Genomic DNA, 127,836 nt, shown 5'->3' on the forward strand with positions numbered 1-127,836 from the left:
TCGCTGGTGCCTAGTCTCCAGACACTGTAATTTGCAAAACTTAAGCCTTTCTTCATAAGAGCACCCCTTTGTTCCATTCACTAATCTTGTTGCCCTTCTCTGTACTCGTTCCAGCAGCTCTACATCCTTCTTGAAATGAGGCCTCCAGACCTGTATACAGTACTCTAGGTGTGGCCTGACCATTGCCTTATACAATGGAATAATCACCTCCTTATCCCTGCTGGAAAAATTCCTGTATATCATTGACAATACTCCATGAGCTACTCTTGCAGCCCGTCTGCAGTGCACAGAGAACTTCATATCTGCCTGCACAACCACCCCCAAGTCCCTTTCATTCTCTACCACTGTCAGTGTAGTACCACAGAGTTGATACGTTGCTCTGGGGTTGCTGTTCCCCATGTGTAGTACTTTACATTTGTCAATGTTAAACTTCATTTGCCACCTCTCAGCCCATCTGCTCAACCTTTCTAGATCCTGTTGCAGCAGCATAGTGTCAGTAGTGTCCTTGACAACCCTGCCAACCTTTGTATCGTCTGCAAACTTGGACATTAAGCTTGATATACCATCATCAATATCATTTATAAATACAGAAAACAATAATGGACCCAACACTGAGCCCTGAGGGACTCCACTAATAACATTAGTCCACGATGAGCAGTGTCCATTGATTACCACTCTGTATTCTCCCCCTCAACCACCCCTTTATCCATAGCAGCAATTTTCCTCCAATGTCACACTGCTCCAATTTGTGTAGCAGTCTTCCATGTGCAACAGTATCAAAAGCCTTTCTAAGATCCAAGTATATAATATCAAAGTTATTCCCTGCATCCAGTTCTTTTGTGACTGCATCATAGTATCCAATCAAGTTGGTCAGGCAAGACTTCCCCTTAACAAAACCATGCTGTGTCTGAGCTATAACTGAAGTCTTGTCTAAATGATCCTGCAGTGCTTCTTTAACCAGTGCCTCCATTAATTTTCCTGGAACAGAAGTTAAGCTCACAGGTCTATAATTACTTGTGTCAGCCTTTGATCCTCCTTTGTGAATTGGGGTCACATTTGCACATTTCCAGTCTATGGGTACCTCCCCTGAGTCCAAGGAAGCTCTCATAATTATGGCTAAGGGTTTGCTTACTTCCTTTGCTGCCTCCTTTAATATAACTGGATAGATCCCATCCACCCCGGGTGCCTTTCTTGTGTTTATCTTCAACAGTTTCTCCTCCACTTTACTCCCAGTTATTTCAAGATTCTGTAGCTTACTGCTAGAGTTGAATACACCTCTGGCATTCCCCTCGCTGAATAACTCCTCATGTGTGAATGTCGATGCATTTGTGTAAATAATCAATACTGGCCAATATATTCGTAAAATTCACAGGTTGCTTACACTATATTGTTTCAAAACTACTCTGTTATATATATATATGTGTGTGTGTGTGTGTGTGTGTGTGTGTGTGTGTGTGTGTGTATAGAAAGGATTATGAAAATAAAGGAACATGATTCCTATATATATATCAAAAAATACTTTTTTGCATCAAAATATTTTTTGGCATCAAAAATACTTTTGAAACTCTGTAATATTCTATTATAAGTCTGATATAATTTGCCTTAAATTTTGACCAGGTGTATATCATAAATCTTTATGCTCACTCTATAATATATATCATATAAAAATTATAAAAATCTTAAATATATCATATAAAAATTATTAAAATTAATACTAGCCTGGAACTGGTGCTCTGAGACATTCCTCTCTACAATCTATTTCTTGCTTTTAATATCATTAATATTTACAACAATTTTATTATTGCTTAATCAGCATGACATGAAATCATAAATCTTGCCCCTTATCCACACTTACATAAGTTTCTTGGAATAATAATGCATCTGTGAAATTATAAGCTTTAGCTATGTCTATGAATCGAATTAGAATGAGGTTATTGTTCTGGATAAATTAAAGTAATTCTTTCAGTAAGATTTCAGTGCTTTTGTTCTTTTGACATGGATACAGATTGGTATTAAGTAAAGAATATTTATGTAATTACTGATATGAGCAATCAACTAGCTCTCAATAATGTTATTGAATGGCTGACTGGTCAAACTGATTTTTTTTTTATTGGGATCTAATGGGGAAAACTCTGTTATAAGAACCCTTCTTGCAGATTGGTTAGAGAAAGAGAGCAATATCTTGTTGTGAACATTTTTTAGATTAATTCCACTATAAAGGAAAGCAGAAACATCTTTCTTTTAATTTCATATATAGGAAGATTATTCAGCCAGTCAGATTAACTGGCTGAATAAATTCAAGGAAGAATTAGATAGCTCCAAGAAGCTATCTAATTTTTCCTTGAATTTATGAATTTATTCAAACTACCCACTTCCACAACAACAGATGGAAGTTTGTTCCTACCTACTGAAAGCAAACTTCATCCTACAGTGATCCTTCCTCAATTTGAATTTATACTCCCTCCTGTGTGCAGACTCTGCAAGGGGAAGAATGCCATCAAAGCTTACTCAATCCACTCAAAGCCTTAAACACCTCAATTAGATCACCTTGCAAGTGTCCAGTCTCTAAACACCACAATTTACAGAACTGAAGCCTTTATTTGTATGAGCACCCACTTGTTCTTCCCCTTCACCAATATCATTGCCCTTCTCTGTATTCATTCCAGCAGCTCTATATCCTTCCTAAAATGAGGCTACCAGACCTATATGCAGTACTCTAGATGTGGCCTGACCATTGCCTTATACAATGGGATAATCACCTCCTTATCCCTACTAGCAAAATTCCTGTATATCATTGACAAAACCCCATGAACTGTCCTGGGAGCTTTTCTGCACTGCTCATAAAACTTCATATCTGACTGCACAATTATTCCCAGGTCTATTTAATTTTTCACTACCCAAGTGTAGTACCACACAGTTGGTACATACTCTGGGGTTACTGCTGCCCATATGCAATACCTTGCATTTGCCAATGTACAAGTTCAACTAGAATTTCTCAGCCCATCAACCTAATTTTTATTCATCTTGTTGCAGTAGTGTTAAAAGTGAAGAGCAGTTTATTACTATTACTATATTTTTCAATTTGAATCATGATGGATAGTTTATATTATACTCTATAACCAATTAAGCCTATGAATTCTATACTATATTATCCAATAAAATTATTAATAAATTAATATTAATTATATAATTAATACTGATTATGAATGTTTATCTTTACATAACTTCCATTGCATCCTAAGAAAATGTATAATAAATGATTTTATCTCTTTCTTATATCCCTTAATTTATAAATGTTATCAAATCGAAAAATATCATAATTATTAACTTCTTTATTATTTATATAAACTTACAAAAAAAAGCACAAAATATAATCCTTTATAAAGGGAATATATGCTAAACAGCCGAACCAATTAATCCTTAATATTCTTATAACAATATTAAAATGCATTTTATTTAGTCAAAGCTGTTAAATAAATAACTTACAAGTGAACCTCAACACGTTAGTATACACCATACCCATAAACATATATAAATCAATTTATGTTATTAATTATATATAATTATACAAAGCAAACTCCTTTCCTTCACAAACGTAACAAACTCACTCCTCTTATTTTCTATAATTATTCTTCTCTTCTTGGCGATTCCCTTTTACTCTAGACACTCTCTCTCTCTCACTCACTCACTCACTCACACACACACTCTCTCTCTCTCTCTCAGGGTAACTCGGGATTTTTTTTTTTTTTTTTTTTTTTGGCTGGTGCAGCATAAGCCTCAGGCTTCCTTGCACTATGTAGCTAATAATAATAATTACATCTGGTCTTCCTATAACATGAGGCATGCTATCCAAAGAAGAGACGTTATGTGAGCTTACCTGTTGTATGAAAGGTTGCATTCCACACGGTACCTTCAAACCTTTATCCAAAATTCCCATCCTTAACTCATTGAAACGTATACAGCCAACATTCAAAACCCATCGCACACACAGTAAATTAAAAAAAAAAAAAATAGAAAAAATATGAATACTCACTAATACTGATAATACAGTACAAACTACTCGATTACTCCTGGCCTGCATCCAAGTAAGGCACCACTGTATTGCGTTTTCAATATATCAGTCGATAAACTTTTTTTTTCTTTTTTTTTTTTAGTTTGTGTCTGAGAAAATCAGAGGTTAATCCTTGGATAACCTTATCCCACTCTATTTCTTTTTATGGTGAACGAGGAAGGAAAAACACGAAATATCTAGGGGGAAATCTTAAGCATTCAAATATTGTAATTTATAACTTTTAACGGTTATGAATAAACATTTACAGATATCACCATTACAAAAATTAATGCAGTATTTTTTTATTTCTTTTGTTTAATACACACTTACCTCAAGTGAGATTGACAAACAGCGCCACGATCAATTGCAAACCAAAATACATATTCACAAATATAATCCAACCATTGATTCCAGAATTTTTTGCGATTAAATTTCAGAAAATTTGTGAACTCTGTTGTACCCTGATAGTAACACGAATAGGCATTACTCAAATTAATGACGGGAATTCATGAAGCATTCTAGCGAAGCCAAGACTGGTCAGTTTAACGCACTACTTATGAATTTCATTACTAAAAGGCACAGCCAAGTATCATCACGAGCTTGGACCTCCTGATGCAGTGTTTCTTGATTGACCCGAAAAATTGTTGTCTATTTAATTTTTGGAACCCCATGAGCTTAGGATTTTGGTGATGCTGCACTGCCTACATCAGGGGTGGCGAACCTATGACACGTGTGCCAAAAGTGACACGCACATAATTTTTTTGGACACGCTCAGAATTCAGAGCGTCCCAAAAAATTTCAAACTTCGAAACAACATCACTCCAGGAATCTACTTTGAGTCATGACCTGCGCACACCCGTTCTCTCTGCCAGGCATGTAGTGACGTCACACCATTCAATAAATAGCTGTGTTCATGCAGTGATTTGTTTGAAGTTGGAGCGGTGAGACGTACTTACGAAATTATGACAAAATTCTGTGATTAAATGTCTTGAATATCGCCTTCCGAGGGGCACGCGAAAAATTCCAAGTGGCACGCAAGGATAGTTTTTTTACAAGATTTAGCCAATTTTGGCACGCATCCTTAAAAATATTCGCCACCCCTGGCCTACACCATTAGATGATAGGCCACTGACTACTGTATACATGATATCCCCAAAAGGGTTTCGTTATTCGTCCGTAACTGCAAAATGATATAACAGCATGTGAACAGTTTGCTTTCATGATGTTCCAATTTATCAAAGGTCGCATCATTTTTCTGAAATAAATGATCACTTGATTATTCTCTCAATTTATCAGATTATCCACACTATTCGTGGATCATTGGAAATGAATTGTCTGCAGAGTCAGTGTGGATAATTTGATAAAGTGTAATGCGGAGCTGGACAGGCACCTTTTGGCAATGGAAAAGGTATAAATGATTTTTTTTTTTTTTTTGGCAGATGCAGAAAAAAGCCTGCTTCCTTGCATCATTTAGCAGTTATAATATTAAAACTAATACTAATTCAAAAGAGTCAGTCTCTCTTATGGGTCCTTAGGCAAGAGAGTCAGTCTCTTGTAGGTCCTTAAACAAAAGTAATTTCACTGTTTTTTTTGTTTTTTTTTCCTTCCTCCAAAGAGCTCGACGCTTCTTCACTCTTCAGTGGAAATACAGTATAGTTCAAATCAAATCATGCGTATGAAAATCATAATCTGCGCCCTATGAATTTTTAGTATTCAGAATAAACAATACCGACCAGAGAACACACACACGGGTTACGGATATAATACATACGGGTGGATGAGTTTGTTCTCTCGAGTATTTTTTTTTTTTTTTTTTTTTTTTGATTTGGTAGTTGTTGGCGCATCGGCTTCTGTGGCCATATTGCACCTCCCAAGGTTTTTTGCAGTACTTTGATCCAAACCCGAGGCGGGAATCGAACCCGCGACCTTTGGGTTGCCGGGCAGGTACTTTACCCACTCGGCTAGCCCGGTCGGCACTCTCTCGGGTAATGCTAATATGAAATACGTATATGAAATTATATGAATAAAGAGATCAGCTCTCTAAATATCGTTTATTTCTGTTACCAGTTGACAAAATGCAGGATTCGTTCAGAGGTGGAGCTAGGATTTTGGGTTTATTATTATTATTATTAGCCATATGGTGCAAGGAAGCCTGAGGCTTATGCTGCACTGACCAAAAATAAAAATTGAGTTACCCTGAGAGAGAGAGAGAGAGAGAGAGAGAGAGAGAGAGAGAGAGAGAGAGAGAGAGAGAGAGAGTCATAAGTAGAAGGGAATCACGAAGAAAGAGAAAAATTATGATATCCAGCTCAGGATCCCTGGGTGTGCCAACCCATACTCACCAGATGTGACCCCCTGGGTCAGATGCAAATAAGTACAGAATAGCAATTAATTCAGTCAATTCATATAATTAAGTTATGTAATTGAGTCAATTCATGATCAATTGCGTTACAATCAATTGTGGTGCTGTTTGTCGATATAAATCGTGTAATAAATTAATCATGTAGTTAAGTCAATTCAAAAATTAATTCAATGACGTCACTAACATGTAATCGGGTGTGGCTCATCACTTACAATCACTAAGGCCATTGACGAAAGCATGTGTATTAGTTCATTTTTTAATAGTTAACGTTTCACAGTTAATAAAAATTTTTGGGGGGTTTATAATTAACGTTTTGGTGGAAGTTTTGCATCCCTGAGTTTCTTATGACTATTTGTTTTCTATTAGGAATTTAGTGCATAACTAAGTAATTAAGAGTAGCCAGTCACTTCAAACCAGAGCGTTCATCTAGAACGCAACTTCATTGCCTGAATAGTGGCCAAGATTCTCTTGGGAAGAAAACATCCTGATTACCGAATTCGTGGCTGGGTATCATTGAACTGTTTCTTGGAAAAACGGTAGGACTGAAGGACGTTTCTTCACTCCACGTGGAGAATATAACACTTAATTAACTGCAATCTTTATGAACTTTCAATCGTTCGGGAGAAATTCCTTGATTTACACAAATCTTGACGTACACTCACCTTCAAACGTAATCCGTTCAGTAACACAAGTAATGTGTGGAGAATTTTAATCTTCGTAGTCGTAGTTTGTCTTTTGCATATTTCAATATATAATACAGTAGACTTGAAGAATAATGCACCTTCGGGGATTCAAGGTGCCGTTATTTAGATTTTTCCGTTATCTAGAAAGTTTTATTTTTAATATACATGTATTTAATGCAGAAATAATGAGGCTAAATAAGAAACAGAGAGATTAAGAATGCAATTTTATTAAAGGAATATATATTCTGCCGTTAATACATTCCTGCTTACACCCCGTTCTATTTTCTTTATTAAATAAAGTTCAGTTTGCGCGGTAGCACAGTGGTATCGTCACCGTCCTCCCGACACCCGGTGGAAATGACCTGGCTTCGAATCCCGTCGATGACACGAGGAACTTTTATGGGCTTTTTTCTCTCCGTGGCTGAGTTAGTCGGTCTCAGGCGTAGTTAGCAAGGTTTCCCCCCCCCCAAGAAACGGGTTTTTCGTCCAGCAAAACAGACAAATGGATCAGAGAGCACACTAAATTTACAGACACAGTACACATGGGTGTATATAAAAAATTACCGGGTGACCCTAATGTAATAAAATAAATTTTCTGTTTATACTCCGGGACGACCAAACGGTCAGAGGAGTTAACAAGATAGACAGAATACAAGAAACAGCACCGTATTCAGCAGTCACGGGCTTGAACCCCGGTCACTCAAGGCACGTGTACTTATGCACCCGCGCGCCTGACCGCTAGGCTACGGCGGCCTATATTTTTTAAAACATTAAATGTATGTATTGATTAATAACACTGGTAGGCACATAAGGGTCTATTCATTATCCAACTAACACTGAAAGTCAACATGATGGCAAGCATTTTTCTGAGGAAAATGTTGATTCCAACATATAAACATTGATTTTACTTGCACTGAAAGTCTTCACATCATTCCATCCAATCAAAAGCAAAGGACAAAATGCAAATTTTAGTTGTTTCTCTCCTGGGTTATACGTAAAACCAATGGTTGTGGAATAAGTGACCATATGGAGAGCATTAATGTAGGCCCACATATGAACACCAAAGGTTAAAAAATACCTTGATGTCTTCGAAAAGGCCAATTTTTGGATTATATCAAGTTTGTCACTAAGCTTTAACATTGTTCTTCTTTTCTTCTCTGTATGAGGTTTATTAACTTTAGGAGCCATAGTGAGAGATTTTTAATTTAAAATAAATGTAAAACAGCAGTATAATCCGTGATATCAGTACAGAATTCACTTTCAAAATGGCGAACTAAAACAAATACAATAATCACGCGACTTGCTATTTTCTTTTTTCGGCACTGCAAGACATCTGTGCTGTATGTAAATATCCGATCTCAATGTGCCGTTAGCTCGAATATTCCACTATTTGGGGTGCCGTTATTTCGACAGTCTACTGTATATACTGTACTGAATACAGTGGCATTTCAGTTACCCATATATATATATATATTTTTTTTTTGCTTTTATTTTTTTCCTAATTTCCCTCAAAGAAACTGACTCATGTAATATTTAACTATAATATTAAACACGTCACAGAGAAAAAACTATACACAATGATAATATGAGTAAAATTTTAAAAATTACAGAATTAAGTGTGAGTATCAATCATTTCGTAAAAATAGATCATGTATTGATGCAAAATTTATGCTAGAGTAGATAACAGATTAGGGTAAACCATTAGGGTACAATAGAGCAATCTACAAGTGTTTTTTGTTTTTTCTTAATTTAACAAAAAGTTTGATAGATAAAAATAAAAGATATAGGTAATAGAAATCTTAAGGTTATGCAAAGTTCTTTAACTATTAACGGAAGCAAACATCGACATATTTGCAAACAATAAGTGCATAATCAAAACAGATCAATGAAATGTAGAATAAATAGAAATAACTATAAGAAAAAGAGAAGAATACCCGTTGACTCGCTTTAGCCTGATAATGGATGAAGTAAATAAAAGAATTAGAATAAAATATAAAAAATTAACTATCAATTGCTATGCAAACGATGCAGTATTAATGACAGAAAGTTAAAATGATTTGCAAAGAATGCTGTGTAATTTTAATCAGAAAGCAAAAGCGTGTAATATGTAATATGGAAATGTCCATAGGGAAAACAATGAGCCTAAAAATAGTGAAAGAAAAGATGTAAATATAAATTAGAAAGGAAAATGATGGAACAAATAATGAATGTTAACTATCTGGGATCTAGATACTTTAACTATCTAGTTTATGAATAATCAAAAAGTAGAAGAACGAGCATTAAAAAGGACTAGAATAGCGGGAGAGAGGGAATTGAAAATATAAATTTAAATAATAGAAACATTCATTGAAGAGGCCTCTGGAGTCAGGAACTCTATAATTCATCTGTAATGCTATTAAAAAAAAAACACTGGCTCTTTTTAAAAAATGCCTTTATTATATATAATAAAACAAAATAAAATAAAATATATGCATACTGACTGTATATTAAAATAAAATAAAATAAATAAATAGTGTATAAAGAGAATAAAATACAATAAAATATAAAGTTAAAAGCTCTAAAAATCACTAAAAGCCATTAACACAGTAGCTTTCGGCAGCAGCGGCCGCCTACATCAGCAATAATTTATATAACACATACGGCTCAGCAGGTCCGCGACACGAACTATGGCATCTGCGCACGGTCCACTTCTCGTGCATTGGAACCGGAAATTGGATGGGCCACACTAAATCGTTCGTCTCTCCTTAGGATAAGGGCTTCAAAGGGTGGATGAATGCGACAGCCCATATTCCTATTAAGACTGTAGCGTTTGGACGAATATATTCTTAAACTCTTCAGCCATTTCCGGTTCCAAAAGCCAGGTGCTCCATCCACAATCACGGCTTCTTTAGCTGCAATTTACCCCAGGAGCTCACATCTGGTGAGTATGGGCTTGGCACACCCAGGGTCCTGAGCTGGATATCATCATCATTCTTCTTCTCTTCTTGGTGATTCCTTTCTACTTTTGACTCTCTCTCTTTCATATAGTGAGTGCCCTGTGTCATTATCCGCAATAGGCTCTTTGGTTGCGGACACTACTGTGTGCAGTAGTGTCCGCAAAGATACGGGAAATGGGTTCCGAAATGCCCGGATAGTAGGGAATTATGCCGTGGCAACAGGTGTAAAAGCATCTCTGCGACTATTACTCCTACCTCTTAAACCTCAGTGGGACCCACCCTTTCCATTAAGGCATTACCACACTATTCTTGTGGCAGCCGGCTTGAGCAGTTTTAAAGTGCGTGTATTGGCCACGACACATAGGTTTTCTGTAACCCTTAGTTTTCAAGTGTCGGCCTTCTCTGTATACACACACATCTAGGAAAGGAAGGGCCTCTCGCTGCTTAACCTCCAAAGTAAAACCGAATATAGGGCGAACCACTATTCAACCAATTGAGTATTTCTATTTCGTGTCCTCTTTGTATTACCGTGAACGTGTTATCAACATGTCTCTTCCATGCTCGTAATGGGGAAGGACTCAAATCAAGTTATTATATTAGGGTCTACCGTAAATGATTACATATACCCGTTTATGTGTTATGTCTGTAAATTGCGTGTGTTCTGTGGTCAATTTGCCTGTTTTGTGGACGAAAAACTCCATTTTCTGGGGGAAAAACCTTGCTATCTACGCCTGAGGCCTACTAACTCAGCCACGGAGTGAAAAAAGCACATTAAAGTTCCTCACGTCATCGACGGTATTCGAACCCGGGCCTTTTCTACCCGGTGTGGGGAGAAGGTTACGATACCACGCAGACAATGGGGGAGGACTAGAGCTGCCCAACATCCTGTCTTCAACCTCTTCCATGGCTAAGTTGGCTATAATTGCACTAATAGGTGAGCCCATGGCCACTCCGTGGACCTGCTGGTACATAACCTTTCTAAATAACATAGTGGTACTAGATAAACATAGGCCAACACCTTCACAAATATCCTCACCACTTAGGGCTGTTCTATCTTTCAAAGTACTGTCCCTGCTCAAAGTATTCCACACACAGTCCAAGCCATGTTCGACGGGTATACATGTGAACAAAGAAACGACATCGAAAGATACCATAATCTCACCCTGTTCTACCTCCTGAACACGGACGAACTGCACAAATTCACTGCTGTTTTTAAAAGTATAATCCGAGTGTCCCACCACGGGGCATACAAGTTCAGCCAACAATCTGGATAGTGCATGTGTCGGACTGCCAACAAACGACACAATGGGTCTGAGAGGTACCCCAGCCTTGTGCACTTTAGCAGGCCATAAAATCTAGGTAAGTGGCAACTCGACGCATGCAACCTCCTCAGATATTTTCTCCGCCTTAAGCCAACTCTGGATCAATTTATTAACTCGTTCAAGTCTGGGTATCTGAATCGGTAAAGATTTGATGTATACCAGGAAGTGTAAAGAAACGAGTTCCAGACATTTACATGAATGTTTGGAATTAGTGCATTGGATACGGGTATCCAGAACAGTGATGGCTAAAGCTGCCCGGATCTCGGATCAATATAGACAAAGGCAAGTGAAGAAATATAATAGATTAAGAGAAGAATCCGTGGAGGAAAGTAATGTAGTCACTCGGGACGAGTTCATACATAATTTGAGTGATAAGGAGCTAACGAATGAACAGAAAGAATTATTAAGTCTAGACCCCAATTTCAGTTTAGTTCCTCGTAGGCTCCCCATAGCAGATATAGCAATGGGTATAGAGAGAGCTGTGACCAAGTTACTTGAGGCCACAGCTAATGAGATTCGAATTACGACGTTGTGCACGTTAGGTTCAGGACGAAAAAAGTGCACACGGCTGGGGTACCTCTCAGACCTATTGTGTCGTTTGTTGGCAGTCCGACACATGCACTATCCAGATTTTTGGCTGAACTTGTATCCCCCGTGGTAGGACACTCGGATTATACTGTTAAAACAGCAGGAAATTTGTGCAATTCCGTCCGTGTTCAGGAGGTAAAACAGGGTGAGATTATGGTATCTTTCGATGTCGTTTCTTTGTTCACGTGTGGTATATACATGGCTTGGCTTGTGTGTGGAATGCTTTGAATAGGGATAGTACTTTGAAAGATAGGACAGCCCTAAGTGGTGAGGATATTTGTGAAGGTGTTGGCCTGTGTTTATCTAGTAGTACTATGTTATTTAGAAAGGTTATATACCAGCAAGTCCGCGGAGTGGCTATGGGTTCACCTATTAGTGCAATTATTAGCCAACTTAGCCATGGAAGAGTTTGAAGATAGGATGTTGGGGAGCTCTAGTCCTCCCCCATTACGAGCATAGAAGAGATATGTTGATAACACGTTCACGGTAATACAGTTTTTCTCTATTTGTTCTCTCGTTATACACTATTTATTTATTTATTTTATTTTATTTTAATATACAGTTAGTATGCATATATTTTATTTTATTTGTTTTATTATAATAAAGGCATTTTATAAATACGAGTCAGTGTTTTTTTTTAATAGCATTACAGATGAATAATAAAAACATTAATCAGGATACTAATGTTGAAATATATAAAAACTATAATAAGACTTATAATAACGTATACAGCTGGAACAACAACAAGAAATAAAACAAATAAGCGAAATTTACTATGACACAATGTAAAATACAACCTAGTTAATGAGTAGCTATAACTTAAAATATATAAAAAAAAAAAAAAAATACAAAAACATATAGATAGGATGGAAAACTAATAGCGGGCAAAAAAATTAAACTGCTGGAGACCCATAAGCAAATGAAACAGAGGAAAATCCAAGAAGATGATGGAAGGATGATTCTCAGGACCTGTCCTAAACCCAACAAGCAGAATGTTTAATTGGGAAAATAACAATAAGAAGAATATTTAACTATAAGAAACTAAACTATCATACGAATGTTTCCTAATCTAGCGGCATACTTGAAAAGGCGCAGGTTGGGAACCACTGCCCGAGACAGATAAAATCGATTATCCAAAAAGAAAAATCAACTACCCCATTAGTGATGCGAGTAGAGAATATTTTTAGACATCAAGAATTCTCTGAAATAAGTATACACTATTCTGAAGGACATTCTTTAAAAAATATTATTCTAGAGGATTTTCTTGGTAGCGCCGTAGCATCCCTCTGATAAAGAAATTTTCAGGTACTCCATGGCCACTTCTCTGCAACAGAATCGTCGCTTTTCACTCGTTTGAAGAGGACTAAGTTCGAATTCTGTCGGAGGAATGTCTATAGTGTGTTCGTGTCTAACGGCATCTCCGCGTTGCGTTCATTGTAGGTGTAATAGTTCACTGTAAAGGCCAGAGATTTAAAAGTGTATGGATTTTGTAAGTGTAGTGTTCTGTATCGTTGTTCTTCTGGCCATTTAGCCGCTAGACCCCTGCTGGAGCCCAACGTTGTCCACACTATGCCTCGTGGAGGCCGGTCAGGTACCCAGTAATTTTAAATTTTCACTCTGGCAGATCCTGCCACCTAATTACCTGAGATTTCAGTGGCTAAAACCTTAAAAAAAAAGGGGGTGGGGGAAACGCTGAAAAATAAGACCAAAAGAGATTTATATTAATGCGGTTTAATTTTGGACGTCGTTGAATTTGGACATTGTGTGGGGTGTACGCTGACAGTTTAGGCAGAGCGGAATGGGGAGACTTAAGATTGGGGGGAAAGACAGAATGGGGACGATAGAGAAGGCGACCCTAAAAAGTCGGTGAGGCAGGCCCAGGCCCCACCAAGAGAAGAAGTGAGAGGGGAGGAGACAGAAACCCGTATCCTCCCTCCCCCCGCCTAGGGAAGGGGATTTAAAGGGAACTAGGTTAGGCATCTAATTCAAATCGCCAGATGGCGCTTGATGGGGTTTGAGTGTGTCAGTTTCCTTATCTTCTGCTGTGCGTTAATGGAACTTCTCTCTCAGTCAAGGCTCTAGTCAGTGATCGTAATCTCTCCTTTAGCGGAGTTGATCCACCTCCGTTGGAGGTGTAAGGCGTAAGGTATATTGATGTCATGCGGCACCAGGGGTTTCTCCCATCTCCGCGTTGCTTTCACTGTGGGTGTACCAGTTTGCTGGGAATGCCAGAGATTTAAAAGTGTGTGGGTATTGTACATGTGTAATGTCATGTACCGTTGTTCATCTGATCATTTAGCCGCTGGACCCCAACGTTGCCCCACCTTCGCCCCGTGGAGGCAGACCAGGAACCTAGGAGACTTAGTTACTCTGGCAGGGCCTGCCGCTTAGTTTCCTGAGATTTCGGCTGCTAGGACCTAAAAAAAAAAAAAAAAAAAAATCATAATATGTATGTGTATATACACATGTAGGAGGACATGGATGGATGGAGTACGGGAGTGCATGACAGCCCGAGGCTTAACCGACCAAGATACCTTGAACCGCACTTTACGGCGGGAAAAAATTCCTAACAAGAAATAACTTGTAGGCTGAGGAAACCCATTGTAAATGGAAGCACTCCTCTTGAAGAAGATATACACATGTATATACTCATTTCGCTTGTCTGCATACAACATACGTTGTATGCCCATACACACCACTGGGGGGGGGGGTTGATATTACGTAGATGGATAGGGCGAGACTGGGCGAAGATTATTTTGAGTGTTGTTAAATTTAGTGTGTGGAGCGTTCGCGTTGTATATAAATAGAGTAGTGAGGGGAGACAGAAGACTCGGGGGTAAAGATAGAAGTATGGGAACGATAGAGGAGATGCCCCCCAGTTGGCCAGTGAGGCATGCCCATGCCTCACAAGAGAGTAAAAAATGGGGGGGGGATTCTGGGGAGGAGACAAGGTGTCCCCTCCCCGCCGTGGTAGGGTTGGAAAGGAATCGAGTCAGGTGCTCGATTCTGATCCCCAACGAGGCTTGATGGCAGCGAAGCTGCATGGTTCAGGTCCGTGTGGCCCTTTTGCAGATTCAGGGTTCAGTCAGTCACAGAGTTGTAGACCATGTCCTTTTATTCTCGTTGGAGGTATGGAATTTGTTGTGGGAACAGTAGCTTGTCCCATTTTATATTGTCGTTATATTGCTTGTTCCATTCTTAGTTGCCTTTTGTTACTTGTTTCTCCTCTACCGTTTTGGTCTGTGGGTCTTTCTGCATTTGTCACTCTATTTAGTTTCCAGTTGTGTTGTTATTTGCTTGTTGGGCCAGTGTGGCTCTGCATCTGTTAAACAGTTTCTGTGCAAATTCAGTGAATGCCATCGGAGGAACTGGAACTTAAGAATTCTAGAGGAATTCTTCAATCGGGTAGTAGTTAGCCTAACTCAGGCGGAGGAGAGGGGGGTAGGGCCCCCGCCGAGTTTTTCAGCTCTAACAACATGCAAATCGGCCTATAAAGAGACACTTCAAGAGACATAACAGACTGGAGAAATATGGCCTAAGTTACTGATGCTCCGTACCACCCACGCTCAAAAACAGACAGTTATCCCAATTTTTGTAATTAAATCATTAGTGATAGACTGTCATGCAACTGTTCAAAGATACGTGTGTTGGGGGGGGGGAGGTTACTTTCGTTGAAGTTCTCGTTGCATGACTGACTTGAATGAAACATAAATGAAATATCAGCCAGTTCTGAATTCTTCACAGCTAGTTTTTCATACTCGAGGCCAGCGATTTAATTACTAGTTCTCAAAGATCAAGTGGTATTCCCCCAACCCATGTAATCACTTTCACAGCCTACGCCTCCTACTGAGACCTCATGGAATTAATCCACCCTTGCTGAATAGTGAATACGTCAAATAGCACTGAATTCTGCAGTGGTTGGAAAGTAGGGATGGCTAAACATTAATAAAATAAATAAATAATCATGTAATCACTTTCACAGCCTACGCCTCCTACTGAGACCTCAGGGAATTAACCACCCTTCCTGAATAGTGAATACGTCAAATAGCACTGAATTCTGCAGTGGTTGGAAAGTAGGGATGGCTAAACATAAATAAATAATAAAATAAAAATAAATAAATACACATAAATCAATAAAATAAATAATAATAATACATCGATATATCAATGATATGACGATAGAAAATCATACATCGATACTAGAGCTACATCGCAACCAATATATCGATATATTGAAATATTAAATATTGAAATAATAAATTTAATTATTTGTGTATAGTGTGTATAAGTTAATATATTTACAGAGTCAGTAGGATTATCGACCCCAAGTGTAAAACAAACGTTGTTGATATGCTTCGCTCGATTTAATAATTTAGCACCTTTAGGGAAAACTTCAGGGACTTACATCTGGTGAGTATGGGCTTGGCACACCGAGGGCTCTAAGCTGGACATCATCATTCTTCTCTTTCTTGGCGATTCCTTTCTCTCTCTCTCTCTCTCTCTCTCTCTCAGGGTAACTTGGAATTTTTTTTTTTTTTTTTTGCTGGCGCAACATAAGCCTCAGGCTTTCTTGCACTATATGGCTAATAATAATAATAACTTTGAACCCGTTGAGATTCGAAGAACTAGTCGCCGGCACAAAAATGTTCAACCGGTTCTGTCGAACAGTGCCTCGCGCTCAAATTGTCAAAACGATATTGTTGATTAATGTATTAAATATTATTCGTAGTTAAAATTTTTGTTCAGTATAATATAAAATTATTTAATTATTTCTTAGTTGCTGTAAAATTTGAAAAATTAAAAAAAAAAAAAATCACTATTACAAAAATATCCCGTAAAACTAATTCTTGAACATGGCCCTGCAAATTTTGGGGCCGGCTCTGTCGCCAAGTTAAAAATACGCAGAAGCTTGTTATGCATCGAACATTTCTATAATTTTTACTCATGCTGTATGCAAAACTTTTCTTATGATTTGGCATATATAAGACGTTACCTGATCAAATATTTATGAGTGTGGTATTGTTTATTCCAAATCGCCTCAGCAGATACTGAAGCTCTCTTAACTATATTGTCTTGCGTAGCCACACAACCGAACTTCACCTCTCTCATATAATCGTGAGTCTCACGTTGACTCACGATGCTGTCGCGAAGTGTAGTGCAGTGGTTTACACGAGATACGGACATTATTTTATGGCAACGTACGGGCTCGATCTCGTAGGACAGGGGCGGGCAACCTGTGGCTCGCGAGCCGCATGCGGCTCTTTGAACATGTAACTACGGCTCTAACTTTTAGCCCACATGAATCACAATTTGAAATGGAGCTAGAGAACTTAAAAATCAAGGACATGTGGAGTACAAGACTAAAATGCCTTAAAACTGAAATTCAGGATTTGTAGAGGCAAAATGCTGCCCTTTGCAATTCTACACAAATGGACGGCGATATATGAGTTGAAAATGCAAGACAAAATTGTTGGATGCGTGGAGTAGCTTACCGGACAAGTATATAAATTTGAGCCGACCGGGCTAGCCGGGTGGGTAAAGTGCCTGCCTGGCAATCCAAAGGTCGCGGGTTCGATTTCCGCCTCGGGCTTGGATCGAAGTACTGCAAAAACTTTGGGAGATGCATTATGGCCACAGAAGCCTATGCGCCAACAACTACCAAAAAAAAAAAAAAATATATATATATATATATAAATTTGAAAATATTTGCGTTTGGACTTCTCTCAGTTTTGGTTCGACGTATTTCTGCTGGCAAATATTTTCGAGTATGAACTATTTTAAAAATAAATCAAGAGACCATCTGAACCATGCGAGTCTCTCAGCATGTTTAAAGATGAAAATTACAGCAATACTCGCTTGATGTTGAGAGACTAGCTCAAAGAGTTCAGCAGCAAAAGTCACATTACTTCATATCTAATTGGATGTTTGTTACGTTTTTTCAGTATTAATAAATATCTCAATATATATATACAATATATATATACAAATTATAGATATTACAAATTACGTAATTTTTTTTTAATAAAACACCTTCCCACTCTATTCCATTTCTTAACCCCCCCCCACCTCGAGCTGAGGTGCGGCTCTTAGGATTCTCTCACTTTTTTTTTTTTTTTTTTTAATAAGATCAAAAATGGCTCTTCACTCAAAAAAGGTTGCCGATCCCTGTACTAGGGGGACGGATATCTACTCGTATCCATTGCCATTATTCCAGGGCCACAATGCTTTGAATGATTTCTAAGTGATTTTAAAGACTTTGTACTAAAATGTTATCGTTTGAAAACATATTTTCGACATTCAAGACTAAATTTATTTCTAGACAAATATGAGCGGTCTAGTGTCCGTATTTAGCAGCGATTGTGAAAAGTTCTGAATCAGGCTCTGTTGAATTAATGAGATGTTTGCGCAAATGACGTCAAGACATCAAATCGGAGCTTGGAATGGACGGGAATGCAAAGATAACATTCTGGCTTGTCATACTCATCGTAATATCATGTATTCGTGTTAATTGCCTTCTGTTCTATTACCTTTTTTTTTTTTGGCTGATGCTTTATAAGCTTGATTTCTTGCATCATATACCGCTACTTATAACGCTACTAATAATAATACCTTGACGAGCAGTAGCACATCCATGATTTTTCCTTGGGAATGGCGCGGGATAAAAGAGAGACCTACAGAAAATTACCCACTTTTTCGTTTTAATTGAGTCTCTTTCAGAGACGCAGCGATGGGGAGCGGGGATGGCGTGAATAAAGGGAATTTTCCACCGGGCGCCGGTCTACCGTGATTTCAAGTTCATTCTCTCCCAACTAAGGAGATTAATTCAAGTTAATTCTCTCCCAACTAAGATGGTACAAGATCGACTTAGTGATCTGGTCAACTAAGTGTCGAAAAAAAACAACTCTAGAAGATACTGATTTTAGTAACGTATTAGCCAATTTACGGCATTAAAGGCCAGGAAAATAATTCATTAATCTTTTTTTTTTTTTTATCTTTATTGCTATGATATTTCTTTAGTGAAAATGAATACATTGAATTTTTTTTTTTCATTGCGTGACATTATTTTACGTTTGAATAAACGTGCTCTGGACGGATGAATCCGAATTATTTTAAATTTTTGAAACCAAGCATACAGTTCATGTAAGACGACCAACTGAAAAAAAAACAGTGGTGCCACATTGTTTAGTGCTTACAGCCAAGCACGGTGGTGGCTCCATCATGATCTGGGGTTGCTTCTGTTTTTCTGGAGTAGGTGACATCATAAGAATTGAAGGAATTTTTAGAAAAGAAGGCTATAAAAATGTTCTTGAACATAATGCAATATCCTCTGTACTTGACTTTACAATTATTATTATTAGCCATATAGTGCAAGGAAGCTTGAGGTTTATGCTGCACCAGCCAAAAACAAATTTCCGAGAGAGAGAGAGAGAGAGAGAGAGAGAGAGAGAGAGAGAGAGAGAGAGAGAGAGAGAGAGAGAGAGAATCGCCAAGAAAGGGAAGAATGATGATATCCAGCTCAGGACCCTGGGTGCGACAAGCCCATACTCACCAGTTTTGGTAAAATCTGTTTATTTGTACTGTTCTGGAACTTGGGGACCGCCTGAAATTTATGAAAAATTTTGTTTGGGAACCTCTGTTTTAGACTGATAAAATAAAACTAAACAGTATTTTAAAGATATGATGAATACAATAAACGACACACACCTCAACAGAAACATTTAAAGTTTGATTATTTGTGAATCTCCCTCCCCTTTTTTTTTCCAGGCTCAAAAATTCAACCTCTCCAAACCAATAAAAAGAGGGTAATTGTTCACTTTCATTTAATCTTATAACAAAGTCAACTTAAAATCTTTGAAATAACTGAGGAGAGCTAATGTGAATAATGATGTTGTTTTAACATCGCCTAACAACTTTACATCATGGGCAAGAGAAAACAATTTTAGCCTTTTAAATCTGTTTCAGAAACAAGTATAGAAATAGATTGAATTCATCCATTTCTATCCTTGGTTTTGAAGAAAACCAAAAATAGGTAACTAGTTTCATAGTCTTATAAGGAATAACTTGCCACGTTCATGAACGTGGTGCAATAATAATCGGATCATGAGGTGGTTTGTATATTTTCATGAGACAAATATTCCCCCCTCCCCGATTGACTGGTACCGGGCCGCAGACTACACTTTGCGAAACGTTGATAAAACAGTTTTTACTTGGTTCGATCAATGAAATCACATCCTGCAATCATGCACATTCCGCAGGACTCTAGTGGACTATGACTTACTGTAAAGTACAAATCACACATTTCACATTTTCTGATAAAGAATTCTTTAAAAAATGAAATATGCATATCATAAATTATAAAAAGAAAGCAATCAGAAAATTTATACCTGAATACCAAATAATATTTTCATATTATTGAAGGCAGAAAATCACAAATTTTAAAATTTCTGTTAAATAATCATTTACAACAAATAACATTAGGCATAACTCAAAAGTTACTGGTAAGTAATCTTTCATCTGGAGAGAGAGAGAGTTTTAAGATGTTAGTAATATATTCGTATCAACTGCAAACTCAATAGTGTGTAACAAATCATGAGACGCTGAGACTGACATGCGAAAGTACTTAAAAATCTAATAATTGTCTCGACATAAATACAGTAAAAAGTCGATATACCGAATACCAGACGGACGAAATCACTTTTCATACTTCGCCGATTTACTGCCTATCTTTATGTTGTTGTTATAGGCGCATTCGCAACGTAGGCTATAATTGCGTCGTATATGATATGTCTGTAAATTGCGTATGTTCTGTGGTCGAAATGCTGTTTGCTGGACGAAAAACCCGCGTTTCAGGGAGGCAAAACCACGCTACCCTTGCCTGAGAGGCGGCGCCTCCGTAGCCAGGTGGGAAGGAGCAACAGTGCGTAGAACACGCTTCTTGATTAGACCGGGGTTCGAGCCCGTGACCACCAAATACGGAGGATGCGGAAAGGTCAGGGAATGACCACCGCATATTCCCGGAGCAATATGGCCTTAGTTGCTAATGCTTCTAAAAACCAAAAAAAAAAAAAAAAACAAACAAACCTTGCCTGAGACCGACTAACACAGCCACGTTGTGAAAAAGGCCTATAACAATTGCTAGCGTTATTGACGGGATTCGAACTCAGGCCTTTTGCACCCAGTATGGGGAGAACAGTGATCGTAACAACTGTGTATTCTACCCACGAGGGCGTATTTTTATGTAGAAATAATTCTTGTAAGGAATACCATTGTAATGAAAATATCAGTTTAGCCAAATAAAAATTCATACTTCTGTGAAAATATGTAATCACTATACCGAAAATCTTTTACAAAATACGATGTATGCTTTTGGATCTTAGGTCTTTACATGTATCATCTGGCAATGAATACTTTACTGAGCAGTTAATTGTCCGAGATTAGTGGGTTTTCATCTGTCTACATTCCTGAAGGCTCATTTGAGTAATTTTGCAAGTGACAGGGGTTGTTCTTGCACAGTTACATATTTAGTGAAACTGGCTGGTGGATCGGACACCAATTTTAAAATTGTTTGTACAATTTTGTTTGCAGTTTTGCCTAAAGTACGGTAGTGTAGATTGCATCATTTGGCCGTTGAGGTCATTATGATTTTATATCAATATCTCAATTTTATATCAAATATCAATTTATAAAATCAATTTGAAAATAGAAGAAACTACATTTTCGTATTTATATATATACACTCAGTCGGTGATAAGCCAGTTCGTGTGAACAGGTTGTTAAAAAGTTTTAAGCAAATAAATGTTATAACATGATGTGAAAACCGAATAATTCATAAAACGGTGTAGAAAATAATACCAACTTCAAATGCAAAGAACCCAAATTTCTAGTAGTTAAAGACAGAGGCGGATTTAACGGCGGGCGCGCGCCCTGGGTCCCGACTTCTGAAGGGCCCACGCAAAACCCCAACAAATTAGTTGAACATATTAGTTCAACTAATATGTTCAAAACTTTGTGATTATTATTATGCTATTATTAATTATATTATACATATATATATTCAAATTTTATTGGAAATAAAACATTAATAGTACATAATATTTTTTATTTATTTAAAAAAATGGTTAACATGTATTTTTATTTTTCTTGTCTCTCTCTCTTTTTTTAAGGGACCCAATATTTCTTCTGCGCCCGGGGCCTCAACCGACCTTAATCCGCTCCTGGTTAAAGAGCTGTTTCTATAGCAGTTAGATCAAGAGTTATGTTACTGCGCGCTTCTTATTTGTTGTATTAGCATAGGCACATGATGCAAGAAAGCAAGCTTATATAGCATCAGCCAAAAAAAAAAAAACCCCTTATTTCACCCATCCACTCGGTTTAAATGTTTGTCCAGTTCTGCCTTGAATCTATTTAAGCTATCAATTTCTACACGACGGCTGGAAGTTTGTTCCAGCAATCAACCACCCGCCGGCTAAAGGCAAACTTCCGCATATCTATCCTACAACCGTCTTTTCTCAATTTGAATTTATGCCCTCTCTGGCGATTATTTTGAGCAAGAGGGAGAATCTCATCAGCATTGAGAATGCTCAAACCATTCAAGGCTTAATACACCTCAATCAGATCACTTCGCATAGGTTGCAGGTTGCGATATGTTCGTTCTGACACGAGACAAATGCCTACTTTATTTTACTAACAGGGATCGTCAATATTCTTTAAAATATTGTTTATTGCATAGTACGCTTCAACATGATTATATTACAAGTTTTACACTGGTGTTCAAAGAAAGTCCATCAACTAGAAATTTCACATTTCTAACCCTTTTTCGAGATAGTATGTTATATTAATGACTAGCATCAGAAATAGAAACAAAAGATATTTATTAATAGTTAAGGCAAAGCTAAGTAATATTTGACAGGTGCTCTCAAAATGAGCATTTGCAACCTTTATACAATATTGGTAAACATGACAATTATGGCTGAAATTGTTATCAGAAACCCTCAATTTGCTTCAGTTTATCATTTTAAATGGAAAACAAATGAAATGTTCACCAGGTGCAAACTAATATTTCGTTGAACTGCCTCTGGCTCTGATGACAGCAGCACACCGTCGAGGCATTGACAAGATCAATTTCTGAAGATAATCAACTGATAGTTCTTGGTACCAAACACGAATTATAGCTTCCTGAAGTTCACGAAGAGTGTTTCTTTCTGGCAACTGCAGATTCCACACAATGCCAACAGTTCTCTATAAGATTCAGATCCGGACTTATGTTTCCTGGCCAAGTAACAGTTGTAATGGACCATTCTTTCACCTGTAACAAATGTAAACACATTACTGTCGAACCTCTAATGCAGAAATGAAGCTAAAGTAACTACAGAAGTGCCTACTTACACTTTTCTCCCGATGACAAGGAACCCGATGAATCGTCCTGAAAGGTGCATTTACTTGGCAGGTTGAAATGGTCTCTAATCTAATGGTTGGCAGCAATTTGCCTTCCAATATAGCCAGGTATCTATTGGCATTTACGGAACCTTTTATAAACTGTAGGTGACCTACTCCGCGATACGAAGTCCCCCCCCCCACATATCATTTGGTTGGTAGGGAATTTCACTGTAGACACCATACAATCTGGATGGTATTCTTCACCACGTCTACGGCGAATCGTTTGTCCCCCATCAGAGCCATGCAGGTTGACTTTCTTCTCATTCAAGAAAATAATTGACTTCCGCTGCGCTGCTCGGGGGTCCATTTGACATGCTCCTTACACCAAATTAATCGGGCCTTTTTCATTTTTTGTGTGAGGAGAGGCTTTTTCTTAGGACGATGGGTTTCATGTCCATTTTTGAAGAGGCGTCTTCTGACTGTTACTGCACTTGCTACTACTCCTGTAAGTTCTTCCTATTCTCTTTTCAGCTCAGACGAAGAAACTTTACCGTTTTTAAGGCATAAGCGCTTCAAAACGCGGTCCTGTTTTGGCGTAGACTCGTTTGCGTCCGGTTCCTTTTGTCCTATCAGCAGAACCAGTATTGTTGAATTTGGAAAGAAATCTACTCAATGTCAACTGATTACAAGATACTCTATAAGCAATATGACGGGAAGAACACCCTTCCTCATGTAAAACAACAAAAGCACTCTTTCTTCGTGGCGTTAACTGCACGTAACTCGCTATCCTGACACAGGCAAGGAATGACTGCAACTCTTGCAGAGCGTGCTTATATAGCTTAAAGTAACAGCTGATGCAATATTACGTCATCATACACGCGTGTCGATCTTATCTGATGCAATCTGTAAGAAATATTGCCATACACTTACGTTATTCTGACGACAATTACAATTTTAAGGGTTGATGCATTTTCTTTGAACACCAGTATATTTTTAATAACCTAAATAGCTCATATTTCACAATACATGAATGACGGGCAGTCTTAAACATTATTATGGTTTGCTTACTCGTACATCTCTTGTTTATAACAAATATGTACATTTGGAACGAATATGTGTTAGTGACTCTATTCAATTTTTTACACGTGTCCGGTAAGTTACTCCGCGGATTGAACACAATTTGGTTTGCTTTTCAACTCATCTATTGCCGTCCATTTGTGCAGAATTCCAAGGGCAGCCTTTTGTCTCTCCAAATCCTCAATTTCAGTTTTAATTCATTTTAGTCTTGCGCTCCACATGTCCTTGATTTTTAATTCCTCTAATTCCATTTCAAATTGTGCTTTATGTGGGCTAAAACTTAAAGAGCTGCAGGTTGCCGAGGCGAATAGAGGCTGTTATCCGTGCGAATGGTGGCCCAGCATAGTATTAGGTAGGCAGTCACAATTCAGTAGACTCGCCATAATGATGAAGATAAATGTGATTGACAGTAATTGTAAATAAAGCTGAAAGTTAGATTGAATTTATCTCGAATTTTTAACCAGCCTTTTATATGATATACATGCAAAATTTGTTGTTACCGGGGAAGCCCTAGATTTTTTAAAGGGTGAGGGGGGCTAAACAAGTGTTCAAGGAAATCATCAAGTAGCAGTAAAAAGTCCACATTATCACATCGTTTTGATAAAGGGGGGAGGGAGAGGTCTGTAGCCCTCCTTGGGACTACCCCTGATTGTTACATACAACAACATAAAACAAAGTATTTGTTGAAATTTAGTGACTCTAGAGTGTGCTTGTGGGGGGGGGGATTGTCTCCTTTAGAAACAACTATTGATTCTGTCTTATTGAATATAAGAAAGGGTATTCTTTCTCCTAACACATAAGAAAAAAGAAGGGGAGCAGTAAGAAAGAGAAAGCCTTCGTTATCTGAATTTTCGATTACATCAGAAAGTGGAATCTCTAAAGGTAATAATAGAATACCTAAAACAGACAATTAAAGAAAAAACAATGTTTTACTTGGATGATTTAATATACAGCATGGAATTTTATAAAGTCCATACATAGCTTTACTTGAAATAGAAACGAAGTGGATTTACGACGACACATGGCCAACGGTATGCACTCAGTTTTTATTTATGATTTTGATGTTCTTTTAATTTTCAGATTTTCCCTCAGACGATTTTTTTTTTTTTTTTTTATGAAAACCCCAAACACGAAAGGTATCAAAACCTATAGTACTTAGTACCGTGCATGGGTTGAAGGAGAAGTATGGGGGGAGGGGGATGCCGGAAACTTTGCTCTAGAGACTAAACATCGGTTTCACCACTTCAAGCCTCCAATAAGCAAAGTGGTGGTATTTCACGGGTTGATGAAAGTCATCTACCACCTACTAAACATTTTATTTCTCCACAACAGTACAGATCACTACGATCACATGTAAGTTATCCCTTTCTTGCTTTTTAATCCTGTTATTCTCTTATTGCATGTAAGTTATCCCTTCCTTGCTTTTTATTCTTTACTTCCAGCCTCTATTGGGTCAGCCATGAAATACAACACTGCATTATCAATATTAATATTAAGGTTAAACAAGTTATTTTAACTGACCTAAACCATTTATTTATACAAATTATTTTAACTGATTTAAACTAACGATTCTGTTCCTAATTCAAGGAATATACTGTATTTTGTTCATGCATCTGCAATGATATGTAAACAAAATATAATGTAATGATATGCACTTATGCAAACGCATAAAAGTATTTTTTGGTGTCGCGAATTGCATTTTAATTTCTTATCTCCCTGCATTGCAGATTTACGACACAATAGTTACGCACTGGCCCTAATTCAATCAATTTCGTTTAGTTATTTTGTCAGTTTAATTTTGCTTCATTATGTTAGAGTAATAATGCAGAGTATAATATAAAGCTCTAATTACATAGAGTAATTTATAGTTATTCGATTTTATTTTATTAGTAATTAGTAAGATGTTCTTTTAGTAATTCAATCAATCTCAGGAATTAAAAAGAAATAATAAATAAATAAAGGCTGATGACGAATTTCGTACACACCAATTACGTCACCGGAATAGCGGGCAATTCCCAGGAAAATGCAGCATTTCAAGACACCCCAGAAGTGTGTTACTTCTCGAGGTATGTATGGCTTTAGATGACTTACGAGATCATAAGATTCTGGCGCCACGCCACTCTTGTTGTAAGGTATTACGTCATTTTGGCGCAGTAGTCTAGTTGTAATGTTTTTTTTTTTTTTTTTTTGGTTATGCGAAGCCATATACGTTACACCGTTTTTCAGTAAATTAGCGCAAGATCCACTTTGAAATGGTTATCTACCTTTCACCTTCGTAATCTTAAAGCATGCTGGAATCAGACACGTTGCACGAGTGAATGTTCATGACTGCTGTTTCAACAGTAGCCAATCACGTTGTTGGTGACATCACTAAGGGCGGGCTAAGTTTCCATATATATATAAGTTTCTCCCGCGCTAACGAACAAAGCAGGTGATTCCTCTAGGCGTGTGTTGGCTGGTTTTGTGACTGTCTTTTTAGCTACCAACTATGTCTGCTGTTGTAGGTGTTAAATGCCGAGAAGAGGATATTTCTACAATGATGAATACTGCAGATGAAGATTCTAGTTCCTCATGCAGTCATAGTGATAGCGTCGACATTCCCAGCCCGTCACACTCCGATTCAGAAGCCAGTCCAGCAAAGGATTCCGGTGTCGAGTGTGCCGACGTTACTGAAACAGTCTCGCCGCTACCGGATGATGAACTCGTTAGTCGCATTGTGCAGCAGGTAGAATTTTACTTCTCGGATGTGAATATTTTAAAAGATCCCTTTCTTTTAAAGCATGTGAGACGTAACCGGGAAGGATATGTTAGCGTCAAACTGATCTCATCATTCCGTAAAGTCCGAAGTTTATCAAAAAATTGGAAGATTGTTTCTCATTCTCTGCAGAAATCAGAAAAACTGGTTCTCAATGAAGAAGGGACGAAAGTTCGTCGTAAAGACCCGCTTCCCGATCATTCCGAGACGGCGCAGTCACGCACAGTAATGGTGTACAACTTTCCTTTTGAGAAAGTCTCTGTCGAAAATGTGAGCGAATTATTCGCAGCATGTGGAGAGATCTGCTTAGTGCGGATCATACGACCTGGTAATGGTATTCCCCCCGATATAAATCGCTTTATGCAAAAGAACTCTAGAGTTGGAAACAAGCTTAATGCATTGATTGAATTTGAAGACCACGAAGCCGTCAACAAAGCCTTGTTAATGGACAGTGGAGATAACAATTGGCGAGGTTTGCACGTTGTACCTCTAGTAACAAAGGATAACAGTGAAACCCAAAAACAAACCTCCGACAACCCTAAGAAAAAAAAGAAGCGAAGCAAGAAGCAGAATCAACAGGTGCTGAAGAATGATTGCGAGACGCCAGTGATGAGCAGTGCTTCTGAAACAGAACACGCAATTCCCATAACACGCCGTAGTTCCAGTGGATCTGTAAGCAGTGGATACTTATCAGCTTCCCCTCGACAAGGTTACGACTGGCGAGGGGGTAGGAAAAACTGCTTCGGCTTGCCGTCTACGGACAGTTCATTGCATAATGCATACAGATCTGATGGTGGAAGAACACCCCCTTGTGGTGGCAGCCCGTGGAGACAACGTCGAGAGCTAAACGCAGCAAATCGCGATGGAGTCGGAAGTACAAGAGCGTCACCTGCGCATGCCCATCGTTTACCTGAAGGTGTGATTAGACTTCCTCGTGGACCTGATGGTACTAAAGGATTCCAGTGTAGCCGAACTTTCTCTGCAGCATTGTCTGCGAGTGTTTAGCGAACTACGCAGGTGTGACATTCCTTCCTAGCTCATTGAGCTGGCAGTCAGAACTAAATATTTACTGGAGTTACTTTTGGTTACCTTGTTGAAGGTAGTCTGGACCGTACTATTGATTTGTCATAATGTTAATTTATTTTAATTTATCTCGGGAGTTATGCTTAATTTTCATTATTAAGCTGAAACATCTACCTACAATAAGACTACTGCAGTGTAGTCCTTTTGTACCTAAAATAAGTGGTTGTGTTTATTTTTTATTTTAGTTAGTAGACTGGAATGTAATATACTGTACATAAAATGTTTTGTATTCATTTGTATATTTCGGAGACTTAACTTGCATGAAAGTAACTTGCAACTACATCTGTACAAATGTAAATATTTTATTTTCCGTTCAATAAATACCATTTGCTAATTCGGTGTCTTTATTTTTGTTAAATTTCCAGTTTAACAGCAAAGCTAGATAAGAATAGGTTTGTTTCACAGATTTAACTTAACAAGTTCAGTTGATCATAGAGCTCACAAATGATCATGTGTTAAAAAAAAAAAACTCAAAGGAGGGTTTCCCCACCTAACCAGGAAACAAATTATATGTACTAGTTAGTGTGTACAGCTTGCCAGTTTTCAGACTAGCAATTGCCTTGGGGAAATTGCAGATATTTAGGGAGATTGACATTGTATAAAAAAAATGGGAATTCTGTTATCTCAAACATGTTGAACAGTCAACTTGTGTGATTGAGACCTGTATTAAGATAATTAGGGTTATGCCAAGATGCTTAACTGGTTGAAAACAAGATTATCCAAAACAAAAAGGTACCATCAATAATGTATTTGTGTTGTTCCATGTTTAATACTATCTTGGTTCTATTATTGGAGTTGATGGGGGGGGGGTATCAAACTGTTGGATTAGATGTGAACTGCTTCCTCCTTTATTCTGTTCAGTATTGCAATGGAAAGTCAAAAATGGTGATCAACTTCATTTTAATAGCAACACCTGACATGAAAGAGGTATGTAGATGCTGGCATGTACATACAGTGAACTGCTAAGTTGCAATAAAAAAATAAATTTTGTTAGCTGATATGGTGCATGAGGTACAAGTTTTGCTGGCAGAATGTAAAAAGAAATTATCAAATGCAACTTGGAAAAAAACAAGTTTTCAAAGTTTAACTAAGTAGGCTAGAATGCTACTGAGAAGAAAAAACACTTAATTTAACTGCTACATATGCATAATTACAGTAGAAAGAAGTAAGATCATCAGGGTTGCATTTTCAGACAGCATTTCTGAAACCACAACTGAACTATTTGTGTGATAATGCTATGTGTATATGATATTTAGCCAATGCTTTGTTAGACTATTTTGTAATAGGTGCAATTTTAACATCCTCATTTCTACCAGGCAATGTGTGAGCAAGTTAAACCTTACTGCAGAATACCAAAATGTAATTTTAAATTTTTGGCCTGTATTATCAGTAAATAACACTTGTGCTGTAGGATTTTAATATCATGGCCTATTCCTTATAAAAGTTAGGAGTTGCAAGAAATAATTTACAATTAGACTGTTTTTACTAATAAAATTAAAAAAACCAAGCTGGCAAAGGACAATGACTGCACTGATTCTGAGAACATTTTTTATCTATAGGAAAAAAAAGCACTGGAGGTTGGGAAAGTGAGTTATGATCTCAAACAAGAAAGATACTTGGATCTATTATGCTCTAGATGGTTGTGTTATGGGCAAACTGGGCCATGTCAAGTGTAACTGTTTGGATGCTGACAGGAAAATGCATGCTCCCAGTGCATTTTCCTGTCATTTCTGGTTTCCATGCATGTGTGGAGGATAATGTCCCTGCTCCTGATAACATATGCTGTGATCCTGTGGTTATTTAAAGATGTACTGTGATAGTTAAGTCTTACTGTTGATAAAAGAGGCAGTTGCCTCTGAAAGCTATGGCTGTTTTTATTGCTTTTAATTCCATATAGTGTAAATCTTATTTTTATAAAATTTGATCTGGTCATATTATTTTAATAGGGTCAGTTTTTTAGATGGTTGGTGTGTTGCATTGCAATTATGTCTTTTGGAAGAAAAGGAAAATATCTCACTATATGAAAATATTAGTAAATGCCATTTTTCTGCTCCTGGAAACAGCATCTGAATGCAGTGGCTTCCACTGATCTGCTCTTTATGGTGGGGTTACAGTACCACTGTAAGTTTGTTTAATCATGCACTATAATGGAATCTTTTATACCCAATATTTTTCTACTGCTTCCTGTATCAGTTTGACATTTTAGAGTGTACATATTACTTCATCTTGATTAGATAAAAATGCACCCTGAAGAGAATGGTTTACTGTAAAATTTTCACATATTCTCCATAAAAATAATTTCTACCAACCAACCACCCTAATAATGGTAATATCAGGCCTTGCTTACTGATTATGGAACTATTGTTAGGTACAGTACTGTTTCCTATTACTGAGCAGTTGCATCCAGTTATTAGCTAAGGTCTTGTTTGTGGAGGGGGATACAAGGATCCTTTGGAACCACAGAATTTTACTACCAGATCAGACTGCTTAGTGCAGTTTTCCTGTTTTTGATGTTATTATTATGATATATACTTGTACTTAACATATGTAGTACAGTATATATGTTAGGTTTTAATGGGCATACCTGTATTGCCCACAACTTTTGATGGAATTGATGTCTACCTTAAAAATCTGTTTTATTGTCAAGTCCTACAGATCATTGGTTAGGAAATGTTGGTCTAAAGCAGTGTTTCTCAATCTTTAATAGACCATGGTGCACCATAAAGTATTCCCTAATTTAGGCAGGGCACCAGACAAATATTTATTTTATTTTTTTACATTTTACTGTATATTACATAAGTACATCAGTGTAAAAATGTTCCAGAAAATGAAAATATCCACCATACAATACTTAAAATAAATTATGTAAAAATTTATTCTTCAGAATCCCAAGTGATGAGTATTTGCAGAAATACTGGTTTAAAACATTAGGAATAATTTACTTTTCAAAATAATGGCCTTTACATGTAAAACACTTCTTGCACCATTCTAGAATATCCACTTCTCAAATGCATGTAGTGGAAGTAGGCTTTAGCATGGTTACCATGACATTTTTCACCTTCAGTATTGCTACAAAATTTATCTCTTCAACTTATGTCTTATGGTCAAGAATACCAAAAAATTGCATGGGGCAAGATCTGGCCTATGGAGTGCATGTTCTAGTGATTTCCTCTGATGACCATTGGTGCCTCTTATGCCATGTGATCCTGGCCTTTTATTCCAATTATCTTTCTCAAGTGATACTGCAGTACCTCTGAATCATAATCACTAGTCACCACTTAGCTATGGCACACCTCATACCCAAATAGTGAAAACTGATGTATTTTGCATCAAAAATCAGCATAACCTTTCCTGAAAGAGTAGTAGGATAATTTTTTTTGGAGGCAAATCATAATTCACTATTCATTGCTTATGATAACCAACGATAAAAAATCTTCATCCTGTTCCACTTTCACCATGTCACTGAAAAATAGCATTCGTCTTTGCTCCTCACTGAGATCATGTTATATCCACTTTGCACTGTGGAAAAATAAATATAATTTGCATGCCACACAGCACATTTTTTACATGTTCAGTGTAGTAATTTTTTCACTTTCATATTGCTACACACTTTCTCTCAGCTTAGTATTAAGTGTCAAATGATGCAAGAAAGCAAGCTTATACAGCATTAGCCAAGGAAAAAAAAAAAAAGACCTCAACACTTCCCATATTATATATCCATCCCTTCTAAGTCTCTAGTTCTTCCTTGAATTCATTCAAACTACAACAGGTGGGAGTTTGTTCCAATAATTCATTGCCTGCTGGTGAAAGGCAAATTTCTACACATCTACCCTGCAACCATCCTTAGTTTGAATTCATGCCCCCTTGTGCAGTCTGAGCAAGAGGAAAGATTCCATCAGTACTGAGCTTAATCAATCCATTCAAAGCCGTAAACACCTCAATCAGATTTCTTTGCATGTTTCTAGCTTCCAGGTACTGCAGTTTGCAGAAATGCAGCACCTGGAGGACTGTTCACTTAAACAGAAACTCTGTGGCCTTTTGGAGAGTTCTTTCCAAAAAAATATTCAGATACTCAGACAGTTCACACAAAGTGGACTTTCTGTCTTTCAAAAACCATCCCATTTATTCCATGTTCAAATCTGCAATAGCTGTGCTTGGTTCATTCAAGGTTCATTCACAAATTTGCAGTCCAATCTTTCTGTCCTTAAAATGTTTCATGCCTGAATATGATGGCTCTGTTTAATGTCCTGGCAAACAGAATAAGCTTATAGGATGGCATTCAGCTGCATACAAAATTCAGTCACAATTTTTCACTTAAAACATGCAGGTTTTGACTTATTTTCTTTAAAAGTGTTTTAAGGCAACTGAATTTTGAAAATGAAATGTCATTCCTAAATCTTGAAAATGAAAGATCAGTTACATTTGCTATTGCAAAATTCAATTTACTTTCTATATGATTTCAGACAAACAGCTAGGTGTTAGGTTTTATGACACTACTATTAAAAATAATAGTGTCATTTAAGATTACCTTAATATTAATTCATATTCATTGATAATTAATGTTAATTATATAGCTAGGCTTAATAGCTACCACTGGCATATGACACTAAACTCAGAATTTAAGCACCCTTCATATACTGTAGTGGAAAATATACAACAGATATTATGGGCTGAAAAATGTGGAATATGTTATTTATTTTCTTTTTCGGCCTGGAATAACTCAGGAGAGATGGTGCAGGAACACAAAGTATAATGGGCCCTTTGTTTTTAATATTTACTAGGGGGCTTTGCCCCTGCTCGCTGCACTCGCTTCTTTTGATAAAAAATAAAATACTTACAGAATCTTTCAATACTGTCTCTTCCTCAGCTATGAATACATAAATACGTTACTATATCTATATAATATTGGTGTAGATACACTATAGACAACTCTTAAAGAAAAACTACAATCGTAGTATGAAAGGCATCATTTCATCTGTATCTCATATTGTGCCCATCCTTCACAATGCACTCATTGCACTACCTCAAATAAGTAATACTTCACTAATAGAGAGAAGACTACTGTTACTTATTCTTAGTGGGCACCACCCAGACAGCACCGTTTCAAAGCTAGTTGGCTTTTCATCGGTGGGTGCCTTTCACACTACGATCGTAGTTTTTCTTTTAAGAGTTGTCTATGGTGTATCTACACCAATATTATATAGATATAGAATCTTAAAATATTATGCTTTGTTGCATTTAGTTTATTTAAATAAATATGTTACATATGGAATGGTACTGCATGGTCATGTTAGATAAACATAGTGCATGACCATGCTTAAACAAAAGCTTGTTTTACCACAGTAAAACAAGCTTGTTACATATTGCCACGTAACCTGCATCTCTCTTCTCCCATTGACTGAATAAATATCACTAGGAGGAAAATTATTTTAATGTATAGAATGATTAATGACGTTGATCAAGGCATATCAGGCTTAATGTACTTGCGGATGATATGAAGCTTGGCAGGGTGGTTAATGGCAGTAATCAGGGTATGCTACTGCAACGAGATCTAGACAAATTAGGAGAAGTGGCAATTGAAGCTTACCATCAGCAAATGCAAGGTACTTCATATGGGTAGCGGTAATCTCAGATTAACACGCCAATTGTGTGATACCACCCTCAAGGCAGTAGAGAATGAAAACCGGGAAATAATTTTGCAGTCAGATATGAAGTTCTCTGAGCAGTGTAGTGGGCCATGACAGCTCATGGAGTTTTTTCAATGATAATACAGGAATTTTTCTAGTAGGGATGAGGAGATTATTATCCCATTGCATAAGGCAGTGGTTAGGTTACACCTTGATTACTGTGTACAGGTCTGAAAGCCTCATTTGCAGAAGGATGTGGATCTGTTGGAATGGGTGCAAAGAAGGGCAACAGGATTATCGAGGGGAACAAATTGGTGCTCTTACCAGGAAAGGCTTTCGTTCTACAAATTACAGCATCTGGGGACTAGGTACCTGTGAGGAGCTCTGATTAAGGTTCTTTAAGGCTTTGAATGGATATGTGAACTAAATGCCAATGGAATCCTTCCTCTTGTTGAGACTACACACATGGGAAGTTATAAATTCAAATTGTGGAAGGAGGTTGTAGGATAGATGTGCAGAAATTTTCCTTCAGCCAATGGATAGTTGATTTATGGAAAAAACTTCCATTTGGTGTTGTAGAGGTGAGTAGCTTGAATAAATTCAAGGAAGATTTTATTCAAGAAGAATATATTAAAGAACAAACTGACAATTAGGTGATATAGGAAGCACTGGTTTTTTTTTTTTTTTTTTTTTTTTTTTGGCTGATGCTGTATAAGCTTGCTTTCTTTGCATCATTTGCCACTAATATCAATACAGTACTAATAATTTGCTCTTTCTCCCTATTCTTTTTCTGAGTGGGGGGGGGGGGAGACTATTCACTTTCTCTGCCTGAGAGTGAGTCTTAATGATTCCACTCATATCAAGTTAATCTTACATTACTTCTTAACTGTTGATTCCATTATTTTCCCAGGCAAAGGTTAAACTCACAGGTCTATACCCACTTCACCCTTTGAACTATCCTTGTGAATGGGAAATACATTTGCATGTCTCTAATCTGCAGGCACTTCTCCTGAATCTAAGGATCCTCTCATTATTATGGCTAAAAGTTCAAATATCTCTTTCCAGCTTTTTAATTGGATAGATCCATCATCTTCAGCTGCTTCATTCACTTTCAGCTGCAGCAATTTTTCTACCTTAATTTTAGTTATAATAAAATCATTTAATTCCCAATCAGTATTAGACAGACCTCTGCTAACCCCCATCTCCACTTCTATGTGTATGAATATAGATGCAAAATATTTATTGCTTATCAACAATTTGTACAGGGTCAACAGTTATGACATTCATATCCAGTAGACTACTGTGATTCCTCCTAGTGTTAACAAATTTGGTGCCTCCATGGGCAGGAGCAGCAGTGCGTAGCACACGCTTCTTGATTAGATCGGAGTTAGAGCCCGTGACCACCAAATACGGAGGATGCGGAAAGGTCAGGGAATGACCACCGCATATCCCCTGAGCAATATGGCCTTAGTTACTAATGCTCCTAAAAACCAAATAACAACAACAGTTAACAAATTCAAAGAATCCCTACACAATTCCACTTTGAGCTTTATCAAACTATCAACCTCAATCATTGCAGCAGGCAACTCCTATCCTTGATATTCTTTACTCTACCCAAAAGGAAATTTAAAGAGATACAGCATTTTATTACTCCCCAAAATTTTGTATTTCTGCCCCCAGTTCTCTCTTCTTCCAGTACGTTCTTCATTCATTTTAGTGATTCCTTCATATACCTCTAACAGGTTTCACTCAAGGTGTCTAGTTGCCAAGCTTTGCAGTTCACACTTTAAGTCATATTTCATATGGACATCGATCAGCATCCCTTACCAATCTGGTTGCCCTTCTCTAAGCCCTTTCTAGAGTTCTATGTCTTTTTTTCAAGTGAGGCCTCACCACTATATTGTAAATGAGTTCTCACCAATTTTTACCCTTTTAAACCATAAAACTCTGATAGCGTCTTCTGTACATCCTCATCAGTGTTATTAAAGAATATAAGGAACAGAAGTGGCCCCAACACTGATCCTGAGGAACTCCACTTTAACACTGGTCACCCTGAGGTATGTCCATTTTTCACCCCTTGATCCAATGAGGATCTTGCCACTGATTTGGGTTGTTTGTTTGTTTGGTTTTTTAGGAGCATTAGCAATTAAGGCCATATTGCTCCGGGATATGCAGTGGTCATTCCCTGACCTTTCCACATCCTCCGTATTTGGTGGTGATGGGCTCGAACCCCGGTCTAATCAAGAAGCGTGTGCTACGCACTGCTGCTCCTTCCCACCTGGCTACGGAGGCACTGATTTGGGTCATCGTTTTATGACTTTGTCATGATAATAATTACTCTGGTCTACATAGATTTTGATGTTTCCAAAATTTATGGTGGTTTTGGATATACTTTTAGTGATAATTCTAAAAATCCTAAAGGTTTTTACCTATCACATACAGCCATTTTTACAAATTGTGCATAATGTACAATATCTATTATGTAGATTCCATGTATACATGATGTACATATTACTTGTTTTGTGATCAAAAGGTATAGACATGCAAGATGTGTTTAAACATTGTGAGGACTGCAAGTCAGGTAGCTGCAGAAACCTGTGAATGCTTCTACAGTGGTGGACAAAAAAAAAACTGCATCACTTGTGAATTTTGCAAATAATATCTTTTGCACTGCATTGTGGGTTGCAAAAATGTTTGAAATGAATTTGTTAGATGTGATACACACTGAGTGATCACTGAATTAGGACCACTCCAATGAAAACTGAATACGACCCATTGACCATGTGAGGTACGAGAGTGTGGAGTTAGTCGACCTACGTAGCATAGATAAGGTGTCAGTGGTTCAGTAGGTAGTAAAATTCTGAGCGTGATGGGTAAAAGGAAGGATTTATCGGATAAAGGACAGATTGTGGGTGCCTCGATTTCCCAAATGGCTGAACTCGTGGAGTGTTCGAGAGCTGCTGTTGTTAAAGTGTACCTGGACTGGCGTCAAAATGGTCAAACAATGACCCAACTGCAAAGGTCAGCGAAAGGTTGATGTTAGAGGCGAGTGCTGGGTCTGATGACTCGAACAAGCGCAGCACTGTTGAATACAACATGGGCTAACCCGGAACAATATTTGGCATGACCACGTGTCGCACGTATGGGCTATACTAGCAGACGACCCCTACGGCATCCTCTCCTAACCAAGGTTCACCGGCATAAAAGACTTGCCTGGTGTAAGTTGGATGTTAGAAGACGAAGGTGTGCTGGTTGGATGAGTCACGTTATTTACTCCACACCGTGGATGGTCGTGTATGGATTTGGCATCAACAACATGAGGCTCTTGATCCATCATGCATGGTATCAAAAGTGCAGGCCAGTGGAGGTGGTTGTATGGTGTGGGGCATGTTTCACTGGCAGGAACTTGGTGCATGTGGAATAACGTATCAGTGGTCTCCGCTATCGTCAACTGCTTGCTGACCGTGTACACCCCACTATGTTACACTTTTTTCCGAATGGCAATGGTGTCTTCCAAGATGACAATGTGCCGAGCAACTGGGCACTTGTTGTGCAGGAATGGTTTGAGGAACACAGTTCTGACTTCCAGCATATCGATTGGCCTCCGAACTCCCCCGGATATCAATCCCATAGAGCACTTGTGGGACACTATGGAAAGGCATATCAGGCATCTGGATACACCAATCACCTCCATACCTGCATTACACACAGCTTTGGTTGACCATACCTCCCAAACGCTTCCGACATTTTGTTGAATCAATGCCACGTTGGATAGCTGCTGTACTGAGGACATACGAAGTATCAGGTAGGTGGTCATAATTCAGTGATCACTCAGTGTATATAGCTGTGAATGAAATCCAATAAAAAGACTCCACCTGATATATCTAACTGCCATAAATATCTTCCCAAAGGGTAAAATGCATAATTAATGGAAATATGAGAAATCATGCAAATGGCAATCACAACAACCAAACATATTTTATTGTATTTTTTTTGTTAGTTGTTGGCGCATCGGCTTCTGTGGCCATAATGCACCTCCCAAAGTTTTTGCATTTTACTCTGATCCAAGCTCGAGGCGGGATTCGAACCCGCGACCTTTGGGGTGCCGACGTCAACTGCCGATCCCCAGTCTGGCACAGCACCATGTGGACCGGCAAGGCACCAGAAACGGCCAAAGACTGGAAGAGTTCCTGGCTAACTCAATATTGATGGTTAAAAATCAATCTTTCTGCCTCCCAACCTTCTGTAATACACTTTGGGAGGCAACCATCGACACCACCCTAACCACAAGAAATATCGATTCCCACATGACCGACTGGACGGTGCAAAATGCTTGGACCACGTTAGATCACCGTACCATCACCTACCGGATACAGAGAACCACAGCAAGAACGGCAACAGAAAGGACGATGCTAAACAGATTTGCAATCTCCAAAGCCAACTGGGAACTCTACCGAGAACAGCTTATTAGTAGAGCCCAACATGATAGAATTGGGCAAACCAGACAGGATGGCCAAGAAATAAGAGAGGACCCAGACGAATTGCAACAAATAATAACAAACATTATAACCAAGGCAGCTGAAGTCGGCATAAAATGAAAAACGCTTTCAAGCAGCCCTGGTGGACCCCAGAGCTGCAACGACAAAGGAGATTAGTCCAACAAAAAGGAAGGAATATCAGAGAGCACGGAGGTTGTGGCCGCCCGCTGAGGTCACTTACCTGTGCCGCCAATATACAGTACTGAGAAATACTTATACCGAGAGTATAAAGAAAAGTAAAAAGTCCTCCTGGGAACGACTGGTCTCAACTAAAGGTAATGAGAATCCCTGTGGAGTGGTCTACAAGATCACAACAAATAAACTCACCAGGGGGGAAATAACCACAGCAACTATAACACCGCAATGCACCCTCACCACAACATGGGATGACTCGGTGGCCAACATTTTGAACACCATTATAAAAGACCCACCGAATATACTCACGGAAGACCAACAAGCTATCATACAGGCAAACGAGACCTATAACACCCAACAAATGGAGCCGCCAATTACCATGGATGAGCTACAGGAAGCCACAACACAAATGCGCAACAAGAAATGCCCTGGACCTGACCTGGACCTTTAATTTCAGCACCCGGGATAGAGCAACAGCTACACTTTTTTTCTTGGCATCAACTGAACATATGGAGCCATGCTTACACCTCCGCAAAATAGGACACTAATCAGCATGTATACCCTTCCAATGCATATTTATAGAAATGACTGATGCAATACCTTGCAATTATTGTCTGATGCAATAGAAACGTTTATCTGACGCAATACCTTTGTTTTGCGACAAAAAATGACTGTAATCAAACAATATCTTATACGTTTCACTACAAATGTTACTTTTTTTAAGGTGATGCAGTTTTTTTGTCCACCACTGTATATTCAGTTGTTTTCTGGTGCAGTCAGGTTAAGTAGTACTAGCTTCTAATGTGATTTTTATATTGTCTTTGACAATGGAAACTTGTGATTGTGTGAACATAGGTTAATTAATGACTCATCTCTAACAGAGTCTCTCCACTCGCTGTCTCACAGACATACCATTTCTGCTGCATGCCTCTTCTACAGATACTTCCATGGGCACTGTTCTTCTGAATTGGCTTCTATAATTCCTGCTCTCTCTTTCAAAACAGTCCGAACACGTGCTGTCACCAGCCAACATCCATTTACTGTCCAATTTCAAACTCACAGAACCAACTTTTCATCTTCCTCGTTTATTCATTCAACTGTTGTTTTCTGGAACAACCTTCTTTCATGCGTATTTCCTGAAAATTATGGTCTACAGAGGTTCGAGTCTAATGTAAACAAATATCTTTCGTCTTCTCAATCTCCAACCCAAGCACGGTACTAAGTACTATAGGTTCTAATACCTCTCGTGTTTGGGGTTTTTATAAAAAATTTAAATATATGAAGTGTGGCAATAAAGTTCCCAGACTGGTGCTGTTGCTTCCATGTCAATGAGTTTGAAAATAAAATTAAGTGGTACGTTGTAGTTCAACCTTCCTCCAACAGATGGTGGAGATTGTCCAGTAGGTTGACAGGTTGCAAGCAGCAACCAGTTTCATTAGTGGTGGTAACATTCTGTGTCATGATTTTGTAATGGAGCAACGAATGAACATCAAATTTTGCTTTAAACTGGGAAAATCTGCAACAGAAATATGAAATGTTAAAAACTGTTTACAGTGATGAAACTTTAAGTCACAGCAGTGTGTTTGAATGGTATCAGTGGTTCAAAGATGGCTGTGAAGATTTTTGCAATGACCCAAGAAGTTGTCATCTGCCAATCTCTCAAAATGAGAACGGAGTTACAAAAGTTCAGAAAATTGAGGCAAGAGTTCATCCTTTGACCTTCAGAATGATGGCTGATAAGTCTGATATTAATAAGGAGACAATCAAATTCTGCATGAAGATGTAGGGAAAAAGAAGGTTCAAAATTTCTGCTGCACAGCATTAGGGATGAGCAGAAGCAATGAAGAGTGTCATCATTAAAAACTTCATCTAGATTTTTCAAGAAAATCTTAATTTCCTCGACTGTATTGTCACTGGAGATGAGTGTTGATTGTTTCGGTACAACCCAGAGAAGACTCATCAGAGCATGCAGAGGAATTCAAAATCATCACATCGCCCAAAAAGTCCAGAATCTATACTATACTGATCATGTTTTTTTAACAAACAGGGTGTGATTCACAAGAAATTTGTACCTGAAGGGTCAATGCTTCATTCTATGAATAGGTACTTCAAAGGCGAATGAAGCACATTTCCCAGATGAAGGCACAATTTCAAGAAAAAGGCAGCTGGTTCTTGTGTGACAGTGCCCCCGCTTATTCCACACTTGTTGTGAAAGACATTTCTGACAAAACATGGCATTGTACAGATCAAACCACCACCACTCTCTCGATCTAGCATCAGCAGACTTCTTTCTCTTTCCCAAGGTGAAAACTGCCCTCAAAGGAAAGCAATTTCAGGATGTTAAAGATAAAGAAAAATGTAACTGCTAAACTGAACATCATCCCTTTGAGAACCTTTACTAACTCTTCAGAAACTTTTAGAGTGTGTAATAAGTGCATTCAACTTGGTGGCGATTACTTTGAATAAAAATAGAACCCTTTTTGATCTCCTTCACTTCATGTTTTTTTCATTACACCAGTCGAGGAATTTTACTGCCACACCTTGTAGTTTGGTTACATTTGTGTTAATTATTTTGTGAAATAAAGGCAGGATATAACATCATTTGTGAAAAATGTATGGTACATATTTTAGAATTAAGACAAGGATAAAATTGGGGCCCCCACCGTGTGCCCTACATGTTTAGAGGGCTTGAAATCATGGAAATGTGGTAAACAGAAAGCCAGGACATTTGCCATTCTCATGGTGTGGAAACCTTGGGATTGTATTAATGACTGATTTACTTAAACTTAGCAAGTTATAATGCAAATAACAAGCTGAACATTGCATACCCAAACATTGCTTCAGCTGTGAGGCCAGTACCCAATGGACCTAAACTACTGGTATTGGCTCCACTAGTTGTTCTAGAACAGGGGTGGTGAACCATTTTAAGGGTGCATGCCAAAATTGGCTAAATATTTTAAAAAATTACCCTCACATTTCAGAACATAAAATGCATAATGTTTTATAATCCTTAATCAAAGCAAATCTTCCAAGATTCTTGAAATTCTCTGCTACTCCTCTCTCTTCATTTGAACATTTTTGTTTCTTTGCTGGTTGAGCTGACATCCTAAACAATCTGTAATGGGCAAAATAGCAATTAAAATATTTATGAGAATTAATGAAGAATAATCTCCAATTTCCACGCCACATACACAAACCATAATTGACAATGAAGAAGGCTACACTAAATGCTGAATGTGGATAATATACCTCACATAACTTTACCAATAATTTATGTTCTGAATAAATGTGTGAAATATATGAATTTTTTTCTTAATTTCATTTCACAATCTCGTCAGTATGTCAAACAAATCACTGCATGAAGTTTGAAATCCTTTTGGGATGCTCTGAATTTCATGTGCCCAAAAAAAATTTGTACATGTGCCATGGGTTCACCACCCATTCTAGAATTTACATCATGAGATCCCGAATCTAACAGTTGTGATCTAGAGGACAGTAAATATTATGAAGAAATTCACAACTCGGGACTACAGCCATTTACACAAAGTTAACTCTATGATCTTTTGAGAGATTTAAATCCAACTAAAGTGTCTGCAGAGCTTTTAGGGTTGCAACTGAAATCAAAGAATTTGCTGGCTCCAGGAACAATATTTTTGTATAGAACTGGTTCTCCATTTTTTTTTTTTTTAAAAAGAAAGCTCAATGATTTATTGCAACAACATTCCTGCAGTTATGATTTTTTTTGAAATTTTCTACCAATCAAGAGTGGAGGCTATTTATTTGGCTGATTGAAGTAAAGTCTCAAAGGATTTCACCTTCATAATAGAAATTAGTATGCATCCATTCCTGTAGACTATTCAGCACACTTAAAAGAAAACTATGAAAATATTAAGCTTCTTTCGAAAAAAATTCAGTACAAAGATTATGGTTGGCTCAATATGTGAAGATTTTACATTTATTAATCTGCACAAATGCTTAGCTTTCTGTGTGAATGGAATAGTTTAGTAAAGATTGGGAAAGGAAAGTGTGGCAATCAATACAGTGTCTCACACCAGGTTCAAAAAACATTAAATACGAACCATTAGAGATCAAAACAAGAGCACTGTATTTCCACCACATATAAAGCCAGGTTTAATGAAACAGTTTGTTTCATTAAACCTGGCAAATGTTTCCTTTGAAACAAACCTTTGTTTCATTAAAACAAATTGTTTTAAGTATGTTTGCATATATAATAAATTCTCATCACTCACACATGAAAAAATCAAAGCAGGAATTTTTATTGGACCTCAAATCCAAAGCTGCTGCTAGACTATTTGAAGAATCCATGAACCAAACTGAAAGAAATGCTTGGCCTGGCTTTAAAAATGTAGTACAATTTTGTGACAGTAAACACCCAGATTATGAGATAATTGTGTGACATGCTGGAGAAGTTCAGAACACTAGGCTGCAATATGGGTGTTAAGGTATACTTCTTGCACTGTCACCTCAACTATTTTCCAGAAAATTTATTAGTTCGAGTGAAGGGTGGGTGGAGAAAAATTGTGAAGATATAAAAGAAAGGGAAAAAAAGGCTACCAAGGGGGATGGAATGTCAATATGATAGCCATCAACTTCTGGATTCTAAAAAGAGGAACAGCCACCAAAACTAGCTGCCTGAGGAAGTCAAAAAAAGATACAAGTTTAACCCTACTACACAAAAAAATTGCATAAAAAAATTCTACTGCACAAAAAAATTGAGTTGGTGGTCATCAGTACCATAGTTGTAAAATTAGCAGAGGTATACTTTATGAATGTTACGAAAAGCAGAGAGTATCAGGCTTATTAATCAAATTCCAGAGGGTATACAGCATATACCTATGTGTGTGTGTACACATATATATATATATATATGGCATATATATTAAAAATAATAAAACTATAAGTATTGCTAAAGAATCAAATTCTAATAAATTAATTTTTTAATTTTCAATAAATATTATAATATTTGTTTTTTCAAGTCTTTCAAAAACCGGAAGGTATAAGCTATTCACCTAAAAAAATCCAGAGGGTATATATGGTGTATACCCTCCACTACAACCCTGGTAGCCATCTGAGCTTGATAGGAGGATGCAGCATAAAACATATTTGTTTTACATATTTTGATCAGTATTTTTATATAAAAACAGCCTATTAGTAAAATCTGTAAAACTATAATATGAAATACAAGCACTTCCACCAATATAATTTTTTTTTATTTGTAAAAAATTCTGACATGATTGGGCAAACTTCAAGTAACTTTTGAAATTATTATTAAAAATGTAGTTCATTTATTATTTTTTCTTCTTAGTACTATTTTTTTTACTGCTGAGTAAAACTGAGGACTTTCCTTAAAAAGTAGACTTGTTTTCTAGATTGGTCAGGCGAGCTTTTCCCCTTGGGAATACATGCTGTGATTCATTAAGGATACCATTCTTACAGAGGTCACCCAGTATTGCATCCTTAATCAGACTTCGTGATCTTACCTACCACTGAAGTCAAACCCACTAGTCCAGAGAGATCTCTACAGAGTCTAATGACAATATCATTAACCAAATCAGCCTAAACCTTGAACGATATCTCTTAAATGGTATAAAACTAATGGTCTCTACAAGACCAGTAGTTAAGAGATATCGCTCATTTACATCTTTTTAATGTCAACCGATTCCACTAAAAAAGAGTTTAAAAATGTTTGGGCCCATTACAATTGCCATTATGAAAACAAAATCTCTAGCCTTTACCCTCGAACGTAATAATTTCTTTGAAGAAATCCCATACCAATATGCTACAATCATCACTGCCACACCTAAAAGTTACTTTATTTGATGATTCTTAATGCATGATGAATCTAGATCAAGAATACTGATTTTTCTTATTACTTTCTAAAAGTGTTGGTGCAGAAAGTGGCCATCTAGCAAATCGAGAAATAATAAATTTTCTGTTTATACTTCAAGCTGACCACATAAAGTCAGAGGAGTTCAGAAGATAGAGATACAAGAAGAGGTCACCCAAAGTGAATGTACTTCTGTACCTAAGTGCTTGACCACTCAACTATGGTGGCCTTCTGCCACTGTTCTGCTAGTCAGCTGCCAACCCACAAGTTCCAACTGATATCTGGAAGGCTAAAATACCTAATGATAACACATTTCAATTTGCTGATCCACTCTATTTGTCTGTATAGTTGTTCATTATACCCATCACAGTCATTTGACCTATACCAAATTCCAACTCTCATTTTTGTTTTTCCAGTGTTTATGAATCACCAAACTGACAAAATTTATACCAGCAATATCTGTCTACTGGTCGTACTATTTTAGGATCTACGTGCTTCTTAACCGAAAGCATCACTACGCACTTCCTCCTGTCACAGCATGTCTATTCTTTCTGAACGCCAAAGCATTGGACAGTAAGACAGTACCATTCCCTGCCACAGGGTTTAGTGGCAGTGAATGGTACATCTTCTTTAACATTTGAGTTAATTTTACTGTTTATACATTATTATTGTACTTGCATTTCTCTTAGTTTAATGTGGTATTTTTAAAATAAAATCAGACTAGAACAGCAAAGAATGCAGATTAGTGGTAATATGTTATCTTGCGGAGGGGGGGGGGAGAGAACCGCAGATCTCCTATGAATCATGTTTTCATAGAATGTAGTGTGATGTTTACAGTCTCCTGTTGGAGGACATGATATTTAATTCATCACACTCTTTGATATAAAGAGCGTGAGGAATTAAAAAAATCTGTATTCTGATGGGCAAATATCAGAACTTGAAGAAAAGGGTTGATGCTCTCAAAGGCATTAAAATGAGTTGCCCAGCTCAATGCTAAGGACTCATGCATCAGACAGCACAGAAGAATCACCAAGGACAGAAAGCTATTTCTGACCACTCTATTGTCAGGGGAACGGGAAATATATTGTACAAAAAGGATAGGCGAAACAGGATCAGGGTGCATCTGCCAGAGTCAAAAGCTAAATGTTGCAGAACAGTATCTTTTAAATGCAGAAAAGGTGATATTGTTGTAAACATTGGTACTAATTATATTAAGAATAGATGATATGAGGATTTACTTAATAGGTGTATGGCAATGTTGGGAAAAAAAGCTGTGAGTTAGGACTAAGTTGTAAAGTCTGGATTTCCCAGACATGATATCAATTTGGACATAGAGAGAGAGAGAATGTGCAAGACTCATGGAGTAGAGTTTTTCTCAGTATGCCCTGTATTGTTTATAAGAAAGACTGTTTTTACAGGGAGAAGATCCACTTAAATAGAAGGGATGTAAGAATATTTGTTGATGCTATCAAGGCAGTGTTAGATGGGTTATAAAACTGCTAGTTTGGGAGGGATACACAGCCTAATAGGTTAACAGCAGCCTTAAGCAGAAGTACAATTTAAATATGGTGAGTACAGTGTCTGCTGAAAATAAATGTATGTATCTCATGTGAATGGTACCTGGGGGATTCCCCTCACTGTTTGTTGTACAGAAAGGACAGGAGGAGGGACAGTGTAATAATTAAGAGTTAACATCAAAAAATGCAACATTTGGGCAGTGATAGTGCCAGAATAAAACAACAAATGGGTGGTACCATGCTCAATGTGGCAGAGATTGAAAAAGCCCTAGGGGAACTGTACACTCTGACATGTCTCCTGAGCAGTGCAGACAGGCTGCTAGGACAACTCATGAGTTTCTGTCAGTGATAAATGGAAGTTTCCCAGAAGGAACAAGGAGGTAATTATCCCACTGCATAGGGCAATGGTTAGGCCTTGCCATGAGTACTGAATAAAGGTCTGGAAGCCTCATTTTAAAATGGATGTGGATCTGTTGCAATGGGTGCAAAGAAGAGCAACAAAATTGTTCAAGGACACAAAAGAATATTCTTACCAAGAAAGACTTCAGTTCTGTAAATTGCATATCTGGAAACTAGGCACCTGCAAGGAGACCTGATTGAAGTGTTTAAGGTTTTAAATGTATTGAGTAAACTAAACACTGATGGCATCCTTACTTTTTCTTGGAAGATGCACACAAGGGGACATAAATTTTAATTGTAAAAAGATGGTTGCAGGTTCCCAGAGTGTAGAAATTGCTTTAAATGGAATAATTAATTGTTGGGAAAAACTTTCATCGTTTTTGTGGAAGTGAGTAGTTTGAATTGATTGAAGTGCGATAAGACAGGTTATTAGAGAAGGACGGACAAATGATAAGTAGTTTCTTCCTTGCATGTATCATCCGCTACTACTAATACTAAATATGAATACTGTGTGCTAAAATTATTTTAGCAATACAAATGATCGGCATATGAGTTAGGGTCTTTTTGGAAATATAAGATTAATTCTACCAAGGGATATATAAATTGTTCTCTTCAGATGCATTTCTAAATTAGTATATATTGTCAATACTAATTAACATGCAAAATATTTAAAATTACTATATTTTATAGAGATAATTTTTATGACTTAAACATATCCTTAAATATTATGATCAAATTCAGGGAAATATATTAATCAGCATTCTTTATTTGAAATGATTATTTACAAAATCAAGGTAGGAAAACTACAGTAACATTTTCTCTTGCTTTTTCCAATTCAGTTTCTTTCTATAGTGTCACTTTGCATCATCATTGTTGTCATCATCATCAGAAATCATTCCATTCTTAACAAACTTTTCTGCTTCTGCAGCTGTTTCATCTCTATAAAAATAAAAAAATATATGCAAAGTTGTTTAATCATAAAAATCACAGTTATAGAACAAAAGATCATTATCATTAAAAATTGGTTTACATACTTCACATACATAAGCTTTCCTCAGTGGTTAACTTAAAATCAAGCTTCATTCTCACAATTTTTTTTTGTTAATTGTGCTACTGACCTATCATCATAGCTACCAACTTTCAAAAAAAAAAAAAAAAAAAAAAATGGGGAGGAGGACAAAAGGGAGTTTTTTTTAAGTCTGCATTGCATTAAAAATTAAATTTCACTGATATTTTATATTAAAATAGTCACAGAATTGTTTATCAGTACAGTATCCTTTTAAATATTAGTTTACCTGTCATTTTTATGTTGTGAATTTTTGATATTGATATTTTGACCTATTAGTCTGTTAAAAACCAAATGATTATGATTGCTTCAAGAAAGAAGCTATAGCAGACTTTGTGCAGCTTTGGAAATGCCGAGTCAAAGTTTTGTTTATAACAATGACACTGCTGTTCAGAGGCTATCAAGAATGTTTCCAAAACTGTATCAGAAAGAGAAGAGCTGAAGTCAGTCCCCATCAACTGGGTGAATATTCTCCAACGCTCAACAATGCCAAATTAAGTCTACAATTTATCAAAATTTACTATAAAGTCATTGAGCTTTTGCTATGAGTGTATTAAATATTTTAAGTCGTAAAGCTTCATTAGATCACATAGCATACTAATCACTCTCTCTTTTTACCATGTAATAAAGTTTCACTGTGTCAACCGGTTTTGACATTCAACATGGACTGTCTCTGCATTTATCGCTCATTGTTTTTTTTGTAACTGTAAATGAGTGGCCTTTACTAATTTATTGACTCTCTTCGAGGGTAGCTCTAAAATGATGTTCGTAGGGTGGCCTCTAGATAGCCCACCGGACTAAACCTATTGATAACTCTCTATGAGGCTTCTGGATCAGCTAGTGTATAATCTTGCTGCCTCTACTCTGCCAGATTGGAGGGAGTCTTGAGTAGTGTGTATGTGGGAGCATTGTCAAGGCCGTGTTATGTCAAGGAGCTGGTTATATCCTTAGCATGTGTAGGTCATATCCAAAAATTTCATTACTTCATATAGCATGTACTTGCCACCTTTTCTTACTTCTGAATACACCATGACAGGGGAAGGTGGTGATTTCACTTGTATTTCTATTGGCAATGCAACTTTGGAGTTGAAAATGTGAAATTTGTGTAATTTTTTTTTGGAAAAAAAATCCATAGCTATATTGGTTTTTAATAATATTTCGTTTTATTAACCTTTGCTGCTTTCTGAATTAATTTCTTAATCTGAATCAAGAAAGGCTACTATCCCTGCAGAATAAAGTTTATCCCTCTTCCATTTCTTTATGGTTTACCAAACAATTTTGGAAAACTGTTCTCAGGTATTTATCATGTTTATAATTTTCTAAATTAACAAAATTAATAAAAAATTGATTTTAATAAAAATCTGATTTTAAGGCAGTTTTGTTATTTTTTTTTTTTTTGTGAAAGACAAGAAAATCTCTACAATACCAACCTTACAATGGCAATATGGAAAAGGGGTCAAATAGATGGATTCTCCATTGTAAATCAGGAGAGTTTGCAGCTATGTATGATGTACCAAGAAGCCTAATCAAAAGTATTTAGCCTTTCAATTTTTGCATTATCTATCTTATTATTATATTTTTTCATAGCTGTAATCAGTCTCATATTATTGATTATTGTATATTCATGTTAAATTCTCTGGTACTCATCACTGTAATGTATGCATTGTACCAAATAAATAAATAAACATCTCTGCAGAATTGCAGACATGTTTATAAATAAATAAACATGTCTGCAATTCTGCCCAGACACGATAGGAGTATATGATGAGAGACTTGTCAATCAATTCGGCCCTGGAGAGACTGTGCAAGGCACAAGGGGTAGAATTTTTCTCAGCCTGGTCTGTGCTTGTTAACAGGACAGACTGCTTCTACAGGGATGGGATACACTTAAATAGAAAGGGTGCACGAATATTTGCTGATGCTATCAAGGCAGAGTTAGATGGGTCGGAAACCTGCTACCTTGGGGGGGGGGATACATGGACTAACAGATTAACAGTAGCCGCTGGCAGAGGTAAAAGTGATTCTTGCACTACTTCTATTGAAATATAATTCAGCAGCAGCTGGAAAGCAAGGCAAAGGGGATTTCCAGGACTGCTGGGAGTCATAGTGGAACAAGTAAATACATGGGCTGTGTTAGGGTAACTAAGAGTAAAAACAGGTGCATGTACACCAATGTTAGGAGTATAGTTAATAAATTCGATGAGCTTGAAGTGCTAGTCAAGACATCAAAGGCAGATATTGTTGGGAAATCAGAGACATGGTGTCACACAGACATAAGCAGTGGAGAACTGGAATTTGGGGAGTACAATGTACAGAAAGGATAGACAGGACAGAAAGGGAGGAGGGGTTAGGCTGTTAATTAAGAAACACAAAATCTAAGGAAGTGCCATCCAATTGATGTTGGTGGACAATGCAATGTTCAGTCTGTTTGGTGTGACATAAGCACTGGGAAAGGAAAAATGAGAGTAGGTGTGTGTTATAGGCCAAATGAATCTGATGAGTATAATGAGCAATTGTGCAAAGAAACAGAGTGGGTCAGTAAATCAGTGTCTTATAATAGGGGATTTTAATTTCCCAGATATTAACTGGAATTTGTGGGTTGGTCACTCACACACTAGCAAGGCTTTTGTGGATTTATTGGATGATTGTTTTCTACAGCAGCATGTTCAGGAGGTAACTAGAGGGAGTAATACTCTTGATCTTATTATCAGTAATGATTCTTCATGCATCAAGAATCCGCAAATAAAGGAACCATTAGGTGGCATTGATCACAGTGTTCTGAAGTGGGATTTACTCAAAGAGGTAACTACCATTAGGGGTAAAGGGAAGGGTTTTTGCTTTCGTAAAGGCGACTACGGTGGTCTGAGACAGTTTTTAAATTCTATACGTTGAGACCAACTGACTGATGATGTTACCAACAGCAAATTCAAAATGGGAAGCATTCAAAGAATTAATCTTGGCAGCTACTAGGCTTTTCATACCAACAAAGAAATATTGTTCAAGATTTAGGCATAAATGGATGTCAGATGAACTAATTAGACATGTGACAGAGAAGAAAAATGCATGGGATATATAAATTAACATGTGACACAGAAGCCTATGATAGATATCAGCTGGTCTGTAACCAAGTTACAAAGGAGGTTAGGCAGGCGAAGGCAGATTATGAGAAATCTTTTGCAAAGGATGCAAAGAAAAACAGCAAAGAGTTCTTTACTTATGTAAACTCTAGAAGGGAGGGGATGAATGAGATTGTTCCACTTGATATCGATGGTTCAACTGTTGATGATCCTGCTCAGGTAGCTAACAAACTAAATGAATATTTTGCATCTACATCCACACATGAGGAGTTATTCAAGGAGGGGAATGCCAGAGGTGTATTCAAATCTGGCAGTAAGCTAGATAATCTTGTAATAACTGAGAGTAAAGTGGAGGAGAAATTGTTGAAGATAAACATAAGAAAGGCAACTGGGGTCAATGGAATTTATCCAGTTATGTTAAAGGAGGTGGCAAAGAAAGTAAACAAACCCTTAGCCGTAATTATGAGAGCTTCCCTGGACCCAGGGGAGGTACCCATGGACCAAATGTGACCCCAATCCACAAAGGAGGATCAAAGGGAGACACAGGTAATTAATGGAGGCACTGGTTAAAGAAGCATTGCAAGATCATTTAGACAAGACTTCAGCTGTAGCTCGGACACAGCATGGGTTTGTTAAGGGGAAGTCTTGTCTGACAAATTTGATTGGATACTATGATGTAGTCACAAAGGAACTGGATGCAAAGAATAAGTTTTATATCATACATTTGGATCTTAGAAAGGCCTTTGATACTGTTGCACATGGAAGACTGCTGCACAAATTGGAGCAGTGTGGCATTGGAGGCAAATTGCTGCCTCCAATGGATAAAGGGCTGGTTGAGTGGGAGAAAACAGAGAGTGGTAATCAATGGACACTCCTCATTGGGGACTAATGTTATCAGTTGAGTCCCTCTGAGTTCATTGTTGTTTTCTGTATTTATAAATGATATTGATGATGGTATATCAGGTTTAATGTCCAAATTTGCAGATGATATGAAGGTTGGCAGGGTTGTTAATGACACTAATGACAGTACACTGCTACAACAGGATCTAGAAAAATTGAGCAGATGGGTTGAGAGGTGGCAAATGAAGTTTAACATTGACAAATGTAAAGTACTACATATGGGAAGCAGTAATCCCACAGTAACGTATCAACTCTGTGGTACCACATTGACAGTGGTAGAGAATGAAAAGGACCTGGGGGTTTTTGTGCAGGCAGACATTAAGTTTTCTGAGTAGAGCAAACGGTCTGCTAGAATAGCTCATGGTGTCTTGTCAATGATATACAGGAATTTTTCTAGCAGGAATAAGGAGGTGATTATCCCTTTGTATAAGACAATGGTTAGGCCACACCTTGAGTACTGTATACAGGTCTGGAGGCCTCATTTTAAGAAGGATGTAGAGCTGTTGGAACGAGTACAGTGAAGGGTAACAAGATTAGTGAACAGAACAAAGGGTTGCTCTTACGAAGAAAGGCTTAAGTTCTGCAAATTACAATGTCTGGAGACTAGGCACCTGCGAGGTGATCTGATTGAGGTGTATAAAGGCTTGAATGGTTTGAGCATGCTCAATGCTGATGGGATTCTTCCTCTTGCTCAGAATAATCGCCTGAGAGGGCATAAATTCCAATTGAGGAAAGACGGTTGTAGGATAATAGATGTGCGGACGTTTGCCTTTAGCCAGTGGGTGGTTGATTGCTGGAACAAACTTCCATCTGTCGTTGTAGAAGTTGATAGCTTAAATAGATTCAAGGCAGAACTTGACAAAAATTTGGAGTGAGGGGATGGGTGAAATAAGGTTTTTTTTTTGGCTGATGCTATATAAGCTTGCTTTCTTGCATCATGTGCCCTTGGTAATGCTAATATCAATTATTTCACTGGATCCCCCCATTGTGGACCTTATATGCCACCACAGTGAACTGCAGTGGTTACTGTTATGTTCACCATACCAAATAACTGATAAACTGGATATATTATTAAAGTTGTTATTAGAGAGTAATGAAATTGTTCATCTAATTATTTTGTTCTAATAGAGAGGTGCACAATTTTTATGTAAAAGGGCTGCATTGGTAATTTTCTGAGACTCTGTGGTCCAGGTAAGGAAAAGGGTGGTTTAATGTTGTACTGTTTTGCTCCTGAAGAGCTAATAAAGCTGCTAGTGTCTTCCCCCCCCCCAAAGTAACTTAACTAAATTGCAGCATTTAAGTTTAATAAGAAATAAGAACTTTTACTATTTAAACTTCAAGATATGATCTCAAAACACTTGCAGCTGTGTCATATTTGTATATCAGAATGTTGGAGTGCATGCAAAGCTATAATTCCATATTTTGTCTCTAATTTGACTAGCAATAATTTTAAAAATTCTTCTGGGACCTGGGCAAAACCTTGTTGAGGCCCAGACCTGGCCTTTGGGCAACTGTATTCTAATATATGGGAGATGATTTTGATGCTGGTGAACTCAGTATGACAGACTTTTAGCAATTATACTATAATTACTAAATAATCCAAGTTACTCTAGGTTTGCATAAGAAAGGATTAACTCACAGAAATTTTGACGACATGGAGAAAACATTTGGTGACAATGCTCTTTCATATTTGAGACCTTGAATTCAAATGATGCTAAATTCAAACATGAAAGAGACAATAATGAAGATAACCCAAGAAGTGGACACTCTTGAACTGTCTCTCTTCTCCAAAAAACACTGGTTTGATTATTCCGTTTCAAGTAGCACAGATATCTGATGCTATTAATTTAATGTTTTAGGATGTTGCTGCATTGCAAATAACTTCCCAAGGACTTTCAACAGAATTAATGCAGTCTACATGATTCACAGGAAATAAGAGGGGGGGAGAATTAAATACTTAGTGAGGAAGGCCTTTAGAGTCTAGATAAATTTATTTTTAGCCAAGCAACCAAGTTACATATAATAATAATAATAAAAAAGACATGAAAGAAACATTGTTGTGGAATCTAACATATTATATGACTATGTAATGACCATTATTAAAAATGTCTTTTTTAAGACCAGTATTGCTTTCACTGTGAGGTGCAGTGTATAATCTGATACACAGTCACATGTTTAATGTGGTACTGTGTATTATATACAGAATACAGTCAAAAAGTTAACAGACTCACATATTAAACATAACTAATCCTAGACACAGTTACTGCTGGTACAATTGCTGGTAGCAGCTGTGGATGGATATCACAAAGAGCTTCTTAAGTTGCATCAATAACCTCCTCTTCAATGTGTTGCAGACTCATAAATGTTGTTTCATTTTGGGATGGGGGGAATTGCATAGTGAGAGGTTAGGCAAGTATGGGAGACATAGCAATACAACAACATTGTGCTTAACAAACTATTTTGTGCAACAACTTACAGTCAACTTTTTTTTTTTTTTTTTTTTTTTGGGTAGTTGTTGGCACATCGGCTTCTGTGGCCATAGTGCACCTCCCAAGGTTTTTGCAGTACTTTGATCCAAGACCGAGGCGGGATTTGAACCCGCGACCTTTGGGTTGCCAGGCAGGCACTTTACCCACCTGGCTAGCCCGGTCGGATCAGTCAACTTGTGCATTTGCCTTTAATTATTCACACTGGCACCTTGAGGAATGAATTCATAGTGTTCAATACTACAAAGGTACTTCCCCCATACCCTAAATGACATACCCACCAATTTTCACAGTGCTATCTCTGTTTTTACACTAGGGTCTCCTGAATAGGGAAACTTATTTTATAACCACCTGGTACATTGTACAACTTAAGTATTTATTCAATGTTTTTAAAAATATTAACTTTTATATCTATAATTAATCGGTTATGCAGTTCATTTTGTTTTATATGTTTATTTTCTTAATTGTATAGATACTGCTTATATTTTATACAACATATCAATATATATGTAATGAATAAAAAAAACGTACTAAATATATTAATAAAATAAGCATTTATAAAATAGTTTGTAATTATTTACACATTTAATATAATATTTTTGTAATACAGATATGCAGGCACTTCTTATTCAAAACCAAAAATAATAGGTAGATTAGCATTAGGCAAATGGTGCCTTTTTTGTGAATGTCTGACAAAAAATCCTAGTTACACCACCGCTACTGTTTCATTTTCTGAACGTTCATGCAAAGTTCCTTTGACACCAGTTTTCTAAGTTTATAATGCAGCTATCAAAAGAAATATTTTCTGGAAATTTCATTAGAAGTAAAAATATACATCCAGAAAACATGCTGTACTGATACTGTTCCCTAAAAACAATTACAATATAAAACAAATTTTTCTTTTATTAAATGTGCAACGTAGTGTTATCAGTTTTACACCAGTTTTTTCTGTTTCCAGTGTGGCTTTGAATAGATGAATTGCCTTGATTTTGTTAGTAGATGCAATACACATTGAATAAAAGAAGTAAGATCTTTTTGTTTTTCAAAAACAATTTGTTGCAATTCTTTTGGTTATGTTTATTACTCAAACAAATTCAGTCGTGTGTTCTATAATCAAAGTCAATGCCTCTGTTTTTCTTGGGAATAATTAGAAAATGAGTACTTTTGCTGTTTACACGTTAATTACTAGATTTTTCTGAATGGGACTTGGGACCTCAAAGAAAACACTTCTGTTTATGTATATTGAGAGTTTCAAATTTGTAGATAGAATAGAAATAATTAGTTAATTTTGCTATGGTAATTTTCACCCCAGCAGACTAACAACACTTGAAAACGTGATGGGACTGAAGCAGGGTGTTTGTTGGAAATATTCCTGTAAAATTGCTAGCCGAGATAATCCCTACACGGGCTGCCACATGGGGAAAGGAAGCACAAAGGGTGCCAAAATAAGCACGCCCTGCTGGATTTTCCATGTCACCATATACAGTATAAACTTATTGCCTAAATGCCACTCTACAGTTTATAGCCACTGTCGGTTTAACAACCGACTCGTGTGAGCCGACTCCAGCACACTGGATGCAATATCATCTATTTCGATGCTGTGGAAAGCCATGCAGGCAATTTTGCATGCACCTGCTGCAGATCCCTATGGGTGTCTTATTATTATTTATTATTATCAGCCATATGGTGCGAGGAAGCCTGAGGCTTATGCTGCACCAGCCAAAAAAAAAAAAAAAAAAACACCCATTCCCGAGTTACCCTGAGAGAGAGAGAGAAAAAGAAGTAGAAAGGAATCACCAAGGAAGAGAAGAAAAGAATGATGATATCCAGCTCAGGCCCCTGGGTGTGCCAAGCCCATACTACCAGATATGAGCCCCTGGGGTTGGTCAGACGTCTAGTGGAGTCAATGCCTAAGCGAACAGTGGCACAACAGGGTATTAGGTAGGTAGTCACAATTCAATGATCACTGAATGTATAAACATAATATATATGTCATGGCCACTATCCTCTGAGCAACTAGAGTTTAAATCAAAAAATAAAATATGTTAATTTGCATTTTGTTTAGACCTGTCAATCTGTGGAGGCTATGCAGAAATTAGCAAGTCTAAACCAAATGGCCATAGCATATGCAAGTATCAAAACAGACTCCATGCTCTGATAGACTCCATTCCTTTTTTCGACAACAGTCTTGAAGTATACCCATAGTATACACAATATTTAGGCAGTTGTGGTGCCTAATTAGTGTACTTTAATATATACATCAATGTTAGATAACAGAGGTCAAAAAATCCAACTAACTTCAAAACAGCCATTTTTTTTTTTTTTTTTTTTAAATCACACTTCGAATAGTAAAGGCAACTGGTTATATTTTTGTAATGTATTATCAGTAAATGCTAAATTTAAAATTCCACAAGAGTAATAAAGTCATTTCCATTTATTATTTCAAATAAACCAAATTATCTATATCTATAAACAGACCTTGTGGAGTTACTCTCATCATTGCTGCTACTTTCACTAGAAGTTTTTTCGCTGTCACTCTGTTTTGTAGACTGTACAAGAAAATGACTAATTTCTTTCTGCCATGACGGAGTAGGACGTGGGCAATATGGGTTTCCTCCAGAATACTTGTCTGATTTCGCTACAAAATAAATTGTACACAAAATGTAGTTTAATTTAAACAAAAATGTAGGACGTGGGCAATATGGGTTTCCTCCAGAATACTTGTCTGATTTTGCTACAAAATAAATTGTACACAAAATGTAGCTTAGAAGAACATTAATATTCTGTATTCTATTGCTAGTATATTATAAATAATGATACCTATTTATCGACAAAGCCCCCTCCTTCTTAAAGTGACAACTAGCAAACACATCGTACAGTGCTTTTCATATTTTGTTCAACTGCAAAATTCTTTTACAAATCCCAATTTCCTGTATAACCTTGAAGTTTTACAAAACTCTGAGAAGTATGACACAATTCTGTTCAGGCAACTTGAAACCACCTGGAAATTGTGGGCAGAAAATATATCAAGTTGGATCAGATTTTTGAACCAGCTAGATGACTATTATTTATGCTTAGCTGCTAACTTCTACCTTTCAAAGAGGCTAGAGATTACGTAATTGTAAGCAGGAGGTGTGTTTAAAGTCTATACCACTAGAAATTAAAGTGGCACTGAAAATAAACATTTTATATTAAAATACTGATATTGGATTGTTAATCAGTATGGCATGCTTTCAAACACCAGTTTACCTAGGATTTTTATGTCAAACTGATTTTAACTACTTCATGAAAAATGCAGACTTTGTCCTCATCAAAAATGTTGAGTGAAAGATTTGTTCATAACTAGACTTGGATGTCAGGAGTATTTCCAAAGTTTTACTAGAAAGAGATCTGACCTCAGTTTTTGTTTATCTAACCTGGCTGAACACTCTCTCACAGAATATGAGGAATTCTTAAAATGCTAAGCATAATCTGTCCTTAATTTCTTGAAGAAATAGAAATAATTCTCAAATGTTTCATGGTTCTCGGCTTCTTGTGTGACTTCTTCCGTGACTGAATTGCTATCCTTATTACAATGTGTGAAGTTGAAGTGTAATAAGGACAACAATTCATTACTGAATAAGTGGTGCATGAAGCACTACCAAACACCTGAAAATTATATGCATAGCCTCAAGAAATGAAAGACAGATCCCTCTACTCATGTTGAAATGCTTACATTTTCACCATTTATTATATAATTTTGCCTAGAAATCGGAATGTCACCAAAGATAACCATAGGAGCAGAAGAATCCTTTTTGAGAGATAGAAGACAAGACTGAGTTTTAGAAGGACTGAAATCAACTAAGTTGTCTTTGCCCTCCGGAGAATGACCTGAAGATCGGCATTTAAGGAATTGGTAGAGGATATCCGAGAAGTTGAAGCTGATTAAGCAGGGCAAGGTGTCTCAAAATGGAAAGTGTAATGCAATGTGCCATGATCGGTAAAACTGTGGATAGGATTTCCAGTCAATGGAAGAAGGTCATTAATATACAAGATGTAAAGAGTGGGGGAAAGAACTGAACCTTGTGCAACACCAGCATTAGCGGAGAAGTTAGAAGACAAAGAGCCATCTAACATCAGAGTCAGTGAATGACCAGAGAGAAAACTGGATAACCAATTACAAAAAACAGTTGGCAAACAATAAGATGGAAGCTTGTTTAGAAGACCTTTATGCCAAACACGATCAAAAGCCTTTGAGATGTCAAGAGCAATTGCTTGTGTTTCACTGAACTTTTCCATTGAATTTGTCCATAGATGGGTAAAATAAGCCAGAATATCACCAGTGGATCAACACTGACGGAATCCATACTGGCGATCGTTGATCAGACGGAAGGTTTCTAGGTAGTTTAAGAGTTGCTGGTTAATTGAATTCTCCATTACTTTAGAAAGAGTAGAAGTAATTGCAATGGGATGATAACTGAATAGGAGGAATTTGTCACCATTTTTAGGAACTGGCTGGATATAATCAAATTTCCAAAGCAGAAGGAAAAACACCACTGGAATAAGAAAGTAAAAAATGGCGGCAAAGAACAAAGCAGGTCAGCTTTATCACTGTCTGAAGTGAAAACAGAACCATCTGGTTTTGACAGAGGTGGGAGCAGGGATGGACAAAAGTTGCAGCCAATAGCTTTGGCAAGAGACCAGAATGCCCAGCTACCATTAGGGCAAGAAGCAAGTTTTCTACTCTTAGCCTGTTCAAAATCTAGTTTGGACTGATTAATAACTGCTTTACAATTGTTGCGAGCTTTTGTGTAGGCAGAAAATGAAATTGAAGAATTGGAAACAAGCCAATTACGTTATGCAATGTTCTTCTCTTGAACAGTCTTAGCACATTTATTGGAAAACCAAGGTTTAGATTTTAAAGTGGAGTGTGGAATAAAGGATTCCATTCCCACAAGAATAATTTCACTGACCCAATCTGAGTAAACGTTGACATCAGAAGTTTTGAAACAGTAATCCGACCAAGGAAAAGAAGAAATCTCGCAGGTCATCCCATTTTGCATTCTTTTAAGGCTAAACAATACGAGGTTGGGAATAGCCATGAGATAAAGACTCCACTGGAGAAGAGACAATCACCAAGTTGTGATCTGAGGTACCTAAAGGACCACTCACTTCAACCATGTACTTAGAAGGGTTGTTTGTGAGAAAAAGATCAAGCGTGTTGGCTGTATGGTTAGGATTGTCCAGTATTCTTGTAGGTAAATGAACAATGTGCAAAGTCATTAGTAATTGCATAAGCCTCAGCATCTTGACCAGTTGGGTCTGTGTGACTAGAAAACGGAAGCCAGCTGGAGTTGTGAACATTAAAATCAACAAGGTAAATTACCTCACTGTTAGGAAATTTGGACTGGAGAAAGTCAAGTTGCAAAGAGACAAAACAGATGAATTTGACACAATGAGGTAGATATTCCTTACGTTTCGAGGGTACAGCTCTAAAACGGTGTTTGGAGGCCGACCGCCAGTTAGTATACCAGACTGAACATATTGACAACTCTCTAGGAGGCTTTCGGATCAGCTAGTGTATAATCTTGCTACCTGTACTCTGCAGATAGTGGCTGGAGGGAGTCCGAGTAGTGTGTATGCGGGGAGCATTGATGAGGCCACGTTATGCCAAGGATCTGGGTATATTCTTACCATGTGTACGCCATATCCAAAAATTTCTTTACTTCATACAGCATGTCCCACCCACTTTTTCTTACTATTGAATTCACCATGAATTGTCAAACTAATAAGCAAGCTTATCTGCAAAACGATCTAAACCTCCCAAGCACTTCCTAATTCATTTCACAAATATACGTGGTCTCAATTCTAATCTCAACGATGTCCATTTCCACTTGCAGTCTGCCAAACCCCATGTACCTTTTCTGACAGAATCTCAGTTATCGGTTGATTCAACTACTGCTCAGCTCAGATGCCCAAATTATTCGCTGTATGATTCCTTTCACCTCAAATGTGGTACTTGTGCATATATGCATTCTGGTATTCCCTGTCAGAGACTTGGCAATTTGGAATCTCCTCTCTTTGAACTTCTCTGGCTTAAAATCTCTCTACCTCATTGTGTCAAATTCATCTGTTGTCTCAACCCCCATTAATCACTTCGAGCTCTTTGACTTCTTCTCTTTGCAACTTGACTTCCTCCAGTCCAACTTTCCTAACAGTGAAGTAATTTTCCTTGGTGATTTTAATGGTCACAACTCCAGCTGGCTTCCGTTTTCTAGTCACACCGACCCAGCTGGTCGAGATGCTGAGGCTTTTGCAATTACTAATGACCTTGAACAGATTATTCATTTACCTACAAGAATACCGGACAATCCTAATCACACAGCCTACACGCTTGATCTTTTTCTCACAAACAACCTTTCTAAGTACCCAGTCGAAGTGATAGGTCCTTTAGGCACTTCAGATCACAACTTGGTGATTGTCTCTTCTCCAATGGAGCCTTTATCTCATAGCTATTCCCAACCTTGTGTTGTTTGGCATTACAAGAATGCAAAATGTGATGATCTGCGAGATTTCTTTTCTTCTTTTCCTTGGTCGGATTACTGTTTCAAAACTTCTGATGGCAACGTCTGCTCAGATCGTGTCAGTGAAATTATTCTTGTTGGAATGGAATCCTTTATCCCACACTCCACTTTAAAATCTCGTCCTTTATCTAAACCTTGGTTTTCCAATAAATGTGCTAGGGCTGTCCAAGAGAAGAATGTTGCATATCGTAATTGGCTTGTTTCTAATTCTTCAGTTTCCTTTTCTGTCTACACCAAAGCTTGCAACAATTGTTAAGCAGTTATTAATTAGTCCAAACTAGAGTTTGAACAGGCTAAGAGTAGAAAACTTGCTTCTTGCCCTAATGGTAGCCAAGCATTCTGGTCTCTTGCCAAAGCTATTGGCTGCAACTTTTGCCCATCTCTGCTCCCACCTCTATCCAAACCAGATGGTTCTGTTGTCACCTCAGCCAAGGATAAAGCTGACCATCTAGCATCCCATTTTTCTTCCAACTCATGTATTAATGATCTTGGTAAAACACCTCCCACCATTCCCCATTCAATACCTCCCCTGTGGTCTTCCATCAAAAGGATGTCAGAAGGATTTTGACGAATCTTGATGCTAAGAGAGCTCCAGGTCCCGATGGTATTTCTCCACTTGTTCTCAAAACCTGTGCTCCTGAACTTCCTCCTATTCTTTGCCCCCCTTTTTCCCTTTCTTATTCCAAAGGTGTTTTTCCTTCTGCTTGCAAATTTGCTCATATCCAGCCAGTTCCTAAAATGGATGACAAATCCCTCCCACCCAATTATCGTCCCATTGCAATTACTTCTGCTCTTTCTAAAGTAATGGAGAAATCAATTAACCGCCAACTCTTAAAACTACCTAGAAGCCTTCTGTCTGATCAACGATCACCAGTATGGATTCCATCAGTGTCAATCCACTGGTGATATTCTGGCTTATGTTACCCATTTCTGGACTAATTCAATGGAAAGGTTCGTGAAACACAAGTAGTTGCTCTTGACATCTCAAAGGCTTTCGATCGTGTTTGGCATAAAGGTCTTCTAAACAAGCTTCAATCTTATGGTTTGCCAACTGTTTTTAGTAATTGGTTATCCAGTTTTCTCTCTCTCTCTCTCTCTCTGATCGCTCACTGAGGGTGATGGTAGATGGCTCTTTTTTTTTTTTTTTTTGGTAGTTGTTGGTGCGTCGGCTTCTGTGGCCATAATGCACCTCCCAAGGTTTTTGCAGTACTTTGATCCAAGCCCGAGGCGGGATTCGAACCCGCGACCCTGGGGTTGCCAAGCAGGTACTTTACCCACCCGGCTAGCCCAGTCGGCATAGATGGGTCTCTGTCTTCTAACTTCCCCACTAATGCCGGTGTCCCCCAAGGTTCAGTTCTTTCCCCCACTCTTTTCCTCTTATATATTAATGACCTTCTTCCATTGACTGGAAATCCTATCCATAGTTTTGCCGATGATAGCACATTGCATTATACTTTCCATTTTGAGAAAACTTACCCTGCTCAATCAACTTCAACTTCTCGAAAATCTGCTACCAATTCCTTAAATGTCGATCTTCAGGTAATTCTCCAGTGGGGCAAAGACAACTTAGTTGATTTGAAACCTTCTAAACTCAGTCTTGTCTTATATCTCCCAAAAAGGGATTATTCTGCTCCTATGCTTATCTTTGGTGATACTCCGATTTCTAGGCAAAATGATATATCTCTTTTGGGGATTACCCCGACTTCTAATCTCTCTTGGCACAAGCACATTACAAATATTGCTTCCTCTGCATCTAAAAACTTGGTTTTCTCTTTTGCTCTCAGCGTTACTTTTCTTCCAAACAGCTGCTCACTCTTTATAAATTGCAAATCGGCCCTGCCATGGAATATTGTTCCCACATCTGGGGGTGGTGCCCCCAAAATCTCTCTCAGGCTTCCTGATTCCATTCAGAAGAGGGCAATTAGGTTAATTAATGATTCATCTCTCCACTTGCTGTCTTATAGACGTACTGTTTCTGCTGCATGCCTCTTCTACAGATACTTCCAGGGGCACTGTTCTTCTGAATTGGCTTCTATAATTCCTGCTCTCTCTCTTTCAAAACAGTCCGAAAACGTGCTGCCACCAGTCAACATCCATTTACTGTCCAACCCCAAACTCACAGAACCAACTTTTCATCTTCCTCGTTTATTCATTCAACTGCCGTTTTCTGGAACAACCTTCCTTAATACGTATTTCCTGAAAATTACAGTCTACAGAAGTTCAAGTCAAATGTCAACAAATATCTTCTTTCGTCTTCTCAACCTCCAACCCAAGCAGAGTACTAAGTACTATAGGTTCTAATACCTCTTGTGTTTGGGGTTTACATAAAAAAAAAAAATAAAAACAGATTTTAAGCCAGAGAAGATCGAAAAGAGGAGATTCCAAATTACTGAGTCTCTGACAGGGAACATCGGAACGGACATATGCACAAGTACCACCTTTGAGGCGAAAGGAATCAATCATATAATTTGGGCAACTGAGGTGAGCAGTAGTTGAATCAACCGATAACTGAGATTCTGTCAGAAAAAGTACATGGGGTTTGGCAGACTGTAGGGGGAAATAGATATCATTGAGATTAGAATTGAAACCAAGTATATTTGTGAAATGAACTAGGAAATGTTTAGGAGGTTTAGATCTTTTCGCAGATAAGCTTACTCTATTAGTTGGACAATTCATTGTGTATTCAACGTAAGATCGCTCATTGGCGAAAACAGGATATTAGAGCTGGAAAAGGAATTAGAAAATGTGAATTGGAATATCATCGGTTTGGCTGAAACAAGAAGAAATGAATCACTTTTAAGTTTATCAAGTGGAAATTTGCTGTATACCAATGGAAACAGTGAAAGTGGAGTTGGGTTTCTGGCCCATAAAGATCTAAAAAACAACACTTTGGAATTCAAAAGTACATCACCAAGGGTGTCACGACTAATATTCAAGATTTCTAAGAGGTACAAGCTAAAGGTTATAATGATTTATGCACCAACATCGAGCAATGATGATGAAGAGGTTGAAGAAATGTACACTGAAATTGAGTCTTCTAGATGAGCAGAAAACCCACTACACTATTATTATGGGGGACTTCAATGCTAAGGTTGGAAAAAGACAAAACAGTGCAGAAAGGGGAACTATAGGAAATTTTGGAATTAGTGAAAGAAATGAAAGAGGTGAAAGACTTGTGGAATTTGCAGAATCTCAAGTATTGTCAGTAATGAACACTTTTTTCAAGAAAAGGGTGAACATAAAGTGGACATGGAAGATTCCAATTGGATTAACAACTAAGGAAATTGACTTCATCCTCACTAACAGAAGATATATTGTGAATGATGTTACCATCCTCAATAAGGTAAATGTTGGAAGTGATCACAGAATCGTAAGATGCACACTTGATATAGATGTAGGAAAGGAAAGGAAAAAACTGATTCGAGTAAATAATACAAACGTCTTTGAGATAACAGAAGAGGTGAAAAAGCAGTATGTACTGGAACTTAAGAACAAGTTTCAGCTTCTGCAGACTGCTCAGTCCAAGATATCAACAAGAAATATTACAACTTTCTGAAAGTGATAAAGCCCAAGAAACCTATAGGGAAAAAGAAATCCAAAGAAGAAAAAATTAGTCGAGGAACACTTGTTATGATGAACCGAAGGCGACAAATGAAGAGCAAGATAAACATTGACAAGGAGAAAATTGAGTATACTGAGTTATGCAAAGCCATTAGAAAGAGACTCAGGGAGGACATAAGAAGATTTAACACAAGAAAAGTAGAACAAGCATTAAGGGAAACCAAAGGACTAAAATCAGCAGCAATGAGCAGTAATACAGAAAGACAAATGATACTGAAGAATAGCGATAGTGTACTTACAAATAGCAGAGAAGGCATAATTCAAATAGCAGAAGACTACTATAGAGAATTATACAAGGAGCAGGGGAATGATGCCAGCAGTGGGGAAGATGGATTGCAAAGTAGCAACACATACAACATAGCCGATATTCTTCCTGATGAGGTAGAACATGCATTGAAGAAAATGAAGAATCAGAAAGCTCCGGGGGAAGATGAAGTCACTGTAGCGTTCTTAAAATTGGGAGGAAGAGACACCACAAAAACTGGCAAGGCTCTTCACAAAGTGCATTAGAAAAGGTTTGATGCCTAAGCAGTGGAATAATGCAATCATAGTTTTGCTGCATAAGAAAGGAGATAAATCAGAAATTAGAAATTACAGACCAATTAGCTTGTTAATCCACATCTACAAGTTGTTCACAATGGTCATTACTAACAGATTAGAAAGAATACTTGATGAGAATCAACCGAAAGAGCAAGCTGGCTTTAGGAAAGGATTCTCAACTATGGATCACCTTCACGTAATATCACAGCTAATAGAGAAAGCAAACGAATATAAAACACCATTATGCCTGGCATTTGTGGATTATGAAAAGGCATTTGACTCCATACAGCATAAGGCAATATTTCGGGCACTGGAAAGACAAGGCATAGATACCCCATATATTATGATTTTGAAGAAAATATATGAGAGTGCTACATCCTTTATTAGACTAGGCAAAGACAGTAGCAAATTTAAAATTGAGAAAGGAGTTCGAAAAGGAGACGCAATATCTCTGAAGTTGTTTACTGCTGCCCTTTAGGAAGATTTCAGGAGATTAGACTGTTCGCAGAAAGGAGTCAATGTGAATGGAGAGTACCTAAACCACAAACGATTTGCAGATGACATTGTGGTCATAAGCCACGATCCCAAAGAATTAGAGGAAAATCTTAATCACTTATGCAGAGTTAGTAAGGATTTCGGACTAAAGATGAATATGGCTAAAACAAAAGTAATGACGAACAAGTATGCCACAGAAAAAGATATAATGATTGAAGAAGCAGTAATTGAAAAGGTGGAGTCATATACTTATCTGGGACAAGTGATAGCTGTAATAATGATAAATGGCTGGAAGTCAAGAGAAGAATAAATTTTGGATGGAAACCATTCAGAAAATATAGTCACATACTGAAGAACAATATCCCAGTTTGTCTGAAACGTAAAATGATGAAGCAATGTATACTCCCCACCATGACTTATGGAAGTGAAACTTGGGCACTCACCAAAAGAATGGAAGAGAAGCTGAGAACTAGACAGCGAAGAATGGAACGAATTATATTGGGAATCAGACTGTTAGATAAGAAGAGAAACACATGGATTAGGCAGCAAACTCAAGTAAAGGACATTCTTATCAAAACTAAAGAACTAAAATGGTCTTGGCAGGACACATAGCTTGAAGATATGATGACAGATGGAATAAGAAAATAACAGAATGGTACCCAAGAGGAGCTAGAAGAAAACCTGGAAGACAACGGTGGAGATGGATAGATGAAATTCATGAGTTTGTGGGTAGTAAATGGATGGCCATTGCACAAAACATAAGGAACTGGAAAGTTGCTGGAGAGGCCTTCATCCTCCAGTGGATTGAAAATGGCTGATGATGGTGTATTCAATAATAAGAAAAAGTTGGGGGAGGGGGGACATGCTATATGAAGTAATGAAATTTTTGGATATGGTGTACACATGGTAAGAATATACCCAGATCCTTGACATAACATGGCCTCGACAGATGGGTAATGCCCCCTGCATATACACTACTTGGACTCCCTCCAGTTACTATCTGGCAGAGTAGAGGTAGCAAGATTATACACTATCTGATCCAGAAGCCTCCTAAAGAGTTACCAATAGGGTCGGTCCGGTGTACTAACTAGCGGCTGGCCTGCGAACACTGTTTTAGAGCTGTACCCTTGAAATGTAAGGAAGATCGGATCTCGCCATGATGTTGATCATAACCTCAAAAATCATCAGTCATACTGCATGATGGAAGAGACGGGGAAGGGTTGACCGGAACTTAGCTCTGGAGACTAAACATGGGTTCCACCACTTCAAGCCTCCAATAAGCAAAGTGATGGTATTGCACTGGTTGATGAGAATCATCTACCACCTAGTATTGCCTGGTAAACACAAAAGGGCGACATTCCTCCATGTGGTGTGGATGCCACACCTCGACTCCTGCTTACGTTGGTTCATATCTGGGTGGTCACCCACAGTGTGCTTGTGCATGGAGGTTATACCCAGGATTAGTAAGAATCCCACCATCATGAAGGTGCAAGCAGAGTATTTGGCTGTCGCAGACCATCCGGACTTCGCCGAAATTGGGTCCACTTGACTTGAATGTCACCTGAATATCAGTTCCATCAGCGTTTTAGACTCCCAGGTAGCAAGTACAGCTTGTCTTTCATATCTGAGAGAATGTCTGTGACAACCTCAAGGTGACCTGATTGTGGGGTTTAAGACTTTGAATGGATTAAGCAAACTCAATGTTAACATAACTACTGCCATTGATGAGGAGGCATAAGAAAGTGGACAGTTTGAATAAATTCAAGGAAGAACTAGACAAACTATTGGAGGAGATGAATGGGTGAAATGGAAAGGTTTTTTTTTTTTTTTTTTTTGCTGATGCTGTACAAGCTTGCTTTCATGCATCATTTGTCACTACTAATACTAATAATAATGGGATGTAGCTTAAGCTTAGAATCACTTTGTTTACTGCCATCTGTGGCAATCAAAATTGGTACAGATGGCAGTAACCCACTTCTTTTTTTCCCTATCCGTGAAATTTCATTAACAGTTTTCTGTTTTTATTCTTCTACAACTGTGTTTTTGCTATTTCACTATCAGGAAACATATTTCTGAACAGCTTGACTGCATGATGTTGCACACAATTTTTTTTTGTATGCCAATCATAAGTATATTTATAACAAAGCCACTGATGGTATAAGAGAGATGAAAACAGTAAGAGAAATTCCTGGCAAAGATAGTTAAAGTTAACAGGGTATTGATAAACTGAGAAGGAAGAACACAACGAGAGCCTTGTCAATGGATTCAGCCCTGGAGAGACTGAGAGGGATGGCAGAGACATGTCACTCAGACATAAGCAATGCTGAATTTGAATATGGGGAATACAATGTATGCAGGAAGCACAGGAGAGATAGAGGGGTTATGCTCTTAGTTAAGAAGCATATTAAATTGGAGGCAGTGCATCCAATCAACACGGGTGGCCAGTGCAATGCTGAGCCAGTTTAGCATGATATAAGCATTGGGAAAACAAAATTGAGTCTCAGTGCATGATAGGCCTAATGACTGTGACGAGCATAATGCAGGATTTTAACTTTCCAGATAGTGACTGGAATTTGTGGGTTGGTCACTCATACACCAGCAAGACTTTTGTAGATTTATTGGATGATTATTTTCTACAGCAGCATGTTAGAGAGGCAACTTGATCTGGTTATCAGCAGTGATTCTTCATGCATCAAGATCTGTTGCTAAAGGACCCACTGGATGGCAGATCACAAGTCTACTAATGTGGAATTTAATTAAAGACACAACTACTGCCAATGGTAAAGGGAAAGGTGCTGCTGCTTTAGTAAGGGCTACTAGTAAGGGTTAGTGGGACCAACTGATGAGGTTACCAACATCAAATTCTAAATGGGAAGTATTCAAGGAAATAATCAAAGAAGCTACTAGGCTTTTCATGCCAACAAAGAAATACTGTTCAAGGTTTAGACCTAAATGGTATCAAATGAACTACTGAGACGAGTGGCAGAGAATAAAAATGCATCGGATGCATATAAATTATTAGTTGATAGAGAAGCCTATGGTACTCATAAATGATGTCTATAATCAAGTAACAAAGGAAGTTAAGAGGCTAAGGCAGATTACGAGAAGAAGAAGCAGATTACGAGGCATATAAATTATTAGTTGATAGAGAAGCCTATGGTACTCATAAATGATGTCTATAATCAAGTAACAAAGGAAGTTAAGAGGCTAAGGCAGATTACGAGAAGTCTCTGGCAAAGAATGCAGACTTCTATGCTTATAACACACTGAGCCACTTGATGTCAATGGGTTAACTGTTCATGCCCTGCTCAGGTGGTGTTCCACGAAACTCTACACAAGTCGGAATTTCCCCCATGCTTGTGCAACTCTCGCAAATGTGCTCGCTGAATTGAATCAAAAAACAAATGTTCAATGAACATGTGAATAGAATTATTTATTGTATTTATTAAATTTTTTATCTTATACACAGGAAAAATTACAAAAGCGTGCAATTTAAAAAATCTCAAAATTATAAAATTACAAAAAAAGAGAGGAGACAGGCATAAAGTCAGTAAGTTTTACCTCTCGAGCATTGTTGCCAGAATCGATGTCGTCAGCTGATAAGTACACCGCTGCGCAGGTTGAGGGCTGTGGAAATTTAGAAGGGGTGGGCTGCTCAACCTTACAAAAGAACATATTAATGGATAACTGGACAGTGCATTTTTTCTTTTCATCGTAGATTTCTTTGTAGCAAGCATATCATTCACCCCTCTAGATTTCTTTGCAAGCATATCATTCACCCCTCTGTTAACTTTTAAGAATCATTCACTATCAGGATCCATCTTCTCAAACCTCACTATTGCCGATGCAATTTCACGAAATGCCATTGCCATCTCTCTGGTGATGAAGTGTTTTGGCTCCTCATTTCGCTCATCTTGAGCTTCGTCAGCATTTTCTTCTTTCACTATCGCTGCCTGCAAGTCAATAAGTTCTTCATTAGATAATTCCTTCTCTTCTTTCTCTATTAACTCCTCCATGCCTTTGGCATCAACCTCCAACTGAAGTAGCTCTGCAACCTTTACAATCTTATCTATAACCTCTTCATATGATTCATCTTTTTCAAATCCTTCGAAGCCTTTTATGTACCATTTAAATAACTTTTAGTAATTTCCGCCCAGGCCTTATTAATGTTTAAGATGGTGTGGTAAATATTGTAAGATTTCCAAAAGTCTCTTAACATAAAATTTTTCTCACAGTCTACTGCAGACAATGCCTGAGCAAATGTGCGTAAATAGTATGCTTTTAAATTCGAAATAACACCCTGATCCATAGGTTGGATGAGGGATGTTGTGTTTGGCGGTAGAAATAAGGCTTTCACATTCGAATTGAAATCATCTAGATGCTTAGTATATCCAGGAGCATTATCCAATAGAAGCAAAATCTTGAAAGGAACGTTGTTGCCTTTACAATATTTTTAAACCTCGGGAATGAAGCAGCATTTAAACCAATCCTCAAAGAGAGATATTGTTATCCATTCTCCTGGTTCAATCGGAAATGCATGGGTAGGGTGGCTTTATCGATGCCCTTAAATGCACGAGGATTTCCAGAATGGTACACAAGCAGTGGTATTAACCTATAATATCCTGCTGCATTAGCCCCAAGCAGGAGCGTGGCCATATCTTTTGAAGCCTTGAAACCTGGCATTGTCTTTTCCTCTTTGGCAATGTAGGTTCGATCCAGCATTTTTTTCCAATACAGAGCAACGTTAAAAATGTGCTGCGTTGAATAGCCACCTTCATCAATAATTTTTTCCAACACATCACAAAATTTCTCTGCAGCTCCAGAATCAGCACTGGCAACTTCACTGCATACTTTAATGTTTTGGAGCCAGCCCAATGCTTGAACCTATTAAACCACCAGTTGCTTGCCACGAACTTGGTTTGGGGTTCACCGTACTTATTCTTAATATCTTCATAAATACTTCTTGCTTTTGCTTGAATGGCCATTGGACTCAGGGGACTTGCTTCTGAATCTGATTTTATATCCATATTGTTAATAACTTTTCCACTTTGATATAGCACCTGAATGCTGTTTTGTGATCACTTGATCCTTTAACATGTTCTTTTATAAGCGCACTGTCCCTTAAAATAGTATTCACTGTCGAAATAGCGAGATGTAATTCCGTGCAGCAAATGACAAACTTTGTCCTGCTTCATACTTCTTAATTAATCATCTTTATTTCTAAATTAATTTTGTTTCGTTTCCTAGCATTGCAGGCACTTGCATTTTCCATTGGTCTCTTTCCCTTCATCACTGTAACAAGTAAATAGGAATGAAGAGAAGTTTCTGAAAATTTGTTTTTTATATGATTGAAGATTTCAGTGAAGGGGAACACATTTCACCATAATACCGTAAAGTAAAAACCCACAGAATTCCAGTTATCAGTATTAACACAAATGCAGTAAGGTCGAGTTTACTACCTGTTTATAATAGATTGTGCTAACAGAAAAGCCTAATAAACTGGAAAGTGCAAATTGTTTTTATTGTTTTTTTGGTTGTGACCTCCAGAAATGTGTTTTAGAAAAATATCACAGAGGTGTTCAAAATTGATTCTTATAACGGGAACGTGCACCGATGAGCCAAAACATTATGACAACCTACCTAATATGATGTTGGTCCTCCAAGTGCAGCCAAAACAGCTTGTACCCGGCAAGGCATGGATGCTACAAGATTTCTAAATGTCTCTTGTGGTATCTGGTACCAACGCGTAACCAGCAGATCCTTTAACTACTGTAAGGTCTATGGTTGAGACGCCGCAGATCAGAGTTGCTGTTCCAACACAAACCACAGATGCTCGATGAGATTGATGTCTGGGGAATTTGGAGGCCAGGGCAATACCAGGAAGTCTTTCTCATGTTATGTGAACCAGTCTCGAATCTGGGAGGTGTGGCATGGCACATTATCCTGCTGAAAGACAGCACCGACAGAGGGGAAGACTGTTGCCACAAAAGGGTGTACCCGATCAGCAATGATGTTTAGGTAGGTGGTAAACATGAGAGTGCTCGGCTGATATTGCTGTCTTTAAAGCACCTGTCAGAAAAGTTAGTAAGACTGAAGGAAGGATTGTATACATTTAGTTATACTAAAAAGAGGTAGCATGTGAATGTATCAAACTATTAGTAATGTTACTGTATTTCCCCATGTATAAGACGCACCTTAATTTTGGGGCCCGAAATTAAAAAAAAAAAAAAAAATGTATTACATAAAGTTATTGAACTCAAGTTTTATTCATCATAAAATTCACACAACTCATTACTGTCGAAATTCCCATCCATTAGCTTGTCCTCATCTGTGTCTGATGGCAAATAACTGTCTTCATATATTGCCTCGTCCTCAGTTCCATCTATGGCATTTGAAATGCCACACTTCTTAAATGACTTGACAACGATCTCAATCTTGATATTATCCCAGGATCTTTTCACCCAGGTATAAACTTCTCCTATAGTTGGTTTCTTCACTCTTCCTGCTGGTGTCAAATTGTCCCCAGAAGACTTCATCCATTGGTTCCATTCATCTCTCATGGCAGATTTGAAGGGTTTGTTAATGCTGACATCAAGTGGTTGGAGCTGGGATGTCAAGCCTCCAGATATGATGGCAAGTTTTGTTTTTTGCTGTGCAGCAATCTTCTTTGTGTTTTTTTGTTATGTGTGCCCTGAACTGATCAAGCACCAATAGGGCAGGTTTGTGTAAGAGCCCACCTCGTCTCCTGCTCCAAACTTTCTCAAACCAGATCTTCATCCCATCTTGATCCATCCAATCCTTGTCATGAACGTGGACAATCACTCCTCGAGGAATGTCTTTTGGCAGTTTTGCGTTTGAAAATCAGCATAGGAGGCAGCTTGGTTCCGTCGGCACAACAAGCTAGAACAACTGTATAATGGCTCTTTTCATGTCCACTTGTCTTCACAGTTACAGTTTTCACCCCCCTTCTTATCAACAGTTCTGTTACTTGGGACATCAAATTGAGGGGGACTTTGCCCATATTTGCAATCTGTCCCAACTCAAACTGATGTGTCTTCCGATATTGAATTACAAAATGATGAAATTCAAGGACCTTCTGCTCACAGCTTTAAGGCATCTTTTGGGCAAGTCTGGTGCGTGTACGCATGCTTAGTCCATTCCGTTTCATGAACCTGAAGCACCAATTGTGTCCTTCTTTGAAATCAGTAACTTCTTTTTCATCAGAAATTCTTCTTGCCGCATGCTGAACCATCTTTGTGGACACAGGAATTCCAATTGCCCTTTGCTCCTCAATCCATATGTTCAATTCCCTCTCTAAATCAGGCCATTTTGCTGACTTGCCTCTAATGGCCTTCTTCTGCCTTGGCGTTTTCAGTAGGGTTTCTTCTTCCCGTAGCCAGTCTCGGATTGTTTTCTCAGTTGGAGGAGGACCAAACTTACGAACGTAAGTTCAGCAGCACGATTTCCATTCACTTTTAACTTGAATTCAGCACTGTACGAAAATCTTTTCCGAGCCATTTCTGGGCAGAACTTGGCAAAATGTAACCTAATATAACGGTAAAAAGTGCGAAACAATGAGCGCAAAGACAACAAGCCCAAAAAATCCAAGTAAAAAAAATCTACAACCACCGTATAAGACGCACCCAGTTTTTAGACCCCAAATTTATCGAAAAAAGGTGCGTCTTATACATGGGGAAATACGGTAATTACTAATGGGCCGACTGGGCTAGCCAGGTGGGTAAAGTGCTTGCATGGCAACCCAAAGGCTGCGGGTTTGAATCCCACCTCGGGCTTGGATCAAAGTACTACAAAAACCTTGGGAGGTGCATTATGACCACAGAAGCTGATGCGCCAACAACTACCAAAAAAAACACAAAAAAACTAATGGTTTGTTACACTCAAAGGCAATCCCTTTTGACTAGAGAAATGCTGGAAAACTACACACTGGCAGGTTTGAACCTCTGAGGGAGTCTATGGAGGATTCTAATATTTTATAGTCCTTGACTGCAGCTGTGGCTTGCTAGACAAGTTGTTTAAGCTTTTATTTATTACCTATTTTGTGCCTTTCTCTATACATAAAAGGCTGTCGATATTACCTGCAGTAGTAGCAAGCTGTTTACATTATCATAAGTGAACCAAGAAAGCTTATCCCCATTACGATCTCTATTTAATACAGCAAGATATGATGGAAGATAAACAAAGCTAAAAGGAAAAAAATAAATAAATAAAAAAAATAAACTTTTTATAATGTGGTTCCTTTTCAACTGAAGCAAGTATGTATTAATAAGAAATCGCTTCTTTGCAGCTTAAACTTGGATTTGTCATATTATTTGTTCACAAATAATAATTAGAAATTTATGTTTAAATCAGGGAGTCCAATTTTTTTTTCAGGCTGAACACTGTCTAATCAAAGATTTTGGCAACATATAATTTAAAATTTTATGATAAAAATTTGAACCAAAATTTCATTATAAAATTATTTTATTTTTTCATTATCAATTTTGAAATGATAGAAAAGTGCTATAGTGATTATAAAAGGGTACAAAAATAGTCACAAAAATTTAAAAACAAAATAGCTACCAAATGAAATTCCCTTAATAATTTAATAGATGGATACAATACTTTTGATATTTCTTCTTTTTTCCCTAAAAAGATGACTATAACTGCTATATCAGTGAGAATTAATTTTTTTGCATTGGTAACTCAGTTCAAACAGAGTTCTTAGCTCCTACTGCTAATAATAGGCAACTTGCAGTAGTTCAACTACTGAAGAGCAGTGTTCCAAAACCAGTGTCCGAAATAAAATGTTGAAGTCACTCCCTTAAACTTGTTTTATACATAAATCATTGAGCATATATTTTATTATTGAAATGAATAATAAATAAGGATTATTTTCCAATACATTTTCTATTATAGATAGAGAGGGGAGGAAAAAAAAAAAAAGAGAACACCGAATTCATTATTCATTTATATGAAGTTTGCATTTCTGGTACCAGCATAAATTTTTTTAGTTGGTGAGTGTCCAGGAATTTTCCAGCTAGGAGCTTTCTAGGCAAACAAAAATTCTCTAAAACAACTTACCTTCAATTTTATCTTAATAGGTTTCAACTTATTTGATGAAAAGCATACTGTGTCATTCCACTTTTATCTAAATTACAATTTTATTAACTGACTGACTGTTATCAGTCCACATAAGATGGTAGATCTCATCCCACTACCTTGAACAGAGCCCTAAAGGCTCTATTTTAGTCCCCCTCTCACTCATTACAGGCATTTTTACTCGCTGATATTTCTATAGTGATAACTGCATGGAAATATTATAAACACCACACTGTTCCCCTTCTGACAAATGCTGATAACATCAACCTGCATTAATCATTACTAACTTCTTCAGAAGATGGCATTGACTAATGTAGTTTGGTTTTTCAGGGTTTTGTTAGTTTCAAAAAACATGAAAAACTGTTTTTTTTGATACACTACACAGAAAAATTTTGGCTGTTTCTTACATAGATATATAGATCCCTCAACTGACTATATTATTGATTTTTTTTTTTTTTTTTGTCCTCTCCTTTTTCCCATTATTATAATGGGGTCAGCGTTTTTATTGTTTTGGCATGCAAATTTTACGGCCGATTGCCCTTCCTGACGCCAACCCTCACCCTTTATCCGGGCTGGGAATATGTGATGGTCATTCCCTGACCTGCCACATCCTCCATATTTGGTGGGTACGGACTCGAACCCCGGTCTAATCAAGAAGCGTGTGCTATGCACTATTGCTCCTGCCTACGGAGGCGCCTAACTGACTATATTATTGATAGTCTTCTTTTATAAAAAGGAGCTAATAACATGTCAAGATTTGGGATCATGTTCTCTAGCCACAGAAATTTCAGACTTCATACTGAAAATCAGTTAGTAGTTTAAGAGATCTGACCTTACAAAGTGTTTTTAAGGAATTTGATGATGTAAATTGTAAGACAAGTATTCAAGATGTTAATTATTCCCATGGTTGAATATGCATGTCAAGCGTGGTCCTTGCTTCATTTGGGACTTAATAAAATTATTGAAGGGCTTGAAATCCATTCGGTTCCTGTGTTATAAACAGCATATGGAATACTCCTCTAAAATCCCGTAACAATGCTAATCCCTCCCAAAAGAGAGCCATATGATGGACTAACCTTTCTAACCCATTAGCAGTTGTATTAATTTTATAAAATTAGCAGCCATGTGGATGCATGCCAGACTTCCAAAATTAGTGGCTTCGAGTGAGGGGACAAAAGCTCTGAATACTCTAGGGCAGAGGTTCCCAAACTTTTATACCCTGCACCCCCCAAAATATTTCGTAAATTCTTGCCCTTCATCTTCCAGAACAAGTGCAAATAAAGAGATTTGACATAAAATTTAACTGAGTATACATACTTTTATAAATAAATTAATATATACTTCAATGCATTTTTGTCAAAGACTGAAATAAAATACACTTTGTCCTGGATTTGTGGGACAGTTTGTCCATGTTTCATTAAAAAGAAGTGCTTCAGAAAAACAAGATGCACGACACTTTGGGAACCTCTGCCCTAGAGGATTAACTCTCAAGTGCACACGTTGGTGAATGTTCACAATTAAAATTGAGAAGTATAACTGTGCAGAGTACACTAAAGAGAGATCTTATTTAATAAAGTTTGCATGGCCAACTTTATTTTTTAAAAAAATTATAATAATGAAAACCAAATAATTACCTCAATTTCAAATTATTTTATTCTTGGGGTTTTTTTAAAGATGTGTGTGGTGTACAATGTAACACTAGCGTGTGTCACTTACATATAACACTTCTTTTAGGTAAGTAAGTTTTGCCATTTCTTGGAACTCTATTACTTTACTGCATAATTTTAAACTTTTTCTAGCCCACCACCCAAATGAATAGTGCACTTCTTTTGTACCTATCAGCATGATTTTTTTTTCTTTTCCCGTTTGCTTCCTCAATGAGTGCCAAAAGACCAGACTAACATTTGTTATTTGGTCTTTCGTATTTGATTCAAGAAACACTGAAAATGTTCCCCATATTTTTTAGGCAAGTATTTCCTTTGTATATTATGAAATATTATATATTATATTCTTATTAGTAAACCAGCTAGGTTCGTTTCAAAATTATCCCTAAAATTTTTCTCTATTACTTTCACATTCTGATTATAAAAACTCTGTTCTGTTCCCTTAGGCTTCAAAATGAATCCCAAAGTGGTTTTGAAATATTTTTAGAAGTATGCAAGGCTGTTGAATTAACTGGCCTCTTTTTTAATGATTATTTTGAACCAATAAATGAAGAACTTTACTGAATATTTACATTGAGAGTAATATATTTTTAAATTAATTTTTAATGACAAATGTTTACAAAATGAATATACAAGTATTAGTAAATGCTGATGATCAAGTTATAATTGCAAAATTGGAAGATGAACTGTAAATAGCAGTTAATGAACTGAATAAAATAGGCAAAAAAAAAAAAAAAAAAAAAGAGATGAAGACCTTACACCTCAAAAACAAAATAAACAGGATTATGTGGAAAAAACATACAAAGGGTGAAAATTGTTAATGATGACCAAATAATAGAACAAATATCAATTTCACCTATTTGGGAAATTTAATATCAATGAAGGGAAAGACAGCCACACTAAACTACAAAAATGTAATAAAATGAACGATTAAATGTCACTTTGGAAAACAAATGACAACTGAAAGAAAATTATGATTACACAACATTACTTAAAAATCAGCCCTCTTCTACAGTTGTGAGACTTTGGTAATAAATAAGAAAGATGCAAAAATACAGTATTTTATCTTTAGATTGAAAGTTCAGTCAATATTTGGGGAATAAGATTGGGCTTTTGAAAATTTATACAGGGTTGTTAAAATTAAAGTATCCCTATGTAGAGGCCTCTGGAGTGAGTTCTAAGGCTCATACTGAAGAGAAATTTGGAAAATAGGTACAATAAAGAATGTGCTCGCCATTTATTGGAAAAAAAAAAATTAGTCACAAAATTTGTCACTATATGGCACTGTGACAATACAAATCACTTGAACAGCACTACAATTGTCCAATGTGTCCTCCAGTTTGGTCAACAACAGTTTCCATTCGAAGAACAGCATTTTCTACAGCAGAACGTAACATGTCAACTGGAGTAGCCAGCACATGACGTGTAATATTGTTCTTCGGATCTGCGCAGAGTTTGACATTTTTCCCTATACACCTGGTTCTTCAAGAACCCCACAACCAGAAGTCACATGGGGTGAGGTCTGGTGATCGGGATGGCCAAGATGTCTGGAAACAACGGCTGATGACCCATTCGTCAGTAAAGCGTTGCCTTAGCAATCTTTGGACACAATGGTGGATGTGGGGTGGCACACCATCTTGCATGAATATGGTATCCTGAAGGCACCCATTTGTTGTAGCTCTGGTATTGCGAACTTTGCCAACATTGCACAATATCGCCGTGCAGTGACAGAACAGGTGAGGGGACCAGTCGGTGTTACCTGTTCAAAAAAATATGACCCAATCATGAATGTGGCCGTAAATCCATACCACACTGTCACTTTTGTAGAATGCAAAGGGACCTCTTGGATAATTAAAAGGTTTTCTGTTGCACAAATGCAACAGTTGTGCATATTCACTTGTCCATTTAAGCAGAAGTGGGCATCATCACTCTAAAGGATGTTCCATGGCCAAGTGATATCCACTGTCATTTGTGCCAGAAACTGAAGTGCTTATGTGAAACGATTATCTGCATCACGATGCTTTAACTGCTGTAGCATGTGCATCTTGTAAGGATAGTACCGCAACAACTGACACATTACTAGCCTTACAGTGGAATATGGCATGTCCACTTCACGAGAAACAGCTGGCACACTTGCACTACCACATGGAGATTGACTTGATAAATCCACGACAGCCATAGCTACATCTTCAACACGAGAGAAATCCACTCATTTTCGACTGCTACCTGCTTGAACACCAAGATGTCCTGTCGCTTCAAATTTTGCAATCATTTTGTGGACAGCACAAACAGTCATAGGTTTGAATGTGAAAGTGTCTGCAATTCTGCCCGGACACGATAGGAGGGCGTATATGATAAGAGCCTTGTCGATCAATTCAGCCCTGGAGAGATAGTGCAAGGCTCAAGGGGTAGAATTTTTTTCAGCCCGGTCGTGCTTGTTGATAGGAGAAACTGCTTCTACAGGGATGGGGTACACTTAAATAGAAAGGGTGCAAGAATATTTGCTGATGCTATCGATGCAGTGTTAGGTGAGTCGGAAAACTGCTAGCTTGGGGGGAATACACAGACTACAAAGTTAACAGTGGCAACAGGCATAGGCAAAAGTGATTCTTGCACTGCTTCTATTAGAAGCAGCAGCCTGGAAAGCAAGGCAATGGAGATTTCCAGGACTGCTGAGAGTCATAGTGGAACAAATAAATACACGGGCTGTGTTAGGGTAACTAAGAGTAGAAACAGGTGCATGTATGCCTGCATGTACACCAATGCTAGGAGTATAGTTAATAAATTTGATGAGCTTGTAGTGCTAGTCAAGACACCAAAGGCAGATATTGTAGGGATATCAGAGACATGGTGTCACACAGACATAAGCAGTGCTGAATTGGAATTTGGGGAGTACAATGTGTACAGAAAGGATAGACAGGACTGGAAGTGAGGAGGGGTTATGCTGTTAATGAAGAAACAAAATCTAAGGAAGTGCATCCAATTGATGTTGGTGGACAATACAATGTTGAATCTGTTTGGTGTGACATAAGCACTGGGAAAGGAAAAATGAGAGTAGGTTATAGGCCTAATAAATCTGATGAGTAGGGTTTGGATTTTTATGTATTATCATAATCATTTTTCGTTTAGATAAAGGCATGGAACTTGGTCGATGTTACATGGTCTGAGGATCCTAAAGAAGTGTTTGTAATTTCATATTTCATCATTTTACACATTAGGTCATAATTTCAAAAAAATATATGAAATATCATATTTAATAGCATATTTTATACTTGTCGACATAAAAATTTCATATTTCGTCTTACAATAATCGACAAATTATTTATCAAATTGATTTAAAATATATTTCTAAAAAACCGTGAGAATTTACATTTAATCATTTCACATTCCAGTGTAGCTAAATCCCAAAGTTATTTTGATTGGCTGGTTAGTCACTCACAACGACACTGTAGCGTAATTTTAGCTATAATTTAAAACTTTACAGTAGTTTCACCTTATACTGAGTTAAACAAATTATTTGTTCAACTTATACAGACTACACAGACTACAAAGTTGAAGTTTCTACTTCAACTGTTGGCAAAATCAAGCCAAAAATCGAGCAAAATTGAGCTTTTTAGAAAATGGATTTCTTCTGTGGTTAAAGAAGAGTATAAAGACATATCAAACGGATGGAAAAATAATATATTGCAACGCATGCAATAATGAGGTATGTAAATTAATTAATTAACTGATAACAGATCTATCATAAATTTTTAATTTTGGATGCTTCGATAATACGGACATTCCAAATTTAATGTTCGTGCATATTTAGTTTTTTCATATAAATCGGAAAATAATAATAATTTTTATAAATAATCTTAAATAAATATATAAATTTTTTTTAAAGTTCCGTGCACTAAAGTATCCCAATTACAACAGCATAAAGTTACTGCTTTGCACGAAGCAAACGTAACGAGGAGATTTTCAGGGGTGCGTACTACACAGCAGCTGCTTACTGCAAAAAACACCAGATCCATTATTTGTCGATTTACGCCAAGCAATGGTTTCTGCAAACATTCCTTGGAACAAAGTGAACAATCTGGTCTTCAAAAGCTTCTTGGAAAAATACTGCTCCCGAAAAATTCCTGATGAATCAACGGTACAGAAAATTTACCTTGAGGACTGCTATAAATTGGTATGCTCTCATTGATTTTATTAAATTATTAATTATATGACCAAAGACTGGGCACCTCTGTAGCCAGGTGGGAAGGAGCAGCAGTGCGCAGCACACGCTTCTTGATTAGACTGGGGTTCGAGCCTGTCACCACCAAATAAGGAGGATGCGGAAAGGTCAGGGAATGACCACTGCATATTCACGGAGCAATATGGCCTTAGTTGCTAATTCCCCTAAAAACCAAATAACAAACAAACAAACCAAAGACTGAATGCTGTGTAGGCTATATTTTAATTAGTTTATTTATTTATTTACTTCCTTGCAGTGTCTAAACAATTTTTGCGAAGATATTGGAAGTGTGTGGGGCTCAGTTGATGAAACCACGGATTGTGAAGGCAGATACGTAGCTAATTTTATAGTTGGAAAGCTTTATTCAGATGTACCATCTACATTGGAATGGGAGTCTATGTGGTTAAAATTAAACTAAAAATTAATATTTTTGTATTTTTACTTATTTAATTATTTAAAATTATAAATGTATAATTTATAAAATGATAAATTAAATTAATATACAATTACTTATTCGTTTCAGGTATTTTGTGGCCGGACAGTGTAAAAGCTGATTGTTTTCTTCTTTTATTAATGGATTCAGCTTCCTACATGCTCTAAGCTAGGAAAGCATTGGAGGTATTTTTACCAAGCATGATACATCTTATTTGTTTAGCCCATGGTCTCCACTGTGTAGCAGAACGAGTGCATTCGGAATTTAAAGATGTTGACAAGCTGATATCACTGACTAAAAAGGTCTTCCTTAAGGCGCCCTCAAGAGTACAGCTCTTAAAAGAAATGCATCCTGATCTGCCACTTCCACCCAAGACAGTAATCACAAGATGGGGGACCTGGCTCAACGCTGTGTCGTATTATGGCCGACATTTTACAGCAATCAAGGAGGTTAGTTACCATTTTAAATTAAACTTAAACACATGGTATTTAAAGCCATGAATAATTTTTTTTTATTTACAGGTAATTGGCAACTTGGTACCTGAGGAAGCTAAATCCATATCTGAAGCACAGGAAATTTTTGCTAAGGAGAAGGTATCCTACGATGTCGCTTATATTAACAGTAATTTCTTTTCCATATCTTCCTCGATTACTAAACTGGAGGCGAAAGATATGCCTCTAATTAAGGCTATAGAGATTGTTCGAAAACTAGAGGACAAGATGAAACAAGTTCCGGGGAAAATCGGAGAGAAAATTGTTAATAAACTAGATGCAGTTTTTGCTAGAAACCCGGCTTATCCCACCATATACAACATTTCCCAAGTTTTATAGGGTAGAGCCATTGATAGACTTCCTCTAGCTCCCAATGTCATTAAGGCGTTTAAATTTGCTCTGAACATATCTTGTGATGTTGAGAGGTCCTCTGCTTACAAGTGAATATTAGCAGATGATAGAAGGAGATTAACTCCAAAACATTTGGAGTGGATACAGGTATTGCAATGCTATGGAAACTACTTAGCAACTTAAGTACCTAGTAGTAGCCTAGTACCTTAGACTATACATCTTGGTTTTTGTATGTTAAAAAAAATTTATTTTAATGTTTACACTTAAAAAGAAACTTACACTTAAAAAGAAAAAGATGTAAAGGTAAATTATTTTGCCATTTGATTAAATTTAATGACATATTTTCATCATGTTTTGACATTTTTAAGGTAATAAAAATCCGAACCCTACTTACGAGTATAATGAGCAATTGTCCAGAGAAATAGAGTGGGCTAGTAAATCAGAATGTCTTATAATGGGGGATTTTAACTGGAACTTGTGGACTGGTCACTCGCACACTAGCAAGAATTTGGTGGATTTATTGGATGACTGTTTTCTACAGCAACATATTTGCGAGGCAACAAGAGGGAGTAATACACTTGATCTGATTATCAGCAGTGATTATTCATTCATTAAGAATTTGCAGATAAAGGAACCACTGGGTGACAGTGATCACAATGTACTGATGTGGGAATTACTTAATGATGTAACTACCATCAAGGCTAAAGGGAAGGGCTTTTGCTTTCGCAAAGATGACTAGAGGGGTCTCAGACAGTTTTTAAATTCTGTACGGTGGGATCAACTGAAAATGTTACCCATGTTGAATTCTAAACGGGAAACCTTCAGGGACTTAATTTTGGAGGCTACTAGACTTTTCATTCCAACTAAGAAATACTGTTCAAGGTTTAGGCCTAAATGGATGTCAGATGAATTAATGAGGCTTGTGGCAGAGAAGAAAAATGTATGGGATGCATATAAAGTATCAGGTGACACAGAAGCCTATGGCAGATATAAACTAGTCTGTAATCAAGTCACAAATGAATCAGATTGGACCACCTAACATAGATGGGTTGACTATTGATGATCATGCTCAGGTAGCTGATAAACTGAATGAGTATTTTGCATCTACATTTGCACATGAAGAGTTGATATTCAATGAGGGTACTGCCAGAAGTTTATCAAACTCTAACAGGGAGCTAAGTGATTTTGTAATAACTGAGAGCAAAATGGAAGGGAAATTGTTGAAGTTAAACATAAAAAAGGCACCTGGGGTGGATGGGATCTATCCAGTTATATTAAAGGAAGTAAGCAAACCCTTAGCCATAATTATGAGAGCTTCCTTGGACTCAGGGGAGGTCCCCATGGACTGGAGTTGTGCAAATGTATCGCCAATTCACAAAAGGGGAGTCCAAAAGGTGACACAGGTAGTAATAGTGGCATGTGATGCAAGAAAGCAGTGTATGAGCATCAGCAAAAAAAAAAAAAAAAAAAAAAAAAATCACACAACCATTCCCTCTAAATGTTTGTCCAGTTCCTCCTTAAATTTATTTAACCTATCAACTTCCACAACGACAAATGGAAGTTTGTTCCAGCAATTAACCACCCACTGGCTAAAGGCAAATTTCCACACATCTATTCTATTCTAAGTAACTACAGACCTGTTAGTTTAACTTGTGTTCCGGGGAAAATAAATAATGCATTTCAGGATCATCTAGACAAGACTGCAGTAATAGTTAAGACACAGCATGGGTCTGTTAAAGGGAGGTATTGTCTGACCAATTTGATTGGATACTATGATATGGTCAAAAAGGAACCGAATGCCAAAAATAATTTTGATATCATATACTTGGATTTCAGGAAGGCTTTTGATACTGTTGCACATGGAAGACTGCTGTACAAATTGGAGAGGTATGGCATTAACTGTAAGTTGCTACAATGGATAAAGGGATGGTTGGGTGGGAGACAACAGAGAGTGGTAATCAATGGACACTGCTCTTCGTGGACAAATGTTATTAGTGGAGTTCCCCAGGGTTCGATATTGGGCCCATTGTTGTTTTGTGTATTTATCAATGATATTGATGAAGGTATATCAGGTTTAATGTCCAAGTTTGTTGATGATACAAAGGTTGGCAGCGTTGTTAACGACAGTAAAGACAGTATGCTACCCCAACTGGATCTAGATAAGTTGGGCAAATGGGCTGAGAAGTGGCAACTGAAGTTTAACGTTGACAAATGCAAAGTACTGCATATAGGTAGCAATAGCCAAAGAGAAATGTACCAACTGTGTGGTACTACACTCAGGGAAGTGGAAAGTGAAAAAGACCTAGGGGTAATTGTGTAGTCAAATATGAAGTTCGTAGAGCAGTGCAGAGGGGCTGCCAGGGCAGGTCATGGAGTCTTGTCAATGATGTATAGGAATTTTGCTAGCAGAGACAGGGAGGTGATTATCCCGTTATATAAGGCAATGGTCATGCCACACCTAGAGTACTGTGTACAGGCCTGGAGGCTTCATTTTAGGAAGGATGTAGAGTTGCTAGAACGAGTACAAAGAAGGACAACAAGATTGGTGAGGGGAACAAAGGGGGTGCTCTTACCAAGAAAGGCTTAAGTTCTGCAAATTGCAGTGCCTGGAGAGCAGGCACCTGCGAGGTGATCTGATTGAGGTGTATAAGGCCTTGAATAGGTTGAGCAAGTTGAATGCTGATGGGATTCTTCCTCTTGCTCAGATTAAAAACCTGAGGAGGCACAGATTCAAATTGAGGAAACACAGTTGTAGAACAGATGTGCAGAAATTTGCTTTTAGCCAGCAGGTAGTTGACTGCCTAAATAAATTTAAGCCTGAACTGGACATGCATTTGGAATGAATGGAGGGGTGAAATGGGAGGATTTTTTTTTTTTTTTTTTTGGCTGATGCTGCATAAGCTTGCTTTCTTGCATCGTATGCCTCTGCTAATGATAATGCTAATATTTACCTAATTTCTTGCCTTTATGTATTTAATGCTTTAATCTTGGCTTAATTAAAAACAATTCACACAATACAGCATTGAATACCTAAGCATCACGGTTGTGATGCTTAGGTATGCAAAATTACAGACAACAGCATTCTAATAAAATTACGATATATATGTACAAGTAACCCTCATATAACATGGTAGTTAGTCTCCTATAAAATATCGTGTTGTGCGAAACTGTGTTATATGAGACTAAGAAAAAGTACGAAAAGGAGGGTTACGTTTCAAAAGATAACAAAAATACACTATTTTGTTAACAAAACCAACAAAAATACACCATTCCAGATTTCGTGTATCTTCTACTCTCTTTGAAAAATCAGTAATCTGGGTTTGTTTGCTTTTGCTTGATAAAAACTGTGAATTTCTTTGTATGAAACTAAACATGTTTTGAAGTCTGGGCTCCTTTCATTCAAGAATTTATGTACGTCTTTATATATTTTCTATACACGTACTTCTTCAGATCAGTTGCTAGGAGAACAGTGGCTGCAATAAGATTATAACTGCTAAGCTAACATTATGCCTTCCCATATACTTTTTAGCGTAAAATTTGGAAGTTTAGAATTTTCATCTGCGCTATCATTCTCTGAATTTACTTGGTTTTTACCTCTGATGCCATTTCCACCAAATCCGCTTCACCAGCCTCTTTTTCTATCAGTAATTCTTGAATGTCTTCAGTAATCAGTAAATGAGAGTATTTTTTTGGAGCATAGGCGACTAAGGCCATGTTACTCTGTGTATATACAGATATACACAGAGATATAAATTGCGTGTGTACTGAGGTCGATTTTTCTGTTTTGGTGGACGAAAAACGCGAGATTCCAGGAGAAAAAACCATGCCACACTCGCCTGAGCCCGACTAACTGTCATGTTATGAAAAAGACACATAAAAATTTCTCCCATCATGGACAGGATTCGAACTCAGGTCTTTTCCACCCGGTGTGGGAAGGAGGGCAATTCTATCAACTGTGCTACCCACGAGGGCTTTAGTTATATCACTAAAACCTCCCCTTCCTACCGATGTAGCAAGTTCTACTATTGCACCAATTCAGTTTTCTGCTGGTTCGACCATATTTCCTAAATGAACTGAATCTGGCCATACATTTTTCCAAATGCATTTAACGTTGATGGTTTTACTTCTTTCAGTGATAAAGCTATGATTCTGATACACTCCACAACTGAGAAATGTTTCCATGCCTCCATTACTTCAATAGATTCAGAATCAATTTTTTCCAAAATCCATTGTAACGATTTTCTGATGTAATGAGTTTTAAAGGTTGATATAATGCCTTGATCTAATGGCTGAATGAAAAAACATTTATAAAACTTTGAAATCTAGATTTTTCCACAAGTTCAATAGCACAGAACATAACACGGCAATTTCCCAACAAAATAAAATACAGGAATTTCTTAATAATTTTTTTTGACTAGTGAGTTGCGTAGATTCAAAAAAAAGAGTGGAAATGTTGAAAAATTACAGCTAACATAATAGCAGGGTTTTCCCCGCACAAAATATCAAAAATACCCTGTTATGCGAGGTTTACAGAAATTCTCTAACCGTGTTATTTAAGTAGTGTTGTGCGAGGATTGCCGCAATTTATCAATTGTGTTAGAGTGAAACTGTGTTGTAGAAGTACCGTGTTATACAGGGGTTGCCTGTGTGTGTGTGTGTGTAATACTGTTAATATAGATGTCAAGAGCATCGTTATTAACTGAATGCCATAATTGGTTAACTGGTCTCAAACTTGTATTCTCTCAGAGGAACTCAAGTGAAAAAAAATTTCTGTGGAGCCTTTCTGTCTCAACTGAAAGCAGACATTGTGTATAACTTTTTTTTTCTTTTGTTGTCATAACAACTGCACTGTGCTTATTTATTTTAAATTCTTTCATTATTATGTTTCTTTCATTTGGGGGACTTTTCTTTTGGTTATATACATTTTATTTTTAAATAAAGAGTAATAGGCAAAAAGGGTTTTATTTTAATATACAAAGTTCTATGTTATCAATATTTCTTACATTGTCTTCCTGATTTACTACTTGAACCCCCAGCATCTGGAGAATTAAAAACTTTTCTTGGTGCTTTTGCTGCTACAGCTATTGGGAATATAAAATTAAAACAAAAAATAAATTAAAATTCTGACAACGACATGAACAGAAACATGTACATCCATGAATATTTATACAAATTATATCTGACATTTGCATAACTCAACAACAGTGGAAAGGGTAATTTTGTTACCCGCTATTTTTCTAAAGTTCTATTTTGCTTTAAAAACATTTTAATTACACTAGTTTTGTAATTTTCAGTACCTTTCAAGAAAAGTTTCTTGAAGAGTACCAAGTTTCTCCCTTGGTTTTGCAATTAAAAAAATTCCAGAAATGGTTAAATATGGGCAAAATGAACAAAGCAACCGAGTTTTTGCACAAGTACTGGTAAAATTAAATATAGGAATAATTCTGCATATCAAATTTTTTATGATTTAAAAAATCGTAAGGAAAAAGTTGCTGTGCTGCTTCGTATAAATCCGGGGGGGGGATGGTAGATGACTCTGCCTTCTAACTTCTCCACTAATGCTGGTGGACCCCAAGGTTCAGTTCTTTCCCTCTTGTATATTAATGACCTTCTTCCACTGACTGGATATCCTATCCATAGTTTTGCCGATGATAGCACATTGCATTCCACTTTCCATTTTGAAAAACCTTACCCTGCTTAATCAGCTTCAACTTCTCGAATATCCGCTACCAATTCCTTAAATGCTGATCTCCAGGTAATTCTCCAGCGGGGCAAAGACAGCTTAGTTGATTTCAATCCTAAAACTCAGTCTTGTCTTATATCTTGCAAAAAGGATTCTTCTGCTCCTATGCTTATCTTTGGTGACACTTCGATTTCTAGGTAAAATGATATCTCTCTTTTGGGGATTACCGACTTCTAATCTCTCTTGGCACAAGCACATCACAAATAATGCTTCCTCTGCATCTAAAAAACTTGGTTTTCTCTTTCTCTCTCGGCGTTACTTTTCTTCCAAACAGTTATTCACTCTGTATAAATCGCAAATCCTCCCTACCATAGAATATTGTTCCCAAATCTGGGGCGGTGCCCCCAAAACCTCTCTCAGGCTTCTAGATTCCATTCAGAAGCGAGCAATTAGGTTAATTAATGACTCCTCTCTAACAGTCTATTCACTCTCTGTCTCATAGATGTACTGTTTCTGCTGCATGCCTTTTCTACAGATATTTCCATGGGCACTGTTCTTCTGACTTGGCTTCTATAATTCTCACTCTCTTTCAAAACCGTCAGAACACATGCCGCCACCAGCCAACATCCATTTACTGTCCAACTTCAAACTCATTGAACCAAGTTTTCATCTTCCTCGTTTATTCATTCAACTGCCGTTTTCTGGAACAACCTTCCTTCATACATATTTCCTAGTATGAATCAGAGCTGAAATACTCAATATGTTCTACGTTGATAATGATATTAGTAAATTAATAAGAGGAGTTTACCTCAATATAGTACGTGGAACACTTCCGTATGATACCCTCCAGAAATTAAAACGGGAAAAAACGAAAAAATCGACAACTTACCGGTACATTAAAGTAAAATATAAATAATTAAATAATCAATTTAACACAATTCAAAATCAATTCAAAACAATTAAAATTCAAATTAACGCAATTAAAAGAATCTAACGAAAATATTCAAAACGATATTCTTCCTGAAGCTGACAATGCTTTTCGACCGACTGTCGTGATCACAGGAATGAAAATTACCGAATCCGGCTAAACCTGCAACTTAAATAGTGATTATGTGTCTTCGCGCATGCGCGTAAAGGTCCACGCATCGGAGATCAAATATGGCCGCCGAACATTAACAGAATTCTCGTGTAATTTAATTTCAACGGTTTCTGCAATTAATAGTCGCGTATAATTACGTTGAACGTTAAGTATTTTGGCCTCGTTAAATAAAAAAGTATGTTTTTCGTTAATGGCATGAAAGGCTAATTCTGACGCTGCTGAACGAGAAGCACGAACAGAGGCTTCGTGTTGATTTACACGGATATTAAGAGAAAACCGCGTCGAACCCTGATAAGACGAGTCGCAATCACCGCAAGAAATGTTGTATACTAGATCATTAATTTGTGTTGCGAACGCCGAAAGAACCGAGCGATTGTTCAGTATAGTGTGTAACTTCCGTATAGGCCTAGCTATAATTTTAAATTCGGTATCTTTAAAGAATCTGTTAAGCTGTTTGTGCCACTGTTCAACATATGGGACAGAAATAAAGTATTTTTTGATATTACTATTGTTGATTGGTGCAGTATTTTGTATCTTATCCTTAGCTTGTACCCTAATTCGATTTATTGTGTTAATGGGATAACCCCTGTTCAAGAATCTGCTAGTTAATATTTGTATTTCTGAGTCTAAAGCAGAATCCGTCGTTGAATATTTATAGGCATTTAGAAATTGATTAAAGATAATCGATCTTTTGTAGGTGAACGGGTGGTAGCTATTATAATGTAGAAGCATACCGGTGTTTGTGGGTTTTCGATAGATGCTAAATTGTATTTTGTTCGAGTCCCGGGTAAGCGTGAAATTTAGAAAGTTTAATGACTTTGTATCCGTATCTTCCCTTTCCAATGTAAATTTGAGTCTAGAATGAATATTATTGAACGAATGTAAAATGTCTTGGATAGTACTACTATCGGTAATAACTAGAACATCGTCTAAATAGATCGTTTTGAATATTTTCGTTAGATTCTTTTAATTGCGTTAATTTGAATTTTAATTGTTTTGAATTGATTTTGAATTGTGTTAAATTGATTATTTAATTATTTATATTTTACTTTAATGTACCGGTAAGTTGTCGATTTTTTCGTTTTTTCCCGTTTTAATTTCTGGAGGGTATCATACGGAAGTGTTCCACGTACTATATTGAGGTAAACTCCTCTTATTAATTTACTAATACATATTTCCTGAAAATTATAGTCTACAGAAGTTCATGTCTAATGTCAACAAATATCTTCTTTCATATTCTCAACCTCCAACCCAAGCACAGTACTAAGTACTATAGGTTCTGATACCTCTCGTGTTTGGGTTTTTCATAAAAAAAAAAAAAAAATGATGATAAGACCCCTTTTATGCACATGTTTTGTGTTGTGCGACAAATTGTGAAATACAGACATTTATTCTCATAACATCGCTTCTACAAAAACAAAATATTCCAAATATTTTGTTTCAAAATATTTTAATCTCTTAAATACTAATTGTTAATTTCTTGCATACCCCCAGTTGAATAATGCTGCAATAGAGTAATCCCTGCTGGCAAAATCCTTGTATACCATTCACAGAACTCCATGAACTGTCCTAGCAGCCTGTCTGCACTGCTCTCAGAGCACGGCAGATTGTACAATTACTGCTAGGTCTCTTTTGTCCACAAACTCGAGTGTGGTATGACCCAATGGGGGGAGGGTTATTCTGGGATCACTGTTGCCCATATGTTGTACAAATGCATTTATATTTATCAATGCTAAACATCAGTTGCACTTTGCAGACCATTTGCCTAATTCTTCTCGGTCTTGTTGCAGTAGTACAGTAAGAGAACATTTTTTTTCATGTTCTTACCTAACTTTGTTGCTCTTCTCTCCACCCATTCTAATAGATCCAGTACTTCTTAAAATGAAGCCTGCATAACTGTATGCAGTACTCAAGATGATTATCCCATTTCCCTATAAGAATGGGGTAATTACCTCCCTATCTCTGTTGGAAAAAAAAAAAAAAAAAAAAATTGTTGCATGTCATTATACAAGGTGCTACCTAAAAGTTCCCGAAATGTATTTATAAAATAAATTAGAGAGCGGTAGCATAAACACCAATCCCAGCGCTTCTCCCATTATTTGAATGCATCCTGAAAGTCCTTTGTCATAGTGTTCAGCACCGCCTGCGATTCGGTTTGGATATCCTCTAAGCTGTCAAAATCCTCGGTCCTTCGCCTTGATTTTCACTCTTGGGAAGAGCAAGAAGTAGCAGGGGAGCTAAGTCTGGTGAAAAGGGGGGTGGGAGACGATTGTCATGTTGTTGGATGCCAAAAACTGTGCCACAGTTTTTGGCACAGCAAGAGATGTGTGGGCTAGTGCGCTGTCACGATGAAGGACCCAGTTCTTTGTGCACCACTTCTCTGGACGTTTCCTCCTGACGGCTTCCCTTAATCACCTCAGGTCTTGGCAGTAGAACTTTGCATTGACGGTCTGGACAAGAGGGATGAATTCCTTATGGATAATCCCATCGATGTCCAAAAAAACTTATCAGCATAGACTTCACATTGCTCCTCACTTGTCGGGCTTTCTTCGGTGAGTGAAGATGGGCTCTTCCACTGAGATTGTTTGTTTATTTGTTTTAGAGTTTTATGGCACATTAGCATCTAAGGCTATAATGCGGCAAGTCAAAAGGATGTAGAATATAAAATTATTTGTATATTATTGTAAAAGAATATACGATATAAAACGTTCATATAGCATAAAACGATAAAAATATTCTAGATAGAATTATTTAGATTAATAAATTGTAAAAACTTAAAAATAGCTGACACGTTGTCATTGTTCGATAAAATCTGTCTGAGTGTATAAGGTTCAGACAGATGGCTAAAACATAAACGGCGGTCATTATAAAAAGACGGACATTCAATTAAAATATGACGGACTGTTAAAAATGGTGTCACAATTTCTACATATAGGACAATCGTCTGCCCTCAGCAGATAGCAATGTGTCAAGCGACAATGTCCTATGCGGAGCAGATATAGAACAACTTCCTCTTTTCGGTTCCTGCGCAGACTAGACTGCCAATGTTCAATTACAGGCTTAATCTCATATAACTTGTTTGTAGTCTGTCCATTCCATGAGTGTTGCCATTGGGATACCAGTTTCTTTCGAATTACTGGCCTGTAGTCTGTATAGGGGACTAACAGGCAAGAGTTAAATAGGTTCGCTGATTTGGCTGCAGTGTCTGCTAAATCATTTCCTGAGATCCCAATGTGGCCTGGGATCCTAGCAGAAACGAACATCAAATTTGAATTGTGCAAGGAAGTGCAGCTTGTGCTGTGTCCGGGACAGGACAGGATGAGGGTTGAACCTCACCAATGATAAAGCCTACAATGAACTCAGAGAATCGGTATATATAATATATTTTTTGTGGTGGGTGGTTTGTATACGATCTAAGGCTAGCTCGACTGCATGCAGCTCTGCAGTGAACACACTGCATTCGTTGGAGATCTGCTCAGATACAGTGGTGTCTGGGAAAACAGCTGCAGATCCGACCTCGAGCCATCTGTGTAGATGGGCAAGAAGTCAGCATGTTCCGAGCGCTCAGCTAAAAAGAGCTGCAGGTAGACGGTGGATGAAGTATTGTCCTTTCTCCAATTGTTAAGGGAGAAGTTGCAGTTTGGAACACGAGCATGTCAGGGTGGAAAATGTTACCCTGGTGATAGGGCAATATTGTCTAATGTGATGTTCAAATCATTGAGTAGCCTTTGGATACGAATACCGAATGGTTGATTGGCAGTCTGGCGAATGTTGTACAGATTTTCCCAACGTGGCTCAAAAACGGGTGTCCATGTCGGATGGTCTGGCACGGATTTCAGTTTCAAAGCATACTGCAGAGACAACTGTTTCCTGCGAAGCGATAATGAGGGCTCATTCGCTTCGACATAGAGGCTATGGACAGGAGAAGTTCGAAATGCTCCAGTGGCAATATGGATCGCCTGATGGTGGATGGGATCCAGCCATTGGAGCACGCTGAGTCTAGAGGAGGCGTATACCTGGCACCCGTAATCTAACTTAGATCGTACGAGTGCACGATAGAGGCGCAAGAGGGTACATCGGTCAGTGCCCCAAGAATGTGAGGAGACTGCGCGTAGGATATTCAAACCTCTCGTGCACTTCGCACATAGTTGACGGATGTGTTCTAGAAAGGTCAGCTTTTTATCGAATATAAGCCCCAAAAATCTAGTCTCAGGTACTACTGGGATAGCATTTTGTTTAAGCCTCAGTTCAGGTTCAGGGTGAAGATTGCGCTTTCTGCAAAAATGCATGCAAACAGTCTTTTGTGGAGAGAACCTGAACCCGTTATTCGTTGCCCATGAGTTCAAATGGTCAATGGCACGTTGCAGTTGCCTCTCAATTACCCTCATGTTGCAGGGTAATTGAGGAATGACAGAATATGCTAAAATCGTCAACATAGAGGGCACAGTTTACAGTTGGAGGAAGTTGTTCTGTGATGGAATTCACTTTAATGGCAAAAAGCGTGACACTTAAAACGGATCCTTGAGGTACTCCCTCCTCTTGGCTAAAAGAGCAAGAGAGTAGATCCTACACGGACTTGGAAAGAACGGTGACATAAAAAGTTTTTAATAAAATTGGGGAGATTACCTCTAAGGTCGTTGCTGTAGAGGTCTTTTAAAATTCCAAATCTCCAAGTTGTGTCATACACTTTTTCCATATCGAAGAACACTGACACCAGGTGTTCTCGTTTTAAAAACGCATCTCAAATGGAAGTTTTGAGCCTGATTAAATGGTCCAAAGTTGACCTATTCCTATGGAAGCTGCACTGAAATTTGGAGAGGAACCCATTAGCCTCCAAATACCATATAAGGCAGGCATTGACCAATCTCTCCAGAATTTTGCACAGACAGCTAGTCAGAGCAATAGAACGGTAGTTCGTTGGGATTTTAGGATCCTTTCCTGGCTTAGGAAAGGCAAGCACGATTGCCTTATGCCAGGAATCCAGAAACTGCTCTTCTTGAAATATTCTGTTATATAGAAAAAGCAGTTGGTCCATGGATTTTGCAGACAGATGTTTGATCAGATCATAATGGATAAGATCTGGTCCGGCAGCACTTGCCTTGGTAAGAGTTAGAGCTGTTTCTAATTCTTCCATGGTAAAGGGCCCATTATAGGGATGAGACCTTTTAGATTTAAAGTTAATTGGCTGCTTTTCAAATTTATCTTTCCAGACCAGAAATTCTGGAGAGTAAGCAGATGTTGATGAGATGGCAGAGAAGGTCTCCCCAAGTACACTGGCTATTGCAGTTGGGTCTGCAATAACACATCCATTATACTCCAGGACCGATGAAGGGTGCGATGTATATTTACCCTTCATTTTCCGGATTTTGTCCCAGATAGCTTTACTGCTGGTTGACTGGGTAATAGTGGATGTAAAGCGGACCCACGATTGCTTTTGGCTCTGACGACGAATATATCGCACTTTCGTGCGTGCACGTTTGAAGGCTAAGAGATTGGCTGTGGTAAGATATCATCGGAATATCCCCCAAGCTTTATTTTGTGCCTTTTTTGCTGCTGTGCATTCAGTATTCCACCAAGGTTTTGGAATGGCTGAAACTGGGTAGATGTTTTCGGAATTGTAGCTGCAGCTGCATGGACAATGCTTTCTGTGAAGTATGCCACTGCGTCATTTATAGGCTCCTGACTGACTGTACTGATGTTAAAGTCTACCAGGTGTTGAAAGGTGTTCCAGTCAGCCTGATCAATCTTCCATCGCGGTAACCTAAAAGGTGAGCATGGCATCCCTTTAAGTAGGCTGGTTATCACGGGGAAGTGATCGCTTCCATAAAGATTCTCTTCTACCTCCCAGTTGATTGAAGGAAGGAGAGAGGGGGAGCATATAGAGAGGTCAATAGCAGAGAATGTACGGGTAGGCATGTGGAAAAAGGTGTTAGTTCCCACATTTAGAAGGGATAGGTCATTGTCATTGAGCTTATGCTCTATGATACGTCCCCTTCCATCAACGTTTGCACTACCCCACAGGGTGGTATGTCCATTGAAATCACCCAGGAGTAAGACAGGAGTAGGCAGCTGCACAATGAGATCATCAAGGTCTCTCTGGGAGATATCAGCCCCAGGTGGCAAATAAACTGAGCAGACTGTTATTAAGAACCCTACCGTAAGGCGAACCGCTACTGCTTCTACGTTGGTGGTGAGCGCAATAGTTTGATATGGGGTATGGTTGCCCAGAATTATAGCAACACCCCCATGAGCAGGTCCATCCCCAGTTCTGTCCTTTCGAATGATAGTAGTGTTACGAAGGAAAGGGTTTTCATTTGCCTTCAGGTATGTCTTTTGTAAGCAAAAGCAGACTGGCTCATGCTTTTGCAGAAGGGCCTTGATGTCATCATTGTTTCGCCGGAATCCATGACAGTTCCACTGTACGAATTTAGCCATTATTTTGGCTTGGTGGGTCCATCAGGCTGCTTTCAAGGTGCTGAGGGCTTACCTTTTTCAGTTTTGGCTTTATCCTTCCTGGGGAAGTATGGACGCTGACCAGTGTCCATTTCCTCCTCAGCAAAGAGCCCCAAAACTGAATCTTCGGGTACCTCCTTCTGCTCGACATCCATGTTTTCTTGGGTACTAGGGGGTACTTCACCTTTCTTATTCTTTTCTTTCGTAATTGCTTTTGTTACTTGTGGAGCATTAGGAGGTACCGATATAGGAGTGGCAGCTGATTGGTCTTTCTGTGCAGGTTTTTGAGGACTTAAGAGATAACGTGCGATGGGAGTGAAAGATTCCTTTGGAGGAATGGTAATGTCCGTCTGAGTTCCGATGGAACATCTCCCTGCTACCTTCTGGGCGTAGGTAGGTTTGTTGATATTCAGGGGTTTCACTGATTTCCGTGCCTCCTGGTATGATATATTTAGCTCTGCCTTCAGCCGTTGGATTTCTTTTTCTTCTTTCCACCCCTGGCATGCTCGTGAGTAGGCTGGGTGTTCTCCCTCAGTTAACACAGGTGGGTTTTGCGGCTGAACATGCTGTTGTTTCGTGGTCCTTTGCACCACATCGAGCGCATGCAAGGACTCCACAGCAGGCCATTTGAGAATGTCCATACATACGGACGCACTGAACAGTTGATGTAGCCAGCTTTAATCTCATCAGGAGGTTTGGGCGAGTTAAAAGTCAGGATAATGCTCCTGGTTTTAACAAGTTTCCCATCCCTACGCGCATTAATTCTCTTAACGGCGATAACTCCCTGTGGTTTCAATTCTGAGCAGATTTCCTCCTCGGTTACGTCGAGAAGGTCCCACTCTGAAATGACACCTCTCGATGAATTGAGTGTTCTATGTGGTGTCGCAGTTATGGGTACTCCTCCGATTGATTTTGCGCGGAGTAGTTGCTCAGACTGCCTGTCTGTTTTGGTTTCAATTAAGAGGTCTCCAGAACGGAGCCTCTTAACTGATTTGGGTGACCCTGCTAACCCATCTAACCCTTTCTGTATAAAGAAGGGTGACATTTTGCCAATCGGTGTTTCATTGGTAGAATGAATAATTAAAAATCTTGGAACAGGCCCTGATGATATTTCTGTTCGCTGCCTCTTTGTAGTGATAATGCTATCTGTATCTTTGTCTATGGTTTCAGATAGGGACCGGGTTGGGGCCCCTGAAGAAGTTAGTTTATCAGGATTCATAGAGTTTTTATATGGTTCAGTGCCCGGGCTCCCCACCCACCACGGAGCCCAAAGGGACACCCACTACCCGGCATGCAATAAATGCGCTCGGGAGTGGAACGCCAGGGCTACCCAGACAGCATACCCGCACTGCCGCCTGCGTGAATCCTGTCCCTCGGACCATGAGGGTAGGGGCATGGCATTGACACGGTTGACCCTCGCAGGCGAGCCTACTAGCCGATTGATCCTAGCCGGGCCTTTCAGGACCTCCCGTCTTGTCGAAGCAGGGGCCAAAGTGGTGTATTGAAGCTGGGCCCCTCAACCACCAGGATCCCCCTTTCCCAATTTCCACGGGTTGCAGCACACGAGCGCATGCTCGTGTGCTGCACGCCGGATTCCATTGATGTAAGCCTGGAACCTGGGCTGTGGGCGTTAGATCCCAGTGATGCTGGTCTGGAAATCCAGCAGCGTCACTGGGAGGTCCCCTCACCACGTACAGGTGCCCACGTCGAGGGGCTTCCACTGAGATGATTGTTGCTCAGTTTCTGGGTCATACCCAACTCTTTCACTAGTGAAGACCGTAGAAAGGAAGTTTTGATCACTCCTGGCTCCTTGAAGATCTCTGCTAACTTCCAAGTGATGCTGTTTTTGGTCTTCACTCAGTAATTGTGGCACGAACTTGGCTGCAATCCTTCTCATGTTCAACTCGTCTGACAAAATCTGTTGACCTGTGCTGTACAATAGTTCTACAATGCTACAAATGTTGTGGATGATCGCAATTGTCGTCCTCAACCAACATTTGACTGTTTTTAAAACGGTTAAACCAGTAGTAGGTCTGTGTCTGGCCTAAAGCACTGTCACCAAAAGTTTGTTTCAACTTCTTACGGGTTTCTGCTGCTTTATCATTACGAAGGAAACAAAACTTGATGTAAGCACATTTGCTCTCTCACATCAGCCATTGCAACAATCGCAACCTATGCGAAACACCAATTCACAAAGGATACACGCAGTGTTACCTAGCGCCACAAGTCCGTACTAGACTTAGTTCCCATGCAACATTCAAATTTCAGGAACATTTGGGTAGCACCTATACACCTTGATTCCTGTTATTAACCATCCCCCCCCAACTTTTGTATCATCTGAAAACTTGACATTAAGCTTGATATGCCTTCATGCGATAATAAATATTGAAATCACTAAGGGGTCCAGTACTGAGACCTAAGGGACTTCACTGATAACATTAGTCCAAGAAGAGCATTTCCATTAATAATAACCCTCTGTCATCTGCCACTCAGCTATCTCTTTATCCATGGCAATAACTTGCCCTTAATAACACAATACTCCAATTTGTACAGCAGTCTTTCATGTGAAAGTGTCAAAAGTTTTACTAAAACCTATGTACACCTAACATTTGGTTAACAATCACAATGCTTTATTGGGGAACCACATGTTAACTGAATATATGCCAACCAAACATTAATTTCCCCTATAAATTCATGTAACTTGCTGAGATATATTCTTGAAGATTTGCAAACAATTTGTTTTTTAAAAAATAAATATGAATAATACAATTACGGTAAGGTCTAAAAGTATGCGAGGGTTAGGATATATGCCCGCATAAGTGAGAATTTGCACTAAGTTTGAGTTCCCCTATAGTAGGGGTCAGCAACCTTTTTTGAGTGAAGAGCCATTTTTGATCTAATTAAAAAAAAATAGAGAATCCGAAGAGCCACATCTCAGCTCGGGGAGGGGGAGTTTAAGAAATGGAATAGAGTGGGAAGGTGTTTTATTAAAAAATAAATATTGCATAATTTGTAATATATATATTTTGTATATATATATTATAAATACAGTATATATATTTTCAAATATTGTTTATTGATACTGAAAAAACATAGAACAAGCATCCAATTAGGTACGAATTAATGTGACTTTTGCTGCTGAACTTCTTGAGCGAGTATGCCGTAATTCTCATCTTTAAACGTGCTGAGAGACTCAACATGGTTAAACGGTTTCTTGATTTAATTTTAATATAGTTCATGTTTGAAAATATTTGACTGCAGAACCAAGAGATATACATTCTTCTAAAACTGCAGGAGAGTTGTTCCTTTCTTCGCATTGGTAGCAGAATAGTCTGAGCCATGGTCTTCTCAAATAAAAAAAAAAAAAGGCAGTGCCTACGTAGCTAGGTGGGCAGGAGCAGCAGTGCGTAGCACACGCTTCTTGATTAGACCGGGTTCGAGCCCATGATAAGGCAAATATTTCAAATTTATATACGTGTCCAGTAAGCTACTCCAACGCATCCAACACAAGTTGGTCTTGCATTTTCAACTCGTCTATTGCTGCCCATTTGTGTAGAATTGCAAGGGCAGCCTTTTGCCTCTAAATTCTCAATTTCAGTTTTAAGGCTTGCACTCCACATGTCCTTGATTTTTAAGTCCTTTAACTCCATTTCAAATTGTGCTTCATGTAGGCTAAAAGTTAAAGAGCCACAGTTACATGTTCAAAGAGCTGCAGGTTGCCGACCCCTGCCCTACAGAAAACTACTGTATTTTGTTAAGGTAAACCCAGGCAAACTCCTATAAATCATGTACACACGTATATAAACTTTATTTGGAAAATTCAATGTACAAATCTTGAATAGCGTACACTCATGATGAGTCAGTCCTCATAAAGGGTGCAACGTAAGGGTTGTATTGAGGTTAAAAACACACACATTGTCCTTTTTAATCCGTAAGGTGTTACTAATTCAAGTATAGAATTTTTACTTGTCCAAATGAAAAGTTGATACTGTGCATCCAGTATGACATTGATACTGGATGCACAGTATCAATGACAGCCTTCCCCTCTCCAAGGGGAAGGCTGTCAACTGCTGTTATAAAATGGACGAGCTATAACTATGAGTCACGAACATAAGTATGAATCAAGGGGTCAGTTGCCTGCTCTGAATTCATGTTCTTATAGAGTACCTTAATATTCTGTACATACTTGTCAAACTAATCCTGTTTGAAAAATTCATTGAAAGGAATCTGATAAATTGCCTTCTTTTCTTCATAAAGAATCTACAAGGGAGCAAACGGTGACACCAGAAAGGTCTCTGACAACATTACTGCTTCTTTCAACACTGGGATCAGAATCCTCTATTACTCTTATTGCCTCTTCCACCTTCATAATTTCTCTTAAATGTTTGAAGTTCAGGCTCTTTAATGGGATACTGGAGATCAACATTACTATCATAATTTTCTTCAATTTGCATTTCTGTCTGCAACTCATTTTTTTTTTTTTTAGTCTTTACAGCCATGGACAAACTGCAAGCAGAGTTCCCTCTAAATAATCCTTCATAGAGGATTGCTTGATATCTTTCCAGGTTAAAGCAATGTTTCTGTTGTAAGAGAGATACATTCTTCTAAAACTGCATGAGAGTTGTTCCTTTAGTGACAAATGGGCCTGGAGTACTGGGGTCCATAGTTTAACAAATAGATATTTATTGTATACCCAGTATAAAATGAAATATAAGTACAATTTCAGTTCAGTAGCTTTCGGAACTCGTGTCCCTTTATCAACTGACAAATTTGAATACATTACAAGCAAAGTGTGGCACGTTACTCATAGAAAATTTACGCTTCGCCCACAGATGCAAAAAGCAATCGAATTATACCTAAAGGGTTCCGATACAAAGCCCCGTTCCACAACTCTCATATGGATCGTGCCTGCTTTAACTTCAGCCTACGCACATTAAATTTATGGATATCCCATCTCCACCGTGAAATCAGGAACGCTGACTACAACAAGTCCAGACTGTTACAACATCTACAAGGTAAGGTCTCGCCTATTGTATTTACAAACCTTATACATACCATCTGCCATCGGGCTAGTCAGACCTCGGATACCTACCGTTTACGCCAACAGCGCAAGTTCATAAACTTGAGCATAGAAACTAACTCCTTAAAGACGAACACTCGTTCAGACGACACGACTTCTTTCGTCTTGAATCTAAGTAACAAACAACTGTCCAACGAGCAGCTGAGTGTTTTATCAAACGGTATGAAATTCGCCGTTATACCATCAAAACCTCCCATCACACAGCTCGCTATGGGTATAGAAGCCAGTATTACCAACCTTCCCGAAGAAACTGCCAACGAGATCCGATTCAAGACTGCCGCAGTCCTCCGCAACACTCGAAAAACGTGCTCAAACCTCAACCACCGCCAACGTGCCGCCCTGTCATCTATAAGAAAAGACAACTCCATCGTTGTACTTCCTGCGGATAAAGGGCGCCGGACTGTTGTGCTGGACCGATCAGCCTACCGAGAGAAAGCCTTGGCCCTATTACTCGATCCTAACGTATATGAACCTCTACCTGATCCTCCCGTTAAAGTCTTGAAACGTCTGGAAGCAAATGTTAATAAACTTGTCCACGCATGGCTTAAAGATAAGAAGATCCCGACCGCGACTCACCATCTTCTGCGTGCTACTGGCTGCCAACTACCGCAATTCTACGGATTACCAAAGATCCATAAACCGGGTATTCCTCTCAGACCTATAGTGTCTTGCTGCAGTGCCCCAACGTATGAACTGTCCAAACACATCGCGAGCCTCCTCTCGCCTCTTATAGGTAATACATCTCACACCGTTAAAAACAGCAGTGAATTCATTAACACCATTAAGGACATTTCAATCCCTGATAACTCTATCATGGCATCATTTGACGTGGTTTCTTTATTCACCTCGATTCCCGTCCAACAGGCCGTGCACTGCGCCAGAAGGCTCCTTGAGAGCGACTTAAGCCTCCAATCCAGGACGTCACTATCCACTGATGACATCTGTACCGCCCTCAACCTATGCCTCTCTAGCAGCATCTTCACCTTTGAAGACTCACTCTACAAACAAGTACATGGCACTGCTATGGGTGCCCCTGTCAGTTCCGTAGTAGCTAACATCGCCATGGAAGATCTGGAGAAGCAGATACACCAGAACCCACCTACACCTATTACAACGTGGTGTAGATACGTCGACGATATTTTTACCATAATACCACGTGGTTCTGAAACGGTACTACTAGAATACCTCAACTCTCTATCCAATTTCATCAAGTTTACCGTAGAATCAGAGGTGGACGGTTCGCTCCCGTTTCTGGACGTGCTAGTGCATCGCGTAGGCCCACATCTAGAGACCTCAGTATACCGCAAACCCATGTGGTGCGGTCAATTCACCAACTACGGGTCCGGCCACGCTCCAAGCCATCTCAATAGCACTGCCCGCACCCTGTTCTCCAGGGCCTGGAGCCATTCCAGCACCGACACAATTAGACGTAACGAGATCTCCCGTGTGAAGGCGGACCTAACCAGATGCGGTTATCCATCCCATGTACTAAACAGATGCTTGTTACAGGCACAAGAACTTACTTCCAACCCAAGACCTCCGAAGCAAGTCGGCATATCATCCGCCTACATTCCGTACTATCCAGGAGTGTCAGGACGTATCTCGAAGATCCTGAGAAGTTACAACATCAAATGTGTGCAATTACCAGGTAGGAACCTACGTTCACTTGTCTCCAGTGTGAAGACCCCTGTCACACCTGTCTTACGCAGCAATGTAGTGTACCGTATCACCTGTAGGGCCTGTAACAGTTGCTACGTAGGTGAGACATCGAGACGTCTCCAGGATCGCCTCACGGAACACGACAGAGCAATCCGGCTTGCCGAAACTGACCAGTCCGCGCTTGCAGAACATTTTTGGGCTACCAACCACGATCTTGACCCCAAGCGCGCCTTTGAGATAGTGGACCACGCGCGACACTTGCGCCACCGCCTATGGCTAGAGTCACTAAACATAATAAACAACCCTAAGGCATTAAATCGCCAGAAAGGCATGCGTATACATCCAATCCTGGAGACAACCGTTTTATTGATGGATGATCACTGGCGCAAGGCAGCACACGTCCGTGCTACAACAATGACGAACGAGTAACGTGCCACACTTTGCTTGTAATGTACACCTAATTCTGTTTTTGCACGAACTTTTTTTACACGAATTTGGTTTAACACGAATTCAAAATAAATATTTCATTCTCTTTTTACGCGAGTCATTTTGATTTAACACGATTTCTATGAATTTTTTTTTGCCTAAATTCTAAGAAAATTTTTTTTATTTGTGGCATATTAGTATCATTTCTATATTACACGCATCAATAGATTGGATAACAGCTAGTGTATGCGTTTTGAAACGCGTGCTTTTGCTTACCAATGTTTACGTCTAGGTATCTATGAATCATCAACGTTTTTATTGAATGTGGTGCACATCTACGGTATTCGTGCATTGTATCTTCGGCAGACATGTAGTAGTAAGCTCTATTTCAAAGTGAAAGAATCTTTAGTGAAATTTGTGCACATATAAATTTATTAATTTTGCCGATAGTCAATAAATTGTAAGTTTACAAAATTTTCATACCTTTTTTTTATTAATTATAACTGAGATATTTTTCGGTAGCCCTTATATAATGTCGAATAATTTGCCTATTACCAAAATGAAAAGGAAAGCGATTTCTTTGGAACTTAAAATTCAAATTTTAGATCGTCTTGCAACTGGACAAGGGGCTACGTCTGTAGGAAAGCATTTTGATGTTACATGAAGCTACCGTAAGAACTATTAAGAAAAATGAAGCTGAAATTAGGAAGTCGGTATGTTCTGGAACAAAAGCAAGTGTTAATTCATCATCATATACAAGAGATATTGTCAAGGAAAAAATGGAAAAGGCCCTGGTAATATGGATAGAAGATCAGTCACAAAAAAGAGTACCAGTAGATGGAAATGCCATCAAGCAAACAGCACTAAGAATTTACAGACAGATTAAAGAAAAGGAGCCAAGCACTTCATCTCAGTTAAACAGAAAGTATGAATTTTCTGCGAGTACAGGTTGGATGACAGGATTTCTTAAAAGGAATGCTCTTCATAATATAAAAATTAAAGGTGAAACTGCATCTGCAGATGAATCGGCTGCTAAAGTATTCCCGCAGGAACTTGCAAAAATTATTGAAGATGGAGGATACACTGCTGATCAAGTGCGGAATGCAGATGAAACTGGTTTCTTCTGGAAACGAATGCCGAACAGAACGTATGTAGCCAAATCGCAGAAAACTGCTGGTGGTTTTAAGGTAGCTAAGGATCGTGTGACCTTATTATTTTCCTCCAACGCTTCAGGAGATCGTATGTTGAAACCACTGCTGGTAAATCGAGCCCTAAACCCACGTTCAATGAAAGGTGTAGATATCAATAAACTGCCTGTTCACTGGATGGCAAACAAGAAGGCCTGGGTGACCACTACTATTTTTACAGAATGGTTCATCAAATGTTTCGTCCCAGAAGTCAGACGTTATATGAATTTGAAAGGTCTCGAATTTAAAGTTCTTCTGATTCTTGACAATGCACCCGGCCATCCTGTCTTGGAACACCCAAACGTACAAATTTTATTTCTGCCACCTAATACAGTACTACATCTTTGATACAACCGCTAGACCAAGGTATAATTGCGACAATTAAAACATACTACGTAAAACGAACATTCCAACACGTTTTGGACAAACTGAATGATGAAACACTAACAGTCATTGATGTGTGGAAGAAATTCTCAATTATGGATTGTATCAATCAAGTTGGATTAGCGTTAACTGAATTAAAACCAGCAACTTTAAATGCGTGTTGGAAAGCGGTTTGGCCACAATGTGTAAAAAGCAAAGATCCCATCATCCCTAATACGACCGAATTTCCCAACATCATTACAATGGCACACAAAATTGGTGGAGAAGGATTCGATGATCTATCGTTTGAAGATATTGATGAATTGTTAACCGACAAAGCCCTAAGCGAAGATGAAATATTGGAGGTTGTCCTTGGGACTCCTTATCCCACAGAACGTAGTGATAATGAAGAAAATGATCCTGTTCTAAATGCAGATTTAATAAAAGAAGGTCTGGAACTGGCCAGAAAATTAGGTAATCATTTTGTCAAACATGACCCTAATGAGGAACGCGCTGGGAAGTTTCAACGTGAACTGAAGTTGTTGACAGCCTCTTACAGAGAATTATATAACGGCCTAACGAAAACACGAACACAACGATTAATAACTGAATTCGTTCGTAAAACCGGTGAAACATCAGCACCAGAGGAGACTCGTGCTGATTTTGCTGAAGAGATCACAGAAAGAATTTCATTAGAGGAAGAAGACGATGTCCACAACATTTCTAGTGATGGAAGTAATATTCCAGTCGTACGCAAACGTATGCGCCATTTATTATCAGAAAGTGAAAATGAATAAAATCTTGTTATGTGTAAAACGAATTTTTTTTTGTTCATGAAGAATTTTTTTTTCATTTCATATGCATACAAATTTATTTTAGTACATTTTAATTACATATTATTACATGTGTATTTTGTTGAAATAAAATAATAAGCTGAAAACGAATATTTTATGTGTTTTTTTTAATTATTTTTACTGATTTTTTTTAGATCCGGAACCAATCTTCTTTTCTTCCATAAATACAATGTCTTTTTTTACACGAATTTTTTTTTTTACACGTATTTTTCAGGAACGTATCTATCGTGTAAAAACAGAATTAGGTGTATTCAAATTTGTCAGTTGATAAAGGGACACGAGTTCCGAAAGCTACTGAACTGAAATTGTACTTATATTTCATTTTATACTGGGTATACAATAAATATCTATTAGTTGTTCCTTTCTTCACATTGGTAGCAGAATAGTCTGAGCCATGGTCTTCTCAAATAAAAAAAAAAAAAAAAAAGGCAGTGCCTACGTAGCTAGGTGGGCAGGAGCAGCAGTACGTAGCACACGCTTCTTGATTAGACCGGGTTCGAGCCCATGACCACCAAATACAGAGAATGCGGAAAGGTCAGGGAATGACCACCGCATGTCCCCGGAGCAGTATGGCTTAGTTGCTAATGCTAAAAAAAAAAAAAAAAAAAAAAAAAAAAAAAAACCAAACAAAAAAAAACCCAATTCTCAAATGATACTGGTTAAAGGTCAAAATTGCCCCTTAAATTGTACTTTTCTACTTCTCTTTTTTATACCACCAGTTCCAGAGGCATCTTTATTTTCTCTTTTCATTCATTCGCGCCACATGGTAAAAAGCACTTTTAAAAATTATTGTTCCATTATAACTAGAAATGTATAACCAGAGCAGCAAAGTAGGTGATACAAAGCAAGGCTGCAATCACTTATTTGAGTTCTAATAAAAAACGAGTATTAATAGTGGCATATGATGCAAGAAAGCAAGCTTACACAGCATCAGCAAAAAAAAAAAAAAAAAAAACCCACATCACCTGTCCATCCCCTCTAATATTTTGTCTAGTTCTTCCTTGAATTTATTCAAACTAGCCAATTCCACAACAACAGATGGAAGTTTGTTCCAACAATCAATGACCCACTGGCTGAAGGCAAACCTCCACACGTCTATACCATAACTATCATTAGTATGAATATGCCCCCTCGTGTGTATAGTCTGAGAAGGATGGCATCTGCATTGAGCTTACTCGATACACCCCAGGGGTTCATATCTGGTGAGTATGGGCTTGGCACACCCAGTGTCCTGAGCTGGATATCATCATTCTTCTCTTTCTTGGTGATTCCCCTTCTACTTCTGACTTGTTCTCTCTCTCTCTCTCTCTCTCTCTCAGGGTAATTCAGAAATTTGTTTTGGCTGGTGCAGCATAAGCCTCTGGCTTCCTGGCACCATATAGCTAATAACAACAACAATAATAATAATAATCCATTCAAAGTCCTAAACACCTCAGTGAGATCACCACGTAGGTGCATGCCTAGTCTCTAGACCAGTGGTTTCCAACCTCAGGCTGCAGCCCATTTTTAGGCCAAAAAGTCCTCTTCAGGATTATATACCAAATTCAGCTGGAAACAAACTATGTCTGAACAATCAATGATAATAGTGTGATGAATCATGTTATAATGCCTGTCAGTGCAGGTAAGAGATGCTAACATTGGAAATTGGCTTGCATTTGGCCATTAGATTTGTATATTAGTGCGCATTTTTTAGAGATGTTAATTCATGTTTATAAATGACTAGTTGCTCTCATAAAAGTTAATGTTAGTTATATGAATTGGCAACAACGATGACATCACCAAATATTCCACATTAGTATCTTGTTATGTTAAGTGTTCTGTTGTTTCTTGGTTGTTAATTGCTGGTAAGCTTATTTTATATCACTGTATATATATTATGTGTATTGTTATTATATTTATTTTTTATTGTATTGTTATACAGTCGATTCCGGTTATTTGGGACACATCGGGACTAGTGCATTTTGTCCCAATTAAGTGGCTGCTCCAATTATCCGAAGTTTCACGTAAATAGTTAAAAATACAATGGAACCCCACTTTTCAATTGTTTCACTGTACAATCAAATCATGTTACGATGGACTCACCATAGTAAAGTACCCTTCCCTATACGATGTGTAGTAAGCGTCGGTCATTGTGATCACGTTTGTGAATTGAATTTTAATTCTATTAAACAGCGATTCTAATTAGCGAAAATAGGAGGAATATTATCCACAGGCTATAAAAGTAAAGATGTATTAAGCACAAATTTACCCCTTATTACCTTACCAATTAAAAAATTAAATGATACGTGAAAATCGGAAGAATATAAGTGATAATTGGAATAATTAATACGTACTGTAATATGTACATACTAACTAGTTGAAATTTCTGTTCACTGACATTTGTGGGCGGGGGTTAAAATTTAAAACAGTAAAATGATAAGCAATCAATAACAAAAAACACGGCACACAAATTGCAAGTAACACGATGCGCACAAGTGAGAATGGAGTAACAAGTTACGAAGCTTTAAAAATAGGAATGAAGAGAAGATTCTGAAAATTAATTTTTTTTATATGATTGAAGATTTCATGGAAGTGTAAACACATTTCACTATAATAACCCACAGAATTCCAGCTGTCAGTATTATCGCAAATTCAATAAGATCGAGTTTACTATCCGTTTATGATAGATTGCACTAACAGAAAAGCCCAATAAACAGGTGACTGCTAATTGTTTTTGTTTTAAGGTTGTGACCTCCAGAAATCCGACCGAACCACGTGGTACGGTCAGGGACCGTATGGTCGGATTTCTTTAAGCCAGATGTTAATGATTCATAATAGAATCATTAACATCTAGCTTAAATTTTATTGTTATGTTTCACATTCACATATAAATAGCGTATACTTGACACGTGTGATTAAATACTAAATTTTTTATTCTTATATTGAAGAAATGGTTTATTATAAATAACTAAAGTACCAAAACATTGTACTAATTACTACACTCTTAAATTAATTTTTAGAAAAATATTAATGACCATGCCTTGTCCGAAAAACAAATTTAAAGAATTCATTAATTTTGGCTTCAAATAAATAAAATTGAACATTAATATTAAGCAAGACCACTGTGCCTTCAGTGCCATAAAGTTCTTTCGAAAGAAGCTTTGAAAGCTTCAAAAACATCTTACGACGAATCATCCTCAGCTCAAAAACGTTTGGTTGAATTTTGGCAAAAAAGCTAAAAATGTTAATAGAATGATGCACCCTGTAATGGTGATGTTTCTTTAAAATAGGTAACAGAGGCATCCTTTGAAGTAGCCTGGAGCAGGGACGGCCAACTTAATTTGTGATGCGATCTACCATCTTAAGAATTTCATTGCACATGGTTAAAAAAAGTTAATCAATACATATTGAAAAATTCTATTCATAAATTTTAAAATTAAATATATTTCAGAATTCTTATTTTAAATTCATATGTATTTAAATTTTTAATTTATGCGATGTTTGTGTCATCTGCCAAGCTTTCAAAATCGGAACTATACTGTGATAAGGCCAACCGTAAAGAATCTTCTGTGTGCAAGTCCATAAGAGTAGAGCAATTCTTCGTCTTTGTTTGTTTCAAATACAAAAAAGCCAATTCACATAGATATGTGGAACCAAAACAGGAATTTAAAAGTTCGCTGCATTTTTTTTACATTTGGTTACTTTTCTCGGCAAACATATTTCTAAAAGTCTTTTTCTGATGATCTGGCTTTTAGAAAGATATCGTTTCCAAATGTAATAATTTCATTTTCAGGTAATATTTTCCCATGTGAAAAATCGGACATTAACCCGACAATAAATGGATAAGAAATATATTAAGCATATCAATCTTCAATTGTTTTAAAATCACTGAAGCTGGTTTCAAAATCATCGACAACTATCTCAATTTCAGAAACATATTTCTCACTATTAAATCCAAAAACAGGATATTTTTGCAAATGATCTTGCATATTTGCAAAATGATCGAATTTTCTTTCTTTGAGATTCTTAGCTAATGCCAAATATTGATATCTATATGCAGAAATACTATGAATCATGTCACCCACATTTTTATTTTTTTTCTTGTAATTCCAAATTCAGGTCACTTAATTTACTGGTAAAATCTGACAAAAAAAGCATTTAATACCTATGAAAAGCAAAGGTGGTTGAATTAAATCACGCCCACTATATTCCTTTTACCAAATTCATCACTCACTCACAATAAAATATACCTATATGTTAAAAATCAGTTGTCTCAGGGGAAAAGCAAACCCAATGAGAGAAATTAAATATTAAGGAATAAGATGTTGTCGGATAGGGTTGAACTTTGGGGGGCCAAAAACCATTGTAATACCCATAATTTTTTGCCCCCCAAAAACCAATTTTCACCCTTGTTGAGAATAGCTGTAAAAAGTAAAATAAGGAGAAATCAAAATGAAAAATGAGTTTTCAAGAAATACAAAGGCTCACCCGTATATTTTGTATAAATCCGCTCACTAAAAAAATGTAGTGCTAAATTAATGACTTGTAAGACAAACTTTGTAAAAAAAATGTTGTTAAACTAAATGCATTTGTCAAGGCTGAATATTGTTTTGATCCCCAGTTTTATGTGCCTTAATAACATACCAAAAATTTAAATGCAAGTATTACAGTCGCAGTTGGTTAATATAAAAATCAAAGTATGTCGTCGTTAATTAAATTGTGTCAAATAGAAATTTCAATTAAGAACTATAAATTTAAGTGGAGAAAGATAAATTTAAAAATAAAAAACATTGAAATTATTTTGTTAACGTTAATACTTTCCTTCTGCATTTTCAAGCGATGGCATTGTCATAGGAGGCAGTGTCCTCATGGAGCAAGCCGTCCAAGATGCCATAAATTGACAAACTCCGGTCCAGGGTTTCAATTACCATTTACAATAATAGAAGAAAGAACATCGCTGGGATGAACCTTGTTAGTAACAAGTTTGTAGGGTAATCGGATCTTCATTTATGTTATGCTGAACAAATCTTGCCCAGGCAAGTTTCTTCTCCTGGAAAATGGTATTGAAATAACTCCTTCTATTGGATTTATAGAACTCACCAAGTCTGTCAATCTCATCTCTGGGCCTGCTAGCTCTCTTTGCTCTCTGAAAATTACGACGAGCATTTTGTAATTTTTTTCTGAGAACTGTGAGATTTGGGATCCACCATGAAACACTATTCATTTTTTTCTTTTTTCTTTTTTAGAGTGGACTCACAGACAGTGATTAGAATCTCTTGAACCCTAGAAACCTGCATATCAGCAGGAAGCGAGCCAAGTTGGACAATTATTTCTTCTGAAATAAGCTCATGAACATTTACATCAAAGATATTCCAATCAATGTGTTTTGTCTTAAACCATGGGAAGTCAAAACAGCACCTGATAACCCTAGGATTGTTGCTTAGACTGATCATAAAAGTGATGACATTGTGGTCGCTTGAGCACCACAAAGTATGGCTAAGCCAGTTGGAAGTGCCATAACCAAGAGTAGAGTTTGAAAGGATAATGTCAATATAAGATTGACCCAGAGAAGAAACAAAAGTAGGTGGATGGCCTGGGGTATTCCACAGAGTGAGGTAACTGGACTGAATAAGCTCCTCCAAAAGTTCACCTTTAGAGTCTGTAGTAGGGCTATTCCAAAGCTGGGAGTGAGCATTAGCATCCATCATAAAAATGACAGGAAAACCAGATAAATGGATCAAAACGTTTTCCATGTAATTTAGAAATGGTTCTATGGCCTGACTACATTGAGCATACAGAGAAACCACAAATTTTTTGAAAACAGCCTTCCAAGCATGCACATGTGGCATGTGTGGAGCAGAGACAAGAAATTTTTGTTACAGTAATGAGGGGGTCAGCAACCACTAAGGCAGCCCTAACCCCGGTAGTGGCATTACCCCGGTCACCGACCGTAACAGGGTTTGAAGAAATAATGCGACAGCTGAGAGGGAGGCCCTTGACAACACCCTTATAAGAATACAGTTCTTGTAACCCTAAAAGTTGAAATTTGTGCTTGACCATTAACTTAGAAAGATTATTTAAAACCGATAAAGATCGTTGACAATTTAACTGTAAAGTATATACACAAGACATTCCAGAGTTAGGTAAAGCTGGTCCGAATATTTGTTACTTCTTGGGCTTTCACAAATTTAGGGCACTTAACATCCTTGAAGGAATGGTCCGCATTCCTCTTCTTAAGCCCACAATTTGGGCAAACAGCAGGTTCGTCCATTTTAGGACAGTTTAGAATTTGATGACCCAGGTCACCGCAATGTCCACAGGTAAACTCGGACTGGTGGCAGTTTTTAGCCGAGCATCCGTAGCTAAGACATTTAAAACAGCGTGATGCTGAGAAAAAATCCTTCATACCATGGACAGACCATCCGATAAAAACCTGGCTATTTGAAGGCAAAAACACTTTCCTAATTTTATTTGGGATCTCAAGAACCCAATGTTGATTGTTTTTGTTCCGAGACCTGATTTTAAAACGAACCTTAATAGACTCATAATCTTCCTGGGAAATACCACGATCCACAAGGTTTTTATTGAATAAGTCTTAGAAAATCAGAGTCACTGACATCTTTAGGTATGTCATATATTATGACAGTTGGATTTAATTTTTTAGGGGAATCCACAGAAAATTTTAACTCCTTGAACTTAGTGCAGGATTTAAGTTTATTTAAATCCTTGCTGTTATCAGTTTCGATTAGAACTCCCTTTTCTCTTATTTTTCTTATTGATTTAATCTTTAATTTTTTAAATTCAGGTTTAAGACTTTTAGAAATTTCAGCTTTAACTTCCTCACTGGTTTTACAATTACTATCTGCATTTGCTTTAACTAGGAGTACGTACTTTGTTTGAACATCTGGTAAGTTAACTTCACTCTGAGATTGTTTGCTAGCGCCTAAGGCAACCACACCCGCATAGGTGGGAGCTGAAATGGTTGGCATGACATTTTGTTGTTTCCTCTCAACATTAAGATTATTTAATTTTGTTCTCAGCTTTTTGTTCTCTATAGTTAGATCTATCACTAACCTTTCCATATTGTTTCAATTTTTGGACATCTCAACAAACATAAGAGGTGTCACAGTAGAGCCCTCTATAAAATCATCAAGTATATTTGCTTTTAATCCAAAAAGATAGTCAAGAATAGCTGCACTACCAGTTTGTTCACTATCTTGAGAATCATTAAACATATGAGTAGAATTTAAAGGTCCTTGAATAGGAGAAAATTTGTCTTCCAGTGTTTTTTCCATCATAGCCAGAGGTTCCTTGAAACCGTTGTCTGAAACTTCAGAGAAAGTCAATTCTCCAGACAACTCAGCTATTGAAGCACTATAATCCGACATTTTGGATGACAGAAATATGTATAGGGGAGGATCGTCAAAGCTTTCTAGGAACACGAAGCCACCTTTTCCATTAGGCACTGTGCAAGGGCTTTGTGACTAACGCTGTATGACGTTTACTTTAAGAGACTTCACCTGTGGGGGGGGGGAGAATTTATCACTCCTCTCTGACCTTGACTGGGGCTGCAATCCAGTAGGCAAAAATCCGAACTGCTCAAAATGACGATCTCCCACTGCAGAATGTGTAGTTCGATTTAACTTGCACACAATTTGAAAGAGTTTGAATAAACGGATCCGGGAGATACTCACCTTGGGAGAGGTAGAATCGTTTGGCCATTGCACTGTAACATGTGAGAAACTTTAAACATTCACTTATACTAGAAAAATTGAGTGACAATCAGGAGCACTTAAAACAACCACTTCACCACGTCTGCGCCACCTACTGACCTGCAGAAGTTCTGTCCAGTTGGCAACTGTATGTGCGTAGGTTCACCTGTATTAAGAATGGTAAGATTTTGCCTATCCAGAAAGGTTTCAATCAGTCGGCCATGTGTATCTAATTTAGAAGATCCCTATAAAGGGTGATGACCATTGAAATCCCCCAACAGACAAGCAGGGGAAGGTAACTGCAGTAGAAGGTTTTCCAGATCTTGGTAAGAGAAGGTATAATTTGGTGGAAGGTAGATTGAAACTAGTGTTATCGCAACCTGAGTAACCAAAACGTATAGCAACAGCTTCAATTTCTGCTTGAAGAACAATTTGCTTCCTTTCATCTTTTTTAATCATGATTCTTCTTGCTGCAATAACATTTTGATCTTGAAGCTCTTGAGTTATTTCTTCCTCCGTTACGTTCAGCAGATCCCAGCTGGATATAACACTTTTAGATGTATTTAGGGTAGCATGGGGAGATACTTTAACTGGTATCCCAGCAAAATTTGAAATTAGTAAGAGTTTCTCAGAATGTCTACAGTTTGCTGTTTCTAATAGTAGGTCTCCAAATTGCAGCCCCTTCAGTCTTAGATCTCGTAATACTCTCCAGGTGTTTCTGGATGAGGAAAGGAGATAATTTACCGAGAGGTTTTTCTGAAAGTGAATACAAAATTAGAAATGCAATGCAGGACACACTGTTGTTGGAGAATTTGTTTTCAACCTCTTGGGTTGTGATATGTCATAATCAGTTTTAGTTTGTAGCCGAGAGTTGGTTGGCTCTAAAGGTGGAAGCACATTTTGCTCCTTTTAGCCCTTGGCAGTTCAACTTTTTCTGCCAAGGTTTCCGGCCCCGTCACAGGGAGGCAGGAGCAGTGCCTGGTGTGACCAAGAGGAGGTTAGTGAGGATTAGTACTCAGGAAAGAAAAATATAAAAGAAAGGTGGATTTCCTTCCTGACTCTCTACAAAAACTTTTTGATAGAAGAGCTTCTATGAAATAAACAGTTTTTTTGAGACTGCTGGAACTTAAAAAGAACTACTATCGCTTTATGAAGATCACTACTGAAAGATTGCACAGATAATCGCCTGGTCACAATTCGCTTGGCACCCGGGGCCAGAAGAACTAGTCAACATTCATTCACAGTCAATTCCAAACTCACTGGAATAACTTTTCATTTGTCCCTTCTACTTTTTATAAGAACAAACAGCCCTCCTTCAAAATTTCAATATACAGATTATAACATACACAAATGGCAGTTTCCTGTGATCAAACTACATGGGGAGCAGTGGGAACTGGAACTAGCTGTGATAACCTAAAAAAATGACAAGCTGAATACGTTCTTTGCATGGAATATATTTTTAAAGAGGAGGAGACTAACAGTTACTTGGAAGTGAATGAGTCATAACTGAAAAGCACTAGCTGGTGGTATCCATCATTACAATGAAAGAAATGAACAACTTTTATGCACAAAACTAGAACATTTCAGATGCATTAGACTTTTATTTTATTATATTTCTATTTTATTTTTAATTAAATAATTGAATTTATTTTTCTGTTATTAATAGGGGCAAACAGTAATTGTTTTCACTTCACTGTACACGTACTTCCCAATGTTATATTTACTGTATGTTCATAATACTTTATAATCAACACTGTGTAAAATGAAAGATGTATTTCAGGCCCTGTGATTTAATAAATTACCAATTTGCAGTATAGTGTCATGCATTTAATTATTTCTTTCTGGATTTTAACAACAATCAAAATAAATTGCACATTTCATGTTTCTGCGGTGATTAATATAATAAACAAATAGCAATAATGTATGATTTATGTATTCGATAAATTCATTAAAAAAAAAAAGAAAAAAAAAGCAACAACTTTTCTGTGCATCTGCCGCAATGCCCATCCATTCCCCCAATCAATTCATGGCAATAAATAATATCTAATGCTTCGGCTACTACAATATACAGAAAATGGATAGCCTACATGATATGTATGGGGAAGAATAAATAAATAATAATAATAAATGATTGGATTTATATTGGTCTGATTTTAAGGAAATTTGGGATAGTTTGATAACTTCTAAAAAGGTCCAAATATAAAATTATATGGAAACCCATATATTGTGAGCTGAGTTATTAAGTATGGACAGACATACTGAAGACAAACAGGCACTTTATGCATATGTTCTAGTGCACCTAATATGGGCATTTTTAGATGAGGTTCCACAAAACTGTAAATGTAAAAATCTCTCTCACATACACAAAGGTGGTTCTAGTAAGAATGATCTTGGCAAATATAGGCCTTAAGTCAGGTTTCTGTGGCAGCAAAAATTATGGAATCCATAATTAAAGATGTAATGAAAGTTCCTTTTTACAAGAACGAAATAAGAGTCATCACAGCATGAGTTTGTTAAAGAAGATTGTCTAACCAATCTTAGTAGGAGGCAGTCACAATGAACTAGTTGCAATGAATATATGACAGTTTGCTCATATTTGATAAGGGGCCAATAGAGAAAGAGATAAAATCTTGAGCATTCAGAAAATCATCTCTGCACCCATCTGGCCTGATGGAACAGTGCATTTTCATGCTGGAATACCCCACCTCCAACAAACATAGATGTGTGTATGTGGTGGAAATCAGGTGTGATAGGTCTCTGCTGCTTTCAAACACCCTTGCACACATATCATAGGGTGTAATTTTACCACAGAAAAACACTTCCCAAAGAAGAACACTGCTGCCACCGGCATGCACCGTGCACAGTACGAACATAGATCCAGGAAGGTTGGTTTTTTTTTTTTTTTTTTGGCTGATACTGTATAAGCAAGCTTATACAAATATATAGCATCAGCCAAAAAAAAAAAAAAAAACACTTCCCAATTTCACCCATCCATTCACTCCAAATGTTTGTCTAGTTCTGCCTTGAACTTATTTCAGTTGTCAACCTCCACTACGAGAAACGTGTAAGTTTGTTCCAACAAACAACCGCCTGCTGGCTAAAGGCAAATTTTCTGCACATCTATTCTACAACTGTCTTTCCTAAATTTGAATTTAGGAGTTTAATAAGCTTTTGGCATTCACTTCACAGGATTCATCATGTGTGAATATATATACAAAATAGTCATTCAGTTTGTCAGCTACCTGAGCAGGATCATCAATAGTCAAACCATCAATACCAAGTGGACCAATCTGATTCATCCTCTTCCTTCTGTAGTTTATATGCCCCAGGGGCTGACATCTGGTAAGTATGGGCTTGGCACACCCAGGGTCCCAAGCTGGATATCATTATTCTTCTCTTTCTTGGTGATTCCCTTCTATTTCTTAGTCTTTTTCTCTCTCTTTCTCTCTCAGGGTAACTCAATTTTTCTTTTTTTTTTTTTTTTGGCTAGTGCAGTGGTAAAAGCCTCAGGCTTCCTTGCACCACATGGTTAATAATAATAAGTACAGAAATTTTTGCTGTTTTTCTTTGCATCCCTTGCCAAAGATTTCTTGTGATCTGCCTTCGCTTGCTTGCCTTCCTTTGTGACTTGATTACAGAGTAACCATAGGCTTCTTTGTCGCCTGATAATTTATGTGCATCTCATACATTTTTCTTCTCTGTCACGAGTCTCATTAGTCCATCTGACATCCATTTAGGCTTAAACCTTGAACAGTATTTCTTAGTTGGCATGAAAAGCCTAGTGGCTTCCAAGATTATTTCCTTGAATGGTTCCCATTTAAAATTTGCTGTTGGTAACAATCAGTCTGTCCCACCATATAAAATTTAAAAACTGTCTGAGACCACTGTAGTCTCCTTTATGAAAGAAAAAACCTCTCCCTTTACCCCTGGTGGTAGCTATATCTTTTAAGTAAATCTGACAGCAGTACACTGTGATCACTGCAGCTTAGTAGTTCCTTTATCTGCAGATCCTTAATCCGATGAATAATCGCTGCTGATAATCAAATCAAGAGTATTATTTCCTCTGGTTGCCGCTCATGCTGCTATAGAAAACAATCATCCAATAAATCTACAAAAGTCTTGCTAGTGTGCGAGGTAAACTAACGGGTCTGTAATTACTCGTGTCACCCTTTGATCCCCCTTTGTGAATTGGGGATACTCACAATTTCCAGTCAATATCTGGGAAGTTAAAATCCCCCATTATAAGACATTCTGATTTATTGGCTCACTCTATTTCCTGTACAGTTGTTTGTTGTACTAATCAGAGTCATTAGGCCTATAACATACTCCTACTCTTATTTTTGGTTTCCCAGTCCTTATGTCACACCAAACTGACTCAACATTGCACTGTCCATCCATGTCAACTGGATGCACTTGTTTAGATTTTGTTTCTTAATAAATAAAATAACCCCTTTTCCCTGTCTATCCTTCCTGTACACATTGTACTCCCCAAATTCCAATTCTGCACTGCTTATATCTGCGTGACACCAGGTCTTTGATATCCAAACAATATATTTTTATTAAATTTACTATACTCCTAGCACACCTGTTCTTACTCTTAGTTCCTCTAACACAGCCCACATATTTATTTGTTCCATGATGATTCCCAGCAGTTCTTGAAATCCCCAGCACCTTCCTTTCCAGGCTGCTGCTCATTCTAATAGAAGCGGTGCAAGAATCACTTTCATCTCTGTTGTTATTATTTGGTTTTTAGGAGCATTAGCAACTAAGGCCATATTGCTCCAGGATATGCGGTGGTCATTCCTGACCTTTCCGCATTCTCCGTATTTGGTGGTGACGGGCTTTCGTCTCTGCCGGCAGGTACTGTTAATCTACTAGTCTGTGAACCCCATGTTCAAATGTTTCCAGGTGAGGAAGTCTATCAAGTAAGATTCTTCATAAAATTAATAAGGATGATTTTGTCTTAAATTCATTGCCACTGTAAAGAGATATTAGCTTTTTATCGAGATCAAGTCTTAACTTCAGGATTTCTGATGCAAGGTCTGGGCTAGGCTTTGTATTAAGCTTTCGGTATGAGAAAATTTAGTTGCATTGCCATTCCTATAAATTAGAATCGACAATTCACTTCTATACCACAGGGACCAGAGGAGGATGACTTGTCACTAAATATCTTGGCTGGTGTGATGGAATTATATTATCATCATCATAAGATACACACAGTGGATCAAAAATATTAGATACATTGCAAGTCTTACATAACTGACTGTTGCTAAGCACCAGTGCCGGATTAAGGTAAGGGCTAGCAGGGCTCCTGCCCAGCACACCATTCTTTAATGGGTGCCAAAAACAGGACAATGAGGAAAAAAATATAATCCTCATTAAAGGGCACAGAGAAATCATTATGCCCGGGGTGCGGAAATAACATGGTCTGGCACTGTTAAGCACTCACAACCCACGAAATTCTTATTGCAAATAAAACAAGATTGTCTGTGAACAATATAAACATCTATCTCTTATCGTTTGATGAATCACGGTATTCTCTTTACTTACCTTACTAACATGAGAAAGCACACCTGTGCAAGACAAGAGACCAAGTTAAAATTTTTCAAATGTAGTTCTTTATAGAACTACATTTTTTTAAAACTCTAGATAAATGAATGGGCATTAATACTACTGCTCATAAAATTTAAAACTGAAAAATAAATAAATAATAAAAAATATTTATTTACAAAGAATACTAAAGATGGCAACTATGTGCATATATGAAACTATTTTATACCATATTAGCACACTGAAAGTAGCATTTTACTCAAATGTTATCATTATATTTGCTTCTTGCAGTGTTTACAGTAAGCAGAGGTCACAAGAGAAATCATTACAGGAGCACATTATACACTTCCCATTGCCACTAGTTGATGTTTCTTGTGCAATGGGGTTGGGGAAATGGATGCAATATATCTAGACACCCAATTGAAAGGGGACCCCAAAAATGTCGTGGAATGGATAACTGGCTGCACCAAACTTTAATTTTTGCACACGGCTGACTTTGACTCTAGAACCTGCTCCACTCTCTAGTATTCTTGCAATTCTACCATTACATTTGATGTGAAATTACTGAATTCCATACTATCAATAATTCCGTCCCGGGGGTGGTTTCATCATTTGTTTCGGAGCTCGCCTGGCACTCCACCGACTATGCCAACTTGCAGTTCTGCACCAGCGTCTTTTTGGCAATCTGTATCGTGCTCCCTTGCACAGTATCTTTACTCCCTTCTCCCCTAGCGAGTGACGAGGAGACTGGTTCCTGTCTCCTCCCCTCCCTGTAGCTACCCCCTCTTTCCCCTGGTGGGGTCTGTCCTCTGATATTTTTTGGGGTCGCCTTCCCTATCATCCCTATATTTCTATCTTTTTCCCCCCAGGCTTCAGTCTTCCTTCCCACTCTAACTCACCAAACCATCGCAACTGCTTCTAATCTAAATTTAACTTAATCTAACTTTAGCCTAACTTAAACAATCTCTTAGTATCATTCTAAATTCTCACATGCAATTTTTTTTTAGGCCCTAGCCACTGAAATCTTCAGAAATTAGATGGCAGGGCCTACCAGAGTGCATCTTCTACTGCAATCCCTCTATGCCTGACGTGCCTCCTCGTGGTAAAATGTGTGTGGGGGGGGGGGGGTCCCACTAAGGGCCCAACAGCTAAAAGGTCAGAGGAACAACATAACACAATCACACACTTACACTTTTTTTTTTTTTAAATCTCTGACCTTCACAGAGTTTCTTTGCTATACAAACAGAGTATACAAAGCGGAGATGGAGGAACCCCTAATGCTGTTAGACCCAAAACACTTTACTTTACTATCAATAACAACTAGAGAGAAAAGGATAGTTACAAACAAAATATGATCATGCTATTGTGTACGAGACAGCAAAATATAGGAATACATGCATGCCGGATTTTGTGTTATGTCAATATGTTTATTAAAATTAATGTCAACCATTGCTGTATTGTAAATTTTATAAAACATCAATAGGAAAAAAAAAAGAATACATATATATGTATATATTATTTTTATTATTTTTTCAGCCAGTCACACCCTCTCTATCTTTCTTAGAACACACACAAGGAAAAATTTAAACTGGAAAAGAACAGTTGCAGGATGGATGTGAGAAAATCTACTTTCAGCCAGCATAGTTGATTACTGCAGCAAACTTTCTTCTTTTGCTGACATTGTGGGAAATGGGTAGTTTGAATAAAATTAAAAGAGTGGATAAATTATTGGAATAGATGGGCAAATGAAATGGGATACATTTTCTTTTTGGTTGATGCTGCATAAACTTGCTTCCTTGCATCATTTTGCCAGTGCTAATACTAACACTATGAAAACAGTGTCTTAATAACAATTAGTTACGAAAATTTCAACATAACCGTTCATTTATGGTAATTGTTGCACTCCATTTTTTAAAAATTATAATGAGACATGCTAATAGTTTAGTGGAATTTTTGTTATCATTATTTTTTATTTAATTATTTTTATAATTATTATTTATTAAGTTATAATTATTTTTAGTAAATCTACTATAGTAAGTACCATGAAAACTAAATTTTCTTCTTTTAGGTTATCGTTGAACGCTACTGCTAGTAAATTATAATGTAGCAGCAAATGGAGTTTTTAATTAACCGTATTCTTATAAGCTGACCTCTCCCCAACCTTCCCTAAGTATTATAAAAACGAATTATTGCAAAAACAACTGGTTATTTTTGTTTAACTAAAAAAAAAGGAAAAACAGTATAACATCAATGAGTTACTACATATGCGCACTTTACGATTTTCAATCCAATCGTAAAATGGTATTATTACGTTCAATCTTTACTGAAACACTGTAAATTCACATTATGGCAATTATTATTTCATTTTTAGCACTTTCCCAATCTGAACTGTCGAAATGTTTATATCACCAGTCGTTGTCTTCTCTTATTTCATGAAATATATAATATTTAAAGCATAATGTACGTAGATTTATTGAATAGATGAAAAACAAGAGTGCTAAAAGTACAGCCGCGTACCTTTTTTAGTGCAGCCGGACTCTTTTGTTCGTACCATAATACCAAAAATCCTTTTAAAAACAAATAGCTTAAAGAAAAATGCAATCACTTTCTATAAAAATGCCTAGCAAACCATTACCGCACTTCTAAAACTAAATAATCTTGCCAGCTGAAGGGAAATTCGCGGGAAATTCGGTTTCTCATTCTCATTGGACCATATTACACTCGCGAACTCAATCCTACATGTCAAAATAACTATCAGCTGGCGAAATTCATTGAATTAGCCAGCTGACTTTACATTACCTTATTATTATTATTATTGTGCAAGAAAGCCTAAGGCTTATGCTACACCAACCAAAAAAAAAAAAAAAATTCCGAGCTACCCTGAGAGAGAGAGAAGTAGAAAGGAATCACAAAGAAAGAGAAGAATGATAATATCCAGCTCAGGACCCTGGGTGTGCCAAGCCCAAACTAACCAGATGTGAGCCCATTTTTGAAATGGAACGTGAAACGTAGAAATTTTGGAAGACAACTTGCATGTCATACGAGGGTGGGGCATGGGCATGCCCCACTGACTAGCCTTGGGGTCGCCTTCTCTTTCGTCCCCATAGTTCTGACTTTCCTCCAGCCTTCAGTCTCTTCCCCCCCCTACTCTGTCTGTAAACCAGCGCACGCCCCACACAATGGAAATTAGCATCAAAATTCAAACTGCTCATGAACCATTTTCGGCCTTGCAAAATTCTAGCGCACACCCCACATTTATTATTATTTTTCTAATTTTTATTTTTTCTCCAGAGGGCCTAGCCACTGAAACTCAGGAAATTAGGTGACAGGGCCGGCCACAGTAAAAATTTCAAATTACTGGGTAGTTGGTCTGCATCCACGAGGCCAAGTGTGGGCAACGTTGGGCCCCAGCAGGGGTCTAGCAGCTATGCCTGGACATGACGAAGCCAGAGGAATCTCTGATGGAGGTCCGCAGCGGTTTTGACGTGCAAATCGATCGTCAGACCCCGGTATAAGGGCGAAAGACTAATCGAACGATCTAGTAGCTGCTTCCCTCTGAAGTTTCCCTCACGATAGCTGGCACTCAAGGGAATCAGTCTCATCTTGAAGAGCGAATGATTAGAGGCCTTGGGGCCAAAAGGATCCAAACCTATTCTCAAACTTTAAATGTGTGATAAGTCCGGCTTGCTCGACTCGAAGCCAGGATGAAAGGATATGGGTGCTCAGTGAGCCACATTTGGTAAGCAGAACTGGCGCTGTGGGATGAACCAAAACCCTAAATGGCCAGCAGAACAACGAAACATAACAATACACTTTAACAAAATCCGCACACTTTTAAATCTCTGGCCTTTTAAAGTGAACTGTCACACCCACAATGAAAGCTACGCGGAGATGGGGGAACCTGCGATGTGATCTGATTGAGTTGTATAAAGCATTGAACGGTTTGAGCATGCTCAATGCTGATAGGATTCTTCCTCTTGCTCAGAATAATCACCTGAGAGGGCATAAATTCAAATTGAGGAAAGGCAGTTGTAGGAAAGATGTGCGGAAGTTAACCTTTAGCCAGCGGGTAATTGATTGGGGGTAGATGATTCCTTAAGTCATTTCATCTTTAGAAGTTTAGTAATTTTATTTCCGAGGGGCGTTCAATAAATTATCTACCTAACTGTGAAGGAAATGAGATAGAGCTAAAAATCTTTCTTCTTTTTTTCACTTGTTCTACCGTTGTTTTTCACTTGTTATATTTTGTTGGCAATGCGGAAACACTTGACAAATGAAATTCTTTGTCCTGTCCATCAAAGAACGCCGAAACTTCTTAAGATGAAATGACTTAAAGAGGAGTTAAGAGATCAGATTAAGTGGGGTCTTTTCGCAATCTGGATTTCTGGTTTCACAGAACTCAGGATTTATAGTTTCGTAGGACTCACGATTTATAGTTATGGGCTTGGCACACCTAGAGCCTGAGCTGGATATCATCATTCTTCTCTTTCTTGGTGATTCCTTTCTACCATAAACACCTAGTGTCCTGAGCTGGATATCATCATTCTTCTCTTTCTTGGTGATTCCCTTCTACCCTGAATCAATATCATGAATACTTTCATGATATTGATGAAGGTATATCAGGCTTAGTGTCGAAGTTTGCAGATGATACAAAGGTTGGCAGGGTTGTTAATGACAGTAATGGCAGTGTGCTACTGCAACAGGATCTAGATAATTTGGGCAGATGGGCTAAGAAGTGGCAACTGAAGTTTAACGTTGACAAATGCAGAATACTGCTATTGGGTAGAAGTAACCCCAGAGAAACGTACCAACTATGTGGTACTACACTTAAGGTGGTAGAAAATGAAAAAGACCTGGGAGAAATTGTGCAGTGAGATATGAAGTTTTCTGAGCAATGCAGACAGGCTGCCAGGGCAGGTCATGGGGGTTTTGTCAATTATATATAGGAATTTTGCTAGCAGGGAAAGGGAGGTGACTGTCCCTCTGTATAAGGCAATGGTAAGGCCACGCCTTGAGTACTGCGTGCAGGTCTGGAGGACTCATTTTAGGAAGGATGTAGATTTACTTGAGCGTGTACAGAGAAGGGCAACAAGATTGGTGAGGGGAATGAAGGGATCCTCTTACCAAGAGAGTCTTAAGTCCTGCAAATTGCAGTGGCTGGAGACTAGGCACCTGTGCTGTGATCTGATTGAGGTGTATAAGGCCTTGAATGGGTTGAGCACGCTGAATTCTGATGGGATCCTTCCACTTGTTCAGATTACGAACCTAAGGGGGCATAAATTCAAATTAAGAAAAGACAGATGTAGAATAGATGTGCCGAAATTTGCCTTTAGCCAGCGGGTGGTTAATTGCTGGAACAAACTTCCATCTGTCGTTGTGGAAGTTGATAGGTTAAATAAATTTAAGGAGGAACTGGACAGGCATTTGGTGTGTTTTTTTTTTTTTTTTTTTTTGGCTGATGCTGCATAAGCTCATACACTTGCTTTCTTGCATCACATGCCACTGCTACTACTACTACTACTTTTGACTCTCTCTCTCTCTCTCTCTCTCTCTCTCTCGGGGTAACTCGGGGAATATTATAAATAATAATAATAATATTTTAGCTTCCTATTTTTTATTTATTTATTTATTATTATTAATTTTAATTTTTTTTATTATTTTTTTTTATGGGAAAACATAAAAACATAAAAACTTAGTAGGTGGCACCTACTAAGTTTTTTCGGACCGTAGTAAAACCGAATGGCACTGAAATGCCTAAATTCAGTCATTGACGTTGATTCGGTTAAGTAAGTAGCGGGCGTGCCTATAAAACGTTATGTCGTTAATACTAAATATTTCGGACAGAAGTAAAACCGATTGGTAACGAAAATGCAAGACGGAAATGAGTACGTCACTTCCTAAATTACGCTAATTCAGTCACTAAAGTTGATTCGGTAGAGTAAGTAGCGGAATCGTGTGTTAAATTAGTGGTGAAGTAAATCAAAGTCAAAATGCCACAAAGTAGTGTACCTGATGACTTGGTTGTGCGTTCCTCCTCGTGGTTCCAGACAAGAAATATAATATAATGCCAATATTGTTATCAATAGTTTATTTCAGTTGGTTGTAAACATAAATTAAGGATATCCAGTAATAAAACTGTTATGTTATTCGAAGGTAAACTTGACATTGGAAAAACCCCCGGTAGTTTTTATTGGGGAAAATCAGGTCCCTATGGTCAGTAGTACTAAACACCTGGGCATTATTATAGATAACAGATTAGCTTTTCTGCCCTATTTAGAATATTTGGGTGTGAAAATTAAGAAATTTTCTTCTGCGATTATCAGAATAACAAGAACAGAATGGGACTTGCGGAAGAAGGCTATGTTACAAAGAAGTTTTCTTCCAATTGTAGTATATTTTCTTCCAATTGCAAACTGCTGTACAAATTGGACGAAGTATGGCATTAAGGGTAAGTTGCTACAATGGATAACGGGATGGTTGCGTGGGAGACGACATAGAGTGCTAATCAATGGACACTGCTCTTCGTGGACAAATATTATTAGTGGAATTCCCCAGGGTTCGATGTTAGGCCCATTGTTGTTTTGTATATTTATTAATGATATTGAAGGGGGTATATCAGGTTTAATATCCAAGTTTGCAGACGATACAAAGGTTGGCACGGTTGCTAACGACAACCCTGCCAACCTTTGTAAAGTAAAGACAGTATGCTCTTCCAACTGGATCTAGATAAGTTGGGTAAATGGGCTGAGAAGTGGCAACTGAAGTTTAACATTGACGAATGCAAAGTACTGCATATGGTCAGCAATAACTGAAGAGAAATGTACCAACTGTGTGGTACAACACTCAGGGAAGTGGAAAGTCAAAAAAACCTGGGGTGATTGTGCAGTCAAATATGAAGTTAGCTGAGCAGTGTAGACAGCCTGGCAGGCAGGTCGTGGAGACTTGTCAATGATATATAGAAATTTTGCTAGCAGGGACAGGGAGGTGATTATCTCGTGGTACAAGGTAATGGTCAGGTTATACCTAGAATACTGTGTACAATCCTGGAGGCCTTTTTAGGAAGAATGTAGAGCTGCTAGGACAAGTACAAAGAAGGGAAACAAGATTGGTGAAGGGAACAAAGGGGTGCTCTTACCAAAAAAGGTTTAAGTTCTGCAAATTGCAGTGCCTGGAGAGTAGGCATATTCTTGGACATCCTAGTAAAATGAATGGGCCCACATCTAGAAACCTCATTATACCGTAAGCCTATGTGGTGCGAACAGTTCAAAACTACAGATCCGGCCATGCTCCTAGTCATCTCAACAGCACTGCCCACTGTATTCTCCAGGGCTTGCAGCCATTCCAGCAAAGATGAAGCTAGGTACAACGAGATTTCTAGAGTGAGGACAGACTTGATCAATTGTGGCTACCCAACACACATAGACGAGTGCTTATTGCAAGCACAGGAGCTCACAGTCCACCCGAATCCACCCACAACTCAGGACAATGTACCTACCACCTACATTCCCTACTATCCAGGCATGTCAGGCCGGATCTCAAAACTCCTCAGAGAATACCGCATAAAATGCGTGCAGTTGCCTGGTAGAAACTTACGTTCTCTAGTTTCCAATGTAAAGACCCCGGTCACCCCTCTCTTATGCAGCAGTGTAATTTACCGCATAGCCTGCAAAGACTGTGACAGCTGCTACATAGGAAAGACTTCGAGACGTCTTCAAGACCGCCTTGCAGAACACTACAGAGCGATTCGCCTTGCTGAGACCGACCAGTCCGTAATCGCGGAACACTTCTGGTCCACCCACCAGGACCTCAATCCCAAGCGGGACTATGAAATGATTGACTACTCCCGACAAGTTCGCCACCGCCTCTGGTTAGAGTCACTCAATATATTGTGTAATTCGAGAGCCATGAACTGCTGCAAAGGCATGAGACTGCACCTCATCTTAGAGATAACCGTTTTAGATTTAGACAAGCGCTGGAGAAACTACGCACGTCCGTGCAGCAACAATAAACATCAGTTTAATGATTAAATGACCTACCTCGTACCATCGCACGCCTCACTGCCCGCACAACCGTGTCGTTAGAATAATTTTCTAAAGGACACGTCAGAAAATTTTCTTCCATTTTCTGTTGAAGAAGAGATACGATTTGTCTCGAAAGATACAGTATCTAATTGTAATTAAAGATATTCAGTATAAATTTATATTAAAGATATTAGGAAACACTTCCAGTTGGTAGGGCTGGATGGTCTTGCCCTTCTCTTTTAGTAGCCTTACGAGTGCGAGCTCCATTGGGACTGGCCCACCTTCCCGTGGTGTGGACGAGTACGTAGAATCATCTGTCCAGGTGAGCGATGCTTCTGGGTAGCCAAGCGGTCAGACACAACAACAGAACACACACAAACATATAGTACTTATTTCTGGCCCTTCTAGAGTGGTACTGTTCTTCACAGAGATACGAGGCGGAGATGAACTGATGTTCCAGGTGCCGCCCATTACAAATACACACGTGCACATGTGGTTGCCTTACGGGGCATAGCGCCATTTGCTCCACTGTAGTAGTAGTAGTAGTAGTAGTGGCATCTGATGCAAAAAAGCAAGTGTATGAGCTTACGCAGCATCAGCCAAAAAAAAAAAAAAAAATCACATCATTCCCTCCAAATACCTGTCCAGTTCCTCCTTAAATTTATTCAACCTATCAACTTCCACAACGACAGATGGAAGTTTGTTCCGGCAATTAACCACCCGCTCGCTAAAGGCAAATTTCCGTACATCTATTCTACATCTGTCTTTTCTTAATTTAAATTTATGCCCCCTTAGGTTCGTAATCTGAACAAGTGGAAGGATCCCATTAAAATTCAGCGTGCTCAACCCATTCAAGGCCTTATACACTTCAATCAGATCACCGCGCAGGTGCCTAGTCTCCAGCCACTGCAATTTGCAGAACTTAAGCCTGTCCTGGTAAGAGGATCCCTTCTTAAGAACTTAAGTCTTGGTAAGAGGATCCATTCATTCCCCTCACGAATCTTGTTGCCCTTCTCTGTACACGCTCAAGTAAATCTACATCCTTCCTAAAATGAGGCCTCCAGACCTGTACGCAGTACTCAAGGCGTGGCCTGACCATTGCCTTATACAGAGGGATAATCACCTTCTTTTCCTTGCTAGAAAAATTCCTATATATCATTGACAAAACCCCATGACCTGCCCTGGCAACCTGTCTGCATTGCTCAGAAAACTTCATATCTGACTGCACAATTACTTCCAGGTCTTTTTCATTTTCTACCACCATAAGTGTAGTACCACACAGTTGGTATGTTTCTCTGGGGTTACTTCTACCCATATGCAGTACTTTGCATTTGTCAAGGTTAAACTTCAGTTGCCACTTCTTAGCCCATCTGCCCAAATTATCCAGATCCTGTTGCAGTAACACACTGCCATTACTGTCATTAACAACCCTGCCAACATTTGTATCATCTACAAACTTCGACATTAAGCCTGATATACCTTCATCAATATCATTGAATATTTTTTCAAAACAACAGCGGACCTAACACCGAACCCTGTGGGACTCCACTAATAACATTAGTCCAAGAAGAGCAGCACCCATTGATTACCACCCTCTGTCTTCTCCCACTTAACCATCCTTTTATCCATTGTAGCAACTTACCCTTAATACCATTCTGCTCCAATTTGTACAATAGTCTTCGATGCGCAATAGTGTCAAAAGCTTTCCTGAAATCCAAATACTGTATATGATATCAAAATTATTTTTTGCATCCAGTTCCTTTGTAACCACATCATAATATCCTATCAAATTTGTCAGACAAGACTTTCCCTTAACAAACCCATGCTGTGTCTGAATTATTGCTGCATTCTTGTCTAGAGTAACCCGGAACAGAAGTTAAACTAATTGGTCTGTAATTACTCGTGTCACCCTTCGATCCCCCTTTGTGAATTGGGGATACATTTGCACATCTCCATCCGTGGGAACCTCCCCTGAGTCCAAGGACGCTCTCATAACTATGGCTAAGGATTTGCTCGGGAGACTGTCTCCTTATTTTCGTACCGACCCCTCTGCCTAAGTCCTGAAGGTGAGTGACTTTATCCTGCGCCACACTCGATGAAGTATGAATATTTATCTGCGACATCATCCCTATATGGAGGTGGACTTGTTTAGCTTCGGCTCTTGTCCTGTAGTTTATTTATTTAGTTAGTTCTCACAAGTGACACCAGATGGCGCCTCTATCTGCCTCAGCCTTCACTGTGACCTTGAGGAAGGTAAGTCCAATGAGGTAACTTTTATTATGATTATTTATTTCTTTCTATTTTTTTCTCCCTGATTTGGGGATTCCACTACGTGACGGGTACTGCTACAAACTACACAGAGTGGTTATAATATCTGGTGTTACTGTTGGTCGAGGAAATCTCTGACTATCTTACAGGTGTTCAGGATTGCCACTTTCTGGAGTTCTCTTATGTGTTCGCTGGGA

At 38.0% G+C, this 127,836-nt stretch overlaps 2 protein-coding genes across 2 annotated transcripts; one reads left to right on the forward strand and one right to left on the reverse strand.

Annotated features, from left to right (window-relative positions):
• Positions 1 to 26,814: 26,814 nt before the first annotated feature.
• LOC150083264 (la-related protein 6-like) lies at positions 26,815 to 28,538 on the forward strand. Its single transcript, XM_090377947.1, has one exon. The coding sequence runs from the start codon at positions 26,884 to 26,886 to the stop codon at positions 28,153 to 28,155; it is 1,272 nt and encodes a 423-aa protein (XP_090234073.1). The 5' UTR covers positions 26,815 to 26,883; the 3' UTR covers positions 28,156 to 28,538.
• An 18,509-nt stretch (positions 28,539 to 47,047) lies between these two features.
• Positions 47,048 to 120,060, reverse strand: LOC150083265 (PCNA-associated factor-like). The gene is made up of 4 exons (XM_090377135.1): positions 119,868 to 120,060; positions 86,309 to 86,386; positions 56,305 to 56,464; positions 47,048 to 47,236 (listed from the first exon to the last, which is right to left on the reverse strand). The coding sequence occupies exons 1-4, from the start codon at positions 119,902 to 119,904 to the stop codon at positions 47,152 to 47,154; spliced, it is 360 nt and encodes a 119-aa protein (XP_090233261.1). The 5' UTR covers positions 119,905 to 120,060; the 3' UTR covers positions 47,048 to 47,151.
• Positions 120,061 to 127,836: the final 7,776 nt, after the last annotated feature.

The sequence above is a fragment of the Mastigoproctus giganteus genome, chromosome 7 (assembly GCF_048544385.1).
Source record: "Mastigoproctus giganteus isolate SK-2022 chromosome 7, ASM4854438v1, whole genome shotgun sequence".
Taxonomy (NCBI): Eukaryota; Metazoa; Arthropoda; class Arachnida; order Uropygi; family Thelyphonidae; genus Mastigoproctus; species Mastigoproctus giganteus.

What these genes read in the sequence shown, in the direction of transcription:
- LOC150083264 (XM_090377947.1), top strand. Translation starts at nt 26,884, where the DNA reads ATGTCTGCTGTTGTAGGTGTTAAATGCCGAGAAGAGGATATTTCTACA.
- LOC150083265 (XM_090377135.1), bottom strand. Translation starts at nt 119,904, where the DNA reads ATGGTACGAACAAAAGAGTCCGGCTGCACTAAAAAAG. An exon ending in GTCCGGCTGCACTAAAAAAG is followed by an intron (nt 86,387 to 119,867) that starts GTACGCGGCTGT and finishes TATTCCCAATAG; the next exon opens with CTGTAGCAGCAAAAGCACCA. An exon ending in GATGAGAGTAACTCCACAAG is followed by an intron (nt 47,237 to 56,304) that starts GTCTGTTTATAG and finishes TTATTTTTATAG; the next exon opens with AGATGAAACAGCTGCAGAAG.